This window comes from Mugil cephalus, chromosome 3, assembly GCF_022458985.1.
Source record: "Mugil cephalus isolate CIBA_MC_2020 chromosome 3, CIBA_Mcephalus_1.1, whole genome shotgun sequence".
NCBI lineage: Eukaryota > Metazoa > Chordata > Actinopteri > Mugiliformes > Mugilidae > Mugil > Mugil cephalus.
In genome coordinates, this window is record NC_061772.1 from 12,528,675 (window position 1) to 12,672,853 (window position 144,179).

The 144,179-nt window shown below is 43.0% G+C and overlaps 4 protein-coding genes across 12 annotated transcripts in view; all 4 read left to right on the top strand.

Annotated features, from left to right (window-relative positions):
* The first annotated feature begins 758 nt into the window (after positions 1-758).
* On the top strand, positions 759-85,102 carry tln2a (talin 2a). Of its 4 annotated transcripts, none has more exons than XM_047580235.1 (59): positions 759-917; positions 21,013-21,060; positions 37,377-37,548; positions 38,359-38,456; positions 39,867-39,996; positions 40,150-40,302; positions 40,928-41,070; positions 41,329-41,456; positions 41,636-41,699; positions 41,820-41,924; positions 45,275-45,430; positions 46,545-46,646; positions 47,031-47,107; positions 48,126-48,306; positions 48,500-48,613; positions 48,754-48,862; positions 49,420-49,628; positions 50,528-50,626; positions 51,155-51,322; positions 52,240-52,374; positions 52,882-53,041; positions 55,867-56,033; positions 57,916-58,044; positions 58,725-58,838; positions 59,071-59,184; positions 59,543-59,677; positions 60,091-60,219; positions 60,349-60,451; positions 60,891-61,099; positions 61,901-62,020; positions 62,188-62,385; positions 62,481-62,620; positions 63,124-63,217; positions 63,348-63,437; positions 63,590-63,712; positions 63,801-63,944; positions 64,801-64,962; positions 65,123-65,263; positions 65,362-65,543; positions 66,562-66,694; positions 67,164-67,265; positions 67,612-67,782; positions 67,966-68,112; positions 70,407-70,508; positions 71,613-71,732; positions 71,900-72,046; positions 72,897-73,063; positions 73,901-74,084; positions 74,228-74,353; positions 75,382-75,498; positions 75,687-75,872; positions 76,055-76,162; positions 76,321-76,426; positions 76,685-76,690; positions 77,129-77,253; positions 80,069-80,257; positions 80,355-80,537; positions 81,558-81,683; positions 82,205-85,102. In XM_047580235.1, the coding sequence occupies exons 3-59, from the start codon at positions 37,413-37,415 to the stop codon at positions 82,331-82,333; spliced, it is 7,635 nt and encodes a 2,544-aa protein (XP_047436191.1). In that variant the 5' UTR covers positions 759-917; positions 21,013-21,060; positions 37,377-37,412; the 3' UTR covers positions 82,334-85,102. The 4 variants fall into 4 exon arrangements, with proteins under 4 accessions (XP_047436191.1, XP_047436192.1, XP_047436193.1 ...); XM_047580236.1 differs by having other exon boundaries at positions 80,072-80,257; XM_047580237.1 differs by lacking the exon at positions 76,685-76,690.
* Positions 85,103-89,918: 4,816 nt separating this feature from the next.
* LOC125005186 (tropomyosin alpha-1 chain-like) lies at positions 89,919-99,943 on the top strand. Of its 6 annotated transcripts, XM_047580280.1 has the most exons (10): positions 89,929-90,170; positions 90,601-90,726; positions 92,820-92,953; positions 93,478-93,595; positions 93,734-93,804; positions 93,923-93,998; positions 94,104-94,166; positions 94,416-94,485; positions 95,101-95,179; positions 95,573-95,807. In XM_047580280.1, the coding sequence occupies exons 1-10, from the start codon at positions 90,057-90,059 to the stop codon at positions 95,574-95,576; spliced, it is 855 nt and encodes a 284-aa protein (XP_047436236.1). In that variant the 5' UTR covers positions 89,929-90,056; the 3' UTR covers positions 95,577-95,807. The 6 variants fall into 6 exon arrangements, with proteins under 6 accessions (XP_047436237.1, XP_047436238.1, XP_047436236.1 ...); XM_047580281.1 differs by lacking the exons at positions 95,101-95,179; positions 95,573-95,807 and adding an exon at positions 99,207-99,943 and having other exon boundaries at positions 89,919-90,170; XM_047580282.1 differs by lacking the exons at positions 95,101-95,179; positions 95,573-95,807 and adding an exon at positions 96,933-99,170 and having other exon boundaries at positions 89,919-90,170.
* A 405-nt stretch (positions 99,944-100,348) lies between these two features.
* Positions 100,349-106,353, top strand: fbxo22 (F-box protein 22). The gene is made up of 7 exons (XM_047581542.1): positions 100,349-100,560; positions 100,896-101,028; positions 101,344-101,425; positions 102,332-102,430; positions 103,789-103,941; positions 104,040-104,205; positions 104,604-106,353. The coding sequence occupies exons 1-7, from the start codon at positions 100,430-100,432 to the stop codon at positions 104,995-104,997; spliced, it is 1,158 nt and encodes a 385-aa protein (XP_047437498.1). The 5' UTR covers positions 100,349-100,429; the 3' UTR covers positions 104,998-106,353.
* Positions 106,354-106,740: 387 nt separating this feature from the next.
* Positions 106,741-144,179, top strand: part of LOC125006009 (transmembrane protein 266-like) — a 43,403-nt gene continuing 5,964 nt past the window's right edge. Inside the window, exons 1-8 of the mRNA XM_047581753.1 lie at positions 106,741-107,537; positions 108,176-108,305; positions 118,557-118,748; positions 137,356-137,510; positions 138,511-138,584; positions 139,667-139,723; positions 140,540-140,678; positions 144,138-144,179. The exon at positions 144,138-144,179 is cut by the window's right edge and continues 74 nt beyond it. Coding sequence (XP_047437709.1) covers positions 108,292-108,305; positions 118,557-118,748; positions 137,356-137,510; positions 138,511-138,584; positions 139,667-139,723; positions 140,540-140,678; positions 144,138-144,179 — 673 coding nt within the window. The 5' untranslated portion in view covers positions 106,741-107,537; positions 108,176-108,291. The remainder of the gene's footprint in view (positions 107,538-108,175; positions 108,306-118,556; positions 118,749-137,355; positions 137,511-138,510; positions 138,585-139,666; positions 139,724-140,539; positions 140,679-144,137) is intronic.

A 144,179-nucleotide genomic window follows, 5' to 3' on the forward strand; every position in this document is an offset into this window, starting at 1 on the left:
AGCATCTGTCTGCAATCACTCAACGTGGGGTTTTGTCCTGATCTGACTCAACTGCAAATGTGAAATAATTAAATACTGGTAATACATCAAGGGCCTAAAGAGTTACAAGCTGGGGGCGTTAAAGAAATAATCTAATCCAAGTGTTACATAGCGGAATATATAGGATCCAGCTGCAGTATGATTTATTATATGGAGTAAAAGTCTATACATGTTCTGGTAAAAATGACAGTTTGGACAACAGATGGTATGATAATATGGAATCACAAGACCTCTGGTTTATAAATAATATTTCAGTGAAACAGAAAAGACGTTTTCTCTGTTCATTAAATGTATTTTAAAGAGAAACTGCAAGAATAAACTTTACAACTATGTCCTTCATCCGTCTCTCCCACGTCCCGGATCATGATGAATGCAGGATAACTGTTTTTCTAGCCTTGCCATCAGGGCTGAGACTGAGTACATCAAAACAAATAAAGTCTTTTTTTGAATTTCCAAGATATATGCACAGAAACTGATGTTTGCATGCTTTTCACATGAGTTGTGTTTCATTGCGTTTGTTATTCTTTTATCAAAATCAGTTAACGTGCGTGTTCACTCCTGGTGCCCTATACCATGGGCTCCTGGGACACAGATGGGAAGGTATGGACTACAGAACGTTTGGGCCACTAATAATGACGCATTTCCTCTTTTGCCCCCACCGTAGGATTACCCCCCCTCGCCTCCCCTCCCCTCTCCATTTACGCACACACAGACACACACTCATACACACAGTGCCGCTGCTGCTCACACACTGTCCGGCCACTTGGAAATTTCCCCTCAACGTGCAGGATATTTCAGTGCTGGGAAGCGCGACTCTCGGCTAATGTGCATCTTCTCGGGGCCGAGTCACTTGAAATGCCCCAGTAGAGGATCCGAAGGTAGGTTTGCAGCGTTGTTAATCGGCTTACCGTGGTGCCCGTATCCCCCGCAGCGAGGCGGCGGCGGACGCAAAGAGAGAGGGACAGAGAGATCTGTCTGACCTTCTCTCCGAAAAAGCTTCCTAACCGACCTGCACGCTGTGTCTGTGTGCGTGAGCGCAACGTGCGTCCCAGCCCGCTGCTCCTGGATGGGAGCCTCGCTCTATCCCTCTTGTGTTTGTGTGTGTGTGTGAGAGAGAGAGGGAGACTGATTGCGCTGCATTAAATCTTGAATGGGTCCGCGTTAAGTTTCAGATGCTGTGATGCTCGCTTGAAGCGGCGAAACTTGTGGAGTGTGTGTGCGTTTTTCTTTCTTTCTTTTTTTTTTTTTTAATCGCTGACTTCTCCGGTGGCATCGCACCGGTTTTGTGCGACTTCACGGACCCCGGTGCAGCTGCTGCAGGAGGAAGCGGGGGGGGGGGGGGGGTCTCTTGGTGAGTTTGGTGCGGTTTATTATGATGATTATTATTATTATTATTTTGCCTGAGGATCCAGCATGTGGACTACGGAGGGTGCAGCTTTGTTGTGGGCGTGCAGAGGCACGGGGGAGTTCACGGTGGGGCTAAGTTACGCTCTGCACTGGCCGGAGAAAAACCAGCCTCCGCCATGTTTCCATGTCAGTCAGTCAAGCTGCTACTAATGCCTCCAACTTTGTAATTGTATGTGTCCGTTTCTGCTTAAAACGTACACGGCAGAAGCTGCGTGGAGCGTCCCGACGCTATTCCTTATGCCCCACCGTACCGCTGACCATCCTACATCTTGCAGTAGGGGAAGCGTGGGCGTTATTTCCAGCTTCATCCAGCGTGTCTCCCACAGCGTGTGGTGTGGTTGCCGTTCTCCGGCTCTGCCTGCTTGCCTGCCTGCCTGCACCCCTACCATATCACTCTCGGTGCGATAACGAGCGCAAAGACGTGAGGTGTAGAGGGACGCATGTCTCCACTGCAGCGTGTTACGGTGGATTAACGGTGAGGATGGCCGCCTGTGTCGGCTCCGCTGCCACACCCCTTCATGGAAAGCCTCTCTTGATATTCTGCCTTCTTTTACACGCCGATCGCGTGTTATTGTTCCTGCAGGAAATCTCGTGATATCTTTACAAGAAAGAGAAAGGGGGGAAAAAGGCGTCCTCCCATTTGGCAGGGCTCCCAGCCTTGAACGGTCGCCAAGTTTACGCGCACGGATCGATACACTCCATAGGTGCTTGAATTGCAGTGAGCGGATCTATCAGCGCAGCCAGTGAATGAATTGGAGTGAGCAGGTGCCTTGTGTGTGTGTGTGTGGAGTGTGTGTGTGTGTGTGGAGTGTGTGTGTGTGTGTGTGTGTGTGTGACAGGTCATATGAGAAGGGGACAGAAGGGAAGCTACAATGTTTGGTGTGCAAGTGAGTTTTTTCCTCTGGCATTTTAATGGGCAAAAGTAAATCCCCCAATGAGGTCCTTCTTCTACACACACACACACACACACATACACACACACACACACTAGCTGCCTAGACCTTGGCTTGTCAGGAAAAAAAAGACACATGACCCTAGAGAGGCTGCAGGCTCGTGTGTGTGTGTGTGTGTGTGTAATGCCTCAGGAACGTGCGTAGGCCCCTCGTGTTACACATCCCCTAGGTATGTCCAACATCAGTCTACTTCAGATCCCCTGGCAGTTTCCGGTGAGAACGCTTGGCAGCTAGCTATCAAATACATTTCATGTGTTACCCCCAAAAAATCCACACTTAATAAAAAAAGGTGTGCAGCAGCAGAGAGAATGTCACCGCATCTCCCAGAGTGGCCCTGTGTTAAAATCTGTCCTTTCAAAATGGCAGCTCCCGTCTAATGAGGCCGGCCTCGTTTCTTCTGAGCTGATCAGTCGTGCTCCCGTTACATCCCTGTGAAAATGTCATTTTCCAGAGTCGTGAATCGGCTGCTTCTGCTGCTGCCGCCTATGCTGTTTGGTATGCAGCTCTGCCACCAGCGGCGGCACAGATCATTTATTAAACTGGCCAAACTGTGCCTGGCTTTTCCTGACATAACGGCAGCAATCAGCGGCGTTCTCATTACATTAGCTACTGCACTGACCTTTCGGAGAATGTGTTTATGCATGCACCGTGCTATTAGTGGCTCTCAAAGCAAGCAACAAATACAGTGTAGCTGTTCAGTTATTTAGTGCTGAAATCTGTGGGGTTAAAGTGGGGGAAGCAACCTGAAAGCAGCTTCCGTTGATATTTCAGTTATAGTTTCAACAAGAGCTTTAGTCCGAAGCATTTGTGGCTGACAATCAAGGAAGCAACTGGCTAACTAATTGTGCCAGTCATTTGTGTTATCTGTTTCCCCGGGGGGGGGCTAACTTTCGATGGCCATGTGCTCCTGGCTTCAAGGCCAGTCTCATGGAGGTTTCTCTGCGGCTGCACATGGCTGATTTATTGATCCGTCTCTTTGTTCTTGCATGAAAACAGACCTCTGCTGTCGCCAGTGACCGCAGAGAGGAAGTAATGAGCAACCCATAATGACACTTTAATCACAATGGTAATACGGCGGGTCATGGGAGGGGAGCAAACAGTTTGCGGCCGTGTTCAGCCATGTAACTCCGCTGTGCTCCGTTGGGAGAAAGAACGCGCAGTTTTATGGGGGTACAGTTAGCATATCCGTATCTGATTATAAAAAAAAAAAAAAAAGTTTTTTCTTTGTTAAATTCCATTTGTCAAACACACCAACGGTATCCGTGGATACTTGTTCCACAGTTGTCCTGAAATAAACCTCATCTGTCTGCTTTTAATGCTGCACTAACCTCGAGAAGAATCCTCTGCTTCTCTGCCTTGCTCCCCACTACAGCTCCCAGCTGGTCACCTGGAATCAATTCTCCGTTTTTTTATGCATCTTAGGGCCTGAATGTTTGGAAGTGGTTGCCAGGTTGGTGAATAAGCGTCGGTGTTTGGCACGCATAACTGGCAAAAGTAATTGGCGTGGTTTTGTTTATTCGAGCGATAATGGCCCTGCGTGAGTGTGCAGTTATGCGACGATCAGTGCGCCGCGCATTGATTCTCGCGTCAAAGAAGAGCCTGAGTGATAACCTCAAGCGGGCGTGATTGCATTTGGTGTTTTGATGTGATCTGGAGTTGAAATGAAAGTTTTTAATCTTGAGAATTTAGCAAAGAGATTGAGGTCTGATTTGCGGCGTTTATATTTGGAAGCATGACGTCCCTTCGTTTGGGTGGGCCTCTTTACGTCCTCTGTTCTCCGTCCTTAGCTGCACTCTTCTCTCCCTCTAGCCTTCTGTATCTGCGATTTCTGCCTTGAATCGGCAACACTCGCGGATGAGATCTCTCAGAACATTCCTCAGATGTAGTGATAGAGTGAGAAAAATGATCTCATTGTAAAACGTGGATTCCATTTAGCCAAACGTGCCTCATTCTTGAGATTTTCACAATATCTCGTGTGCTTTTTGATGCTTTTTATGAACGCTACTTTTGCCGCAATAGCCTTTTCAGCTATTAATATTCATTAAATGCCATTCCACGTGACGGATCATGCGCAGTCTCCCACTTCAGCCCTGGATTCACAGGCTCCAGAGACACCAGTTGATCTCTGGCTGTATTTGTGACCAGGCAGAAATGAGGTGTGTTTGTTGTTGATTTAAACCGCGCATGCTGCTGCTGCTGCATTAATCACAGGTGTGGTCAGATCGTCTGGGAATGAGCACGCTCCATATCTGAAGTTTATACACTGTAGCTAAGTGCCCTGCAAGCTGCTAGCCAGCTCACATCTTGGTAAATGGCGTGTTGGTGTGCTCAGAGGAGGGGAGAGAGCCTGAATGGAGGCGGAGGAATGTCTGGCCTAGTTCAAGTTAACAATATCGCAGAATTTCACACTTCGTTGTGACCAAGGAAGGCATGCGTAACCTTAAACACAAGAGTCAAATCTCAAGATTCCAAGCAGGACTTCCTGTGAGAAAGAGGGGCCCCTGTACCTGGCTCCTGCTGGTGTACAGCACGAGAAAGAGGAGGTTCTGAATCTCTTAACCCGATGATTCGCATTAGAAGCAAGCGACCGCCTCATAAAACATTTAAGAGTAAGAGTTTTAAGCCAGAACTTTTTTTTATAATGTCAACTGTGGGGGCAAAAAAAAAAAAAGAATCCTCCACACCAGATGCAGTAGTAGCATCAGAAATGAGAGACATCTTTATTTTAAAAGATGGCAGCTGAGCAAGAAACAAAAGATGACTAAGTGATAAGATTTTTAAGTGTATGTTTTTTTGGATGCTGGTAAAAGCTTGATGGATGTATCAGAGGCTCCCTTCTTGGCACGTCCCAGCTACTTTCTGTTTTTCCCACCTCCCACTTAGTTCTCGTTTGCCTGCCTGCCTCCCACTCAAGTCCACCATCCCGTGTACATTGCATCACAAATAGAAGCCAGTGCAGTGGTTGTCTGCTGGTAACATGGACTATTTCTGCCCTGGTGGCCTCTGCTAATTGATCGCTTTCAGATGCTCGGGCGGCGTGACTCAAGGATAGGACGTGTTCAGCGTGTTGCTTTTTAGTTTATAATTAGACATGAAGTGTGCTTTTTAAGAGGAGCGACCGGCGGCCTGCAGCGGTCATCATATGTGGTTATGCGCAGTGATGTAAGTCAGAGGACCCCCCGTCTGGTTTAAAAATACCGAAATTTTTGGTCATGTGGAGCAGGTTGGAGCAGCAGTAGCCAGTATAGTTGTCATAGAGACAGGGGGATGGAAACACAGCCTGCGTACTACTTAAACAGGGATTTGAACAGAGCTCCGATGTTCATTTGAGCTGTTGCGTTGTTGAATGTGACGAAGTTAGAACAGCATTCATGGCCACAGACCCACATACCTTGTCTGATGTGTTTGTGTAGCTTGTTCATATCGTATAATGCTTGATAATGTATGTGAGCTATCAGAAACAATGAGGGGCTGAGACATATGTTGAGCTCATACAGGCTTTTGAAAGCCTGTTATTTAGTGACACAGAAGTTGGGAATTTACTGTCCGGCCAAACATCAGCTGTTCCACACCTGAAAGGACACAGCTTCCATCCTCGGTGCAGTGGTTATCTATCTGTGTCAGAATGCCTTCAGACCGCGCTTTAAATCATTATTTACTACGGCTGTTGCCAAGGATGGCCTACCCTTTCAATCTGAGCCTTTAGCTGGAACACGGTCGCGCTCGCATGTGAAGATCATGTCCTCAGCTTTAATAATACCAGGCTGAATATGAGATGAAGCTAAAAGATCCCTGTGGTGAAATGAGGTGGCGTCCTCCTGTTTCAGTTTAGCACAGAAATGAATACCAGCTATTTCAGAGTTTTAGAGTCTTCTTTATTAGCCTCGGGTAATGCTCGTCAGGGGATCAATTCAATTTTTTATTTTTTTTTGCAAATTTTTGGCTAATTATGTGCTTATGATTTTAGAAGTGCTCTTAGTGTGCCCCCCCCACTGTTGTTACAGATTTGCGTGCGGTTTACATGTGATGATGAAGACTTTCGTCGTCTGCGGGACGCTATAAAATCCAGCTTTGCTTAGTTTCATTTGAACTTTTTATCAACACAATTAAACGTTCAAATCAGCCACGAGATGTGTAGCTATTAAACTATGCAAACAGCTTTAGGATGGATTAGTGGTGTTTGGGCCACATCCAGGTTCGCAAACCTCAGCTCATGACTTCAGGGGATTTGGTCAAAGCGAAGCGTCATCTCAGCCTTTGGCTGAAAGAGTATCTGCTCTGAAATGTGTTTCAGGTTGCAGCTGAGCTCTTCAGCTATTACTGGACTGCATCTCTGGCAGAACTCCCTGCTGCCATGGTTGCCACCTCGAGGCTCATGCCTCTTAGTCACCAGGGCAGAAATGTAACCTAATCAGGTGTCTGCTGCTGCTAGTACATAAGCACTCCGCACCGCGTACACCGTGTCGATTGGCTGTTTTATAGGAAACCACGTGTTGCCTTGTAACAGCCTGTAATTTTCACATTTTTCTTGGCTACCTTATTAAATCCTAAATTGCTCTGGGCAGTAAATTTCATTCGGCCTCTTCTTCTCTCTGCATCAGGTTTGTTTGTTCTGGCCAGAGTAAACAGAAAGTGTGGCGGCATAAAGGTTGCAGGAGATTACCTGCTTCATAGAGATTGCTGGTTTGTATCTACAGAGTCAGAGAGTCTGCAGCTGGTAAATGAACTATGCAGTTATCTCTCCACTACAGTGAGCATTTTATTCCTGCTTTTATCCCCGGCGTGTCTGCCTGTGGATAACTGACGCTGTGCTACAGGTGAATTGGGATATTTCAGCGTGAGCGGCGCCAACTAAATTTGCAGCCAGGGAGTAAAAACAGGGGATGAGCACATCCAGATTTGATGGCAAATGAAAGCCTTACGCCACCCTTCTATTTTGAAGAGGAGGACATCTAAGCTTCCTCTGCTGCTTTTGAAGGCTCCCCCCAGCAGGTGGTTGTAACCGTATCTATTCCCCAAGTCATGAACAAATGGCGTTCTCATTACTCAACATGTTAGTTGTTTGTTGACGAATTTCAACATTCGTTTCACTCATCAAATTATTTCCGTCCCCGTGACGCCGTGGTTTGTGAACATAATCCCGCGTCGGAATTCCCCAGGAAGTGACCGTGGAGCGGCTTTGTCGAACAGGGCGAGTGAACATTCTGGGAGCGCTGGAAATCTATCCCACCCCTCTGCTCCTCCTCGGCCCTCCTGCAGCCTGCGCCAGCTATTCTTGGTTTTCCCATAAGGACAAATTCTTGCTACAAATGTTGTGTGGCTAACTTGCAAGGGGTGGGGGGTGGGGGGGCTTGTCTGTATAAGGCCACCCCGCTAGGCAGGGGCACTAGAAATGGTCCCAGTGTTGCGGAATAGAAAGGAGAAAACACACTGGACATGTGGAGGTGATGAGCGAACCAAGAATAGCACTTACATCATCTAGTTGTGAAGAGTTACTTTCAGGGCATTCAGACTAGGCTGGTTTCCTTGTTTGTCACTGTGACCCCGTATCTCTGCTGGCCAGACACTCCACCTGTTCTATGTTGGGTTAGGGCGACCACAAGTAAACAACAAAAAATAGAATTTAGTTTATTGTTCATGCTTTGGTATAGTGGCTGAAAATACACTGTCTACATGTTCTCATACACATGACACATTAGTGATAGGGACATTTTGGGGATTTTAATGGCATTTGCCCAAAGATATCTCATGTCCGTCCTGTCATTGCCTCGGCACTGCGCTTGTCAAAATAGGTGTCACAAGATCAGCACCGTGTTAAAAGATGGAAACTGGCCAAAATAAATGGCAACACGTCCGAGACAGTAGCCCCAGTACACACTGGGACATGTAGGATAAACAGGGAGGGTACGATGGCATGTCCGTCGATTGTCAAATGCCTACGACCAGTGTTTTATCTGGTGATAAAAGTGGACATGGCCACTGCTCCGTGTGTTGCTTTATTAAGTTCCACCTAGTTTCATTTATATCACATAAATAACGATGCATTTTTGTGGGATGTTGTAAAGTAACCACGTCGAGTTAAGTTAGGCATTTGCTCAATAATGACCACGACTTTGTTTGCCTCAGTTATTGGGAAAATCTTCTTTTCGTTCCTTCAAACACCACAGCAGTGACTCTGCATATGGACAGCTTCCAGGGCTAAATTTCTTTGCGTGACTCTCTAAAATAACTAACGTCAGAATGGAGACAAATAAATACATTGGTGAGTGAGAGATGTTGATGCTCATCGTATCCCACAATTTGTATCATACCCCCATGTTGCTGCACTGTTCCCCCCGCACTGTTCGTGCTTTGGGAACGGGTAAATGGCGATCCGTTGGAGGAATAATCCTTTTCAAGTGCATATTTATACACAAAGAGCAAAACTGTCGGCACTCAGGTTGCGTGTTAGTACCAGGTTTGAACAGATCCCTGGACTCTTTGACTGTAGGTGTTGGCTAGCAGTGCAATCAAAGTCAATATGACAAATACCCATAATGCTTCTCACTGCTTTCTGTTGCTTGTTAAATGCCAAACGCCAAGCCACTGGTCTGCTGGCTCCCATTAAAGTATCCAAGCAAAAGATGAGGTAAGCCCGATGACATAATTTGGGTTACTTTCTCAGACTCTCTCAGCAACATTTCCTCCAGACACACAGAAGATATTGTTACTTAACTGATGTTCATGTGCGAAAAAATGTGTGCCAGAATTTGCTGGACAGGTCAGGATAATTGATTAGATGAAAATTTCAAGTATCAGGTGCATTGTTCTCTGGGAAGGACGTTGAGCCGGCAGTCTGTATTTGCTTTAAACACAAACAGACCAGGTTTTTCTTTGCATGTATTTCCATTTTGTGCCTGCGTGTTATTCTTGTTTCTCATTTCGCGGTGCTTAAAAATGAGCTCCCTATTTTGTCATACAAAGAGACCAGGGTGCAAAGTGCTTGTTGACAAATGTGGCACCGTTGCGCATAGTGACATTGGACCACAAACAGGCGAAAGTGTTCTAACGCGCAATTTGAAGTGACGGGAAGAACCTCCTCTCTCCGATAACGCCTGTGATACTGATCGGAAATTATAACAACTTTCTGTCGCCAGCTTTCGGCAAGAGAATTTACATCCGTTTAGTTTTCCTGACTGGTGAGCAAGCCTTCGCCTTTTATGTGTTTGGATGTGTCTCGCTTTGCAGCCCTCTCAAACTTATCCAACCTGACGCTGCAAAATTCTTCAGATGGATGGCACCAGAAATAGCCCTTTAAGTGGCCGTTAATGTATGACCGTTACACAATCACTGTCAGTGCTCCTTGCCCCTGTCCGAAACCTTTCTAGCTGGAACCGACTTGCTCGCTCTCCCCACCTCCCTGAAAGCCTCTGGCGTTGCTTGCGGACATCATAGAGTTCGAATAGAGCTATATAAGGGAAACCATTCTTTGTTTATTAGTTAAGGGAGAGTACATGGGATTGCTGCCAGGCCTCTCGGAGTAGAAAATGGGGACAGAAAGAAGAAGACGAAACACCACTCAAACAGAGTGTACTCTGCTATGTGGAGCTGTAAACATTGCTCTCTCTCTCTCTCTCTCTTTTTTTTTTAAGGCGGTGATGTGATTGTGGCAGCTGGCTTACATTACATGTGGAAAGCCCAGTGTTAATCAAGTGGCTGAAAATAGCCTTTTAGTTGTGCGCTGGGTTATGGGCAGTGCGCGCTAATGCAACCAGCCGCAAAGACACAGCAGTTACATTAGCCGGCTCTCGAGGCCTTATCCGTGTTGTCACTGTTGGTAGAGATGTGGGAAGTGGGAGAGGCGTCCTTCACCTGCAGAAGGCTGCTCTCTTCTTTATTTCCAGTGAACTCTGCAGACAAGACTAATCAAATAGATATTTTACAGTTTTTGATTTTCTTGTTTTTCCTTCTACTTCTCATGAATAAGAAATTGAACTAACGGCACGTTACGCCCACTCCATCCACTTCAGATGTGCATACTCAGAGGTTGGTTGTTGCAGGCTGTCAGATGACTGTTGGGCTGTTCAAGATCCTACCTGTGTGGTGGACACCCCTGTGTCTCTGGAGATAAGGTGACCAAGGAAAAACTATTATGAAATGGCACTAAATGAGATTATATCATGTCATCAGCAAAGCTTTGATATAAGTTTGTCATTTGGGAGGTGGAAGCGACATGAGGAGATGGTTCATAAATTGTTGCGCTCAAGATTTGGTTGTTGATTTAGCTGCGTAGTTTGCTTCTGAATTAGACTGTTCATTCAACTTGTTGGTGGTTTTATTTGTGCAGGATTAATGAAAAGCACAGGATTTGATGCTTTGTAAGTGCAGCATGCGTAATTTCTGAGGCTGTTTGCCAACAGTGGCATTACAGCTTCCTCTCCTAGTTTGAAATTAATTGAGAAAATCCAGTGTCAGTATTTTCTGCCTTGCCCGTTTCAAATAAGATTGTTTGTAGTAATCTTCTGAGCTTAAAGTTGGTGTGCGCAGTGTTTCATATCGACATGCCTTTGGGGAACTTGTTCTCCAGCTGGCAAAGAGACAAATGCCTCATTGTCAGATTCCTCTATTTAGATGGACTCAGGCATTTTGTCTCTTGGAGTCGGGGTAGAATACCAGCCTTGTCCTCAGCTGGGTTACTTATCTCCCCAGTGCAGAGCATAGCCCTAGGGAAATTACTTGTGGGGGCATCCCCACCCACCCTTTCAACCCTTTGATGACATGATTGAATGATGTGTTTCCGTTTGAGGACTGACTTCACTCTTACTCACTGTTAAAAGTAGGCACTTTCTCAATGAGCTGCGAGATTATTTGTGTTTCAGAGGCTGGTAGGCAAACACCAGGTGGAAAATTTGTTGCTGGCTGCTCTCAAGGGTGTATTCATGCAAAGTCTCAGTTTGGATTTTGAACTGGCAACAGGCAATACAGGAAAGCTGTATTTAAATGCCAGTTGCCAGTGGCAGATGGAAAATTGGATTTTTGTTTTTGATCAGTTTTCATTGATGTCAAGTGCAGCTTGTACCCTGATTGAAGTTTTGTTAAGTGCGTTGCCAGTTAACACCTTCCCTTCGTGCAGCTGTGGGAGCAGGTGAATACTCCTGGCATCCCTCTGTGCTCTGGACTGAAATGCATTCCACAGCTTCACTTCACACTGCAGGGCTTTATTAAGACAGGCTGTGTTTACCAGAAGCACACACACACATGCACACACACTCGTATATCTGTTTTTATGGGAGGGGATTGGCATGCAGCATTCGTGATATAGTGTTAACACTGGGATATACATTGAACTATAAAAGGAATACACCAAACAGTCACAACATTAAAACCGCTGACAGGAGAAGTAAATAACATGGACCATCTCTTTGGGCCTGGATGTTACTTAGACATATACCACTCAGACCAGGCCCTCACCAACCCAGAGCAATGGCACTCCTTGGTGGCAGCAGCCATACCCAGCAGGATGCAGCCTGACACAGGCACACACACAAAAACGGGTTGAGAAGGACCAAAAAATAAATAAAAAAAATGCTGAAATATTTCCTCGTACATGTAATTCTAGCATGGCACTAGCTTAAGGAGGTCATTAATTTAGCGTCTGGGTGGCGTGAGTCCTCCCTTTTAAAAACTACCTTGTGACCGATGTCATCATATCCCCTTTAATTTTCCCAGAATGCATTGAATTCATAGTCCCGGTCACCTCCTTCTCTCCTATCTTTGCCTTCGGTGCCATAGTGGTATTCCACTGAAAGATTAGCCGTCCCGGTATCAGCCACAGTCTGCTGACCTAGCAGGAAACAGTAGCAGACCCCCCCCCCATACACACACACACTCCTCGGCTCACTTGCTTTCCCTGTTTATCTCACCTTTTCTTTTTCTGCCACCCAAGTCTACACTTCTCCTAATTCCCCTCACCCTTATCTCTATTTCACCGCCCCGCCCGTTCTCTCCTCAGCCCCGTGGCTAGCAAGCATGTCAACACCACCGGCTACAACCCGGCCACGGGAGTGGAATGACACAGGTTGGGCTTGCGCGGCTGTAAATCACCGCAAGCATCTGGTAAGAAAATTAAGTGTGGTGTATAGATGGACCAGGTATTCACACTAGCTGCGCGGCGGTGTGAATTCTTTTCATTGCGTTTGTCTGGGTGTCTAAAAAAAAAAATGGACACCTCAAGCATGATTTGTGATGACTTAAAGTGGGGAAACTGGACCTTAAATTAGCTGGAGTTTAGTATTACTGGGACTTGGCTTGGAGGAGCGTCATATGTCCAAGAATAGGGTTATTATGATAAAGTAGCCTGGAAACTGGTCCAAACTTCTCCCGTCCACAAAAATATTTGTAGGCCAAAGTTGGTCTGAGGACTCACGATGCCCCAGCAAAGATGTGCTGGGTCAATCAAATTGGTGGGATGGGCTTGATGTGGTGAGCAATGGGGATCAGTCGTTATTATTATCATTGGTGAAACACTCTGTTTTGACCTTATGTAAAGACTATTTTTAAATGGCCAATTTTTAGTTGGTTTAAAAAAGAAAAAAGATGACTAGTCCAATTTTAACTAGAGTGACAGCTTTTGTGCTCTAGCTGAACAGGATATGTATGAATTCATAGATTCATAGTGGCTTGGTGCAGAGGAACATGAACAGTCGTTGGTTTCATTTTTGGTTTAATTGGAACAACATCAAGAGTCGCTGGCTATTGAAATTGGCTGCAGCCGTGGCATATTCTAAGCTCTCTGTTTGTATAGGATGTGATCTTAAAAGTGTGTGCACACTCATTGTCTTGTGTGCCTTCTGCCGCCACCCGACTCCCCAAACAATGTGGAGTATTTAATGTGTGTGAGGTGAATTGGGAGCGGCTCCTGCCTGCCCCTAACAATAGGACTGACAAGCAAGGGGCCAGGCTTTCACTTTGCAGGCAGCTTGGAAAAACAGGGCATGGAGACGCTGGATTGTTTCACCCACAATAGGCAGTCGCAGCCTCTAAGGCGGTTTACCTCCCATGTCATGTTTTTCTTCTCCTTTAGTGTCCCTGGGGCTCTGAACAGCTACCAGCCTGCTTTTTAATTGGTTTTCCTGCCTGTTGGGTGGGTGGGAGGGGGGCCTTTACCTGCCTGAAATTGTTATCACATCAATTTGCCCCTGGAATTGCAGCAGACTTTTTTTTTTTTTTTTAAGGAAAAAGGAGGCCTTTAGAAAAGTGTCACACCTAGAAAGGCACTCGTCCATTTAGAAAACCTCCACTGTAAAAGCAACTAATGGAAAAGATAAGCAGAGGCAGAACTGTGCTTATACTAATTAAAGTATGTGTCAATCCACATTGCTCCTGACTGTATTGTCTTTTGAAGGCCAAAGTGGCCGGAGCTGCTGTAGCAGACCGCTAAGTGTCCACTTGCAGCTGTCCACCCAGTGAGCAGATTATAGGACTCCCATGTCTGGGTGGCTGAGATGCAAAAGAAGATTAGGTCGGCAGCTTGCGTACAGGGTCGGTCTGCTCTATAATGTACAGGGCTGCCAGACTGACACATAGCTGTTTTGTAAATGATGGCTGTGGCTTGCTGTGTGTACCAACTAGAATATCATGGAGTGCGATGCGCTCACTCTAATCAGAGGAGCTGCCGGCGCTTTAGGGCGGCAGCTGAAATACTGAAGTCATCAGTTAGTTTCAATATCGTTTGAATTTTTTTTTTCCCACATTCAGATCTCAGCTCGGCGCAAAGTGAAAAGGAGGCTGTAACCAGAGCACAGTATCAATCACGCTCCGTTCATGGAGTGCGAAAATGGGATTCGATTCAAGCCGCTCCGCTATGCCACAACTGCTTGGCAGCTGATACCTCCACCACAAGCGCGAGCCCGTTTGAAACGCTGGATGAGAGCCAAACACTTTCACCTGTCAAACACCGTGAGCTTCCCTGGAAACCTGTTTCAGTGTAGACTGAGAGAAATGGAACGACCAGTGAGATGAGAGGAAGTGATATTTATATATTCCTTTAAAACAATTGAATCCATTGGTGTTCAGTAAAGGCTTCCCATGGAGGATGAGCTGTTCAGCTCGTGTGACGATGAAAGAGGAAGGATCCTGCTTACGTGACATGCCCTCCTGGGTGAAAGGAATGGTGGTTGGTGGTAATGGAAGCTGGTTAATGAGTAACTGAGAGGAAATGGGTAATAACTCACAACGGGTAAAAGATTCATGTTAAAAGCACGCTGGCCGCAATAAGCAGCCCACTAGTCGGCCGCCCCAAGATGAAACTTTAGTATTTTAAAGCTACAGAGAGCGGCTCATATACTGCCTTATTATGCAGTTTTGTTTTGTGTTTGCGCTCTCATGGATTTGTGGTCTGTTTGTTATTATTAAATTAAAACTTTCAGTGGGATGACTTTGAATGACTTTATTGATCCACAAGGGAAACTGCATAAAAACAGAGAGAAGTAAAGGTGTAAGAAGGATAAAATAAATCAAATACAATGGTATAAGCAAATATATATACAACATTTGCATATGTACAAATCTACAAAAAATGTAAGTAAGTACATGCTACACACATAGGAAGGATAAATGACAAGGTCCAAAAAGAAAATGCCAACCTTCTTAAAGAAAAGCTGGACTGTGGCAGCGATAATGGCCATAGCTTCGTCTGTTTAAACTGTTTTACTTCAGTCGATTTTGTTTTTACAGTGTTCAGCCAAAGAGAAACTGGACGCACACGCTTACATACACTGTCACACACGGGGCCTCTCGCATGCTTCAAAAAAAAAAAACCCCACAAGTGTAAACCTCATGTAAATCACAAATGTAAACACTTATTCGCTGCTGTGCTCCCACCCCCACTTCCCTGGAGGGGTTTGATTCCATTCATGGAACTGGGAGTTGGCTTGAAGAGGGACGGGGGTCTGTGTAATTCAATTAGCAGCCAAGCCCCCCCCCCGAAACAAAAAATGGGGAAAAAAAAGCCTCACCCCCCCACCCTCTGGAACGACAGGGCTAATCATTGAGAATCCGTGGCCCTCCCAAGAGAGGATTGCATGCTTGCCTTGTATAGAAGAGGGATGAGAAGGGCTCTGTCGTGTGTATGTGTGCGTGTCTGTTTTTGTGTACATCCATACCTATTTTTGTGTGTGTGTGTGTGTGTGTGTGTGTGTGTGTGTGTGTGTGTGTGTGTGTGTGTGGCCGTGTGGTGTTTGATTTCCAAAGATTGTCTGTGCTGAGACCAGATTAAATGGGGTGTCTGGACATCGGGCTCCTGACCTCCTAACCTTTGTCGGGGAGGCTGTATAAAAACTCTGTGTGTGTGGGTGTGTGTGTGTGTACGTGTGTGCTTGCATCTGATACACAGCAACAGCTGTTCTCCAGATGTCCTCAACTCTTCCAAAAAAGAAATGATGGAAAGACCTGAAAGAAGATAAGGCTCCCATATTTATTTAGGTATCTATTTGTGTCGGGAAATGTTCTCTTTGTTCATATAGGGGGCGTGCACCTTGTTGCACTGTCTGAATCTGATATTATTTGAATTATTTTTTTTATTGTGCATGATAATCAATATTATTTGTACTAAGTAATTTAGCTGAAATTGATGGTTGCTGATTCATTCACTGGCATTGCTTGTTGAATAATATAGTTTTTTGTGGTGCTTTGAGCTCCGCAGGCTGCTTCTTAATGCAGAACTACAGCATTTATAAGTGCTTATATCATTGCTTACCTGGTCAGCGTATGACTAGTCTCCTGGTTCTTGACTCATTTGCTTTAAAACTCAGTCCCCTGACATCGTGCCTCGCTCAGGAACTTGGACTGAACACAAACGCAGCTAGAGCACATGATTTGCGTTTAGAAAGATTGAGCCGCTTGGGAGCAGTGCGCTGCTGGGTATTGATGTCATTAACTTCTCTCTTCCTCTGTCTGTGGCATTCGTGAAATTTTGGCATTTGCATTGAAATACTTCACACTGGTATGCGCTCATATCGTGAGTTTGTGCCAATTAGCAGTGTTGCATGGTTCAGTCCCTCTCCCGTGTTGATCCCTGTGCAGGTCTAATCTTTCTAGAGCCCAGTAAGCTCCATGTGAGGAGTACAGGTGGCTCCCAATGAGAGGGTAGTGAGTTCCCTACCACACCCCCCTCTCCATTGCATCCCCCCCCAGCCTAGATCCAGTGGACCCATTTAGCTAATTGCATATCAGGGTCTGCTACTTATCCATGACAGCGCTGGAAGACACCAGACAATTAGTTAGTTGGCCTCAGCCAATCTGCTCTGCAAGGCTGTGATGAGCCGTGATGCTTTCCATGATTTGCAGCTTTCAATTCTGCTCGATAGAAAGCAACTAGAAAGCAGTAGCAGCATCATTGTGATTTTGTGTTTTGTTCTCACTGTTTTTTTTTTGTTTGTTTTTCCTGGTCGCAGTGTTACGTTTCAGCGTTGCAAGGCTGATGAAGGAGATGTTTGCTGACGTTGCGGAAAATTGCTGGATTATGCATCATGCCCTAAGGTTGTGATTGTCTGAGCCAAATGACATCACAGCGACAGGTGTTAGGCTAATTTGGACTAAATTAAGGGGTGTTCTACTTATGGGATGGATTTTGGTGGATGATAGGCTTTGGTGTGCTTGAGAAGGGAGTGGGAATTTAAGAGATCTTTGTCTTAGGTTCATGATATGCAGGATTAACTAAGTAGTGCATAGTTCTTCGGGGGGGGGGGGGTCCACGGAGGTACTGCAGGGGGGGTTGCAAAATCTTTGGTTGATTAAGCATTTTTTATATATTTTTTAAATTTCCCCCCACAAATTTAAATTTCTTTAAATACACATTAACATGAATCCAACATATTTTAGTAAAGGGATAAGGGAAAGCGTAATATTGAATGCAAATGACAATATTAATGTATGTTTATTATTAGCCCTAAGCCAAGTTTAGTATAGAACACATCTATGGCTTCTGTATTCTCCGTGTTGCTTGATTTTTTTTATAGAAGTAAAATATGTTAAGAACTCGTTCATTTTAATAAAACTGCGTCTTTGTTAAATTGTCAAACTAATCCGTTTTAAGAGGAGCACGTCTTTCTCAACGCTGTTTGTGCAAATCTCTAAAGATTTTTGAGCGACTGCGGATGGGAGTGAGCAGTGCCTCCCCTCAGTGAACAGCTGCCATTGATCTTTGAGGTGGCCTGCAGCAAGGAACTTAGCACCCAGCCCCCATCAGATTTAGTGGAGCTGCTCGGTGGCAACAACTGTGCGCGCGCGCAATAAATCAGCTTAATACAATGAATTCACATTTCTGCGTTTGCTTGATGTTTATGTGCCTTGATTCTTCATTTCCGTCGTTGCGCACACCCTCGAATGCGCGTCACGTCCTCTGTGAATTATATGAGCTGCCGCTTCGACCTGTGCGCAATCCAACTGTGCTGATGTTGTTTCATGTTGAGACGTCGTACTGGGCGGTTTTATTAAAACCTCCTTTTTGGGGGTGGAGCAAGGTGTTTCCCAGGCACCATATTGTCTGACTTGTCCCAACTCTGCCCTCTTCTGCACTGTGATTAATGGGACTGCAGGATGGACGGAACAATAAAGTCCCGAGTGGCATATTGTGCGCCCAAAAAGTTGCCGGCAGCAATGCAGCAATTTACCCGCCTTCTCGCCCCCATTCTGATCATTTCCAGAGTTTTCTCACTCATTCAAGTTTTCACCAGACTCATCTCTTGTCTTTTATCCAATTACCGATTTGGCTACAGATAACAGAAAACATTCTCAGGGTTAATTTTTGACTTTTTTAACACGTAGTTTCCTCTGGTGGCTGTAGCTACCCGTGGGATGTGTTTCCCTAAACTGAACATGTTGGATTTTGCTCAAAGCAATCCCCCTTAGGCTCAGAGGAGACAATTACAGGAATGCAAATGCTGAGTTGTGTTAGATAAGGCTCCAGTCTCGTTAAGTGTATTTAGTTTAATGTGTGTGCCCAGATTATTTTCCTTGGGGGGATTTTAAGCTCTTCCCAGTGATTCCTTACCTGCTTGATCGTTGTTTCATCTGTGAGAAATCTCCTGAAGTGGCTTTAATTTGAGGCCCTTTTAATTGGCACCTTTAATGAACAAGTATTGTATAACTTAGTCCGTCCGCGAGGTGTCCCACAATCGTTCGTTTTAACATGCTGTCACAAGTATCCATCCCACCTGGCATGAAAAAAGTCCGTCTCCACGTGTGTCTCGAACCAGAACTGTGCTACGATCTGAGTTTCACATCCTGTGTGCAGATAAACACAGAAATCATTTGGGGGTGCAGTACAATATTGTAGCAGATGTTTTCTCTAATGGGTCTAATGGAAACATGAACAGCGCTGTTTGTTGCGTGTGTGACATGACAGGAGGTTTTGTGAAAATGTCACGTATTTTAGAACAAGCTGCAAAGTCTCCGTCACTCACTGTAACACTATCTATTGAAACATCTGCCCCAATGCTAGTAATGTTTGAGGCCTGCACAAAGCTCTGATTGTGACTGAAGCGCCGGAAGCTTCCGCACACACAGTAGTGTCACTGCTGGCCTGAGATTATTGAGGAAATCTGTAACGTCACGTGGCATCTTTGCATGCATCTACACATCACTAATTAACCACAACCCCCTTATGTTCTTTAGACTTTTTTTTCTTTAAATGGACATTTATTATTTTAAATGAATTAATTGCAGTTTCACCCAAACTTATCAAGAGCCCCGATTCCCAAGATTTCTTTTAAGGGACTAAATGTTTCCTTTGGCGGCCCCGTGTTTCCACTGTGGCCTTATCCCATCTAAAAACAGAACCCGTGAGCTTCGCATACAAAAGCGAACACATCGTGCACACTTGGACGCAATCAAAAACGAATACCACGAGAGGCCTTTCACATGAACTTTTCTTGGGAATATGATAAACGTGACCTGGTTTAGATAAAGAGCCGTGGAGATGAGTTTGTGTGCATGACTGTGCGACAGTCGGCTTTAGGTGGCTGCTTCCAACTCCCCCTGGATTTCACCCAAGTGTAAAAGCTTGTCATTGATTCGTCTGTGCTATGCTTTCGTCTGCAAATCCATGCTGATCGGCTGTTCACAATAACAGCACATGCAGCTATGGAGTATTAAAACTGGTCGCTAATGATTAAATAACGATGAAGTGCTCAACGTTGCAAGCGTCACCATCGACGTTCGTTTAAGAAAGCGTATTTTTAATGGTAAACCTGACCATTGGAATCTGTAGCCACCAAAAGTTCTTAGTAGTCAAAGTTCCTGCTGTGGAAAAGGCCTGAATGTAGAATTCTTTACCTCCCCCGTAGAACCTGAGACCTGAGCCATTGTGTAAATCCGTCGCCTCCCAGTGAGAAACCTAAAACCTTTTTCTGCTCCCAGCTAGTGTCAGCGAGTCAATGACACTCAAGGGACAGGTTGCTGCTGCTACCTGTCTGAGGAGAAAAAAAATAAGACTCGGCTCCAGGGGGTGATGAGAATCATTAGCGATGGTCAGCAGCACCGGCCGATGTTCGATTTCATCAGGCTTCAGCTGTTAGGCGTTGACCCTCTAACTGTGCACTGTTTGTCACAGTCCTTCTCTCTTGAATGTGGTGGATTAATGCGCTTTAGACAGGTTTTCGTTTTCTTGTACCCCATGTGGAAGGCCATGGCTTCTGCTGCGGTGTGCGCGTACAGCAAGGCTTTCCCGACCGTGTGCGAGATGGCGAGTCCGTGCGAAGCCTCCCGAGGGAGAAAGGACGGGCGGCGACAGCGAGAGCCTGCTGAGTGCTGCTTCCCCTCCGATGATCCACCTTTAGAGTGGCTCTCACTTGTCCCCCATCAGTCCTCCAGGCTGTCTCCGGAGCGGCTGCAGCTCGTGTCATTAACGCCGGCTATGGGCGCTATACTGTACTGCTTTTACAAGTGCAATAATCCACACTGCCTAGTGTGAAATATATTTGTAGTTATCCCAGTAGTTATTATTCTTGTCCAGACCATTTTAAAAAAGCAACATACCGCATATGTTTTTACTAGTACGAGGAAAATATATAGTTGGAGACATTATGTTTCTGCTCAGGGCGTCTGAATTATTACATTCAAAGTTACAAATGAGAAAATGCTAATTTTAAATGAAACAATGGTAGTTACACTATAAGACATAATGACTAGAACAGTTTTGAGCTCCAACCGGAGCTGTTTTTTGAGCCCCTCATTTTTTTTCCCCAAATATTTTCCAATTAAGCTGTAATTTATTTTCGGTGTTCGATAGACATGCTTATTAAATTGGCATCTAACTACTTAACTAGATGCAATTTCCCCTTTATTCTCAACAGCAGGCTTGTAATTATTCTTGCTTGTCGTAATTATTTTTTTGCCTTGAGTGAATCTCATCCTTATGTTCTGACAAACGCGCCATGGCTTATTATAAATACCTAAAAATATAGTGCGGGGCATGTGTGCGTGGAGATTTCTATGGAGCATGAACACTCCTGCTGTTTGATCCTTTTCTTCCATTTGTTTATGGGGGGGGAACAAAATGCATTGCTACGTGTACTTCTGTGTACTGTATACGTTCAGTGAATTTGTCTCATGAATGCTCGTTTGTTTTTTCCAGCTGCGAAGATCAGCAGACACTCGAGGCCGCGTTTTCCTCAGCAATAAGGTAAGAGGCCGCCGACGCATGCAGACGTGAACGCACACAGTGCCAGAGCGGCTCTCCTGTCATCTGTTTGGACCAGAGCTGGATAGATTTCAAAATGTCACTGCAGATGGCGTGCGCTGCAGCGCCGTTTGGGCATGAAAGGAGAGAGTGGCTGATGTGGGATTTGGCTTTTCATTAAATTAAAGTCTGAAATCAAACATGGAAAATAATTGCAACGGAAGAATTGCAAGTACTTGATGTTGTTTGCACTAAAACAAATTTAATTAAACCATCTCATTTGCCCTCACCTGCTCTGGTGTTGACGTTCAGTCTCTCCTCACAGATACGCACAGCGCTCTCGGTAGTTGGGTTACATTAAGCGCGGCTGATACTGTGCGGAGCTGTACTGGAGATGTTCTACCTTGCATCAGTGTCGCGGTCGGTGTACAATTACATGCGACTGCTCTGTTGTGTGCTACATGTTTGCCCTGGCAGCTGATCAGGGCGGGGAGCGCTTTCCAGCTGTCAGGGAGCCATATGGATGCATACTGTGCAAGTTTTCATCCCGCAGGCTTTTTTTTTTTCCCTCTGCTGCTTTTAATTGCGGCAGTGTCTTAGTATTTCTGTTCGTTTGCACAGTCACAGAAATGCACCGAAAGAGTTTTGGAACCACGTCATGTGCGCTTCACCCGTGTAACTCGGTTTAAAGCATGACTCGACAGCAGGGCTACTTCCGCTCCAGTTGTGTTTACCCTGTGTGTGTGTGTGTGTGTGTGTGTGTGTGTCTGTGTGTGTGTGTGCCAGACATACCTGATTTAGAGCTGCCATGCCAAGTGCACTCCATCAATTACCATTTGATCTCTCGGTGACACAAAATATGACGTTAATCACTTTTAGGTAACTGCTAATAGTCAATGGATTTTTAATAAATTAAATGCCTCTGTACACATCTGCCCGCATCACGTGCGGTGATGTACATTTTCAAGCTGATTCAATTCGGTGCATTCTGAGGGCAATTAACTGTAAGCATCTGGTGCCCAGCTTCTCTGTAACCGTGCTCCGCTCCACAAATGAGTTTGCAGTTGCTGTGTGTTTTAGTTTTCCAGCGGTTAATGAGCTCGGATGCAGATCTGTCTCATGCCGCTCTTAAGTAAACAGCCAGGACTCGGCGCTATCGGCGCGTTTTTGATCCTGGAGCTGAAATCTGTTAAGGGGCGCGGGTTAAAATGTGGCTCTTGGTTTCGGAGGTAATGACATGTAAATGATCCTCGTCCTGCGCGTTGGCTGCTCACGAATGATCTTCGGCCTCTTGGTTGTAAACCAGCTTTTTAATGCAACGAAAGGAACCGGACGGAAAACAAATCTGCAGTGTTTCAAAAAAAAAAAGCTGTGTCATACAGTTCATATAACATAAAATTGTGCCGCACTTTTAAAGGTTGGCGTGCTCTTTGTTTAACGCGACAATCTCTGACATTTCAGTCCTATTTGATTTAGTGCAAATGCTGTTTAATCCTAGAGGCCACCGAAGGTCGAGGTCAGAACTAACTATTGTCATTGTAATAATTCTGTTCTCTTACGCTCTGAGCAGCAGTGATCTGATTTTATGCTGCGCACCACATAGCAGGGCACCACGAAAGCGGTAGGTTACCTCACTGAGACTTTGGAGGTGTGCAGTCTGTGGCCTACAGATCTTCATCTCGTCTCCAGGCTCATTTACAGTAGCTACCGCGGGACATAGACGCCATAACCTGTGCCTCCGTTGCCATTTTTGTTTCTACTTCCTGCTTACTTCACTTCCCACGATGGTGACTGGCGTCAATTTTGCTGAAGACGAGTTACACAAATGTTTTTGCCTCCAAATCTCCTCAGTCAACCTTTCCTTGTTGTGTTCCATTTGTATTGATCCAAAAGAATCAATTAAGAAAATTGCAGAGATGGAGACGCATCCAGAAATACTAAAGTGGAAATGCCCTACTACCAAGTGCGTGCGTAGTTACATTTCTGGGGAGGTGTATGTCAGCTACGGCGCTAGGGTCTGCGTAGGGTCTGTGCTGTTTGCCAAAGCTTCTGCCTCAATTTGACGTAGCAGTCTAAACAGCTCTCTGTGGCCGCTCCGTCAGGTTTCATTGTTTCCTGAAATATTTTTGAACCAGTCCTCTGTCAAAAAAATGGCAAATATGACTCTAGCCTTGTTATGTAGACATATTTTTGATGAATGATGGCAGTGCACGCTAAACCCACTCTAAAGAATGGATTGCATTCCTTGTGACCACCTCATAATAACAATCAGATCGTGTTTTGGGTGAAATGATTTTAATGTGGATCACATTGGCAGTAACTTTAATCACAAAAAGGGTGCGACTTACCAGACTTTTCCATTCATGAAAGCGTTTTACGAGAGGCGCCATCTACTGTGGAGGAATATAATTCACACCACCAAAAATACATAAACGCTAACAAGAGTGTTTCGGGCTTTCTCACAATCTTTTTTCTCTTAAAAGTCTGTCTCAATCTGTCATGGACATGGACATGTCGGTGTGATCCCAGCCTCCACCAGCTGTTCACTGTCCCGTCTGTTGACAGTCTGAGCTGTTTGCTCACAGTTCATTAGTCTAGCACGGGCTCGGCTTATGAAGCTGCGGCGGGACAGACAACACAAAGTAAATCCTCATACAATATTTGCTCAATACCAGATCAGCTTTTCTCGTCTAACCCTATCAACCAGTCTACCAAACTATATTCATAAAAGAAATTAAGAAATATATAGTTGAGAATCCTGAGGACACATACTCTCTTTTTATTTTTGTGTCAGTAAATGGGCAAAAAAGCTTTTTACAGCCAATAGCTTTCTGCAATTTATCCATTTTGGGAGGAATTGAGTTTTAGACACATTGCTGTTGGACCTCTATTATTACGTTTCTAACTGACTAGCGGACAGCGGTAACCCCAATTTAGTTATTTATTCTCAACAATAATAATGTTCCATTTTTTTTGTTACTTTTTCAATCCCAGTTCTAGCTTCACTGCCTTGGCCAAGAGGGATAAAACATTTAACTGGAACTGGCACATCTTTGTTTCTTTAGCTACGGCTGGTTTAATCACTATGTAACATAGTTTATTACACTTTAAACATCCCAGCCTTTCCACATGGAATTGCCCCGAGTGGATTATTATTGTGCTGTCAGCCACTTTCTTGCCAAGAAGATCGATTAATTGTGCGGGCCCGTAAGTGCAACCAAACAGACTTGATTCAAAGAGCCCGCAGATTCAAATTCATAATAGAGGATAGTGGTCAACGCGACGTAAGTATATTTCTGGTACGTTATCCGAGCATGGCAGCTGGACGCCGTTGCAGGCATTATACGCGATGTCTGTAAACGCAGTGGTCGCGTCTGATGATGACCTGATGACCAGATGTTGTGGAATTACTGAGTCAGAGTGGCATCATTTAGCGGCAGTGCCAGATGTTCCCTAGACAGAGTTCAGTGATGTGCTTAGTAAAGAAAGGGGTGATGTCACACTCGGCAGAGCAGACCTGCTTCATGCCGTTTTCCTCATCATTTAGTTTAGTTGCCCTGTAGCTTAAAGGAACAACCCATGACTCCTGGGTGTGATGGCGCTTTTTTTTAGTGCATCTCCCAGTAAGAACTGATATGTCACCAACATATCAACAGAGGTCAGCCTTAGCGCGTTGACGTCTCCTCGTCATTTGGTTTGTGAACTGCCAGTTTATGTTTTTGGGAAACTTGGTCTCGGTGGCTTACTGGCTCCTGACCACATCTTGCCCGGACTCTTTCACGCTGCCGCTGCATTCCTTCCACTGCGAGACATTTTACGGGTAAGCAGCGGTCATACTCCCCTAGTGGGGGGTAACTGAGGCCATCGCCACAGCAGCTGACTGGCACCATAACAGTGAATCACCTGTTTTTTCCAGGCAGTGTGGCCGTGTTATTGGGTAGGGTTGTGTAATCTCATCTTGTGTCTCTGCCAAATAGAACAGACATCGTTGTCCAGAAACCCGTCGGCCCTCTTGGCATTCGTATCTGCTATCATGTGCCTTCCCCTTGTTACGTTGCTGGTTAATTTGTGATGGTATCCAGTAAAGACGCTGACATACCTGTATATTTGTGTAATAATGATCAGACTACACCCGTTCCCATTTGAGCCACTTCATCATCTTTCATTATGCCTCATTATGCATCAGTGCCGGTACTTTAGTCGTAGTCAGAGCGCTGCCACACCAGTGACATAATTACTAAGATTATCCACAAATTTGACTCACCCATACAGCATTTATATCGGCGATCTCGTTTCGCTACACAAAGCCGCAGATTCATTATTGAGGAAAGAGATCTCGGCGGCCAGAATTATCCACGCGCCTTAGCTAAATCAGGCAGTCCCACAAGAAACACGACCCAGTAACTTTTAAAAGAATACCAAATCACAGAGAGTGTATATCTTTATGTGTCAGGAGTATATAGAACAGAAAATGTCGTAAGACTTGATTAGAGATAAGCGTATAGAGACTTTAAACATCTTGCTTGTTTGTGATTCACAATTAAAGAAATAAAGGAATTTGTCAGTATCAGATGACTATGATGTCACCATGTCTGAGAAAAGTATCTGATCCTCCAGCAAATGAGAAAGAAACACAAATTCAAGAAAGCATTGATGCCTGATGAGACACTTCCCCCAAAAAGGAGAGACAACACAACACATGCATTAAACGTAGGAGCATAGGAGTATAGGAACCAAATATACTTACTGGCATGCTTAAATAATCTTCGCCTTCCTAAGATTTCACATCAACGTCGGACCAGGTGTAATGTTCCCATTAAAATACTCGTTACCAGTTCTGTGCTTGGAACTTCATACTTCTAAGAGGAACATTGTGTTGCTTCTTACCACAAAACCTGCATTGTCTTCTAATCAAAAGTAAAACATAAAAGGGTAAAATGTCACAGGACTGTAGAGTAGGAAGTATTTTCCTCTGACACGTTAGGAAGTACAGCAACATGAAAATGGAAATCTGTAAGTACCCGTGCAGACGGATGGGATGAATTATAGGCCAGGCTGCCATTTCGCTTCAGTCATGTCTCCCTCAACAACCGACTTTTCACAACATCTCTAAGTGGAGCCCGTTTTGAGACAAATTGTAGCTCTGTCAGAGTCGGGGAAGGCAGAAGGAACCGGGGATGTGCGAGTTCACGTTCATTCAGAGAGACGCATTCACTTCACAACATACAGCACCGCAAAGGACTGACAAAAATGTGGGGTGAGTAACATTTGATCTAACTCTCAGGGTGGTCTGTGTCTGGTTTGATGACTCTCGCGTTTCTGTGTCACTGATGAATGCTGCTCGGCTTTGCTGTGAAGTGTTAAGAGAGCTCGGTGGAACTGGAAGAAGGGGGTGCTGAGAGAAGGAGCTTTGTAGACAAATGACTGGTCCCTTTATTTACACCGGCCTGTATGTGGCCTGCATGTCGGCATAATTCTCGGTTGACAATTGTTTTAGTCGGTGTTCGTAATTAATCTGTTTTGCGTTGCTGTTGGTACACATTTCATCTCCAGTCCAGAAACTCGAACGCAGCTTTGGCTTGATGCGGCTCTTGCATTCGTGTCTTTTAAAAGGTGGCCCCCACTTGGCTCTGTGTGCTCGCTGGTGTTTGACAAGAAACGGTTTGGTGGATGATTAAGCTCCTGGAGCTGATTGCAGGTTTGCACTCGGGGGAAAGTATATTTTTCTTCTTCTTTTTCTTCCTCTCTCTCTATCTGTGTGTATTCCTGCTGCTACAAACAGAACAGCTTGCCGTCGCAGTGTCACTGTAAAGACAAGATGTTTTTAAACTCCACATCATGGCCAGAGGCAACAAGTAACAACCAGAAAAATGGACCGAGGTGACGATGTTGACAGCTCTGTGTTGGGAAAAATTTCTCTGATAGAAATGAACAGGTATTGTGTTTTCAGCTTCATTTCTCTGTGCTACCAGAGTAGCTTTGATACTTGGGTATGAATGACATTCTTGCTTGTCAAAGTGAGTTGGTAAGTTGACGAGCAACAGTATCAGTACATATATCTAGTGACGTCTCGATAGTTTTTTTGCTTGTTTTTTTTTTTTTTTTTTTGACTCGGGTCTGACACAGATCTTTTAATATTTAGTATCAGCCGTTCCCAGTCCAGATCAGATCAAATAAACAAAATTCCCTCCACTGGAGACTCATAAAGACTTTTTGTTATCTTTCTAGGCGCGTGTATTAAGTCCAATAAATAGTGCTGTCAAAGTTAATGTAGTGTCAAGAGGGTAACTCTTACCTCGGCTCCAGAAGCTCAAACAGATGGTGAAATGTCGTCTCGGGGGAACTTTTGTGTTGCAGTTCTTGATTTTAGTGTACTCCGTGTATTCTGTTTTGTTCTTTTTGGGGAGGGTGTATCCAGATGGTGGTACTACTTTGTAATTTTGACGCCACAGGGACATAGTTTTGGTTTATGGCACATTTAACTTAAATTACTGCATCTCGGTCCTGAATTGGTCCCGATACCGATCTCCTAATACCACGTCCCTATAGGTTCATCCATCTATTGATCATCATCTATTGATTCATTCATCTGTGATTGCAAAGAACTGAGAAATAATTTGATAGATTTCTAGTAATTCATAGTGACCCCAAGAAAGGCAATTGAAGCATTTGCCCCATTTGAGACTACGCTCCCTGGTGGATTTCATTCACTGAATACAGCCTTGGCTGTTCTGAAGAACATCTATGATAAACACTGACCGTTTTACAGTTTAAGTAACACAGATTTGGTGTTTTCTCATTTCCATACCTTATAAAACAGATCGGATATTAGTCAGGTCACACCACAGTGCCTGTAACCACGGCAACCTGTATCTGAACACATCTTCCTCGTTATAGGCTGGGTCCACGTTCTAAATATTCTAAATGGGAAAACAAAGTCTTTGTATTTAAGGGACACTGCAATGTTGGAGGGAGTAAGTGAGTGTTGTAATAAAAGGCTAACTCATAAATGTGTTGTCTTACACGGCCGTGCTTGCTCTCAAGCACCCATCAAAGTTGATAGCTTTGTGACAAATTGTGCCAAAAGCTGGAGGGGACCGTGGTTTGTGGCAGCAGGTTATATTTCAAATAGATTCTCTCCTTCTGGTTAAGACGCTGAATCGGTCCAGGTTCACTCCTCTCATGATTTTCATTCTTGGACACATTCGTCTGAGCTTGAGCAGTTTTTCCATTATTTTCAAACAACAAACAAACAAACTAGGCAATAACAGTATGTTATCACGCTGACTGTGCCTCTTCACTATATTATTCCGGATGAGGGGGGCGTGTTGGGTGTTTGGGACTGTTTGGCCATCCATCCACTGTGTGAAACCCGACACCTGCACTGGAGACTGAAGCTGCCGCTGCTGCTGCTGACGGAGACTCATCACCTGCCTGTCCCTATTTGCCAAGCTCATTCTCTCTTTCTCTCATACAAATGTGCGCATGCAAACGCACGCAAGGAGGCAGAGCACCCGTGGTTTCCATCCCCTGACCTCTGCCGGGTGGATAATTATGCGCACAGTCTTCAGAGAGGCGGATATGGGCTTTGTGTGTCTTTGTGCACATGAGCCTGCAATTAAACTCTGGGCGTTATTGTTTTGTTAACTATTGTCTAGTTATCCCTCTGGCATTTCAGTGACACCGTAAATCCAACAACATTTACATTGAGATCAGGCACATGACATTTTTTTATTCTACAGGGTCCATTCTGTCCCTTGCCATTAAATTAATGATTAAAATGTGATTTGTGGAATCAACTCTAAAGCTCTGCTTCTCCTTCTGCTAACATACCATTATCAGCATTTTCTCTGGCTAAATAAGTCTAAAGCAGTGGGTTTTAGTATGTTCTCTCTGATGCCAACAGAGGAAAACAACCTTGCGGAACCCAGGTGTAAATATTCATTGACGAGTTCACCTTGAAACCGGATGCATGTGTGCCTGTGATCCGCACGGATCCCTCTGTGTGGCAAACCCTCTTTGAAACATTTGAAAGGCCTATGACAGCCAGTCTGGCTGCCTTCATGTAGGGTGAAATAAAAACAGAGGAAAAAACAAAAACTAAATGGCAGAGTCGGTTACATGCAGGCAACACAGAAATGATGCCAATGGAAAGTCAATAAGGATCCTAAGGACACTTGTTGACCGTTCCCTGCTCAGCACAATTAGGGGACATTTCATGTCAGATTTCACAGTGTATTCGTTTAGGTAGATACGACTTTTCCTTTTTCTGACCATGACTTTTATGAACCTGTAGAAAGATAAAGGGTCCACCATAGCATGTTGGGGTGGTGGTCCCAGTCAAAAGGCCTTTCACCCAGGAGGCTAAAGTTTTAATCCGGTGTTGAGAACCGTTAAATGTTAAACCGTTAAATGTTTACACTTACCTTTTTCATTTTCACTCACCGTCTTTGTTGGGATTAGGAAAAGGCCGTAGCTGAAACACGCCCTTTCATAAACGCGGTGCAAACATGAATGTCAATGCCAATTCAGATCTATCACTTTCACAGTCTACGTGCCTCAATGAAAGGACTTGAACCGCTTAAATTACTTTTCTTGACTATTTCACGAACTCCCATAGAGCCAGGTTAACAGAGCCCAGAGCCACATGCTGAGCAGAATACGGAGCTGAGTGTCAGTGCTTGACTCAAACACACTTAACAGTATTTACTCAGTTCCCCGCGCTGTATTTTCCTCTAACTCCAGAGTCACAAGGGCACTCTTTCGACCTCTTTTTTCCGATGCCGCCGCATTCAGCCCTGCTGGTTGATGGTGACCTCATTCTGAACTGTGTGCCGGTCCGTGTCTGGGTCTGTGTGATTCAGAACAATTTAATTTCTGCCTGATGAATGGCCAGAGAGAGCCTCGAATGTCTTGTTTACACTGCGTTTGTGTGGACATGACAACAGTCAGTTGAGATACATATAAATGGGTTTTAAGGAAATGCTTTTCCAGATATGAATCTAATTGGGAAACAGTTTGACACTGATTCATCACGGAGTTATAAAATCCCATGTATATGTGCCTGTGCAGTTGAGAAAATATGACAATGAAAATATATAACCCTAGTAGGGAAATGGAAGAGGCCAGCAAGCTGTCAGATGTGAAAAGGGCGCAGAGAACAAAGAATGCTCTGAATTTAAAGTGTTTGGCGTCTTTTTCTCTAAGGCTTTTCCCAAATACATCAAAATGCGAACAAAAACAACAAGGAACTGATTCATCGGTGTGCTTCTCTAACGTTTCTTGGTTACCTCCAGTAGTAGCAATGTTAAGCTACTGCTGCCTTATTGTAAGCTTGATTGACAATACAGATTTTAAGCCTCGAAAATAAAAAAAAAAAAAGATTCTTTTAAATTTTTTATTGTAACATAACACAACTGTTTAAATGCGTAACAATGAACAGCATTCAAATACCACACAATATATTTCTTTCTTCGAGGATATAGGAGTATGTTAGTCCTTCACCAGGGGCTTCAGAACTATTACTTTTTGTTTGTTTGGGTGTTGGTTTGTCACAGGCCTTGGTAACAGACAGGTCTGATTGAAACGTTTCATCCCTGCGTCTGTGTCGCGACGTATCACAGCATTGGAAATGGGGTTTCTCCGCAGTCCCATTGATTGAGAAAAATGAACAAATGAGTTTTCAGCAGCCCTCGTCCTCGCTGCATCTCCCGGGGGCCATTTGTAGAGTGACTGCCACTGTCATATGATAAGGTTCGATTATGCTGTGCGTGTTGCTGTTTTAGTTGGCGGGATCGTGCTGTGTTGCTTTAGGTGAGGAATGAAAAAGCCTTTTAATTGGAAACTTGTTATATAATTGTGCGTCTGTCTGGAAACATTTGGAAAGCGCTAAATTAAACACCCGGTGTTATGAGGGGAAACTGCATGGATGTACCTGCATTATTGTATTAGGTGTCAGATCTGGGTTACCACCATGCTCAGGCCAAACACTGAACAGGGACCCCTACTCTTTGATTGGCCTGTTTGACTTGTGGGCTGTTCTATTATTGGATTAGAGGCCATGTTACTGTAATAGGGCCCGAGCATTCCCAGCAGGCACTGCTCTGCCTCATCGATCTATTGAACAATAGCTACATGTTCCAGCGCTCAGTGTCATTTTCCTTTTTATCTCATGACGCCCTTTGTCTGACTCTTAGGCTGACAGTTTTCTCTAAATGAAATCGAACTGTGCGTGTGCACAGTGACAAAATGTGACCTGCTTCCCTCCAACTGTTTGGAGTTCTCTGTGAAATGGCGAATGCCACATTGCTAAACACAAATCGTACCGATAGCTCACGATCTTTGCCGTCCGTCAATATTTGTTCTCTTGAAGACTTATTTGCATAGCTTTCAAGAATGAATCGTGTATTGCCAATATGCTGTGCTTTATTTGGATAGGTATTAAGCTCAATCTTACGTGCTTGTTGTAGTTACAAATGGAAACTACTGCCACCTACGGGTTCATGCAGTTACAGCACGCACGCTAACTGGCTGCTCCCTGTAATCTCTGCGATGTGTTCAAGTGCAACGTCTGCACAGTCTGCAGCCGTCTCTGTTCGTTCTTTGATGCCATCGTGGTGAGTCTCAGCCTTTACTGTGCAAGATGTGCAGTGACGCATATTTTCCTGTTTTATACTATAGGATAATCCCCCGTGCCCCGAGGTGGGCTCATTCTTCAGTATATACCCTCGGCAGTGTCATCTATGAATGCGTATCATATTTATTTCCTGTGAGGTACAATTTGCCTGAAGTCAGCTACCAGTATCATTACATTACAGTTCTTACAGTAAGTACACAGCTTGACTAATTTAAATTGGTTCCACATTGCGTCGCTTTCAAGTTTAACCCAAATGTCATGGAGGTGGTTGAGAGGGAACCAACGTTGAGTCACTCATTTCAGGGTCCTTCCCTCCGTAGCTGAAGGGTACAGCGTCAGGTTTCCTGGGGGAGCCTCACTGATACAATGTCTCTGGCAGCAGGTCGATGACATCTTCAAATATGATACCAAGCCTAAGACATGCCGTCAGGGCAGCTGGGCTGCTTGCACTTGTTGGTAGCAATGTGTTTTTTGTCTTTACTGCATTGGATTTCTTTTGCTTGTCCGTCCTACATGTGTTGTACTGCAGGTTCAGTTTTAGATGTCATATAGGCCACCATGCAGAAAAACACAAAGTTCTTCCCAAAAGGACAGACATGTTAAAAAGAAGTACAAAATACTTGAAAACCAGCCCTTCTTCAGAACTTCCCATGGCTCTCAACATTTTTGTGGCGGAAAGTTGGTCTGGGGTCACTCTGTTGGGAACCGGTTATGTTCTGTTAAAGCGACAATGAAATCCTTATGGGCGGCTGACAGTGACGTAGCCTGAGTGCCATTGCCACTTACTTTACCTTTTTTCTCTGCATCAGTTGCAACATGCCCCATGCTGAATTCCAAATGACGTGTTACCGCGCACATTCTGACCCACAACCTTCATAAAGTTCCTTTTTTTTCTTCCAAAAAACAAGGTGGTTTGACAGGGACCATATTGACATATACCAGGCATGATGTGTCTTCTATCATTTTCACCAAATTAGTTTAGAGTGGTACCATTAACCTTTACTAATTAGCCCTACAAAGTGTAGCCTGCTAATGGAGAGCTCATTAGAGTTGACAGACATTTCCATCTCTGAAGCAGCTCTGCTAACAAGGCTACGCAAACTTAACCAAAATCCAACATTTTTATTTATTTTAAATCGGCATGCTGTTAGCTGTGTAGTTACGGAGGTGACCCACTCATCGTCATGTGACTTAAGCCACAGAATATCTGTTTCTGTCCATGTTATATGAAGGCTAGTCACCATCTGTTCTGATATGTTCCTAAAAATCCCCATCTATTATTTAACAAAAGGCCAGTCGAGTGTGATTAACGTGGCCCTGGGTGAGTGTGTGCTGTCTGTCGTTGGTGTAAAATACATGGAATTGGTTGCCAACTGTAGAGTACTGTTAAATATTCTTTGTTATGTGAGCCTGCAGTGGATCAAAGGAGTGTAGGTGTAGCTGGTGCGGTTGAGTTTAAAGTAAGGAGGGGGATGGAAGTTGTTCTTGCCGTGTGGGAGTGTACAGTGTATTAATGATTATGCAGTTATCCTTCTCTGTTTTTTTTTCTCCACGGACTGGTGGCTCATTATGTGTATGGCTCCTCTTCCTCTGCTCTTGGGGTTGTCTTTGCTTTAAATCTTCGAGTAATTATCAGCAAAAGCTTCATGATGTCGCGTCAGTTTGAGCTGCTCTCGTTTGGCCGAAATTGACACCGGGGGTCGAGGAGCAAAGCATAAAGGCGTGAAACGGACAGATAGAGCTGCAGACTGACGGCACCACGGTGCAGCAGGTGGATGAGACGTACAGTCACATGAAGAAGGTAAATAAAGCGCGCAGGAGGCGAACAGACAGGCTTGCATCCAGATGGATTCACCAGCATGGAGACGGATGATGACAAGAGTGAAATAGCAGACTGCTGTAGTCATCACTGAAAATGCACCTCTCCTTCATCTCTTCAAGTGGAACTCGGGCTGAAAGTGGTTTATGGTGCCTGCTTTATTACTTCCTTGCAGTGCACAATTTGGAATTCTGTCTAAATTCTGCATCCGGACCTGTAATTTTATAAACTCATTAATTTTGACTGAACTCAAAAGGTTTTTTGCCCCATGAAATGCCACAAATCCAGGACTGGTCAATGATGCAGAAGTTTCATATATTGAGTTACCGGATGAAAGGCATTTGTATGACTAACAGTATGCCATTCAAACTGAATTCCTGTTCATTTGGTCCAAATTAAAATATCTCAAAGCCCTTTGGATGGAAAAGATTATACTTCCTGCACAGCAACTATTAATGCCGTAAAACCTGATGATTTTGTGGAAAAATAATCATCACCAGAAGACCAAAAAGGCATTGGATTACTGTGTTTAAAGCTAATTAGCATGCTAACCAATACTCAGGGGTAAACATAGCTCTTCGTAAATAATTGCTGCACTCTATACACACAATATATGAGAGACCCATTTCTCTAAAAGAAGAGAGTCGTCTGTTACGTTGCATTAGATTTGGTAGCGGCCTGATAATTTGGCCCCATTCTTGTGTATTGGGAGGGGCCTTCACAGTCACATTTGATCTCAGCAAATCCTTTCTCATCGGCGGGAAGGGGAAATGTATGATAGGGTGCCTTGCTGGTAATCCGGCTTGGATGGAGACCCTGCTTTGTCTTGATGTGGGATGAAGGAGAGATTTACCTTCATGTTTTTTTTTTTTTTTTATTATTATTATTTTAGCGTCTTGCTCGCAATCAAGCTCCCAATTTGCTTTGCTGTGCATGATTTGTGTTTAATCGGGTGCAAAGCTTGATGTTTAATACTCCGAAGATGTTTTTCCGGCCGCGTTTGTTTATGAGTCAAGTCGGTCCTTATTGTGAATGTGTTGTTGTTTGTGTGCAGGGAAATAAATTAGAATCCACAGAGGGTTCACATCATGCAAGAGGTTTAAGGATGGATACATAAACCACCATGTGCCACGTAACCACTTTTCATGTTACGGCTGAAGCTAAAAGTGGGACAGTTAAAAAATATATATATACTACACAATTAACATTTGACTTTCGTCCTCAAATATTTAGTGACATTTCTTTGCAATCACTGTGCTCGCACTTTATTAAGTTTACCTAGTGGGATGGACTTCATGTAATACCAATTTGGCTCCTCGGTTGTGTTATGAAACTACTCTGGAGGCCTTGAAATACCATAAGGTGTAATGCCCAAATACAATTTCAATTTAGTTTCATTATTATTATTTATAAGGTGATTTCCATGCATCGCCAAGTAATTCCTACATGCGCGGGAGATGTTGCTGAACAGCCCGAAGGTCTGCGTTGATGTTCATCTCGTTCAGCAGCGTCTGAATGGGTGTCGAAGCCATTATGGGCGGAGCGAATCAATTGATACGTTCAATAAAACGATTCCATGGGTGTGATGGAGCAACATGGAGTATATGGACAAAAAGGGCTCACTGTGATTTCAGTGTTTGCGCAGTTTTTTTTCATAACAGGTAAAGGAAAGGGGTTAAATGTCCAGCAACAGCAACTCTGAATGAGCTGCAGCAGAAGCTTTGTAGACTGACACATGACACAGAATTTGTAGTATTTTGAAAATGCATCTGTGTGCCTGGAAATCACCTCAAGACCTGACGCAGTCTCCACAAAGTCACTTTTAATATTTTCAGACGCTGATTTAGCCACGGGAGCTGGTTTTTCTATAAAAGCTGTTCCGTTGGACGGTGAGGGATCACCGGAATGACAGTCCTGTAAAACTGCGTTGCGCTCCGATAGAGTGAGCGAAAGCCAGCTGTCGGAAAAGCGTTTGACTTTGGCCAATGCAATAAATGAGATGTCTAACTTAAAATGCTTGTTTTATCCGTTAATATTTCACAGTTTTAAAAAAGTGCTAAACCGAGACAAAATCACACAACTTTCAACGTGTCATATCTCAAACAATGTTGACTTAGACTTGGATAGACTTCAATGATCCACAAGGGACTTGGTCACTTGGTAACAGTAGCTCGGTTGCGCATAAAAGAAACACCCTTAGAAAACACAAGTGAAAAGACAGATAAAACTGAAAAATAGTGTAAGCAAAAAATGGCCCAAAAATATTTGGCAAAACGGTGTCCAGGGTGATCCAGTTGTTTTGGACTGTTGCATGGCAACAGTGGCGTGGATCCCGTCTCACGCTGTTGCCTTGTCCTCTGAGGGAAGGACGTAGACTCCAACGCTCAGGAGCGTGTCGCCACCCGCGGGCACGGAGCTTTATCATTACCAAGAGCTGGTTTCTTCTTATTCAGGTACGCTGTCAGCATGCAGAGAAAAACACCTTCACTTGTACGCGAACAAATCTCACATGGGAACTAGATTCCGAACGTCTCAGTCAGGGTCAGCAGTCGGTGGGGCGGAGGAGAGGCTGCCTGCTTCAGCCATGGCCTGTACTGACCTCTGACCTCTGATCTCTGACTCCCTTCTCTGCCACAGAGCAGCTCTGTGTTCCCATTGGTCCCAGACAGGATGTAGCACTCTTCTCATTTTGTCATCCTCCATTTAGCTGTAAGTCACAGTGGTGTTACAAAATGTAGCAGCTTCTTTCTGGTTATTTTTAATGACCCGAATAAGAACCTTATACAAGCAGATGTATTGCTACAAGTGTGGTTATTTGTAATTTTTCCGTTACGCTGCTGAAAATGAGTGAGAGATGTCATTCTCTTGTTCAGAATGACAATACATGAACCTTGAACCTAACACACATTTTTAGTGAGATTTAAATTGCCTGCGGTGAATCACTGGTGAACAGGTGACAGGCTGACACACATACATGTTTTTTGTGTTTTGGTCCAGCGTCTTGTTTTTCATGTGGTTAGGGAATGCTGTTTAACAATGTAAGACCTGTGTTGGCTTTATCTGCAATAACAAGCTGGAAATTGCTTCGCTGCCTGCGTACATGGGAAGAAAATTATGTTTGTTCAGGCTTTTCTTGATGGGTTTTGGCACTGGTAAAGAAACAAGATTCAAACAGGTTTTTACCGACTCGGTGTGGGAAAAAAGAAAATAGAATAGAATGAAGATTGTGGAGAGCTGCTTAGTCGCTTTCATTTGTTGTGGGCAGCTTTGCTGCTTTACCTTTTTAAGTCCTTTGAACAGTCTTTGTCTTTGTCCCCCAGTGGGGACCAGATGGGCCATTTTCAAAAAGTGATAAATTTGTTGTCAGCTCTTCTGTTTTATGAGGCATAACAATAGCCTGGCTGTGCACAAATTAGCACTTCCTTTACATTCATAAAATTTTCATCGTTTATGACAGTGCGGGGACGAGTGGGGGGGACATTTGTCTTGAGTGTGTGTGTGTCACAGCACGCTGACCTACAAGACGTCACGGATGCGTGGAAGCGAAAAAAGGTTTTCGGTTGTGCTTTTTCAAACCAGAAAATAAAAAGATGGATATTACACAGCCACAACAGTGATTCCACTCTCGCTTTGTACAAAGATTTCAATATCAACCTGTTTGCATGAGACTTCTGCGTCAGGCTCGGTGTGTAAAGCGTGAGTGTGTGTGTGTGTGTGTGACAACAGAGAGGTTATTCTTCTCCTTCAACATCTGGCTCATTTATCCCAGTCAGTGAGTTTTGTCCCTGTGCTCAAGTTTTTAATCTCCTGGCCATGTGCCATGTAATAAACCACTTCTTTGTCCTGTTATGTTTTTTTGCGCAGGTGTAGCTGCAGGTCCCACCCACACCGCTTGCCAAGATGGTGGCGTTGTCGCTGAAAATCTGCGTGCGCCAGTGCAACGTTGTGAAGACGATGCAGTTCGAGCCCTCCACAGCCGTCTACGACGCCTGCAGGATCATCAGGGAGAGGGTCCCAGAGGCTCAGAGCGGGCAGGGTGAGCGTCACAGCCAGGTTCATGTGTGCAGCATCTGTGCCGTCCGATAAATGACGATAATCTGAAGTAATTATGCTCTTAAGGTGCTAAACCAATGCTGGGATTAAATAACATAACATTTTGTCCCTCTCGGTGGCCACCGTGCTTGTGATTAGGCGGTCGCGGGGCCTTGAATGCATTGCAGCTTTCCATTTTTCTGACCAGTTTGTTCCAATTTCCCTACACCGACGTCATTGTTCCTTTTCCACTCTGCCATGTGTACAAACATGCAGGAAGCATCCACTGTGCTTCTGTCGTTTTTTTCATATTGGATAAAATGAGAAATTGGAATCATTCGGCGCTTTCAAGAGCCGCACACCTTTTCAGATGGCTTGGAGCCAGCATAGCAACGTCACTTAGTCCCAGTTATACAACACCATCACATACTGACTCATGAAAGCCAGGGCGTCATTGCAAAACCTTTTTCTCCATCTTTCCATGCGTTTAAGGATAAAAGGTGGCGTTTGCACAGCTAACATTTTCCGCATTCCATTAAAAAAACAAAAAAAAAACAGTGGTTGCCGGTGCTGCTGTTACGTCATCGTGTCACTCAGCGTTCCTCTAGTGCTGGAGAAGTATCTACCCCCAAAGTAGGAGTTATTAAAAGAAACAAAACTTTTCGGATCTTGCAGACGAACAAAGCAGGGGGCATTGGGGTACTTCTTCCAGCACTTAGAGGAACTATGATAAAGTCTGTCCTATCCTGGCATACGGAATCAATTCCATCCCAGTGATGTCGAAAAAGGCTCATGTTTCTTCTCCCTGCGTTAGCTTCAGACTACGGTCTGTTTCTGTCTGATGAAGACCCCCGGAAAGGCATCTGGTTGGAATCTGGAAGGACACTGGATTACTACATGCTGCGCAACGGGGTAAATACAACAGTGCGATCCACCCACACGCACACATGCACAAACTGTGGCCTGAGTGTTTATCTTGAGCCGTCCCATTAAAACAAACCCAGTTATCTTGGGAGCTGCGTGTGACTGAAACTCTGGAGAGGGATGTTTGATTAACGCTCCATGGGCAAACTCAATCAGCAGCACCCGAGGGAGTTGCAGTGGGCATCCTTGACCGTACACATGAACCAACACCACTCGTAGCTTACGTTGGCTGTATAGTTTTTTTTAACCACATGTTTGAATGGCTGTTTGATGAGATCTTAATCAGTACGGTGGGGAAGAAAAACGTCTTAGAAATTGAGCATATTCACCGATCAACCACAACATTAGAACCTAATACTGTAGAAGTGAATAACGTCAACCATCGCGTGACAATGCAGTGTTCTGCTGGGAAACTTTTGCACCTGGGATTTGTGTGGATGTCACTTAGACATCCACCCACCTAGACCAGACCAGGCACCCCCACCCTGCAACAATGCCACCTGACACACACACACACAAAAACAGTTTAGGAGCAACTCAAAAAACACAAGAAACGGCACAAGATGTTGACCTGTTCTCCTAATTCACTAGATTCCAAACTGATCAAGTATTTGTGGGATCAAATAATATTTAGCCATGAGGGGCAATTAGGATGATGCCACTCCCCCCAACACATAGTTGCCAGACACAGGACACCCTCACAAGGCCCATGTCCATTCTCTGATGAGCCACAACTATTGTGGAGGCACAAAAATGACCTACATAAGATTAGGGAGGTGGTCATAATGTTATGCCTGATCGGTGTGTTTGTGCAGTTTATAAATCCACTAAAGGGAATGGAAACCAGTTTTTCAAACAACAGGAAAATAACAATCACACCTAGGAAATGTAAATCTGAATGAGAAAATAATGGGATGAATTTCGATATGAAGACAACGATGACGTCAGCAAACATTGTAGAAACGTCCTCCAGCCAACAGCAGATCACTCGCCAGCTTGTTCTCAAAGTCTCTGGTGCCTGCAGCCAAGGGCTCAGCTTCTCTGCCTCTCATTACGTTTGCAGTTGTGGTTGTGCAGCTCTAAATGGTATTTTTTCCCCCCCTCCTCTTCAAGTTCCACCAAAGGCAACCCAGGTAGAAAGCTTGACTGTGACCAATTGCTCTGAACCAAATCTCTCCTCATTGTTGTGATTGGAAGGGAGCAGCGGGTTGTGATAGGCAGCCGTTAAATCAGGTTTTCTGGCGTATATTCTCCCCAGGATGCATTTGATCATTTTCTTAGCAGCTTTTTTCTCTCTCTTTCTCTGTCTTTCTCTCATGCATATAATTCCTGCTCCCTCTTTTCACTGTCTCTCCTCATAGTTCCCCCCTCCTTTTTTTTTTTTTTGTCTTTGAGCAGGATATTCTCGAATACAAGAAGAAGCAAAGACCCCAGAAAATCAAAATGTTGGACGGGGCAGTGAAAACCATCATGGTGGACGACTCCAAGACAGTGGGAGAGCTGCTGGTGACTATATGCAGTAGAATAGGTACGCCGCGTTTCTGTTTTTGTGGAAAAATTAAAGATATTAAATCTTAAAATGATTGGAGGTTTTACAGACAAAATGGGACGATAAAGCAAAAGGATGCACAAAGAGGCTGAACAAAAGTGACGGAAACCTTCATCTCCCCCTTGATCTCAGGCATCACCAACTATGAGGAATACTCTCTGATCCAAGAGACGGTGGAGGAGAAGAAGGAGGATGGCATGGGCACGCTGAAGAAAGACAGGACGCTGCTGCGTGACGAGAGGAAGATGGAGAAGCTGAAAGCCAAACTGCACACAGACGATGACTGTGAGTGCTGTTACGTGGGATTATTTATCACACATGGCCGGTTTCACAGCCCTCTGTGGTATCTACCGCTGGAATTTGGGAGTAGCACATCTAGAACTCTTGACCTCGAGCCCCTTCGGTCTGTTATTAACTGCTCGTTACAGAACGGACACTCAGTAGTTTCCTCTGCGCTAGAGGGGCTCAGGCTGGAGGGGGCGGGGGGAGGGAGGAATGGGAGGAATGGGAGGCAGGGATGTGTGTGGGGAAGGAGACAGGTGCTTCAGTAACAACTGTGTTTGGGTCAATTTTGGGGTCAGAAATTAAGTTGACTTCTTATATTTTCTTAATGTTTCACACATTTTTCTTTCCTTTGCTTTAGTTTAGTCCAGATTTTGTATTTTTCCTTTTTTCTCTTTCGAAAGCAGATCCACGTTTTTTGCTTAAACTCTCTGGATGTCTCATTATTTAAAAATAAGCCCACAGATCTGTTCTGGAAATCGTGTAAAACTTGCCTTTTTTTCCCCCTCCAAAGTGGTTCTAAAGCAGAGAGACACTGAGAAACGTAATAAAAGAGCCAAGCGGGAGAAACGTGTGGTGTGGGTTTGCCTTTGGATTGATTTGTCAGGATTTGATTTTGCGCTTTCAGTGAACTGGCTGGACCACAGCAGAACGTTCAGAGAGCAGGGGGTCGAAGAGAGCGAGACTCTCCTCCTCAGACGCAAGTTCTTCTACTCGGACCAGAACGTAGACTCCCGAGACCCTGTGCAACTGAACCTGCTTTACGTACAGGTCTGATTCTCGCTCCCCTCAAGAAAAGTTTCTCTCTTTTTTTATTTTTATGCCCCGAAGTCAAATCAGATATGTTATGATATGGAAGGTGACGGCCCATCATTGCAAGCAGCTACCACAGTCTGCAGAGACCTTTTACTATGAATTATGAAATGTTTGTCTGTGGAAAGCAATTACACATGCTTAAAAGTAAAAAACACAGTCTTTTCACACTTTACTTTCTTTTATAGTGTGTTAAGGTTTTCATTTGTCTTCCAGGCCCGAGATGACATCCTAAACGGTTCCCACCCGGTATCATTCGACAAGGCCTGTGAGTTCGGAGGGATTCAGGCCCAGATCCAGTTTGGACCTCACATAGAGCACAAGCACAAGCCTGGATTCTTGGAGTAAGCATCTATTCCATGAGGCGACCAAATCTAATTTTTACTCACTAATAGATATAATTCATTTTATAAAAATAAAATGAATGATTGATTGAAATGTATTATTCAACGTGGAGCTGAAGTGGTGGAGAGCTCTCTTTGCACGAGTCTCAGCTTTACTCCGTGTTTCATTTCTTTCCAAGCCTCAAGGAGTTTCTACCCAAAGAGTACATCAAGCAGAGAGGAGCCGAGAAGAAAATATTCCAGGTGCGGAGACACATTGTACTGTTGATTTAGTTATTGTAATTTTTTTTTTAATTATTATTTTATATAACAATGTTCGGATTTTCAGTAATCAAATTAATCTGAAATGAATCTGACCCGCAGGAACACAAAAACTGTGGCGAAATGACGGAGATCGAAGCAAAAGTGAAATACGTCAAGCTGGCGCGGTCTCTGCGCACCTACGGCGTCTCCTTCTTCCTGGTCAAGGTCGGTTAAAGATGACACGTTAATGGCTGTACATTTATCCGAACTGAACCACAATGCAATTTTATTCTGAAGAAGAGATCTCCACTCCTCAAAGTTCAGTAGCCTCCAGTTCTTTTCTTCCCTTTTTATTTATTTCGTTATTTTTTCAAATCAGATTTTGAAATTGGCTGAACTGTAGTGGGAACCTTTTATCTCAGCAGTGTGAAATCTGTCCTCTGGGCTCGGTGTTAACCGGATGAGGCTGGGGAAATTGTGTGTGTCCGTTTGAACTTTCGGATCTTATAATCTCACCAAAAACTAAACGTACCTGTTGGGGGTGAAACGTCCTACTTTTTTTTTAGTGTGGGCAAAAATCAAATCTTCCTGTGAGGTTACCAGAAATCACTGGGAAGGGTAATGCACAGCGCACAAAGGAAATCACGCCCGTACGTTCCTCCGTTACGTCTTTGTCTGCCTCGTTTATTCATCAAGACGCGCACAGACGCACTCCAGCGGCGACCTCTTTAGCAGGGAGCGTCCCTGGGAGGAAACCAAATGATGTCTGTGCAGCCGAGCGTGGCGCTGAGATTATTTCGGAGCGAGCGGGCAGGCGGGGGGGGGGAGTGGAGTGAAAGGGAGATAGTGGGAGACATCGCGCAGGTAGCTCAGGGATACTTACTCTCCAGAATACGCCAGCGGATGCCAGGTGATAGCAGTTTGTTTTGCAGCAATTTGTGGAACTGCTATGACAAGAATGACAGATAACTTCCTGCATCCTGCAAAGAATCATGGGAAAAGGTCTCTGTTGGTTTCGATAAAGTGCTTCCTACTTACCTTTTCTGATTGCACAAAAAAAGGTAAGAAATCAAGTATGAAAAACCAAAAAAACGTCCCGTATATATAGTAGTATACTCTACTCTACTTTTAATTCCACCTCCTGGTCTTGAGTCTGTTTCCCTTGTTCAGTCAAATGTCATACTCGAAGTGTCTGTCATCTATGAGCCGAATCCAGCAAAGCAGAAACTTCTCAAAAATAACCCTCTGGAAAGAAATGTGCCTACAGTGTGTAACCTTTAACCTCTGCGGGGGCCCCCAGAGCCTTTATAGGCCCTACAGGACTTTTGCACAGCTCACCTCTTTGCCCTCGCGCCGCAGCCTTTCACGTTGGGTGCGTCTTCTCCCCAACTGCAGCTCCTGAAGAAACATTTGCTCATTCCATGCGAGGGAACGGGAAAAGAAGAAGAAGTGCAGCATGTTTGGGCTTCAGGGAGCGACTGGAGCGTGACATCGGAGGTTTAGCGAATGCAGGGGGAAGCCGAAACAGCCGTCGACAGGCAGATAAAGACGCCATTAACACGTTACGTTTTAATTACTAGCTGGGAAATCTCCGCTTTTATTTTCCACCGGTTGGACAGATGAATACCCATCTTGTCAGATCAGCGTGACGGGAAAAAAATAGGCTTTCCCGCTGCGAAGCCTATGAATTTACATTTCTTTTGCTTGAATTTTTTTTTTAATGTGTCCTCTTCTCTGAATGCCTTTGATTTCGCTAATACCCTCAGCAGGCAGAGGAGTCTGGAAACGAAGGGAAATGAATGTGGGTTTGCATCAGGAGCTGGGCTTAATGCCGTTGGCTTTCTCTTGTTCATTCTACCTTTATTTACACGGCGCGGTCCAATGAGAAGTTTCGCACATTATACAAATATTAATGCAGTCAACAGAAGAACAGAAGACAGACCCAGACATGCAGAGCCTTGAAATAAAGCCGAGTTACATAATGTCCAAGAATAGGGACAATAACTTTTAAACCTTGTGGATTATCAGATACCAGTAGGCTGCCAAATACACTATTCATTGTCCGCAATTCATCACCTAAACCTGGGTGAACGGGTACAGTTGTGTGAGTTGCTTATCCATATTCACTGTATTGCCTACAGTAGATAGAGGACAGCACACCCCCAGTTTGGTGAATAAGATACAACAGACAAGGAACCAAAGCTTTCTTCAGTGGCAATTTTGCCTCAGAAAACCCGTTTTACCAATCTGCCGCTTTCTCAGTCTGATGGTAAAAAGTCAAACATGGGCAGATCAGAATCCTGCGTTTTCTACAAAATAAAATTACTTTTTATCCTTAAACTCCACTGAATTTAAAGAGATTGATATAACAGGATCAGCACCTCAAGGCTCTGACTCAAGCTAAATCAGAGATAATAGAAGCACTCACCTAAACTGTCTTTCGTTTTCTTAGGGGGATCTTGTTTCATGTGGCTAAAGTAAATCTTGTTGCTAACCCCACCCAAGTTCCAGTTTAGTGCTTTAGTGCCAGTGCTCTTGTCCAAACAGTTTAAACTGTAGGTAACACACTGACTGGCAATAAGAGCTCCACACAGCCCAGCTTCAGAGAAAGCAGGCTATCACTTTAACTGGCAGTCCCCTCAGTCACCTCACTGCGTTGTTGTGTAGTTGGACTGGACCGAGTTTATGCAGTGCTGGGTTGTTTAACCCATCCACTACAGTTCCCCAAGTGCTGTTACATAACCTTCCCCTTCTAGAAACTTCTCATATGTCCTCAGGCGCACCTTTTGGTGTAGGCCTTTTGCCATCAGTAATGAGTAAAATAACACACTCAATTGCCATAATATTTGGTGCACAGGTGAAAATGAATGCAGTCCTGCAGGTGGTAATTCAACTCTATCATCATTTTGGAACATTTAGTTTGTGGTGCTGTTAAATCGTATTGAATTAAATCAGGGTTCTTCAACGTTTTTCAGGCCAAGGACCCCCAAACTGATGGAGAGTTTCCGTAGGCACCCCCTACCTACGATATGTGTTTTATATTATACTATATTGACTGAAAGATAACACCTTCTGCCTCCGTTTATATGTCTTAAATATGTTGGATTAACGTCAATGTATATTTAAATAAATCCAAATTGGGTGGAACAAAATACATAAAAATGTGTAATCAACCAAAGATTTTGTGACCCCACCCCCGCAGTACCTGCACGCCCCCCTAGGGGTCACGGACCCCTGGTTGAAGACCTATGAATTAAACGATTTGGACTGCGAAAATTTATCAAGCCTGCAATATGAAAACAGCTCTGAGTTATTTTAAACAAATGCTGAATACCATCACCTTCATGGAGATTTACTGGATGACTGTAACATTAGTATGCATTAGTTTTCACTGGTGTACCTAATAAACTGGCAAGTGACTGTAAGCTTTTGGGTTGTCAGTGATCATCTTCATTGATGCCTGGTTGCAGTCCTAATATGTAGTCCTTAATATGATGCTATGGGTTTTTTTATTTGTCGATGGTGTTTTTGTGAGGCCTGTTAACATTATATGGTAAAATTTCATGATTCTGCAGGAAAAGATGAAGAGTAAGAACAAGCTTGTGCCACGGCTCTTGGGGATCACCAAAGAGTCTGTGATGAGAGTGGACGAGAAAACCAAAGACGTGGTCCAGGAGTGGCCGCTCACTACCGTGAAGAGGTGGGCGGCGTCACCTAAGAGCTTCACCCTGGTAAGATACGTTCACTCCAACGGTTTAATGTGAAAACCTGCAAAAATCTGAACCTTTACGACACATTAATCACAGGAAGTCAGAATACTGAGCATTTTCTCCCTACTCCCTTTTTCTCCCATACTAAGTGAAAACCACAGTGAAACCCACATTTGGCTATAAAGCATTCACTATAACGCTCAGTCTGCCCGTCCTTTCGTTCTCTTGTGCACTTCGCTTATTTAACAAGAGTCTTTTGTCTTCCCTGTCAATATCCCTCCTTTGTGTCAGCAGCCAGAGTCAATCAGTGGTATGGGTTTAATCTTGCAGATCTAGAAATCTCCGTGTCTCTGTTAAATCATCGCGTCTTTCCTGCTGTTAATCCTCAACTGATTCACAGTCTTGGTCTGTGTGTTTTTATGATTTTAGGTTTGATTTGCTATTCATTTATCCTTTAACAGAGTTCACTGCTTACAGTTCGTCACAACCAAACCTCAAACGTAGGCCAGCTTACTCTCCTTTGATATGAAGGCTATTTTCACTGACATTGTTTTCTACCTCAGTGCTGCTGATTATCTTTATATTTATCCTAAGCTTTTCTGCAGTTAGTGCGTCTCTCCGCCCTCTTTGTTCACTATCAGTCTTCCAGTGTAATGCATCATCTACAAGTATCATGTATTATCAGTAGTATCAGTAAACCAGATGCATGGATGAATGTTCCTCTGCTGACTCTTTCACTTTTCTGGAAAGCATCCGAAGACAATTTTACTATTGATGTTACATTATTAAAGTTGAACTAAATTTAAAGTGTGACAATTTGAAGCACACTGACAAACATGCTTTATAATATTGGTATGTAATTAGAAAACAAAGCAATGCCCTGCTTCCTTTGAGAAATCCATTCTGCCCCAAGATGGCTGTTGGGTTAATCTGACTCTTGGTGTGTTGCAGCAGTTTCACATCAGCCAGCACAATGTGCAGCATCTATCTGAGACCAACTGTGTCCATGGATTCATATTAATCCTCACTGTAAATCCTTAGCCAGTGGTTATACATGCTGTACTGGTTACTTTCCTTAGAAGCCAGCATTAAATGCATCTTTAAAATGGGTCTGTGTGTGTGTGTGTGTGTGCAGGACTTTGGCGAGTACCAGGAGAGCTACTACTCGGTGCAGACCACTGAAGGGGAACAGATCTCGCAGCTCATCGCCGGTTACATCGACATCATCCTCAAGAAAGTGAGACATTTATCTCCAGAGGCACTGATGAATCCCAATGAATCAATATCCTCCGGTGGCAGATCCATTCTCAGATCTGCTCATGTCTGATAGAGCCTTTTCACCATGTCATGTCATAGCAGTAGTACATAAAGGGAAGCACAGGTACGCTGCATTGCGTAGTTTTGAGGGAACGTCTGACCTTCGATGATGAGCTCAATTAAACGCCACTTGCAGAGGCGTCGCATCATTTTTACAAATTCACACAAATTCAAGGGAAGAATGGAATGAGTGTTAGCCTTTGCTCGTGTGCCCTAAACCTAGTGCACATGCAGCAATCTGAGAGTAATTTCCTGCTCTGAGTTGCTCCAACGAATTTTTCTTCTGTTGTTATCTCTCCTGCAGAAACAAAGCAAGGACCGCTTCGGATTAGAAGGTGACGAGGAGTCAACCATGCTCGAAGAATCTGTGTCACCAAAAAAGTATGCAAGTTAGCAAAACTATCAAACACACACTATTATTTTATCTTCGCTAGCAGTTCTGATTTTGGCCTTTGCCCTGTGCAGTACAGTGTTTTGATGACCTGCAAAGCCAGTGATTTTTCTGACTGTATGTTGTTTTTTAGCCCTAATTAGAAGCTCCTATTTAATCCTGGCTTTATTTTAATGACATAATTAAGTGTAAACTGTCATATGATGAAATGTGGACTATGGGCACAATAGCAGCATGCAAAGCCTTCTCATACACCAACAACACAAGATGAGGTATTTAGATGAGCTTAGATTTTTTTTCTTCTTTCTTTTTCTTTTTTTTTTTTTTTTTAATCTCCGCTCTGCCATCAACCACAGCTCAAACATCCATCTCCCCAAACCTAATTTTCTTACAGGACCACCTCCTTAGCTGGTCTTTATCCTGAAAGATAATCATTATGCAATGAAATTTCACCGCACCGGACAGGCAGAGGCTATATCTGAACATTTCCTGATTAGATGCGTATTAGCTTATTTACCCACTGTGAACTCTTGGTGCGTAACTGATGCCCCTTTTCCTGTCAAGCTTCAGTTAATATTGCTTTCCTGCCTTCATCTGAGAGACTATTTGCAACAATTGTTATTGCATTTTTTTTTCCTCCCCTTCTTTCATCTTGGCTGGCGCACAGGGCCGACGGCAAAAGTCTTTAATACTGCAAACACACAGCAAGCCAGACTCTGGAAGGCCTTATCACTGGAACAACAACACAAACCTTTGTCTTCCAGAAATGCGCAGTGGGAAGACTTTGCAGTCGCGGTCTGCTTTGTGTTAGCGGCCCGCTGTCACAAATGTTCACTGCCTGCTGCTGAATTTGTCCCACAGTCACTCCGCCGAGAACCAGAAACATGCCCTCTTCTATTTTTTCTCATGGTGCATTCACGGATTCACAGGCGTGCTGATTATTTCATAGACGCAGTATTGCCACTTTCAGATTCCGTAACGACTGCCTGCCTGTTGGCTCACTTGCAGGTCCACCATCCTCCAGCAGCAGTTCAACCGCGTTGGCCGGGTGGAGCACGGCTCTGTGGCGCTGCCAGGGGTGATCCGCTCCGGCTCCATTGGCACAGAGTCACTTAGCATGGGTACCATGCCATCTGCTCAACAGCAGATCACAATGGGTCAGATGCACCGTGGACACATGCCACCTCTGGTAAGAACGGTGGGAGCAGAAACCGTGTGATGTTTATTTATCGTTCCTCAAATCCTGTTAAAGCCTCTTGAGGAAGAGTTTATTTTAGCGAGACCCACAAACACAAGTATTTATTCTTCACTTTGCTGAGTTAATTTAAAAAATCCCTCCTGACTTCCCTGCGTCTGTTTATGTTTCTTTCTCGTATGTGTAGAGTTCGGCACAGCAGGCTCTGATGGGAACCATCAACACCAGCATGCAGGCTGTACAGAAGGCCCAGATAGACTTGGGGGAGGTTGACAACCTGCCACCACTGGGACAGGACATGGTATTATACACTTCTCAGACATCACTCTGTTACATAATATTACGGCATCAGTTTCAATGGACACAGCAGTAATAACACCGAACAGTTTAACCGACACGATAACCGTGTTTAAGTTGTTGCTGTTTGTGGTTTCTCTTTAGGCATCCAAGGTCTGGATTCAAAACAAGATGGACGAGTCGAAGCATGAGATCCACTCCCAGGTGGACGCCATCACTGCAGGAACGGCCTCCGTTGTCAACCTCACAGCAGGTCAGTGGCTCCGACATCCCTCAGCATGAATCAGTGACTGATTTGTTACACGTTATATTAAATACACCACCAGTGTGTGTTGTCTCGTTCTGGAATTTACTGAAAATTAAATGTAAATGAGTCCCAAGTCCCTTCGGAAGCAGGTGAAAGTGTAACGATTTTTCACCCACGCTTTTACAAGTAAATTTTAGGGGGTGCTTTTTTTCTGCAGTTAAAATGATTTGGCCAGTTAGTGACTTTAAAGTAGAACTTTTCCACCAGTCTGGTGTTCATTACCATCATGGTAGAACCTGTGTAAACTCTTAATAGTTCCCTCATATCTCGCTGTGGTTTGGAGAGTGGGAGCTGGTGAAGTGTTGCTTGGCTCTTGCTGGATTTTTTTTCCCACTCTAAAAAAAAGACTCTTGTGTGCCTACCGAGTCTCTAGTCGTGGTTTAAAACTAATATTTTGGGCTCTTGGTTGAATGTTAAGAAGACTTACTGGAGGGCAATGGCACTTTTTATTTTATTCCCTTTCGGATGCTCTCTCACAGTCTCTCCTCTCTCCCCGCACCCAGGCGATCCCACTGACACGGACTATACAGCAGTCGGCTGCGCCATCACCACCATTTCCTCCAACCTGACTGAAATGTCAAAGGGTGTGAAGCTGTTGGCTGCGCTGATGGACGACGACGTGGGAGGAGGTAACGACCTGATGAAGGCTGCCAGGACGCTAGCAGGGGCCGTGTCTGACCTGCTGAAGGCTGTGGAGCCGGCATCTGGAGAGGTGAGCAAAAATGTGCCTTAGGGTCATATCCATCTCCTTCACTCTTACTCGTCTCATTTTGTTTGTTTTTTTTGTTTTTTTTATCTGGCGCCCTAACAGAACCAATGCTAACGTGTAAAACTGGAAAATCTGAGCGGAGTGATTGAAGGTGTAGAAACGACCTAAGACCGAAGCCGTAGGAGAGACCACACGAGTAGAGTAGATAACGTTGTAAAAAGGGCAGAAAGGGGACATTTATGTCCGAGTCCAACCGAACCTTTCACCACGTGTCTTTAACGGTGTACTAACTTGTCACCACATTGTCTTGTTCTGTCCAATCCCAAAAAAGCTGATTAAATTTCTCGCAGGGCTCCTTGAGACGAAGTGTCAACTCATAATAATGCCGTGTCTCCTCTGGTGTTACACTTACATAATTACATTACCATCCTCCGCAGCTCAGCGACTGCAGCTAACAGAAATTTCCTGGGTGATCTGAATAAAGACCCAAGACACAGTCTGAGCTGAAACGGCTTAAAAATACATCAAAGCACACTTTGTGAATTATTCACTCATGCAAATGTGGCTTGCATCTGCTTGGTTTGCAGGACTTTTTCGCCCAAGGTCTATTAAGAGTTGGTTGTTTTGTTGTGAAAGAATCATTCAGAAGCTAATGTACTGTACAGTCTTTGGGCGGAAATCTGCACATCTTGGTTTGGGACGACTCTCGAGCTTTAACCACATGTGCATAATGCATGAAGGTATTTGGAAAGATAATGGGTAGTCTTTTACAGAGAATAAAGGCCGTCCGTCAGTCGCGCCATGTGACTGAGTGAAGTAGGAGCTTTAGCTCAAGATGCGAGATTGAGGTTTAAATACAGTTTTACATCCTGGTGGTTTTCTCCGTGTGTGTGTTTCTGCAGCCCAGACAGACTGTGCTGACAGCAGCAGGCAGCATCGGCCAGGCCAGTGGAGACCTCCTGCGCCAGATTGGAGAGAACGAGACAGATGAGAGGTTCCAGGTAACGCAGCAGCCATTCATCATCATCACTGCCTTCAGAGAAAACCCCTCTAATCAGAATCACACTGTGTCCACTGGCATATGAGGGGAACATTGCTTTCATATTTTAACTCCATGCCTTAGTTTAAATAGTGTGTCTGTGTGTGTTTAGTAGTTAGACAAAGATCAAGTCAACACAACATCATCCTGCTCAGTTCAGTTCAGTTTAATTCAATTCAGGAGCGATGACACAAACAAGGTGTTAAATATGGTTTGAAAATGTAGATTAACTATTGATGCTGCACCTTTGGGAAGACTCATGTAGTTAGTGTTTATAATGTGCAAATAAGCATGCATAATTGCTAACCTCATTATTTGATTGAGTTCTCAACACTACAAGGATATCCCTTGAGCACAGAATTGTCCTGTGTAAAAACCTCTTTGTGTGCTGCTCCAGTGTTAACACCGTTGTATTTTTCACCAGTGTACGAGAGCAAGGTCAAAGCGGCGTGCACGTGCAGGTACATTACGTTTTTTCTTCTTGCTGTAGGACATCCTGATGAATCTGGCCAAAGCAGTGGCCAACGCAGCGGCCATGTTGGTGCTGAAGGCCAAGAACGTGGCCCAGGTTGCAGAGGACACTGTCCTCCAGAACCGGGTCATTGCCGCCGCCACACAGTGCGCTCTGTCCACCTCCCAGCTGGTGGCATGTGCCAAGGTACAAGAATACGTTTATTTGGCAAGTGGGTTGATACCAGGAAACCTGAGAGCCCCGTTCATTCACTAACCCAGTCCGCCATCATTGGAGTACATTAATATTTGTACGATATGCTCAAATCTCCCCCAAAATCCACAGAAACGATACACCGCTGCTTGAATGATACACTTGCCCTGGTATAAAGATATTGCTCAGGAACCTATTTGGTTGAGTTCATGATAATAACTCATCATTGTCACAAGCACATAATGGTTTGATTTGACAGAGATTCATGTCACATATTAAAATGACCTATCTGCAGCACAAAATGGAGTGAGTTTTTTCAGGATGCACTAAGGCACAGTTAAATACCCTGTGCCCTCATCATGTCTGTGCATCCTTAATTGTACAACCCACATGCCTCTAATTAGTTTAAAATGCCCTCCTGGCTCCTGGTGTGAATGGTTGCATTTACTAAACAAACCCTCACCTCTCCACATGGCTGTGTGATAAGAACCATCTGCTGAATCCCTCTCAAATCTCCTTTTCCCTCTGTCTTTCTGTTCCCCCTGTTCTCTGTGGAATGAGATTTGTGATTTAATGATGATAGAGTGTTATGGGAGGGTGTTTATTCCAGTGTAAAATAACAATAAGAAGGTTCTTTATTGTCGCTGTGCTTTTTACAGTCTCAGAAATTTGTCCTTTGCGTATACACAAATGGCTGTGCAGCCTAGTGGGCACACTTGAGGGGGTTAGGTGCCTCACTCAGTGGTGCTTCAGTGGAGAATGTTAGGAGGAAACGCAATAAACTCTCACACATTTCTTTCTGTCACTGCTGGGATTCGATCCTGGTCCCAGGATCCCAGAAGGTGACTGTTTTATGTTTCCGTTGTTTTTCACTGTATATCCTTTGTTCCCCATTCACTGTTACATACCAGGTGGTGAGTCCAACCATCAGTTCCCCAGTTTGTCAGGAGCAGCTAATAGAAGCCGGAAAGCTGGTCGACCGCTCAGTGGAGAGCTGCGTCCAGGCCTGCCTCTCAGCCACAGAGGATGGAGAGCTCCTCAAACAGGTCAGTGTGAACAAGAAAAATGGTTTCGTCTACATTTTAGCTCGTAGAAGAATAGTTTTAAAGTGGAAATCTCCTGACCCTCCAAAAGTTTCTGTTTGGCTGGCGTGATGCTGTTCTGCAAATTGTAGAAAATTCAATAATCCCCCAAAAGATCGATTAAAATATTCTACGAAATATGTTATCTGCTCATTTCTAATTGTGATCATAGGGCCCTGATGGTTTTATCAAACCTGTTACATACGTAGAACATGTGTTTTAGGTCTTCAACAGGGGGTCTGCGACCCCTAGGGGCCCGCAAAGGTACTGCGGGTGGGTCGCAAAATCTTTGGTTGATTACACATTTTTATGTATTTTTTTTTTAAATTTTCCTCACAACCTTAGATTTTTTATCCTAAAAATGGAGACAGACGACGTTATCTTTCAGTCAATATAGTATCCAACCACCACAGCCATTTAAGTAATGCCTCTGAAGAAGTGCATTAATCATGTGTGTCTCCCGTATCGCAGGTGAGCGCAGCGGCCAGCGTGGTTAGTCAGGCTCTGGGAGATCTCCTGCAACACGTTCGTCAGTACACCTCCAGAGGAGAGCCGATTGGACGCTACGACCAGGCCACAGACACCATCATGACCGTCACTGAGAGCATCTTCAGCTCGATGGGCGACGCAGGTGAGTCCACAAGGGGAGAGTTTTTTTAAAAAACCTATATTAAATGCTTTGAAATACAGACTGAAAAGTGTTGAACTCGATGCACTTGTTAAAAAAATCTTGATAGGAAATTAGGCACAGAGCTCTCGTTAAGGAACTGGTTAATTAACTGCCATTTACAGAGAGTCAATTGGCAATTAATTAGCCGTCTACTTTTGGAGGTTTTCCATTAATTTTACTCATTTATGGAGTTCAAGACTTTTCCTCTTTTTCCACACCAAGGAAACCATGTCAGATGTTAATTGGCTTGTCATTAAATCCAATACGGACATTCAGTTCCCTGTCAAGGTTAACTTTGCAAGCAAACTTTGCCCAAAACTTTATTTTATGAGGAAATACATCTAAAATTAATTGACTTCAAGCTAACGGTTTAGTTCTAATCAAAAGATCAGCTAACATGCTAAAGTGATATCATCCATCCATCCAGTTTAAGTTTACTTAATTTATATAGCAGCAGTGTTTTGGACTGGTTGGAGGCAGGAGATGGTGGTCTGGGAAATACAATGAGTAGAGGAAGCTAAAGTAGTCCAGCCTGGATAATCTTCTCTTACTGCTTATCTTCTGGGTCAGGAAGATGTAGCCAGTCTACCGGACAAACAACCTCTCACGTCCACAACTACAGACCATTTAGAATCACCAGTCAACCTTACCAAGTTGATTGACGCAGTAATGGTGTATCCGCATACTATTAGCATGTGTGTATTCTTGTGTTGCTCATGTCGGACAATACAGACTCCCAGAGCTGCTCAGATTGTATGACACATTTATAATCTTGTTGGTAACACAGCTGCTGCCATTGTCTGAACGGGCTTTTTGCTGTGATGGACAGAAGAGAAGCCGCAGCTTAGCCACACATAGATCAAATAGGTCAACCGCGCCATTGACCCTGCTGGTGACAGTTAGAGTCAACCGTCAACATCTCAAAACTGTGATTTGGGGACGTCTTACCTGCGTTAGACACATAAAAAATGAATGCGAAAGCAGCACATCTGAGCATTAAAACCAGCTTACCACAGCTGTAAAGTTTAAGATGTCTCACTGTGTTATCTGCACTCCCGTCATCCCTGCTACTCCTCAGAGAAACTTCCTTGATAGCGGGTTTGAATGGACCGCTGTCAGGCGCGGTGAAGACACGGTGAAAAGCTGACAGTGATTCTAACAAGTCTGACAGCAGAGAGAGTCCAACAGACAGAAAGAGATGCGCAGAGAACGTCAGGGCCCAGAGGTCAACTCGGGCAAATTGATTGGCCTGACAGATGGGTAGAAGTGCTGTTTGCTCCGCGGAGGCTTAAATAAACACAGCCAGTTGGAGAGTGACGCCTTTGACCCGGTGTCGGATATGTCAGGTTATGTCACACCTGGCATAAAATCTAATAAAGTTTGACGAGAATAAAAAGGTACAACTTCAGTATGAGTATGATCAGTATGATTTATAGTTTAGTCCTCCAGGTTTGACTTGACACACAGGTTCTCCCTCTTCCTTTTTGTCTTACATAATTAGTCTGATTCTCAGGATACAATCAGGGGAGTAAGAAACAAAGATTTTCTGATCATTTTTAATTCTCCTGGTTGTTTGAGCTTTGCTGTGATCAGTGATGCATGTTCTCCGTTTGACAGCAGCAGATTCTCTCTGTTCTCAGATCCGCTGAACGCAGACGGTTTCTCTGAGCTCCCCTAAAATTGTTTGTTTGCCCCCGAGCAGCGTCGGTGATATCGCAAATGCGCAGTAGAAACCTGAAGCCTGCATTGCACGTACACTGATAACGGAGATGAGGGAGGCCTCTTGTGCCCAGTATTTAAATGTTAAAAATAAAAAAACCTGTTTGCATATTCATAGATTCCTCCGTTTCTGTAATGAGCAAGGAGACACCGATGTCTTTTTAAGAATTTCCTAACAGTAATTGAACTTTCTTTGAATAGAAAAACCAGATCAGTCGCATTATTATTCAAAGGTTCGTCTTTGATGTTTAATGGTCTCAAATTAAAAACCAATGCTGTTTGTCTGTTTGAAATTTTTATGAGCTCCGCTAAGGTTTGACAACATCATTTAGTCTTTTTCATTATTTTTCATCCAGCCTTGTCTACGTCCATGTCTACTACATATTTTTAATTTTTGTTTTTGACATGTCACTGCCACCTGTTGATCTGTTGACCAGTGTAACACATCAGTAATGGGTCTGTTTTGTGTATCACCCAGTCCGTGTGCGCATGTGAATTCAAAAACAAAATGGGAACATAGAGGAAAAATGGCCCATTGGAGAGACGTCAAAACGATCTCGCTTGACTTATTCACAGGCTTCATAAAAACGATGGACAAAGCCACAGGAATGTCATCCGTTGGTTTGCGGAAGACCATTTTGATCCCCTCGGGTTTGGCATTAGGCTTTCTCCATCTTGTTATTTATTTATTTTTTTTCCTTTTGGAACCAAATGTAACTATATTAAGATGAGAGGAGGAGCTGGGGTAAACCAAAAAGGTCAAGCCCTACATACCTCCCATTCTTAAAAACTACTTAATAATGGAAATGATTTCAAAAGCACCAACCACCAAATCGATCACGTCAAACGAATTAGATGATGTTGATTCTATTTGCATGGGAGATTTTTATTTTATTTTTATCCAGCACCTTGTGTCCACAAGTGATACTGTCTTCACTTTTCAAAGCCTTATATACGATATCTAATGTATAAATCTATTGACTCAATCTATTTCATCATCTCTCTCTCCTTCCCCTCACCTCCACCCCTGCCTCCGTCCTGTTCCATCCACCTCGTCACCCTCCCAGGAGAGATGGTTCGTCAGGCGCGGGTGTTGGCTCAGGCCACTTCGGACCTGGTCAACGCCATGCGGTCCGACGCAGAAGCCGAGGTGGACGTTGACAACTCGAAGAAGTTGCTGGCAGCTGCCAAACTGCTGGCCGATGCCACCGCCAGGATGGTGGAGGCGGCGAAGGTAAGAGGCCCAAAGTAGCATCCCAAACTTTTATTCATAAAAGGCAGCGAGATAACTGACACTGTAGAGTTTAATGACAATGATGGCATTTATAAGGCCAGATTGTGGTTCTCAGGTACTCTCTCAGATACACACCAAGTGACCTTTTCAATAACACCAGATGCCAAAGAAGCTGTCATAAACTCAAATCTAAAAAAAAAAAAAAAGATAAGGAAAGGACCAGGAATTAAACTTTTTGAGGTGATTTTGTGTTAATTCCTTAATAAAAGATAACCTTTAAAACTTTTTTCAATAAAAACCCAAACAGTTCTCCCCAGGCGTCTCTCTGCAAGTGGTCCTAAAGTATAAAAGTCAATACCTGCATTGTCCACAGTCCTGGAAACCTGCATGTCAGATAATCAAAATATGATCAACTACTGATAGAAGTTCCCTGTTGACTGTCCTGTGAATTATTGGCCGCGTATATCAGTCAGTGCTCTTTTCAAAGCTGCCAGACTGCTTACATATTAGAGAGGTAAAATTACTGTTTTTGTCAGTGGAGTTCGGTGGCTTTAAAGAAAGCAAAACATCAATAAATAATAGCTGTTATAAAAGCTGTCGTAGCCCGTGGCAAAGGCTGTGTATGACACAAAGTATAGCTACAACAATATGTTTAATATTTCAAAGGAAGCATCCTCACTGTGTTTTGGTTTAGCTTTATCTTTATGTTTGTAAAATGGTTCATTCTGGAGGCCACGATTTAGTGTCTTTAATCTCAAATATACGGTAAGTGAAGAAACGCAACAAGACGACCGCATAAAAGAAACACCCGTCGCTCTTCTAAACATCAGCAATTACTCAGTGAGGATGTTTGAGTTTAGAATCGGCAATAAAAGTAGGTACAAGATACGCGGGGTTGGCGACAAAGTGTCAAAGAGGACGTTTTACTCTTTCCCCCTGGACTGTTGGAGAGCACTCTCATCTCGTCGTCCTCTGGCCAAACTTTTTATCTCATCGGTCTCGTTATCCGTCAACCGCGTCGCTCACCGATATTAATAACGCTCCACTTCCACCATCACAATGAAACGATGCCCTCCAGCATCCAGGCATGTCCCCGTCACAGCTGTATATCCATCCGTGTCAGTGGAGACTTTAGCCGGCTGTTGCCTTGGTAACTATTAATTAATTTGACGCACGTTATTCCTTCTGTGTTTTTTAATCGACTGTGTTTATGCCTGTTCAAAACTTACGTCGGGTCACCGTTTGCTCCAGCGAAACAAATGTACTGTATCGCTGTTGAGCAGACTTCTGCTTTTGAAGGCTAGTTCCCCGTGATAAATTATTGGATGTGATACATTGTTACGCCCTCAGGAAAAAGACACTTTTTAATATTTATGCAAATCGGGTGTTCTATTTAAATGGTGTCAGCGTTTGCCAGCGGGCAGATGACAGCTGCAGATTCCGCAGTTGTCAGACTGGTTGATGATTTTTCTGTGATTGAGACTTCACTAACCAGCAGTTAAATGTTAACTTAATGATTTGGGCCGGTGCCGTGCACGTCCTCCTACCTGTGTAGCTGCAGGTGATGTTCTCAATGGATTCATTTATGGCAGCAGGCTTGGCTTTCTCTCCAGTAGCAGGTGTTGAGAAGCTGCGAAATATCAGCGTCCACGAAAGCCGGTAAACTTACTGCTGTACGCATAAAAATAAGAGGAAGGCAGGTGATATGAATAAAGAGCATCTCTTGACATTTAGCCATCAACAAAGAAGTGGGCGTCTGCGTGAAGTGCTGCAGCTGTTGTTTCATCTCTCCACGGCGCTTGGTTAGATGACGTTTATGTATGTGTGAGCATTTCCCCCCAGGTTTATATGTGCTGGTGTGTGTGTGTGTGTGTGTCCTCAGGGTGCTGCTGCATACCCAGAGAATGAGGACCAGCAACAGAGGCTGAGGGAGGCCGCAGAGGGGCTGCGGGTGGCCACCAACGCCGCTGCTCAGAACGCCATCAAGAAGAAGCTGATCAACAGGCTGGAGGTCAGCAGTGCCAGATTAGCCGTTCCACTTTGACCCGAGAGAATAAGTTACATCGGGAAAACGGCAAAACCCCAACGAAGTCGGGAATCAGTGAAGATTTACGTGGAAGAAGTGGCATTATCTCCAAACACCAAGCCTAAATGTCACCGTCTCTAAAGTACAGAATATAAAATGACGTGTCGTCCTCCTCAAAAGTCCAAGTAAAGGCATCAGCCGACACCAGAGCTCAGCGAATATGAGATGTTGATTTCAGAGGCGTGTTTTTGCACCGTTAAATGTCAAGGCAGATTTAAGAAAGATTTAGGTTTGCTGATTTTTTCTCAAATAGAAAGAGGAACATTCTCAAATATATTGGAAAATGGGCTTTTACGCCTGAGTGTTGTTTGACTCTCTGCTTAATACCACCTCAAACAAAACTTAATGTTTGCATACAGTTTTCACAATTATATCTTTTTTAATATTTTATTTTATCATGCAGCTCGTATCCCAGAAGATAATAAGCTTATCATTACATATGTAACAACAGTATCGGGCAATCATCATCATTTTACTGAACATCCAACAGCTTCTAACACAACATCCAGACTGAAAAGATGGCAGATGTAAAGACGGAGGTTTGCTGCAGACACAGACATATTTTTTCATACCTGGATGTCTTTTTGTGTCTTAATACTCCACAGAATGCTGCCAAGCAAGCTGCGGCTGCTGCCACACAGACCATCGCTGCCGCTCAGAACGCCGCAGCCTCCAACAAGAACACCGCCGCTCACCAGCAGCTGGTGCAGAGCTGTAAGGTGAGGATCAGCGTCGACAGCCGGGTCCCATTTTTCTTTTTTCTTTTTTTTTTTTTTCATCCCTTAGCCCAGCTTTCCAGCTTCACACCGTTCTTCTTTCATACCCTTAGCAATCACGTCTCCATTATCTGCTAAATGTCGAGCATTTTTAGATTTCGCTGATATAATTCTGAGTTAATACGTGAGGTTCCATATTTATTTGTGTATGTTTGTGTGTGTTCTGTGCGTATAGGCAGTGGCAGACCACATCCCACAGCTCGTCCAGGGAGTACGTGGCAGTCAGGCCAAACCAGAGGACCTGAGCGCACAACTAGGCCTCATCATCGCCAGCCAGAACTTCCTACAGGTGCAGCCCCGCATTCCTAACAAAGGAATGCTAAAACTTCATGTGGCCGTACTGAGTAACATTAGTCCTACATTGAGAACCAGGCTGAAAGTATAAATAGTGTTTCATATTGTGTGGGGACCCGTTAAAAATAGGCCTTAACCTCTTTTCGGTGTAAGTAGGCAGTAAAAGAAGCAGTGGTGTTGCAGTAATATTTGCTACAGTACCACTGCAGCATTACACAAATACCTATTGGTGAAACACCAGCACATGCATTATAACTGTTGTCCATGCACTTACGCAATGCAACACTTATTTTTTATTGAGCTTTTTTACCTTAGTAAAATATAAATTTTTGTATTGCTCTTGAACTCTACAGCCCGGTAGTAAGATGGTGACCTCGGCCAAGTCGTCTGTTCCCACGGTGACGGATCAGGCTGCGGCCATGCAACTGGGTCAGTGTGCCAAGAACCTGGCCACCTGCCTGGCTGAGCTGAGGACGTCTGCGCAGAAGGTAGAACACAGATACGTGGGGGGACTCATGCATGTACGTGGCAGCGGGGGTTATTTGATTCCACATATTTGCATTTTTTCCTGGAAGCTCCAGGAGCCTGAGCAGGTCCCACGCACCCACACACATTCGACCTGGTAGTAAAAGCTGGCAATGCTGCTGGGGAAAGACGATTATTTAAATTTCATTCAGTCAAAAGTCTTTCATTGGAAGGAACAAAGGTTTACACCCTCCAAGTACAGGATGATTCATCAACATTTTTGAATTTGTTTTCCAGAAAGCTCTGAAATACGGCCACAAATACCTACCAAGTGACTTTAAAAAAAAAACAATTAATGCCACTTTGAACTGAAAAGAAGCACAAACTCTGCATTGAAGTGTGACAGAGTACATTTCATCTTTACTACGTTACCTAGGCTCATGAGGCTTGCGGCCCCATGGAGATCGACTCTGCGCTCACTGCCATCCAAACCCTGAGAAGTGAGCTGCAAGACGCCAAGGTGGCTGCTGTAAACACCCAACTGAAACCACTGCCTGGAGAGTCGGTGAGAAATATGGTGTCAAATCCAACATGCATTAAGTTCAAGCTACACAAAAGAAATTTGACCAGAGCAACAAGTTTGCCGCCTTCTAATGCAGCTGCTGATTTGTCTCCCACTTTTTCTCGAATTTAGTTGGAGAAGTGCGCTCAGGATCTAGGCAGCACCTCTAAGTCGGTGGGATCGTCCATGGCTCAGCTGCTCACCTGCGCTGCACAGGGAAACGAACACTACACTGGTTGGTCCTGCTGGTATCATTTACAGACCTGTGTTTAACCAAAACAGCTCCATGATGGTGCAGACGGTGCTGAGGCGATGTTCCTCCTCGGGCTAGAACCTGTTTACTTCCTTTAAGTAATCTTGTTAGCTTGAACACATAATATAGCTTCATTCCATTAGCTTTAACTCGTCCAGCTGATGTGTTGTAGATGAGATGTTACATTTCTCACGAGGCCCTTATTGTCGGTTAATGCCTGTGAGGCAGACAACCTTGTGGCCCCTTTGTTTGTGATGCTTGTTGCAGCACATTAATCAAGACCGAGGAGTTTTAATACATTAAACAAATCTATTTCCAGTTTTAATGATTTGAGTCTGAACACAGTGATATTCTCCTGCCACCATGTGAATGATGCTTTTCTGAATGTAGCTAGCGTCTGTTCCTCTGACCCTGTGTGCAGGAATAGCAGCCAGAGAAACTGCACAGGCCCTGAAGACACTCGCCCAAGCGGCCCGTGGCGTCGCTGCCTCCACCACGGACCCCAAGGCTGCGGCTGCCATGCTGGACTCGGCCCGTGACGTTATGGAGGGCTCGGCACTTCTCATTCACGAGGCCAAAGAGGCACTGATTTCCCCCGGAGACGCCGAGAGCCAGCAGCGTCTGGCACAGGTGGGTGTATAGTTTTTATTTCTTTACAATCCCGCACGTCACTCTTGGAAGACAGCAAGGAAGTCCAATCCTTCTGTCTGAGTCTGGGACTTTTCCCACTAAAGGTAACGCTCTCAAACATTTATACCGTAGGTTGTCAAAATAAAACTCTCTATTTGCTCTATCGTTACAACCCTCCAGCAGCTGCCTGTGTCCTCCACTTCATTCATAGTTTAATAACATATTCCCCTCCTCATATAGTCTTTGTATGTCCTTCATTAATGCTTTATCAAAGATACATAGAAGTAATGTGACTCTTTAAGCTGACCAAGCACAATCTGTTAATATGTAAGAAATAAGATACCCCAAAAAGGAAAAAAGAACGCCGCTTCTTTTTATTTCCTCCTTCATATTTAATGAATAATGTTTAGGTGAATGTTTGCTTGGTAATCTGTTAAAATGAACACCTGTCAAATTTAGGTGGGGACCTGGTGGCACTTTTATAAGGAAAGTGCTTTAATTATTTAATGCTTTGTCGCCTTGAATAAATTATGTGATGACAATGCAAAAAGATTAGAATCATCATTTGGTTTGGTTTCTACTGGAAAGGGTTTGGGATACAAATGAGTTAAGGTCTTATTGGCTCTTGTTTTTCTCCTTTATGTCGTCATGTGCGCGACATTCATTTAAAAAAAATAGAAAAAAGGCCACATGATTTCTCCATAACATCCTTGCTTGTGAACACTTACAGGTCAGGTTTGTGGTTTAGCCTGTGCTCCCCCTTCTAACCCAGGCTGCTGTGACCCTGCGGTGTGTTTTCAGGTGGCCAAGGCTGTGTCTCACTCCCTGAATAACTGCGTCAACTGTTTGCCTGGTCAGAAGGATGTGGACATGGCTCTCAAGAGCATCGGGGAGGCCAGCAAGAAGCTGCTGATTGAAACTGTGAGTTTGGTTTGTGAGTCTCCAGAGCTTTGCCAGATTGACGTTGATAAGGAAACATCACTGGAGGATGTGGGATCATAAGCGTGCAAATAAATCAGGATCTGATTTTGATATAGTTCCAGGTGAAGTCTTTCATCTTGAATCTCTCTTCTGTTTGCCCCGTTCAGATCCCTCCTGCATCAAAGTCGTTTCAGGAGGCTCAGAGTGGCCTGAACCAAACAGCAGCAGACCTGAACCAGTCGGCGGGCGAGGTGGTCCACGCCTCCAGAGGTTCCAGCAGCCAGCTGGCCGTGGCCTCTGGGAAGTTCAGCCAAGACTTTGATGAGTTCCTGGACGCTGGTATAGAAATGGCTGGCCACACTCAGGTCGGTATCACTTCCACAATAACAGAAAGTGATCAAAACAACACTTGGTACCACAGTTGTATCACAAATGATTAAATGGCGTTGTGTCCGTACAGAAAAAAGATGACCAGGTTCAGGTGATTGGAAACCTGAAGAACATCTCCATGGCTTCAAGCAAACTACTGCTGGCTGCTAAAAGTCTGTCTGTGGACCCAGCAGCTGCAAATGCCAAGAACCTGCTAGCTGCCGCTGCAAGGTACCATGATACATTGTCAATCTTTTAATCCATATTAAACTGACGCCAAATGGAGCTCTCATCCTTCCATCTCAGAGATGGCAGTTCTAGCCCGACAGATCCTTAGATCAGACAACTGGCAGCAAATAATAAGCCAGTAAAATGAGAATTATATTGTAATCCTATTGGTTATCGGAGTTCCAGTTGTTTTTTAATCGGCTAAAAGAAAAGAAAAAAAAAGGAAAGAAAGAGACATGAGGGAAAGTGTGGCTTGTTTTGATGTTCACGTTATCAGCATTCAAACATCTGTTCACAATGAAAGTCCAAACACTAACACAAAGGTTTAGTGGTTCTCATTGCAGCTGCCACCCTCGCTGTAATTAAAAAAAATACAATAACAGCAAAACAATCTCACATATTTAAAGAGTAATATATAAAATAAATTTGCATATGCTGCACAAAACCTTAAATGTGCTCACACAGGTGTTATTGTTTATTTCTGCTCCTTTTCTTGGTGGTTTTAGGGCTGTGACTGACAGCATCAACCAGCTGATCACTCTGTGCACACAACAGGCTCCTGGCCAGAAGGAGTGCGACAACGCTTTGAGAGAGTTGGAGGTAGGAACACATTAACACGTTAATCGCCACGGCCTGCGTAGTAGACACAGAAATGATCTGATGTGGCACTAACTTGGGAGAATATTAAGAAACCTGCAGAATTTCTCGTAAAACTTCATTCATCTCTCAGGCCGTCAGAGGAATGCTGGACAACCCCAATGAGCCGGTCAATGACCTCTCTTACTTTGACTGCATCGAGAGTGTGATGGAGAACTCCAAGGTAGGCACTTCATCAGCCTAGGGATCAGAACGCCAAGCACGGCGCACACACACACACACACACACACACACACACACACACACACACATAGAGGTTAACGTCCTTAGCATTCCTCCTTATCTTCTCTTTGTAATGATGGCGCCCCTGCACAGGTGCTGGGAGAATCCATGGCTGGTATCTCTCAGAACTGCAAGACCGGAGATGTGCCAGCATTTGGAGACTGCGTGGGGTCGGCCTCCAAAGCCCTGTGCGGCCTCACCGAAGCTGCGGGGCAGGTACAGCACGTAGAGGGCCCCTTTCCACAGCACAGGAACTGTTAAGTGAAGCTAGTGAATGCTAATGACGAGCGTTTCTTTGCCACAGGCCTCCTACTTGGTGGGCGTGTCTGACCCTAACAGTCAGGCAGGACACCAGGGCTTAGTGGATCCCATCCAGTTCGCCAAAGCCAACCAGGCAATCCAGATGGCCTGTCAGAACCTTGTCGATCCAGAATCCAGCCCCTCCCAGGTACATGCATGCATAACATTATCTGTACATGCATCGCCCAAAAAACTGTCAGTGAGGTGTTTATTATAACAGGAACAGCTTAGTGTGTTCATATATTTGTATGGCGTTAAACCCTTTAGAAAAAAAAATGAAACCTCTGCTGTTATTGATTCTTTTAATATTATTTATTGCACCTCAGCTTTCTATTACACTTGTTCCTGTCCTCTGGGTTAATGTGGATGAAGACGCATCTGTGCACATTTTACGTGTGTAAATAGAAGCAGCTTCTCGTACTGAACAGAGCTGCTCGGAAAGAGAATTGGAGAAAACTGGAGTAGGCAAAGCCATTTTTTGTCTCATAAAATTGCATAAAGCGCTGCACAAACACCTGATCCTCCAACTGTTCAAGCCAGTTGCTGCTGTTGTTGTTAACTCATTAGCAGCTTCATTTTCCTCAGCAATGGACTAGCAGAGTTTTGCCTAATTATGTGCCTTCCTAATCAGCCTTCCGTACGTCTTTTTCCGTCCGTCAGTCTGTTCCCTCTTAAGGGAAATTATTCATTATTCTAAACATAAATACCTTTTAGTTTGTAGAGATATTACTGTCAAAAACACATTGTTCACAGATTCTGACAGTGGTGAGCCTCCTGACTGGCTTCATCTTTTGTGCATGTCATCCCTCTGTTCTTTTTTGGCGTTATGAGATAGGAACAGCAGAGACAATGTGATCAAAGTGAGAGAAAAGCCTGGACCCTATAGACTGACAGTGTTATGATTTATATTGAGGCATTTTATGTGAAGTGTCACTGACAATTAACTGTATTATTTCTTAGGTAAAAGCTTCTAATTCACAATTTGATTGCTTGTAATTTGACAGGTGCTCTCAGCAGCCACCATTGTTGCTAAGCACACCTCGGCGTTGTGCAACGCTTGCCGCCTGGCATCCTCCAAGACAACCAACCCGGTTGCCAAGAGGCACTTTGTCCAGTCTGCCAAGGAGGTGGCCAACAGCACCGCCAACTTAGTCAAGACCATCAAGGTAGGACTGGATGAGAGTTGGTTGTGATTCAGGTCGCATTTGTTGCCAAAAAATAATTATTTCTTTGGTCTGTTTCATTCTTTCTTCTTGGCTTTGATGGCTTAATAGGTAATCGTATTTGCTTCCTGAGCATTTATATTCCGGCTCTGTCGCTTTCTAGGCTTTGGATGGTGATTTCTCAGAGGAGAACAGGAACAGGTGTCGTGTTGCCACTGCCCCACTAATCGAAGCTGTGGAAAACCTGACAACATTTGCTTCCAATCCAGAGTTTGCCAGCATCCCAGCGCAAATCAGCAATGAGGTCTTGCATTATTACGTCAATAAGAAAAAAAAAAAAAAACAGGACATAAAATTAAATGTGTTAGCTATGTGTGCTAAGTGCTGTTTGGTTTTCTCTAGGGCTCTGCAGCACAGGAGCCAATCCTCCATTCAGCGCGCGCTATGCTCGACAGCTCTACCTATCTGCTGAAAACGGCGCGTTCGCTGGTCATCAACCCCAAAGACCCGCCCACGTGGTTCGTTCTGGCCGGTCACTCTCGTACCGTCTCCGACTCCATCAAGGGTCTCATCACAGCCATCCGGTTAGTGAATGAGAATTATGTAAATGTTACACACTAAATCAGAAGTGATAAAGTGGCTGCACATTAAAAGAAACCGTTTGACCTTTTAGGTAAAATGAAGGGAATAAAACCGGGTAAACGGCTATAACAGCGGTGTTGTTATAAGGTTTTTAAATGAAAGGTTGCCAGGCAACCAGTGGAGAATCCAGGAAGTCACCCAATCATCATTTTAGTCCTTTATCCAATTTCTACACCACTGTTCTCCGCTTTCATGCAGTTATTGTGTCTGTATACACTGCTCTATGAAATCCTTCAAAAAAAAAAAAGTTGCACCATTACATTCATGCTTTTTTACTTGATCAGAACAAAACAGATGCCCACCAGCGTCAAATGCTCTGAATGTTAAGGTTCCTCTTCAGCCCAGAACATCTGCACATTAGCATTCACACGCAGCCAGCTTAGCATCTCTTTCAGTTCTGATGCCTTATCACAGTCTTCCTTTTAGACTGCAAATTCAGTACTGGGACTTTGGCCCGGTCCTTAATAGAACTCTGTGATATTCTGCAGTGCCAAAGAATACAAATGACATAACCCTCCGTCCTGAAAATGCCGGCCTCGTAGTTGTGTTGGACTCATTACATGCAAAGAGGTGGTTTCATTTACTTCTACTTTCAGTGTGCCACCATGCATGGACATTTGATGTCTAACAAACTCACTCTGCCCATGAGGCCAGAGCCTCAGGCTACTCGAGGGGGTTTTCAAAGCTGTTTTGGCTGCCTGGCTTGATCTCCTTGTGCAGTGAGCAGACCCCACAGGCCACATTTCAACTGATGCAACCTGAGCAGCAGTGAGATGAGGAAAATATGTTAAAAAGACAGATCTTTCCTCTGTTTTGATAAGAGTTAGCTATGTTAACATTTGCCCCTCTTCTCTGCTCTTCCCATGTTTGATGCTTCCTCTCTTCATCGCTCACCTTGGTCTCCAACTATTTTAATGCTTTCTGTTTCTCCTCTTTTCCTGCTCTCGTTTCTATTCTCAGGGACAAGGCTCCGGGCCAGCGGGAGTGCGACTCTTCAATTGATAACATCAACAAATGTATCCGGGACATTGAGCAGGCCTCTCTGGCAGCCGTCAGCCAGAACTTACCCAGCAGAGACGACATCTCACTGGAGGTAAGCAACCATCAGAAAATATCTGAATACCTTCCGTTGACAACCGCTGCTATCTTTTTTTTTTGTGAGTGTGTGTGTGTGTCTTTGTCTGGTTGTCTTTCTCCCTCCCTGAACGTTTCCTTCTTTTCCACTGATGCATATCCTTTTGCAGAGCAAACCAGTATTTTTTATTTGCTCATTCTAATAGTAGTTCTGCAGTAAAGTTTGAACCCTTTGAGTCCTTATACCCTGAGATAAGTGTTTTTTAATGCAAATGAGCAGAACAGGTTTTGACTCCTGCAGCAGGCATGCCGAACTGTGAAAAGTTTAAGCCTACACATTATAAGCTAGTGTGGCTTAGGGCGAAGTATCGTTCGGTTTCATTTTCTTCAGCGCCTTTTAGCAGGTCCCTGCTGACTTCTTTGAACGCACCTCTGTCTCCAATAAAAAGCAACACAAAAGCTCATTTCTTTTTATTTCCTCTCTTCAGGCTCTACAGGAGCAGCTGACGTCCACTGTGCAGGAAATCGGCCACTTAATTGACCCTGTTTCCACTGCAGCCAGAGGCGAAGCTTCCCAACTAGGACACAAGGTATATATAGGGCAGGGAGTTAATTACTTTTATACTATAACTGTGGAGCAACAAAGTTTTAACAGCAGTATTCGGTGAATACGGAATATTACTTTCTTAGGCTTGGGGAGAATTAACAGAGGTAATACTGTAATAATTATCCTGTCATTTTAGATCAACACCTAATGATAGAAATAGAACATTATGTCAGTGTTCATATCCAAGGTAGCCAGATAACCGTAGCTTCTTTACAAGATAGAAAGACTGAAACCCTTTCCATTCTTAATGCACTGCTGAATGCAGCATTCAGTTATATGTAGGCTAAAGCACTGTTATGCAGAGCTCATCTAAAGCCTGTTTACCCCAGGTGACCCAACTGGCTGGCTACTTTGAACCGCTGATCAAAGCCTCCGTGGGCGTGGCGTCCAAGCTGAAGGACCACCAGCAGCAGATGACTTTCCTGGACCAAACTAAGACTCTGGCGGAGTCGGCCCTGCAGATGCTCTACGCTGCCAAGGAGGGTGGAGGGAATCCAAAGGCAAGACCATTTGCGTGCACTATTCAATTCTTGATGTAAAACTGACTCGCCAGAAGACAATCTGAAGATGTTTTCAGCGCCTCGGGGGAAACAATCGACTGTCTTTTTTGTGCACCCACGCCGTAGTAAGGGCATACATGTGCAAGCATTTCACGAGTGCTTGTGCCGTGTCGTTCCTCACAGGCCTCGCACACCCATGACGCCATAGCAGAGGCGGCTCAGCTGATGAAGGAGGCGGTGGATGACATTATGGTGACGCTGAATGAGGCTGCCAGTGAGGTGGGAATGGTGGGAGGAATGGTGGAGTCCATCGCAGAGGCCATGGCTAAGGTGGGTGCAGTGAGTCGTGATGGGATGAGACGCTTTTAATTTGGCCTTACTGACGCTGTACTGAATGCTCACTCTCTGGTTCTCGAATAAGAACTCAGTTCCTTATCGGCAGCTGACCACAGTAGTCAATTCTTCCTTTCCTCTTACGTGTTGTCCATCTTTCCCTGCGGGTCTCTGAGGTGTTCTCAGGACAGGCAGAATAAAATAAACACTTCCTCATCCTGGGTCTCTCCCTTGTAGCCAACTTTCAAAACAAATCGTCCAGTGGCCATTTTGACAACATTCTCAGCCACAGCTGTTGTGTACTCAGCTGAAGGATATTTGGAACAGGTGTCTTATTTAGATGAGCGCATTTCGCCCTTGTTTAAATTTATTTGGCCTTTCTTTCACCAGTATCGAACCAGCCCAACACCAGCTGGCTGTTGTTCGACGCTGCTGCTCTGTCTTCATTTGCTTTACAAATATTATGGCTGAAAATCTGATCAAGTTTATTTTAAGATGATAAGAGTTTCGGGCTCTGGGTTTTGTAACCCACAGTTTTGCACCTTGGGAGAGTTTTGATTGGCGTTTATATAAATAAAATTGCACTGGAAAAATGATTCGAAACCCTCTGTTGAGCCAAGAGGTCCTCACATTTATCGCTTTCCATCCATCACTCTCGGTAGACAGAAACGGCATGAAGGAATGAATGTGTTACGCCACCAATGTGTTTACTTGAGACAATGTTTTACACATCACAGAATTTTAGATTGTACTAACATGATAGAGGATTTAACCACAGAAGACACTGGTCCTTAGAAATTGTACCAACTCAACATTCACCTGTTTCTCTTTGTCCAATCTAATAAAATACCATCACACCGGCAATTTCTGTTCAGCTTGTTCAGAGTTGACTTTTAGTAAATGTTCAGTAAATGTAAGTCTTACATAGTGGTCTCCGTTAAGTCGGGTGTTTTGGTACTCTGACAATAAAAGATCTGGTAGAACATTTTGACCAATCAACGATATCTTGGTTTGATTGGGCCCTGTTGGCTAAAGCCAAAATACTGCAATGAAAACGAGTGGTTGGAGGCTCATAGTAAGTGCAGGGGAACTGGCAGGGAAGCGACTGTTCTTAATCTTTTCCTTAGTATGTTCCAGGGTTTACACAAACAACCATCATTTTCTAATTAAGAGTTTTTTGGGTGTTTTTTTTTTTTTCTTTCTGGCCCATGATTTCCTGTTGCTGTGTGTAATATCTTGATTACAACCGCACCGTTTCCTAACACAAAAACAAGCCACTGAAGGATAGAGAAATTGACTGTCAACCTCAGCCATTCTCAGCCCATGCCAGGCAATTTGGACTATCTTTCCAATTAACAGTCAAACTTCTGGCAAAGGTGTGAAGCAACACACACACAAAAAAAAGCTTTTGTCTCAGGTACAGGCAGGAGGGTGAGGAGGGATGTAATTAGCTGATGCTATTCTCTGAGTGTGAAATGCGCAGGGGTGAAAAAGTGCCTCAGATGCACTGCTTCAACGGAGGAAATGAGCGGCGTCTTTGCATCGACTTCGCAACACGCCATGAATAATTAATGAAAATGGTTCATTTTCCTCCCGCTTGCTGGGTTGTAGGTGTTTGTTTTGTCTGTGTGTCGCCCGTCGTACTTGATTAAATGGGGATAATCCTCTTAGATAATCCATCGGCATAATGGTCAGTCTCCACCAAGGGCTGAGCCGAGGTGATTTAAAAGGCTTCGCTGATGATCTCAGAGTCACTAAGAAGGCGCGGTTTATGGTGTTACTTTGCGCCGTGGGGGGAGTGAACATCTTGTACTTGTGATGTTGTGGATGAATTTGGATGCCTGCGTGATTTTCCCACATGGCGTCATCACTCATCTCCTTCCCATGACACTCACGTGCGTTGAACACTGTCTAATTTAGCAGAAACGCTAGAAGCACAGTGTTTGCGCTGCGAAGCAGGTGATGAAATGTTTTTGTAGTTGATGCCTTTTCAAGCTGTAATTACAGAGTGGATTTGGTGGATAAATTATAATGAGTGTTTATCATCCATACAGAGGGTTTATTTAAATAGAAACTGCATTAATGCTGGTTTGCAGATCAACTGATTCCTGCACACCTGGCAGAATTGGTTTAATTGAAGGGTGGATTAGATTTAATATGTCGCTGCGGCTCACGAGCCGAGTGATTGATTGTCTTCTTGTTTGAAGATGTTCGTGCGCGAAGGACAAACAAATCATGCCTGAAATGAAAAATGCAGCGTCATGTTAACTCTGTGTGTGCCTTTTCCCCAGCTGGATGAAGGTACGCCGCCTCAGCCCGAGGGCTCGTTCGTGGATTATCAGACCAGTATGGTGAAGTACTCAAAGGCTATTGCTGTCACCGCTCAGGAAATGGTAAGCCTTTTAAAAACAACATTTAATGAAAAATGCGAATGTGACTTGTAAATGTGTTTTTATCAATTAGATTAGAAAAACCTGCAATTGTTATAGCTGCCAAATAATCAAATTAAATTATTACCTCGTGTTAAAGTAGCCTTTTGAACACTTCACTCCTGGCTGATAAAGGTAAATACTGCGGGTTAGAAAATTCAGCAGGAAGCAAAACAAAAAAAGAGGAGGAGGTTGTGCAGTCTGTTGTCTGCAGATTTTCATCCAACCTCTCACTATGGCTGCTCCTTCTTGTTCCTTTACTGCCTGGTATGTTTCAAACTGATCTGCCGTCAAAAACGTCAGTTCCATATTGCAGAAAGAAATGGGATCAAAATAAATTCCTCCAATTTCGGCTGAGTATCTGAACATTACTGACCCACTGATGTTCGTGTTAAATCACAATTCCACTCCATGATTTACAACTGAAGAAGGCGAAACAAGTTCAAGGAAACTAACTCTTTTTTGAACTTTGTTTTAGATTGTTTTTGTGTTATTCTGTAGACGCCTGTTTTTTAATGTTTAAAGCTCACTAACAAACCTACTGCATTTCACATGAATACTTGATAAAACTCAACCTGTGTTTTCCAGCCAGATGTTTTTAACATGTACTGCTGTAACAGCAGTATATAATACGGTATTGTATTACAAACCCATCAGCTATTGTCTGATGACTTAATATTCATATCTGTACTCTACATCTGTTTGTAAAGATTACATTAGCCGTAACTTGATACTGCATTTCTGGAAAATGTCTCTGGGAACACCCATAATGATGAAAATATAAATATATATAAATGTATAAATATTTTGAACAGTGATCCAGGCTCAGTCACCATTGTGCCAAGTCATTCAGCAATGCATAGTTAAAGTTCTAAATGTTGATTTCTGATTTCTCAGCACATCTTTGCTTCCTCAGAGTTCAACCTGTTCAGTCTAGAGTTCCAAGTTAAATTCACCATGTTTCTAAAGAATATTTTCACCAAAAATCCAACAAAGTTTGCTAACAATGATTGAAGCAAACGTGTCCTTTATCTTGGGCTGAGGTTCAGTTATGCGTTTATCCGTCAGATGACCAAATCGGTGACGTGTCCAGATGAGCTGGGAGCCCTGGCCTCTCAGGTGACCGTGGACTACAGCCAGCTGGCCGTTCAGGGGCGACTGGCCGCACATACAGCTGAGCCAGAAGAGGTGAGGCAGACACCCGGACACAGACGTAACCACTGAACCGCTCTGGTGGTGTGGAAGATTATGTTTTTCTGTTGCAGATCAACCCCTGCAGCTGCCATTCATAGCACGCAACTTTATTTTTGTTAACCAGTAAAATTTATGTCGTGCGGTCGTTGCTGTTTGTGCAGATTGGTTTCCAGATCAAGACCAGAGTGCAGGAGCTCGGTCACGGCTGTATCTTCCTGGTGCAGAAGGCTGGAGCTCTGCAGATCATCCCGTCCGATGGCTTCACCAAGCGAGAGCTCATCGAATGCGCCCGGGCGGTCACAGAGAAGGTACTGTCCTGACAGTAGAGTTACAACTGCATTTTCATTTTAACAAATGTATAAAGCAGTTTATTTATTTGTAACCATGTTTTCATTATCTGCACTTTTCATTAGAACTATTGCTTTGTCATTGACTGAAGCTTAAAACATTATTTAACCCAAAGACATATAACTCTCCCAATCTCAGGGCTGGAGGTTTTTCTGTCTAGACTATTATTATCTTCACTGACTGTGTTTAATGTTGTCCTAGTAGCTTCATGTGGTGACAGTTTAGATTCGTCTTTTTCAGAAGATCTTTATGAAAATAATAGTTTTGTCCATGTAACAATGTCATGCATCCCCTTTTTTGATATCCCTTCATAATCTTTTTTAACGACTATGAACTTTTCACAAATTCAATTTTTTAAAAAAAAAAATTCTGCTGCCACTCAGGCCTCCTTTGTGAAAGCTAATGGTCGGAAGCAGTTTGACACATACTCATTTGATGACAGTGATGCTGTGAATTGTTCTGACATCATATTTTGTGCAGCAGGTCTTACTGCTGCTGTTTAGGGTTTCTTGAAATCATTATAATTTTCCCATGAAATGCTTAAATCACAAATTTTGCGTGAAGATCCACATCAGTCTGTTGGTTCTTTCTGCTTTGTTTTGACACGTGAAGGTGAAATGAAGTGAACATGAACCGCCCAAACGCTACAAATTAAGCTTTTTATTGTACAAACGAGTTATAAAATGCTTCAAACCAGCAGCTTCTCAGCAGGTTTAGATATGAAAAAAAAAAGAAAAAACTCTCTGCCTCATGTCAAGTTATAAGCACTCGATCGCCTGGGGTGTGACGTCTTCTGATTGTCTCCCCCAGGTGTCATTGGTCCTCTCAGCCCTCCAGGCGGGAAACAAGGGCACCCAGGCGTGCATCACAGCAGCCAGCGCCGTGTCCGGCATCATCGCCGATCTGGACACCACCATCATGTTCGCCTCCGCTGGAACGCTCAACGCGGAGAACGACGAGTCCTTCGCTGACCACAGGTTAGAGCCGGGAGCGTGGCCGGATGTGTTTGTGTCAGACTTCACGAGGTCTACAGGTGCAAGACCTGACTGGAGTCTGAAGGCTGCCCTCCGGTTACGTTTGATCCCAGCCTGACAGAATGACGTATTAGCTGCTGACTGGGGAGGACAAGTCCAGAGTTAGAAACCTCAAATTACCCAGAGGGTTTGAAAGATGCAGGAAGTGTCACAAGTCTAATCTGCTAAAAGAATAAGATTTAGAAAGCAGGCATTATTCTGGCTATGTATGCGCCATATTGATTAGTTGTCAACATACTTACTACAACAAAAAGTATTAATTGTTTGATTCTGTTATCCTTGTTATTGCTGCGCAGTTCAAAGAGATGCATATCTAATGATCAAAGACGAGGCACATGACCAAAAACTATGATCCAAGGAGATAACAGATTGAAACTGTACTGTATATCTCTGACGAATCATTAAAGCGAGTGTGGAGAAGCCGAGACGGAGCAGGATGAAAGACAACATAATCACTTTATCTCAAATTACTGTACGTCACAACTCACCCAGAAATCAAGAAGAAACTTCCAGCAATTGCTCTTCTCTGTTAACTGCCTTGACTTGTTAGACAACCTCGCTAATCCTGCTTGTGTTCGCTTTGATGAAGAAATGCCTTTGATATAGAAGGGGATGTGTGCCAGTGTGCACAAACTTGCGCGTTGACACCTTTGAAATAACATAACGCTTTTGTCTGGGAGTGCGTTTTTTTTGCTCTTGAATGCTCAGTCGATTATGATTGTCACACCTTCTTCTCCCTTTTTTGCCTTGTCCCTGCTCTTCTCCCTCTTTCCCTGTCAGGGAGAACATTTTGAAGACGGCCAAAGCCCTGGTGGAGGACACAAAGATGCTGGTGTCCGGCGCGGCTTCCGGTCAGGACAGGCTGGCTCAGGCTGCCCAGTCTTCTGCCAAAACCATTACCCATCTCACAGACGTGGTCAAACTGGGAGCTGCCAGCATCGGCTCTGACGACCCCGAGACGCAGGTTAGGACGGGGTTTTTCAGTGTCCCTGTTATCAGGAGATGTTATGAGGGAATGAGCGGTGAATGGCCATAACCTTTGCAGGGTTGTTTCTCTCTCCCTGACTGCCTGCTGATTAGTCGCTTTTTATCTGTCCCCTTTTCCAGGTGGTTCTGATAAATGCCGTCAAAGATGTGGCCAAGGCGCTGGCGGAGCTCATTAGTGCCACCAAGTGTGCCGCCGGCAAGTCGGCAGATGATCCGTCTATGTACCAACTGAAGGGTGCTGCTAAGGTGAGAGGATGGGAGACTGTCGCTAAGTTTAAAGGCCTAGAAAATGGATTTACAAATGTGAAAAGAACAGAAACTGGCGCATAGCAGGCGTCCCTCTCTTCCTCAGGCAGGACCACTAATCGGCCTCGACGCCTCTCCTGCCATCCTTGTTCACATGATCGACTGTTGTCTCAGTAGTTTAAATGACCAGGAAGTCCAGGATGATAGCAGGAGACTGGGATGTTTCAAACCGAGATAAATCAGCCGAATCATCTGCTCCGACACACATGGAGTGTAAATTTTTCAGTCCATAATTCACTGATGGCACCGGTGGCTGCTCATTATCACCTCAAGCTGTGAAGTTTAAAAAAAGAAAAAGTCACCGTCAGCAACGGCAGGGAGTGTCATGGGGTCTTTCAAACGACAAAAACATGGCTCTTGTGTAATTGTAGGACCCAAGGGGCGGGGGGTGGAAAGGTCTAGCATGCAATTTATAAGGTTTTAAGTTCAAGTCTTGAGGGTAAAAGGTTTTCTGCTGTGGATGTTGTGTGCCCCCTATCCTTCAGTTGGAGGTATTACAGCTTTAACTGAATGAGGCTCTTCAGTGTATTTTTCATATTCTGTCATTGTTGTTCTCGTGTAATAACACCAATGTTACATCTTAGACATCGTTAGAAATATTTTATTTTGCATACTTGTTGATGAAAATGGGACGGGGTTTTGTTATATTTATATATTCCAGATTCTTATGATATTTTCTGTGTGCACTGATGTGGTGAAGTGCCTTGATTTGGCATATTTAGTTTTCTGGTTTGGTCATTAAGCAATCAATCCTGACCAGTTATTTTATTATTTTATCCATTCGTAAATTGCCCTGCACATAATGCTTCTCTTAGTCATTTAAACCATCATGGGGGGGAGATTCTCTAGTAAGTCAATCTAACCTATATGTCACTGGAGATTATGTGATTAAAATGTTGTAGTAGCCTCTGCCGTGTTGCTGTTTAAAAAATGTGAATGAACTCTGTGTTCTGTGCTTTTTCTGCCAGGTGATGGTGACCAACGTGACATCGCTGCTGAAGACCGTCAAGGCTGTGGAGGACGAGGCCACGCGTGGCACCAGAGCCCTGGAGGCCACAATCGAGTGCATTAAACAGGAAATGGCGGTGAGGACGAGAGGAAGGCTGAGAGCATAGAATGGATGCTGGATATTTTTTTTTTTTTTCACCAGTATCCAAAAGGCTGCATGATTATATTTAGCAAATGAATGAAAATGTGGTGACGGTAAACACTCTTGCTTCTTTATCCGTCTCTGAATCAGATTAATATACCGGCTGTTGTTTGTCGCCCACAGGTCTTTCAGTCCAAGGATGCTCCCAACAAGACGACCACACCTGAGGAGTTCATTCGCATGACTAAGGGCATCACCATGGCAACAGCTAAAGCGGTGGCTGCGGGAAACTCTGCCCGCCAGGAGGACATCATCCATACGGCCAACCTCAGCCGCAAAGCCATTTCAGACATGCTCACCACCTGCAAGGTGCATTCCTCATTCCTATAATGTCCTATAATGTCTTAATAGATTAAGGTGTCTTCATTTTATCCACATTCCTTACACAGTTCAACCTCGGTTTTAATACCAACAGGCTTTCAATTTGAATATCCACATATCTTTAACTAGTTTAACTAACAGGCATAATTGGTTGTGTTTCTGTCTTTCAGCAAGCTGCCTACCATCCAGAGGTCAGTGAGGAGGTGAAGAACAGGGCGCTGATGTACGGGACAGAGTGCACAACTGGATACATCGGCCTCCTGGAACAAGTGCTAATGGTGGGTGGAAGGTGGCGTTCAGTAGATGTGTTTCGAGACATGTTTTCTCGTTTGTGTTTCGCTGTCATTCACGTTGTTTTTGGAGGTGCGGTGTGTGGTTTTTCACGATGAATCATCAGGTATAACATGGCCTGTGTAATGCTCCTCCACCTGTGTAGGTGCTGCAGAGGCCCACCACAGACCAGAAGCAGCACCTGGCGGCTTGTTCCAAACGAGTGGCCGGAGCCGTCACAGAGCTCATCCAGACGGCCGAGGCCATGAAAGGTAGTGGCTCACACACACACACACACACCGCGTCACACACAATTCTTTTTAAAGTGTTACACGCAATGTATTCCCGTCAGCCGTGTATGAATTTTATTTTCTAATGAAGCTTCCTACAAATTCTTAGAACACGCTGTAGGACGCCCGGCTCATCTGTAATACAATACTTTAGTCATTTCTCATCTAACAGAGAAACAGATACGTTCCTTTAAATAAACAAACAAAGGTAATAATACTGTCCTCCCTCTCTTGCTACAGATGGAGGTAAGTTAGCACTGTTTTCTGTGCTGCGACTTATTTCACCAGTTGTGAGCCGTTCAGCACCTTCTCTCCTCGGCTTTAACGTTGATTTATTTTTCCTCATCAAATCCAGCTGCTATCAGGCTTCTACATAGGCTTCCATCCATCACTCCATCGCTTTGTTTTATGTGCCATCTCATTTCAAATAAATCACTCCATCTCCACTGCAGTGAATGGCAGTTTGTGGTATTTCATCAGCTATGCATGGGATGTGAAGATACGTGGCACTCCTTTTTTTTTTTTTATTATTATTATTTTATTTCTGCGTGCTCACGGTGTTGTTGTTTTCTTTGCGATGGCAGTGTGAGGCACGTTCTGTTAACACGGCGGTTTGTGAATTATTGCTGAGATCCTCTTTTTTCGCAGTCAAACGTTAACAACGTGTGTGCATGCGCGCCTCAGGTTCAGAGTGGGTGGACCCCGAGGATCCGACCGTGATTGCGGAAACCGAGCTGCTCGGGGCGGCGGCGTCCATCGAGGCGGCGGCTAAGAAGCTGGAGCAGCTGAAGCCCAGAGCAAAGCCAAAGGTGGGTGGCTGGGTGACGGATAACTGAGTGGAGAGATAATGATGTCTCCTCAGTGTTGTTCTGCAAAGAGATATTGAGCTGTAGCAGTAGATCGCCCTGTCATCACTTCAAAGCTTTAAGGCGTTAAGACTAAAGACGAAGGGTTCATTATGGAACACTTAGTACCAGGAAGCTATGACTCATCAAACGTAGTTATAGATAGATAGATAGATAGATAGATAGATAGATAGATAGATAGATAGATAGATAGATAGATAGATAGATAGAGCCTCACAACATGAGTCTTGTGAGATGGTAATTTCGACAGGAAAGATGTTCTGCTACATAAATTTGTAATCATATTTTAGTTTTGGTTAAAAATTCAGTGCTTAGACTTAGTGGGAGAACATTTCTCTGTTAACCTCTCACAAGAGGTTTCAGTATTTCTTTTTAAATAATTTTGTAGTGAATTCCTAAACTTATCATGTGTAGCATCATGCACCAATCAGCCCCTCCAACCAAAAAATATAAATAAAATAAAACCACTGACAGGAGAAGTAAATAACATTGATCATCTTGTGACAATTCAATGTTCTGCTGGGAAACTTTTGAACCTGGCATTCATGTACCACCCACCTGGACCAGACCAGGCACCCCCCACCCCATAGCAATGACACTCCTTGATGGCAGCAGCCACCCCCAGCAGGATGCAGCCTGACACAGACACACACACAAAATGTCACAAAACATGGAAAACAGCCCCTAGTGTTGACCTGGCCTCCAAAGTCACTAGATCCCAGACTTATCAAGTATCTGTGAGATGCACGGGAACAAGTGACTATATCAACCCATATGACCCAAAGACCCCCACTAACAACATCCTGTTACCACACCACAGGACACCTTCAGAAGGCCCGTGTCCGTTCTCTGATGAGTCTGTTTTGGAGAAACAAGGGAGACCTGCACAATATTAGGCCGGTGGTCATAATGTTATGCCTGATCAGTGTCTACTTTGGAGCACATGGATTTTAAAGTTGAAATGTGAGCACAGAATTGGTAAATTAATATTCTGTATATTCAGATCAGCATAACTTTATGATTAGGTCATAATAACATAATAACACCGATTATCTCTTTATGGCACGTGAATTTAAAGGTTTAAGGTTGTGTGTTGGAGGTGAGAAAAATGGAAAAAAGTATGAAGGATTTATACAACTTCAACACACATTCCAACAGATGAGACACTGTAGCTCAAATTGCATCACATTTTGTTGTGCATGCGTCCGCGTAGCTGTAGACCAGTCAGGGTGCCTATGCTGACACCTGTCCACTGATGAAAGCCCTTACAACAGACACATGAGCATGAGAACTGGACCACAGAAATGGAAGAACGTGTTCTTTAGCTGATTTGGATGACGGGGTGCCTTTGCATTTCTTGGAGGCACATGATACCAGGATGAAAGGAGCACTGCTTTCAGAGTTGATGTCAGAGCCAAATAAATGCCAGGACCCAGGTTTCCCCAGAAGAACATTACATTTTTATTTACTTTGGCAGATGGTGGTTTTAATGTTGTGGCCAATTGGTGTATATGCCCTATTCTTACAGAAAGTTCTTTTTAAATCACTAGTTGCAACTGTCAGGAGTTTCAGATTGAACTTTTTATTCTGATCCGATGTCACAGATGATAAAGCAGCGTGATCGCTGCAGAGTTACTTACTGTAGCAAAGACTTAACCTTCATCAGCGCTCGGTGCCTGTCTGGAAACATCTGTTATGCAGTCTGTGTTGTTTTCAAGTTTTACAGCAAGAAAATGAAACGACTTGTTTTGTGACATTTATATCAATAGCACTCTGTTTTTTGTCTTGTCTTCTTGCAGCTTAAGTTAACCAGATTTGAACTTCCCATAACAATCTAAGATCTTTGTGTCAGCTCATTGGATATTCGCTCCCATCAAAGTTTAACCTTTGAGTTGTCTCTGTTGCTTTCCTCGCTGTTGAAGTGGAAAACTCCCCCCCCCCGCCCCCCCGTAATATTATTGTCAGTCGTGCTCCATACTGTCTACCCCCCTCCTCTTCCTCCTCCTCCTCCTCCTCCTCCTCCTCCTCCTCCACCCAGTCGACCATCTGTGCCAGTTCTAGCTTAAGCCTGTCCCAGTCTGTGTCCTCTAGCGCCCAGTTAACCCCCGCCCCCCCTTGCCCTCCCTCCTCGTATTTCCCTGCCTGCCCCCACCACCGGAGGCCTTCTCTGCAGGGCTCTGTCTGATATGTTTGATATATTAGGTTGTTATTCAGTCCCAACTATATATCAAACATATTCCTACAGTGTCCCGCTCTGTCTACAGACTTGTGGTGTGTGTGTGTTTGTGTGCGTGTTTGTGTGTGTGTGTCTGTGTGTGTGAGTGTGTGTGTGTGCGCGTGTGTGTGTGTGTGTGTGTCTGATACGGCCTTGTTTTCGGTCTTGTCTGTGACCTCTGGATGGCTACTTATCAGCTGTTGCAGTTTGAAGAGATGTTCGTGAAGCTTTTCAAAGTCGTTCTTTGTGTCTTAGTTGCTAAATGTGCCAGTATGTATAATTGTATAAGAAAATGATTAAACAAACGAGACGTGCTCCATCACAGACAGAAATGTGTCTGCAAAATGTCGTATTTAATTCATGGTGGAATGTGAATAGAATAAATCTCATTTCGTGACTTATAAGTGCTGTAGTTAGAGACGACCAGATTATATTTTCCAGTCATCCAACAGTAATTCTATTTCTCATTATATTAGTCCGATCATATTCCTGCCTCGGTGTAAGGCTTTTTCCCGTGTCACTAATTGCTCCTCTTCCCCCCAGCAGGCTGATGAGACGCTAAACTTTGAGGAGCAGATTCTGGAGGCAGCCAAGTCCATCGCTGCAGCCACCAGCGCTTTAGTCAAATCGGCCTCTGCCGCCCAGAGAGAGCTGGTGGCTCAGGGGAAAGTGGGCTCTATCCCCGCCAATGCCGTGGATGACGGCCAGTGGTCCCAGGGGCTCATCTCCGCTGTAAGTGTTGCGTTGAAGCATCGTAATTTGATCCACAGTTTCTTTTTGACCACAGTCATTCACTCTGTGGATTTTTTTTTTTTTTTTTTGCTCGCAGGCACGTATGGTGGCGGCCGCCACCAGCAACCTGTGCGAGGCGGCCAACGCCTCGGTGCAAGGCCACGCCAGCGAAGAGAAGCTCATCTCTTCGGCCAAACAGGTGGCGGCCTCCACTGCCCAGCTGCTGGTGGCGTGCAAGGTGAAGGCCGACCAGGACTCAGAGGCCATGAGGAGACTGCAGGTAGAGTATCACTCAGTTCCCTTTAAAGTCAGTGTCATGAAAAGGAACAGTGTTCATATTTAATGGCTTTTTTTTTTTTTTTTTTTTTTTTTATGGGCATGTAGTTAATTGGATAATGTTCTTGCTGTTTTTCAGTCGGAAATATAAATAATCACATTTGCATTAGTAAATCTCATTAAATTACATATTTCTTTCCCATCTTTGAGCTACTTGTGCCGGTTGGTTATTTTGATTTTACGCTACTGTTACACCACTGAATGCTTAAGTCATTTGATGTAATGTAATAATGTCATTTGGTGCTCTCCAAAGAAGAAATTAATACGGAACGTTTTCTGTGGAAAAAGTCCAGGTTTGCTCAGTTTAACACTGAACAGTATGAAAAAAAAAACTACAGATATGGTCACAATCAACTTATATTTTGTGAGAGAGAGCGCCTCCGAGGCTCATTTAGGGCTCTGCGGGACATGGACGGCGTAACCTACGCACGTAGCTTATGCCGGTACGAGCCATTTATACTTGTGTCAGTCTGGCTCACTCTGTAAAAACCCAAACACTGACTGGCACTGTGTCTTTTTTGCCAGTCATGATAATTTTTGTTTCTACTTTCTGCTTCACCTTTAACAACGGCGACTGAAACTTTTGCCAAAATTTTGACAAAGACAAGTCATACAAATGTTTGTATTTCTAGACCCCCTCAGTTAACCCTTCCTATATCTGTTCCATTGTTATTGATCCAATCAGTTAGAAAAATAGATGGAGAATCAGCTTGTTATACTTAAGAAGAAACACGCTACTACCAAGCGGACCACTCTCTTTCTGGGGAGTCGCACGTCAGCTACAGCTTTAGGTTCTGCGTAATACATCAGTTTTAAGTGTGGAGGCACCCTAAGAGTACTTTTGATATTTCAAGTACATTCTGCTGTCAATACTTCAGTGTTGTATTGCCACTTCTATTATTTGTATAAAGGATCTAATTCTTCTGCTGCTTTCTACTGTTAATCATACTACTTTATCCTACAGATTGCTGGGAATGCAGTGAAGAAAGCATCAGACAACTTGGTGCGAGCCGCCCAGAAGGCAGCATTTGACAAATCCGATGAAGACAACGTGGTGGTCAAGACCAAGTTTGTTGGTGGAATAGCACAGGTATGATATATCATAACTTTGTTTTTTTTTTCTTTTGTTATTCCAGGATTGATAAAGTTTTGGAAAGCTAGTTGTACTTGGCTATATGATCAATAACCACTTTTTAGGTTTACTTATCACACTTAATTATATCAAAAAAAAAAAGGTGTGTCCTTACAAATATGCTCGGATAATTTCCCATCACATTCTTGATTTGTCTTTGTCACACACGAGTGATTTAATGCTGTTGGAAATATTGACCAGGTTTTGAAATACCCTCTGCTTCTAGATCAGCTCATAAATCCTCCTGTCTCTTCATATTGTCCAGTGACAAATACTGTAACTCTAGAATAGTGTGAATTGAATTTAAGGACAAGCGCATTCATGCATGAACATGCTCAGACGGAGAGATGAACACAAATAAACGCACAGGCAAATCAGATTTTTAATTTGTTCTAAAGCGACCGTGGACTGAAAAAGTTTAAAGCTGTGACACAGTGTTAAACGCTGTAAAGTAAAAGATTTCCTCTCCTTCTGTGTAGATCATCGCAGCCCAGGAAGAGATGCTGAGGAAGGAGAGGGAGCTGGAAGAAGCCAGGAAGAAGCTGGCTCAGATCAGGCAGCAGCAGTACAAGTTCCTACCAAGCGAACTACGAGAAGACGACAACTAACCGACAGCGCTGCACATTCCTAAGCCGGCATGAACGACACGTCTGTATTTGTGTTCAACTTTGTGTCTTTCTAATGGTGCGCCTGAACAGGTATGCGGCCAACAGTGACTTCGGATATAGTGTGACTGATTGAACAAACCAGTAAAGCCCAGGTCTGCAGTGAACACCGCTGACCACATCATGTGGAAAGTCTTCAACTACTAGCAAGTTTGAAATACTACTGCGTGGAACTGACTACTTCCTGAAATTACAAATGAGAAGGGTTGCGGCGGTTTGACTGAAGAACCTCTTCACGTCCCTGTGTGTAAGCCTAGCTACTTCGACTGATGTAGTCTCAACCAGAATGTGACGTGCTACGGACAAATGGCACAGCTCATACGCTCTCATGTTTGCCTGTAAGCTACCTTTTTTTGTTTTTTTCTCATTTCCTTCTTTTAACACTTTGCAGCTCTAGTGTATGAAATGGAATAACTGATTGTGCTGCTGCTCGTGTCACGTAGCCGTTTAACTGCAGCTTCACTCTCAGAGTGAATACATTTCAGCTCGGTACTCTGATTTGATATGAATGTCGGCCTTTATGCTCCAGTCTGACGACTTGATGTCTGTCTGAATCACGTAAATCACTGTGGCATGTCTTGACTTTAGATCAGTGACCCTAATATGAAGAAAGATTTTGCATTTTGGTGTTTTTTTTTGGACCATTGTGTGGATTTCAGTAATGCAAAGCTGTTTTGGGGAGTCGTCGACATCGACGGTCGCACATGCGTCTCTGTCTTTTTAAGTCATTTATGCAGATATTTGTGGGCTTTACATACAAAACGTCCTCTCGAGACGATGCAAAGAATTTTACGTGTTCCGTCGGAGGCCTCGACATAATAGATGTCGTCAGTGGAATGTTTCGCATTATGTTACCACGAGAATGCTTTTCTACACAGGATTACCAGAGAAGGAATATTTATTACTCCTGAGTATTTTTAGAAGAGGGCCGCCTTTTCCTGGAGGGCAGAAATAGTCTCGGTTAACTGCTGCCGTCAGAAGAGGCTTGGGTGGCTTCAATGCAAGATATCAGACATCTCTCCAAATATTTTCTCTCTCTTTTTTTTTTCTTACTGTTTTTAATCATTTCAGACATCGGAGACACTTGCGTACAGTATAAACAGTTTGACCATGATGCAATAAGATGGATGGTGCTTTAGGGGGCAGTATTGGCATTGTATTGGTTTCTCCTCTCGCAGTGCAAACTTGAAGTGATGATCCAGGAGGTGATGTTGTAATCTAGTGTAATTCAGTGCTTATTTTACTCTCAGTACAGACTAGTAAACTTCATTGGTCGTTCAGCTCCAGCATCATGCAGAATAAAGAATAACTGGAATGAATACCATGGACCAGTTAAGTGCCACTCCTGCGCACGTGTTTCGTCTCATGGTTGCTACTCACAGCAGATATTCTCGTTGGTTCTTGTTGATAGTTTCCTCTCCAGGCGTTCAGCAATACTCAGTCGCTACCAGGGACTGATTTGAGTTTTGCAAATTCAGGATGCGGCAACATTTACAAAATCGGAAAGTAACTTGGCAATAAGCTGACTCCTCCAAATCTAACGGTCGAGGTTAAAAAGGAGTGAGCTGAAAATGAAGGGACTGCAACGCTAATCACTGCAGTTATCCGTCGCTCCGTACGACTTTACTGAACGTGCTACGTCCTGCAATAGAAGAACCCTTTCTTTAACGAGTTTGATTGTAATGTGTTTTGTTCCCTTGTCTTACACTCTGGGGTGTGTTACATTATTAAACCACTGTATAGTGTAAGACTCGGCCCTGCTGTGAAAATGCATGGCTTTGTGCTTCATATGCAGAGTGACTCAGACTCCAACATGCAGACGAGCCAACAGCTAGAGACGGTCACTTTTGAGTTTTTTTTTTTTAATTTTTTAAATTTTTTAGAGTTGGGCCTGAATTTACAGGGGTTTTCTGCCATTGTGTCGTGTGTGAGAAAATAAAGGAAGCAGGAGGGAGGGAGGGAGGGCTCACTGCTTATAAGTCAAGTCTGTAGTGTTATTATTAGTGCCTTAGTCCGTAGCCCATACAATGTCCTGTCTACTTGAGTGACAGCTTCACCTCATTGGTTAATAGAAGGTACTGGACAAACTGTTGTTTGGAAATGTAGGTTCGTGTCTGTGGGTTATTTTTACCATCCATTGTCCCACTTGCTAACGTGCTGTTCCTCTAAGTGCTAAAACGACTCAAACCCCTTGACCCTTCTCTCTGCAACATGTAAGGCCTTTATGGGGGGGTGACAGAGGAACTGTCCGCCAGTCAAAAGAAATGTGTTTAAAATGTACTATCAGTATACACTGTTAAAGTATATAATATATATATATGAACACATTTTTGTACTGCATTCCATGGGCATGTACCGCAGTGCTTATAAACTACGACAGGAGGGAGATGCGAGCCTGTCAACTGCTTTGTGTGTTATGAAGTCACAGTTTGTTTTTGTTTTTTTATGGGTGGGCTTTCTTTTCCCTGGTCCTTTTAAGACGCTATCAAAGACCTGTGTGATAAGAACATCTCAGTATGTGTGTCACCATTCAGGTGATCGTGACGCAAATCGATGAAGTAATTGAAGTGTTCTGTATGTTGTTAACTCCCTAACAGAAATAAATTAGGACGTTGCTACGAAGATAAGCGATAAGGTACAATATAAAAGATATTTATCTGGCCTCAATAAAACTATTTTTTGTATTCACTAAAATTAAAGCATTTCAATGTGTTTAAATATCATCTTGTGGTTTATTTCAGTTGCAGACAACGGACAGGAACGTGTGCATGTTTTTACACTCGGTAGGATTTTATCCAAATGATGGATTTATATTGATCAGGCCTAACATTATGACCACTCAGTAAATTAAACTGACCATGTTGTGACACACTTTTAGACATGGTGTGGACGTTACTTAGGCGTGTACCACCCACCTAGACCAGACCAGACCAGACCAGACCAGACACCACCAGCAGGATGCAGCCACACAAAAACTGTTTGGGAACAACTCAAAAAAAAAAAAAAAAACCTGAAAAACACCAGGGATGCACAAGGGAGACGTACACAGTATCAGGCAGGTCATAATCTTATGCTTAATAACAACACATTGTAGTGTTTTCCATTCTTCATTCATGCACACTAATGTCCAACTTTCCTCAGCGGATGTTGCTGTTGGGTCAGAATGCACAAAGTATAATATGATGTGCTGTCATCTACTGGTGCTTTGTACATGTCTAACCACTTTCCAGTCACGTTCCTTGGTTTTGTGTGACGTCACTGCCAGCTCCGACTTCCAACTCCCAGTGTACACAGACTTAAGCAAAAGCATCTGAAGGCCTTTTTTTTTTTTTTTTTTTTACTTTATATCTGTTGCCACATTCAAGGCTAAACTACCATGGAGGACGCTGAGACCATGGGTATTTCTTCACTTCAAAACTAATCCAGGTTGATAATTTTGCCTGGTAACCTTGTAATTTTAGACCAATGACGAATACATTTTTTAAGAACCGACACCAGGCATCAGTATTAGGATATGCCCGTACTTTGCTCTCTCATTGTTCAAGACGTCAGTATTCAGTCGGATTCGCATCATGTTCACGTGCAGAATCATTGACGCGGTTTTCATAAATGTTGCTACAAAAAAGCATTTTGTCTGGAGCTCAGAATGAGCTCAGGCTCAATATCCAGTTCTGTACAGACCAATATTTTTATGTCTAGAAGTTTGTCTAGTACTTTGAAACGGCGTTTGAGCGTTTTATGTTGAGAAATCAAATTCTTAGTTTACTGGTGAGTAATGGAAACAAGCCACACAGACGATACATAAGCCAAACAATAAATGAATGGAGCAGAAGAAAAATGTATTGGAGATCAAAGTGAAATATTGTCATGTCAGAGACAAAAATGTTAATACAGTTTTAAAAAAAGTGATTAAAATGTGTCACTGATTGTTAAATTGACAGACAATAACTTCCAGAGCCCATGTATGATGTTTGAGCAGCAGTAATGAGATGATGCAGGACCCCTGTAACCTCTCCCATCTGAGTTTATAACAAGAGCCGTACGCCCTGGCAAGCAAACAGAGGCCTCTTCGAGTGCCTGTGTCGGTGTAGTGTCAGGACAAGACGGTATTTCTGAGTCAGCACTAAACCTGGAGCTATACTGAGCCGTGGCTATGAACTGAGACCCGTGCTAAATTTGTCCGGCACTAAAATTTGAGGAGGGAATGTCAATTACAGGGGCACAGCTGCTCCCAGGCACTGGTTTTAAACCTGGAATCTGGACATTTTTATCATCATCTCAGCTTTTTAATGCTGCAACTGCAAACACTTTTTCAGGTGACGGAAAACTGAATCTTGGAGACTGTTCAACATTTTCCTGTGAAAAGCGGATTTGACTTGGCTTGGGGGAAGACAGCAAAAACCCTGACTAAAAGGACGAGGGCATTGAATTTAATGTGGACAAGCAGCTGATAGAAGATACCCCATCCATTATTTTTATGTCCTAAATCTAATTATAATGAAAGTCAGAAAGCGGGTACGGTTACTGATGACGGCAGCACGCTACATAGCGAGGCTAGAGGTTCATCCAGTAAAGACAGTCGTATGAAATATAAAATTACCTGTCCTGACTTGGTGGCGCCACACACACATTTTTTTTTCTCTTTACAATTAAAATAAGGTCATATCAGTGTTAAACTGTAATAAACTAAACGCTGCGCTCTGTGACTGCACGCAGTCATCGCACCAGGATTTTTACTCGGCCTCATCACATATGACGGGTCTGATTCGGGTGAACCACAACAAGAGATGAGGTTTGGCTCCGGTGGATTGACGCTAATGTTATCCCTCCCTGATACTTTTAATACTTGAGGAGGAAGTGAGAAATTCCAGTCTAGGCATTAACAATTAAATCATCCGCGTGCTCTGGTTTTTATCAGGGGGGATCCTCTCACTGCTGTCTCTACTACGACGAGCTTTTCAAAAAACACTTTTATTTGTGAACTGTAAAAACTGAACTGTAATAACTGCTGGATGTTTTTGCCGTTACAAAAATTATAAAAAAAAAAAAAAAACTCAGTTGCAGAATGGATCACACACAGGCTGAGCTGTCACAGAAGCAGAGACTGTGTTTGGACTTCACTTCATTCTTGCAGCTGTGTTTACATCCTCTATGGGCAGTTTAAAATGTTTGATAGGATAGTTTTTGTGTATGTGGTGTATTTTTCTCTTTAAAAGTGCTGTGCTGCTGACATGTGCCTTAAATTGGCCTCTGAGGACAAATAAATTTATCTGAATCTGAATGTGAAGACTTGTGAACTCCACAGTAAATCGGTTTTGAATTCACGGCCATCAACAGACAATGGTCGCCTAATGATATCAAATGTCAGGGCTCTGTAAAGGAGGGCCACATACTCTGATGCATGATGGGAACTCTGGGAATACCAAGGGATGTGTCAGTTACAGCTACAGTATATGTCGTCAGGGTTTGACGGTCTACTTCTTTTCTGCAACCATGGGATTCAGTGGGATTTTTTATTTTTTTTAATCCTCCAGTTGTTGAACTGACAAATAAAAGACACAAGCTTTATAAAAAATATATAAAATGCTCAGTCAGTAATGACTAGTTATTCCTGAGAGAAGCAATGCAACACTGAGAAGACATCAGTGCAAAAAATACATGGTTAGGTAAAAAATCTGTTGTTAGTGTCACTGCCCTGGAAAAATGCTATAAAATCTGATTAAACTGCACGAACAGACAGACTATTTCACATCTGAAATAAATTTGTCTTATCTGTCAAATACTTTATGTCCATTTTTATTGGAAGTATTTTTCAGACCCTCAAGATCAAACTCCTAACCTCATATGAGAAAATCATTAATTGTTGGACAGGTACAATGTGGTGATGTTTGTCTCTCCATCTTTCCAGGGTGCTAGGGTGTCACAGATTGCGCTATGAGCCTCTCTGATCTCTGTGTATGACTGGCATGCCTGGATGGCTGGCTCACAAAACATATGGCAGGATGACAACACAGCGACAGCTGACAGCCTTAAAAAAGCTCCACAGGAGGGATATCAGGCCAGACCACCAACGAAATAAAAGACGAGCGTAAGAAGTACAGCAAAGGGAACAACTTAACTCAGATGTAGACCCCATTCAGTGTTATCTTAAATCCAATGAAGGCTGCTTTAATTTTCCTGAACTCTAAGTGTTTAAACTAAGAAGTACGATATTCTAATGATGCATCGTGGTGTCATGGTGTGTACAAAATGGTAATGTGAACATGTTTTACTGTGTGACTTTGGTTACTTTCAATTTATCAAGTCTTTTTACGAAGGTGGGAAGTGGCAGAGAAACAGACTGGAAAAGAATCATTGTCTTTTTTTTTTTTTTAAAGTCAGACAAAGAGCAGGAGTGGCTTTGATGCCTGTGGACAAAGTCCAGCAGGTGTTGTCCAAGCTGTGGGATCCCAAAATATGCTCTCAACACATCACAAAGCAAAGTGAGGGAAAGGGGCAAAGGATCATGGTTTCTTAAATACAATGACAAGATTACTGATGATGCTCATATTGTTGTTTTTCCTCTGTGGTCCAGCTTTTCTAATATGAACCGAAATTAATTACCGTAGTAAAGTATTACTCAAGCATCCACCAGTCCTGACAGTGTGACAGCTGCGACTGTGCCAGTGGCCTGGTGACATATCAGAGAGGAACAGTGAGGGAGCTGCTGGAATGCCAAAGCTTCTGTATCGTCCACTGTGCTCACCACTGTATCCACCGATGGCACATTTGAGACACAACACTCAGGCATGCATACTGAGAGAAGAGCTCAGCAAGTGAGATGATATAACCCCACAGAGAGCAGAGCCTATCTGATTGCTGCTTGGATGTTGAACTATGTTGTGAAGAGGGCGCTGAAATGATCCTTGCAACACAAACACTCCATACTGGCTAATATGACACCCTCAAAGGGAGGAGAACTTTCGCGGGAGGCTTAACTAATTACATATATTTATTTTGTGTGAATAGCTCTGATGCATGAAATGCTGTTGCAGTACATTCAGCTCTGCTCTCCGGATGAATGACATCTGAATGCAGTGTGTATTAAACACCCTCAAAATCTCAAACTTCAAAATCTTTGATGGCATTGCTGGGTGTGCACATACACTCTAATTGTATGGCAAGGCCGATACATATGTTATCTTCCTTCTTCTCACATGAAGTTTGTGGGTAATTTTTTTTTTCTGGGTGATGGTTGGATCATTGTTATCAGCACGTTTTTCTCAAACAACCCCACTCAGACGACTACTAACTGTTGACTCTTGCCACTCTACGTCCACTTGGAGAGTGTTAGAAATAGGGGTGGACGTCTTGGTGTGAAGTGGGAGTGCCTTCCTGACGTCCGCACCCCATGTATAGTCATAGAAACGGTCAAATGTCCTGGAAGAGCGAATCAGCGAAGCGCCTCAGGAAACAAGACAGGTCCCACGTTGACAAACAGCTGCAGTTGTTTCCAAAAAAGTATTGGGTATCCAGTAACTGCCCAGTCAAAATACGTATTTGACTCACTACACACTAAGCGAGCTCGCACTCCAGCTTGGCGTCCAGTGTGGTTCAGGCGCTCCGGTCCTTTCATTCGGTTTCTTTTGTTTTTTGTGTGCGCGAAGACCCCCGACACTGAGCAGCCATGGATGCCATCAAGAAGAAGATGCAGATGCTCAAGCTCGACAAGGAGAACGCCTTGGACAGAGCTGAGCAGGCCGAATCAGACAAAAAGGCATCTGAGGACAGGAGCAAACAGGTCGGCATCCAATGTGAACCCTGCTGCGGCGTATTTACGCACCGGTGCCAATGGCACGATGCGCGTCGCGCTCCTTGGTTCTTAACTAGTGTGCCACGACTGAGGATAAACATGTCCGGTTACGTTGACTTATATAAATAATAACAGCTTTCCTTCTTGAATAAACAATATTAATATATATTTCATTCCATACGTAGCCTGCATGTATTTTCATTATCTGTCATTGAGCTAAACGTTTTAATGATAAGTCAAGCTACGATTTAGACATGTAGGCTTTAAAACTAATCATTTAAAAGTTTAGTATAGTTTTTAGTTTTTTTTGTTGTTGTTTGTTTTTTTAAGTAGCACAATGGGATGTGCGTACTTGGTGTTGAGATTATGTCTTAGAATACCCAGCAAATAAATCGCATCTCTCTTCTCCGCGTACCAGCTCGAGGATGACCTGGTAGCACTACAAAAGAAGCTGAAGGGAACCGAGGATGAGTTGGACAAATACTCTGAAGCCCTGAAGGATGCCCAGGAGAAATTGGAGCTCGCTGAGAAGAAAGCCGCCGATGTGAGTTATGGATAGATGATACCACAGCTGATAAACCCTAGTGGGGAACGCATTGCCTCGTGGGCTGACCTTGAAACACCTCCCGAGTCACTTCAGAGCTCTATACAGATTCACCAATGAGTTATGCAATGATCAATTATTACAGACCTGTGAGCTGCATAGGATGAACGTACGTATAGTTAAATTTAGCTCTTATGCTGTATATGGTAAAGTCACAGCTCGCTGGCTTACCGTGGCATTCCGCGGCCATTTGGACGAATCTGACGGACAGTGTCTGGTTTCAGTGATGCGTTTTACGGGAATATTTTGGCCTGTAAAATCCCTGACAGATTTGTGGTCCTGCCGGTATCAATTGGCACCTCCACAGTTCAAGCCAACCCGGATGAGATTACCACTTTATTGACTGTGTTTAATGTTAGGCCAATTAAGACTAATGAAGTGTGTCACAAACAGAAACAACGACGTCAACAAGTACACGGCGTAATAAAAACTTTATTTAGTTAACAAGTAAGACAACAAATAAGATAAGATAAGATAAGATAAGATAAGATAAGATAAGACAAGATAAGATAATACTTTATTGATCCTCAATGGGGAAATTCAAATGCTACAGCAGCACAGTGCAGAGGAGATTACAACCAATTTAAAACAACACGAATAGAATTAGTGTTTGTTTTAGTAGTTTATGAGTAAAGTTTTCCCACTTCTAGTTGAAAAAGAACAACAATAATACATTCATATTTGTTTAATATGATTAACATTTGCAATACTTTTTAAAGAATATCATTCATGGCGATTTAATGAATTAAACCATTATTTAGGAGGGTCTATGTGTGATTTGTACACCTCGTTGCTGTAAATCAGCGTCTAATATTGGGAGCCGTGATTTTGATTGGGTTAGCTCAATTTAACAGTAGGGGATGAGCTTAAAATTGCGAATGCAATATTTACCTATATTGTTGCAAAAAAAATGTAAACAATGACATAAAGTATGTTTTTAAAGCATTATATATCGCAACAATACACATATTTTTGATTCTGTAGATATATTTCATTGTTTACAAGTAAAATGAGTTACTTCCGGGGTGGATGGCACGTCCCAATCCTGATCAGCGGTTGATTAAAGGCGGTGGGGGCAGGGATCAAACGAGCCGCGTCTCCAAGTGTGTGTCTGTGTCTGCGTTGAGGCTGCCCGCACGGAGCTGAGAGGAAACTAGCTTAGCTGAGACAAATTGAGCAAAAATGGCCGGTGGGAGCTCCCTGGAAGCCGTGAAAAAGAAAATTAAGTCGTTGCAGGAGCAGGCCGATGCGGCGGAGGACCGGGCAGCGTTACTACAGCGGGAACTGAACCAGGAGAGGAGTTCGAGGGAAGCAGTAAGCTGCTAATGATTTAAGGCAATTAGTCCGCAGTCATTAGGCGTAAATCTGGTCAAAAAGCGTGGCGGCTAGGCCCGCAGCGATGCTGTATGCTCGAATACAGTCAGGTATCAGGTAGACGAGTTTGAAATCGGCACACTGCTGGATGCAGAGGAAAGGATGGGCGGATGGAAGGACACCACCCGCCCGCTTCGTCCCGAATAAACAAACAGCCCCGTTACAAGTGTGCTAACGTTATAGCAGCACCACAGGTCCTCTGAGATGGACGCCTCCCATGTGCTTCTAGCTTGTTGAACCACCTGGACATGGATTTATTGTCCTTAGAAATAGTAAATTGTAGACCGGTTTTGTAGCTAATACATTTTTAGGACGTGAAAACGGGATTTCTGTGAGACGAGATGTGTTTATTTCAGACATCACAGATCGGTTGTTTTGTGGGAGAAGACGAATAAATGGAGGACAAATTTGCATTGCTAAGGTCTCTTTAGTTAAAAAGGAACAGGTGTTCGAGGAAAAGAAATACCGTGAACAATGACAGTGCAGCCTGTACCCCTCCCTCGTGCTGGCCCCGCCTGACCCAGCCCACGGGGAGTATGGGATGCCTTGGGAATACTCAAATCCTGTAAAACCAAATAAACCACACTGTTGTGCACAATTTGAACTATGCAAATGAACTTGATTTGACTCTCCGTGATTGTGGCGTTGTGCTCTCCCAGGCCGAGGCTGATGTAGCTTCCCTGAACAGACGTATCCAGCTGGTTGAGGAGGAGTTGGACCGTGCTCAGGAGCGTCTGGCCACAGCTCTGACCAAGCTGGAGGAGGCTGAGAAGGCTGCTGATGAGAGCGAGAGGTGGGGGATCTTTCACCTGTAACACGGATGTCACTTGGTCGACACAGTGCACTCACATGCAGATAGAAAACACTGCGCTTCAGTGTGTTCTCACTTCTCCTGTCGTTGAATATTGTTTATGGTGGAGTACAGTAGTGTTTGTGAAAAGGCTGATGTTTGGACAAGCTGTTTTGATTTTTTTTTAAGTAAAATAGAAGAAATTATCTTCACTGTAATACTATAAATCCATTCACGTATTTGCTCTCGCACTGTTGCAAGTGTTTTGGAGTACCACAAACTTGCTTTAATGAAAAATGGATGTATTTGTCCTGAATGCTCAAGGACTTAAGATTTTTCTGAACTCCATTATAGTAATAATCAACCTTTTTATTGGACATGATCCCCACTGTCCTAATATTTGGCTCGCTGCTGACACCGGTGGCTGCAGGTTACACTGCAGGACAAACCCGACCTCTTTGTCACCCGTAGCAAATCGAATTATCCAAACATTACTTTGACTTACCTGACTTGTTTGTTTCTCACAGAGGCATGAAGGTCATTGAGAACAGGGCAATGAAGGATGAGGAGAAGATGGAGCTGCAGGAGATCCAGCTCAAAGAGGCCAAACACATTGCTGAGGAGGCTGACCGCAAATACGAGGAGGTGAGTTTCCCCAGCTGTTCACTGCGCTCTGGTCTTTGAGCTCAGCTTAGATCTCTCAGCGGACATTGCTAGCTGTTTCTGGCTAGATGTTTATATTTAACCAAAGTGATGACTAATCATTGTGTGTTGTGACTTCAGGTGGCCCGTAAGCTGGTGATCATTGAGAGTGACCTGGAACGTACAGAGGAGCGTGCTGAGCTGTCTGAGGGGTAACGACATCCTTTCCTTCTTCCTCCATCTGTTCTGTTCTGTTCTATTTTGTTTTTCACTTATGTCTTTTTTGCTTTGGCTTCTTTGTGTTTGCTCAACCACACCATAACTCAACAGTAAATGCTCTGAGCTGGAGGAGGAGCTGAAAACGGTGCAGAACAACCTGAAGTCTCTAGAGGCCCAGGCTGAGAAGGTATGATCCCTAATTAATATTTCATACTTTAAATGAAATGTGTTTGAAACACGTATTTCATTGTCTTATGTTTTTCTTAACTCTTTCCTTTGTATGTGACTACAGTACTCACAGAAGGAAGACAAGTATGAGGAGGAGATCAAGGTCCTGACAGACAAGCTGAAGGAGGTGAGTTAGTTATAATAAATCACCAGTGTGTCCATTTTTGTGTAATTGTGTCTCCGTCATCTGTCTGTCCTGTGTAAAATCTTTTATCTAAGTTTCTTTTAAAACGGTGGTGATTGAATCTGACTCATTGGGTATTTGGATTGAATTTGCTGACCATAGATTTTTAAGCCTTTTTCCAGTAGTGCTGTGCTTAGTAATGTAAACCTCTTAATGGGAGTTGCTAATCATTGAACGTATTCCTCCACTCAGGCTGAGACCCGTGCTGAGTTTGCTGAGAGATCGGTCGCCAAGCTTGAGAAGACCATTGATGACCTGGAGGGTATGAGCCATTTACACTTGATTTATTTTGTTTATCAGAGTTTTTACACTTTTTGTCAGGACATTTTGGTTACTGTTACCACTCAACTACAAAATGAAGAAAAACAATCGCCCTGTAAGACCATATTCAGGTATCATGTCTTGTTAAACAATAAGTGGCAATTATCTTTAATTTCTCAAAGGGACAAGTACAGGAAAGAAAACCCCTCTTGTGTAAACATTGCTGCTGGTCAGCAGGTTGTTAAATAGCTCCACTGTCGTGGTGTGAACAAGAAAAATATGATGCACTGAGGCTCTTGTGATATTATTTATGTTAGCAATGCCATTTCGCACCACAGTGCTGTTTGACATTCTGGTGTAGTGACTGTCACTGACCAGCTAGTCTTGAGCAGTGCTCGTGGGGTCATGGAACGTACGAGGCAGTTTCTCTCTGACTCCTCAGGAATCTCTCACTACATCAGCAGCTGTTCATGTGCCCTTCCTATTTATGCCCTGCCTCTTTTCCTCAGCTTTTCTCTTTGTTTTTTCCTTTGACTTTCATTCTCTGACGCTGTTATTTTTCCTTTTCTTATTTTCAAATCCTTCACTGCCCCTGATATTAATTGCATCACAATAGATGAGCTGTATGCCCAGAAACTGAAGTACAAGGCCATCAGCGAGGAGCTGGACCACGCCCTCAACGACATGACTTCCATGTAATTCACCACATGTTTGTTTCTGCTCTGTGCCTTAGATCTCAGCAACACTAACCACTTATATCAGCACACACTAGCTCCCTCTTGTGGCATGTTTGAGTGCAGTGATTTAACTCGGATAAATTAGTTTTTGAATCCTCTTTCATTGCGTGCCTAACATTGATTTGCGATTAAAGGCGTTTAACTGTGTTAGTTTTAGATTTTGCCCTTAGACGTGGGTAATTACTAAGTAGTACCGTTGGTTTCCCTCATATTCCATCAATTGTAAGTTTTATTTTCTAGCTTGTGTGGCTTTCTCCTGCATCCATTTTCCTTGTTTGCTTCTGCATGTCATTTATCTTCCATTTGTCCTTTCATTTTCCCCTCCAACATTTTTCTTCTTCTTCTTCACAGCTAAATTCTTACACCCTTCACTCCAGAAGCAGCTTGAACATCATAATTTCTCTCCTGTGCAGCGCAGCCCAACTTTGTCTCCTTTGTCTCTATGTATTTCTTTACTGCCCCGCCATGACTGCACATTGGGCCGTCGCTGCCAACATCCTTCAATTTTCCGTGACTCACTCAGAACTTTGAGTCCTATTGCTTTCTGTAAAATAAACATTCTTCAATCTTTGTCAGCCCTTCCCTATTCTCTTGCCATGTTTCTTCATTTCCATTTGTTCCATCCCTTTTTTTGTTGTTGTTGTTTCTTTTTTGTCTATATGTTTTAATTTATTTTGCCGAGTAGCATTTGAATAAATTCTGATGCTCCTCCCCCATTTACTGTTCCTTTTTCTGTTTGAGACGACCATTGGGTATAACTGCAATACTGGTGGTTATACTAATTTCTTGAAATTCGGTGATTGTCCTCTTGGATTACCTTACCTTACTTTCGGCAGTTACCATTTCATCTCGTCTCATCTCATTTTCCACTATCACTTATCCTCACTAGGTTCGCGGGGGGTGCTGGAGCCTGTCCCAGCATTCACAATTACCAGTTGTCTTAGTTTATTCAGTTAAGCTACATTTATTTTCTGAGGAGAATCGGCTTCATATCCAGGGATTTTGAATTGACATACTTGCACTTACTTTCTTACAGACCTAGAGTCTCCTTATGTAGTTATAATCATTGCAATCAAAGTCCTCAACTCCGAGCAGCTTCCCTGGTACAAATGCAAAAGAAAGGTGTAACTAGTGTAATCAAAGACGAGTTATAGTTAAGCATAGCAAAGCAACTTGAATCCTCTGTAGAAATGGTCTTCTTTGCCTATTAACATAACATGCTAATGTACAGACACATACAAAGACTCTGAATACATTTAGTGGTTATTGCAGAAGAAGTGTAAATCATGAAAAATGCAACCAATTTCAAAGAAGTCTCATAGTTTGATTGACACATCATAAACCTGTTCTTTCTTGTATGAGTCCCTACACCATATCTTCATAAACTGAATACTCATTGGTACTGAGGCTATCCACAATATTCATGGCAATAACAAATTAATTGATTAAACTTTTTTTTAAAAAAAAAAAAACTTACGAAGCAATAACTACTGTAAACTATAGTCAAACAAGAAAACATGCTAGTAATGGTTTACAACCTTTTTTTTTTTGTTTTTGGAAAAAAAAAGTTTCCTTTACCTTGTTTTGTACATATGGATGGGGGTTCAACACCTTGAACACGAACTGACTCTTGTCGCTAACTCTTTGTCTTTTGTACTAACACGTCTTCTGTCTGTTTCCCCTTTCTCTTACCTGCTTTCTGACTGTCCAGACCATCTATACAAGCAGCTTGAGAAAAACCGTCTTCTGGCTCATGAACTGAGAGTAGCCTTGAACGAGGCATAAACTGGAATGGGCGCTCGTATGCTTTAATTTTTCTGAAGTTTGAATGTCCACAAATATTGTAAAAGACAACTGTGTGACAGCTACACAAAACAAGCAATGATTTGAACAAATGGGAGTACAAACTGAGGATTCTTTCACATTATGCATGCTTAAAGTGCAGTTTCATGTGGGAGGACTGACAACCTCGGGCAGGAAATGTTGTGACATAGATTTAATATACTTTCTCGGTTATTGTCAGGGCTGTAGTACATGAAACTGGTTTTAATCTGCATTTTGCTGGTGTTCATGTGTCAAAGACTTGTGATGGATCTTGGGCCCCACATCAGAGGAAAGCTTAAAATGCTATAAGAGGTCCCCCTCAATGTGAGATAAAGCATTATCTTCTCATATCCAAGTCAAATTTCAACACCAAAACTACACAAAAATCATGAATTATAAACTGAACATGTATAAAATGTTTATTCAGATGTACTGAGATCAAAATGGCTACAGTGCTAATGCAGAGTTCACCTGTTGTGCCAGTGATAGTTACAGTGTTCAATCTGTAGCAATGCAGTAACAATTATTTCTTCAACCTTTTGATTGAGTTTCTATAATACCACATCCAGTCATGCCAAAAGACAGCCTTAGATACTGACCACCTACTTCACTTACAGCTAAATGGTAGCACAGGAACAGAATATGTCACTTGGCATGTAGCAGCAAGGATGCAGTGCTGGCCATTGTTAATATTGAGCCTGTGCCTATAGACGTGTGACCATATGAATCACTCCGAAACCTGGCAACACTGTGTGTCTAGACTCCTGAGATTCATTTTGAGGTTAGATTTTCTGATTAACTTGAAACTGCTTTGAGAGAATCCTAGGACTTGATACTGTAAGCATGGTTCAAATCCACTTCTAAATCAGATGTGACCAAAATAGATTGCTTCGGACCATTCTTTGATCCTAGACGCAGCTTATTCAGTCTTGGTTACAGCCTTGTCTATAGCGTGAGTGTAACATTTTCTTCATGCTTTAAAGGTCCAGTGTGTAGGATTCAGGCTATCTGTTAGCAGAAACAGATTATAGTCCTAATGTATTTCATTGGTACATTTCTGCATTGTGGTTTTCATTAGATTGAACCCTTGGAGCGCACCAAGTTGTGCCACCTTGTTTCAGCTGTAGCCATTGGTGCACCAATGGTTCTTCCACAAGCTAAGGTGTTAGCCAAGGGTATTCATTATGGTTGCAGTCTGCAGTCTCATCAATAGATGGCACATAACCCTTCCCACTGGTCCTTTAAACATGAACTAAAAATGGGTTTGTGGAAGGGGCTCAGTAGCTGGGTTTACATGGAGCCAAATGTTACAATTACAAAACTTAAAAGCCCAAACTGCATGAAATGATCCATACAAACACCTCAATTGGAAAAAAAAGTCATGTAAACGGTCAATCAGAATGAAGTCAGGATCCTGTCTGTGAATACTTTGTCTTGACATGGATGTGCAGTGCCACAGACCAGTTGCGTTTCCGCAACTGGTCTGTGGCGCTGTGGAGAGCTTGTTCTTAATAACGACTCTGAAAGAACTAGACATTATCGCACACATAAACGGCAGAAAAAAATAGAAATATTGAACATCCCATCAAAAATTAATTGAAGCCGGGATAGACTGAAGTGTGGAACCAAATTCAGAACCACTGGAAAACCTTAAAGACCAACTACTGTAATGCAAAACAACACAATAGCAAAAGTGGATATGACCCTGCAAACTTTCCAAATCAAGCTGTTGCTTTAATACTAAAAGTGTAAAAACAATAGCAACTACTGTGCTGATTAGTCATTAGTCTGATGAAAACATCAGTCATGATGTTTTCACTGATTTGCGCATGTTACACATCTGTTAAACGGTCGTTCTGATTTAAAGTAGTGGCACATGTAAATATCAGATCGGAGTAGATTACCTCACATGTAAACAGTTGACCTGAAACCTTAGATCAGAATGAAGTAAAAAAAAAAAAAGTCTCCATGTAAACCCGGTTAGTATTAAGGATGTGAACTTATTGAATGAATACTAACCAGTTACTGGGGGGGAAATCTTCTAACGGTGTCCAGCATATGTTTGAAAACATTAAACCGGACTAGAGCTTTGTCTGTTCTCTGTGTATTTGCAGCCACTGTTTGTTTATGCTTTTTAACTGATGCAATGCTATATTAACAGATAAACTCACACGGGCTAAAGAAGAAGGCCTGAACGTAAAGCAGATGCTGGATCAGACTCTAATGGAGATGGTCAACATTTGACCCAGCTCTGTTCCTATCCCCACATTGCTATGTCTACTCTGAATATGGCCTACTACTGCATTTGTCTGCTACAGATGATGTGGGTACTTGTGTTTATTCATCTCCCCTGACCTTGTCATCTTAAAGTCACAAATTCTACATAAGTAGCAGAATAAACTTTGAGCTACAGTTCACCCACACTGTTTCTTACGTGATGTATTGAAAGGTCAGTTAAAATTCACAGTTTAACTTAAATGGTTTACATGTATATGTTGGGAATTTGCACTTGTTCTGGGGAAAAAATACTGCACATGAACATCATGAATAAAGCCATAATTTAAGCAAAGTTAATATAGAAGGGACTTTTATTATATGTACTTTTGTAAAGTTGCTTGAGTGTCAGTTTCTCCTGTATTGTATACATTTATTCAGTCAGTGATGTTGACTTCCACTTTAGCAAGGAAGGAATTGTTAGCACCGCAGCAAATGTATGGTATTGTTTCAGCTAAGCAACATGGATACTTGTACCACTGTACTTTTCTGTTCTCCCTCTGGATGTTTTTGTTCTAAAATTTGTTTTGCGCAATCTAGTGTCTCCTATTTTATCTTGGAAATGTAACGGTCTTGAATAAAAAGTTGAATCAAGTAATTTACTCTGCTTGATGTAACTCTAAATGCCTTCTGTTTTCTTCCGTATAGGTAAATTACTAGAATAGTGTTTCAAATTAGAAACTTGTACTTGTAGTTGCATCTCAACATAAAATGCAAATTACACCACTAAACTATCTACTTCAGGGGTAGTAATTGACTCAAGAGTTTGAACATGTAGACACTAATGTGTTATCTGGTAGTGGTCTCTCGACCCTTTTTTAATCACCCTAAAACGAAACATTATGACCCAATATCCCATTATTCTATCAAGAAGGAATGCATAAGAAATGTACTGATTCAGAAAGTAGTTCTCTCTCTCTCTTATGCAACCGACACTAAAGTTCCTGCCTTTCATCGGGTTTTCCAAGTAACTGAATGAGCAGCATGACTGCTCCAGCTCATCCTGGCCGCTGGGGGCAGTGTCGCCTCTGGCACCGCGGCGGTGGGCGTTCAGAGGTCAAAGTTTGACTGGGCAGCAGTGTTGGAAACCCCACAACCTGAGAGAGCAATATGAGTGGAAATCAAATGTTTGTTGATTCTTTTCAAGACAGCAAGGCTGCGTACGTACTCAGCAATGTTGTCGAGGTGGTTGAGAGAATTTTGACCTTCATACCGACCAAATCTCTTCTTCGGATCGCGAGGTAACGAATATGTTTATGTGCTAAACTGCTAAACTGCTAACTTGGCTAACGTTCGAGGCCGTGGAATAGAAGCGAAAGTATTGCTTTCAAGGTACATAAAGTTACAGGAAAGCCGGAAAGCTATATGGGTGGGTGTTATGGGGCATTTCCTTTCCACTGCTCAGTCGTATTTTTGTATGAAGCGTAAACGGACAAGCAAACTACTCCTTGTGAAGTTTCTGTTTGGCTAGCATATGAATGTTTCTCTGGATTTCCTTAGCATGAGCAGACTATGCATGCGTCTGTGGATTTCTTCAGTGTGAGCAGACTATGAATGTGTCTGTGGTTCCCCTCAGTGTGAGCAGGCTGTGGAGAAACTGTGCCCGCAGAGTGCTCCGGACCCAGCAGCAGCTGACATGGGCGTCAGCCTGTGGCTCGTCCACCGCGGAGGCTCATGTCCTCTGCGGCGTCCTGGCTGAAGAAGTGGAGGTAAACAACTGAACTCGCATTGAATGAAATTTGAATGGATGTTGTGTTGGGCCAAGAACTGCAAATGTAGGAGACAAGCAGACTGTAGGTAAACGGTTGTCTTATCTTGATCAGCTGTGCTTTTGTGTTTGGTTTATGGCGGGTTGAAGTTCATAATTTAATTGCTACTGGCTCACTCTTTGGGCAGACGATACAAACGTCGCATAATACTGTGCTAGATACAATTATCAATATGTCAGTAATACCATGCTTAGAAAGAAAGGTGTGTATCATATTTAAGTTAATCAACTACTTATTTCTTCTGATTATTTCCAGAAAGTGTTTCTCTTGCCCAGAACAGTTCTGGCAATGGTAGACTGTGAGGCCTTCAATGGACAAGCTTATTGCTACAGTAAAGGTCAGTAGTGCCAGTATTTATACACCTTACTGCCTTATGTGACATGTCCGTATGCCTGCTGTGAAACCGCAACGGTTTCAGTTCTGTGGGTGCAAATGCACACCCGATATGAAGAAAGAGATGTAATGCAATAACCAGTGATCTATAACGAAATAATGCTATTAAACCTTAAGTATAGAAATAACTGATGTTATAATAACAACAATAGCCGTGACTTAATGGTTTCAAAATACAAAATCTAAACATTTCCAAAAAAATGTTCAGCAGCATTTCTTACTGTTATGTACTGTAGCCAAATGAACAACACCATCACATGCATGTAGTAGAAGGCTCTGTATTTGCCTATAAAACTGCAATACTACTTTTACACACGTATAGAAACGCTCTGTTGGGAACTGATTATGCTCCAACAAAAATACAGTGGGGCCAATCAAATGGCTTTTATTGGCGATGGACAGAAGAGAAATTGCAGTGTCGTCTCTCTGACATCTGAACGCAGTGGAGATTCATTTCTTGAAAGCAAAATGGCTCTGATTGATTGTAGGACTGTCCAATTGAGTGGTTGTGTTTCTATGTTGATTGAGACATGCCCCATGATGGAATGCAAATGGCATGTTACGGGCTCATGTTCTGAAAAGCACTGAGTCTTGCAATGCCATGTTACTCTCTTCATACAATCTCAAATTGAATAATATTTAGGGCTTTGTGACTGTCACTCAAACTGTTACCAGACTCCTTGTCCTTGTTTCCCCTGGCTGGATCTTTGAGGTTGTTGTCGTCATGTAGCATACTTCCTTGCTGGTCAAACCGGATGGACAGGAAGCCAAACAGTTGAAAAGCCTAAAATAGATTACACTTCAGTGACCTTTCTCATTAACATGTTCTCTTTGCCTCACTGCACTGAAGCAAAAAAGAGTCGCCAAAGTCCAGGCGCAGTTGAAGAACTCAACGTGCTCTTTCCCAAAAGCTGTGACTTCATGGGCATCGCTGTACCAGGTGTAGTCTGTAAGTGTCTCTCTGTTTTATTTATTTTTGTCTTTTTACTGTCTTAAAAAAATTGTATCACCCCTCCCCCAACTAAATCAAACCAAGAATAGCCATGTAAGAGGAGTTGTGTCGCCCATTTACTTTGGTCCTCTGAAAACAAAAGCTCGCCACATTTTTTAAGTGTATATTGGAGGAATAGTTCACCTTTCAGCAGAAAGGACGATGCATTAATCCCTACCGCTGCTGCCTAGTTAGAAATCACCACTGGTGGCTGGCATCTCTCCACCTCTCCCTCTGATAGATTGCCTAGTCTGCCTGGTGCTCTACTCCCCATTTCTCCATATAATCACATCCCTCCGGAGAAGTGACTCTCCATAAGCCATGTTCTCTTTCCTCAAGATGATGGCTTATCGGGATCCTATCATTTGTCAGGTTTAATGGCAGCCTTGGCTGTTGCTATCACACTCAACATTTTGTGATATTGCATATGAGGGTCACCGCAGTGTCACGGCGCACATCTAATTCACTAAATTAAATCCTGAATGTTATAGAACTATAAATTGTAATAAGTTTGCAAAATAGCCCAGAGTGCAACTCACCGTTTATGCGTGTTAGTAGAGAGGCTGTGTGTGATGCCGTATGCGTTAAAAAACTACTTCTGACATTTCTTCATAATCCTTTATAGTTTATTCTTATCCACTTTGTTACAGATTATAGAATTCATAGAGTAATGTTGAATGTTTTCTCATTTTTGTCTGTGATGTATGAATTTAGTTGTACATCATGGCTCTGGCTTGGAAGCAATTCAAAATTGAAAAAAACAAACAAAAAAACACAAGGGTGCACGCTGCTGCCTTTCTCATGACCCTATATATTTATGGCAGGAGAGATTGATGTTTTATAATTTGCATGGCGAGGCATCCATCTGCCAAACTGTGAATGCCGTTGATTAAGCAATTGATTCATGGCTGTGAAATCACATGCTGTGTGTCGAGTTTTCTGTGAGCTACTCGCGTAGCTCGCAGAAAACTTGATCATTTTCCAATAATGTTAAACATTAAAAAGCTGTGACTCCCACCTCAGCCGCAGAGTTGACTGATGAATAGAAGTTGCAGCTCCTCCAGTAGCCACTAGATGGTGACTTCTAGAAACTGATTATACAAAAATCCAAATTACATTCTTTCAGAAATGGAAAGTTTTCTTCCTTATTCTTCTAAAATTTGAATTTATTCTTCTCAAATTTGAATTTTCAGTAAACCTTTAAGGAGGGTTGAAGACTTCATTTAACTAATCTCCTTATAATATTTAACTGGAACAAGAAAAAAAAGTGACTACAGCCATGACAAATGGTTTTATGGTTCTTCATCTTTGTACAGTGACACCCACTGGCTCCAGGTCCAACCCTCCACAGGAGTACCAAGAGGGGGAGGCCGGCTTTGCAATCATGTTCCCCAGCACCGAGGGTGTCCACATCAAGCCCTTTCACTTCTGTAAGAAGACCATCTCCCCAGCAGCACTGAAAGAAGCAGGTGGGTGTACACTCAGAAGTTAATTACTATAATCTAATCTTATCTAATGAAACGCATCCATAAAATTACTTTTTTTATTCGGTGTCATTCCATTCCAGGACTAGTCGACAACCCAGATCTTCGCGTGGTGCTGATATTCGTGTACGAGGCATATAAATCTGGAGGCGCACGCTTCCTCAACCAGATACTCGAGCCACTGGCCAAGAGCAAAGCTCTGATCGCTGGAGGACTGGTAGAAAGTGCATTCTCTCCTCCCAGAGAATGGTGAGTTTATGTCTTGCACGATTAAGATTACTTCTGGCCAGAAAGGAAATGAATATAGCACAAAAATGTACCAAGCGATATGCTATAAATGTCGGTGTCATTCAAATATTATAGGTTAAAATAGTTTAATTTTTCAAGCATATTCTTGTCCAAGGTTTATTCTTTGCCATCAGATAGTCATGTAAAGTTTAATTGACCGTCCAGTTATTTACAGCAACAGGGAATATATCTGTTCATATTTCATTTTGGAGGTAGACGTCTGTGTTCCTCTGTCGCGTATCTCATTCGGCTCACTGCCAAAAGACTGATTGAGTTTGATAAATAATGGCAGTGTCTGAGCTAAATTATGAGTAGCATTTTTACTACACACTCACACCTTCCATCATCTCTCACCATAGCTGTAGCCAGGGTGCGTACGGCGTGGTGGGCCTGGCCCTGAGTGGCCCTAAGGTGCAGGGGGCGTCTGTGCTCTTGGACCATGACATCAGCAACGCGAAGACGGCCGAGGCCACGATTCGGCGGCTAAAGGCAGCCAAGATTCCAGAGAAAAACACCCTGGGGTTCATGTTCGCCTGCGTGGGGAGAGGCCAGAACTACTACAACAACCAGACCAACGTAGAGGCTGACGCTTTTCACAAGGTGTTCCCCAACACCCCGCTGTTCGGCCTGTTTGGCAACGGCGAGATCGGCTGCGACCGAATCATCAAAGATGACTACACACTGTGCGACACTGACACGGACAGCCTGCAACACGAGTACACTACGGTCATGACCCTGGTCCATCTCGGCTGAGTTTTCCTGCCGTAAAAAATGAACAATGTCCCATCGCGCTCTTGTTTGGAACAGCAGTCAGTAACAACAAACATTGTGTACAGAGTGTCACAACTCCGAGTGCTGCTGTCAGAATTTCTGCGAACAAAGCAGGAACAATGTCCCTTAAGCCACCAAGGGAATGGCAGCATTTGGGAAATCGTGTCCCACGGAGATTCAAATATAGTGATATCAGACACACACACACAAAAAAAAAAACATTGGAAGTTCCGACATGGTACAGCGCTCTTGTGAAATATATTTGTGTATATTTTCCCAAATTTCACGCGCGCACGGTCAAGGCACTCCTTACTGTGTGGTGTCAGCCTCATGGTCTGTTTGCTTTGCAGGTGAGTAATGATTTGCGCCTGTGTCTCTAAGCTTGTTATATTTTTTGATTCAGCGAAGGCACTTTTTTTTTATCCATGTAAATAAACGAGTGTGGTCTTCCTTCCACAGAATCAAGGTAATCTTGATTTGAACGCTTTGGCTCCTTGTGTAGGTTTTACATTTAAGGGTTTTACATGACTTTTCTTACCAGTGAAGAAATTAAACGACCATACCACCCTGCAAATGAATACTCCTCTATCTCATCTACCACTGTGTGTGTGTATGACTTTCACAATGCGTCTTTGCTTTTGTCCACATGTCGGGGATATTAATTTAACGGTTGGACTTAATGTCATGTGAAGCTCCCCTTCCAAATCATGAACGCGAACAAGGCAGAGCATCTGTCCAGCTGGCCCAGTAAGCAACACTGTCACATCACTTTAGTCTCTTGGCTCCTGTACAACATAGAGTTTCAGGAGGTAAATAATTAAAGAAGGGTCCAAAGTTAGGTGGACGAAGTTAATGTCATTTTAGGGGCATTTAATGATAAAGTTGCACATTTGAAAATGTTCTTAATGCTACAAATCTTGTGTCTATGTTGTTTCCCCCCATCATTCAGTAGTTCACTTTTCATATATCTTGGTGACATAAAGGTGCAGCTTTTGAAATATGCGGTTCTTGTTAGTTGCTGTTACATGTTGAAAATCGCTGGTATTCAGCCTTTCTGTAACAAAAATAGAACTATGATTGTAGCAAAAATGTTTTCAAGAAAATTCCATTATTTTACTTTTTTTTTTAAGTAATGAGTTAGATCTCAGTTTCTAAGAGTATCTTCATTCTTTGTATTGTACTACACCCATTTCCCCTTAATAGTTTGTAGATTAAGAAATTAAATTTTTCTTTAAAGTTAGTCTAACTGGTCCTTTTAACGAACTTGTTTTGGTGTTGATGCACTTTTCTACTTGTGCCAAATCATATCTATCATCTCAATAAATTACAATATGTGTAGATATGTGCTTGTTATTTTATTTATTTATTTATGCTGTGTGAGCAGCACTGTCTTTAAAGCCATCTCTGGGCGTAATGCAGCCTCCCTCGGTTGTAACTACAGGCCTACTACAGTTAATTCAGATCACCACTTTTTTCGTTTTTTATTTTATTAATTTTTTTTGATCACACCCTTAAATCGGCTCCTTAGCCTATAACGTCTTCCTCAGCCCACGTCCAGGCGCGTTTAAATAAAGGAGGAGACGCTTCAGATTGATTGATGTGCGCTTTAACCATCGACTGGCTGATACCGATGAATGACAAACGGTTAAGCCAATTGCTGTAAAGGCAATTTATATTCCCATAGTATCTTTATTTTGGGAAACCATAAAAAACGCCCATGACACGGAGAGAGACGACCAACCAGGCGTAAAGCTAATAAAATCATCCGTGGCGACAATCCGTTCTCAAATTGGCCTCAATCGGGAACTGAGAAAATTCACTCGCAGGCTTTCTTTCTCTCTCACACATACACACACACGCACACATACACACCCCACGGCAAACATTTTTAGACTGCTATGTCGTGACCGGAGCGATGCAAATGTCACACGATTCACTGGCTACTGCCAGTCTCCGGCACATAAACGTCAATGTTTTGGTGGCCTTTGGATGAAATTCGCATTTTTTGGTCCGGTTGCTGCCGTGGAAGGGGGTCGGTAGAGACCCGAGGCTGCGCGGGGCTCGTTTCAGCACCTGGACAGCTCCCCTCGCAGGGTTCCCCGCTGCGCTCGCCGGGGAAACCCTCGGCTGGGGAGCGGAACCGGGGATCTGGATCTGGACCGCACTTTAAAAAAAAAAAAAGGGGGGGGGGGGGGGCGAAGTGTGATCGCTCCGACTACATCTTAAAAGCTAATATGATCTTGCCATGTGACGATGCTTCTTGCGTTCGGGCTTCAGCTCCTCTTTTGGTTTTGCACTGAAATCCAAGCAGCGCAAGTGAGAGCAGCGGAAGCAGCAGCAGCAGCAGCGGCGGCATCGGCGGTGCTCGTCCAATGCAAAAGTGCTAAGGATAGCTGCAGCCTACACACACTGCGAGCCTGCTGCTGCTTCACTTACTCTGATCACCACCGAGGGAGACATTACTATCAGCGAGGGGGCAGCGGGAGGCTCAATTACCCGTCAACAATGTAAATCTCACACAGGTAGGTCCTTTGCTCCGGATTAATAATTCATTTATGTACAGCGAGGGGCTCCCAGTAGTTGTGCGCGCGATTCTTTCTAGTTTCTCTTGACACCAGCAAGCAAATCAGCTTTTATCGCCGTTGCTATTATTACTCTGATGGTGGGAGCGTGGGAAGTCTGACACGCACCCAACTCCATGCAGTTTGAAACGTTTGGAGAGCAGATGGATGCTTTAGGAATGTACTCAAAAGTTATTAGATTTTTTTTTTTTTTTGGATGATTACTTGGAGTATTTAACATGTTCTTCAACTTCTCAAAAACTAGTGTTGAAACAGGGTTGTGGCTGACACTAATCTCTGTCTGCTATTAGGGAGCGTTGTTTAGGTAACACATGCTTAAAATCTATCAGATATCTGTAAGGTCTAATCTGTGTCCAAAATGATAAAAAGCTTGGAGCTAAAATAAAAGAAATTGCTTCAGATAGCATGAAGCTCCAGTTGGATCAGCACTATCTGATCATTCTGAAGAATTCAGTGCAAGGCCTTTGTATGGGACTCCGTTAGTTAATAGTTAGGTTAGTGAATAATCTGGTTTACATGCCACCCCCAGTGATGTACTCCAAGTTGTGCTCTTGCGTTAAAGGCTGTGTTTTTCCCAGGTTCAGCATGAAAGCAGCATCTCTCAGGTGGGAAGGTGAACTGCAGCACTAGAACAGGCAGAAGTGAGTGGAAACCTCGTGACTACTACCGCCACATTTCTCCTCTCTCCATCATCATGGCTAATGCTGAGTAAGTACAGTGTACACACTATGTTTTCCACTGATCTTCTCATCTGCCTCATTGTGTGGATTGGATTGTGGAGAAAAACAAAATCCTGTTTGTTTCCTCACACATGGAACAAATAGTCAAAGGAAATGTGTCATCAAATGCCAGAAATATGTCGTGAGAATCATGCACGAGCTGCACCGTTTCTGTTTTCTTGGAAAGAAAAAATCCCTCTTATTGCTCTTATTTTCCCAGCATGCCTCTCTTTTTCACTCTTTTGCCATTTCCATGCCTCCATTTCGACAATAATGACCTTTGTTCACGCAGACACTGCTCCCGTTGAGGTGTCTCTGACCCTCGTCGCTCTGAATGCACAAGCACATGCCGGGATGCAGATTAATGTGAACCCACCTGCGCAACGCTGACTACAGAGCGTTTATTCTGCGGCCACAAACACGGATCACTTTGTTAATGCCTTCTGTGGAACAGCGTCCACTAGTATCAATTACAAACCAACACATTTTTCCCCTTTCCAAACAAACCGTCTCCACCTCCGGTTTTCTCCCAGCTTTGCCTTTTTAATCTTCCTTCTCCAATCTGTGCTCTGAGAACAGCTGATGCATTACTGAGGGAACACGCTGTGGCCTGTGTGTAGGTTTGTGAGTGCGCGTCAAGACAAAGTAAGAGGTAAGGGAGAACGATGGAAAATCATTATTCTTTGTCAACTCCCGATTCTGCTGGCGTGGTATGATGCTGTAATTTGTCTTATCTTAACTAGCTGCATTTATTCTCATGACCTAGATGAATAGCCCTAAATCATTGCTCCATTTGTGCTTTTCTGAGAGAACCAGTTCTGCTCTTGGTCCCATACAGAGCTCAGCTCAGCTGCTCTCAATAGCAATGCCACATCACGCTGTGTTTAAGGAGAGAGGCATCCTAAAAATGATGACTACAGCGCGCTCGGTTCAGGCGGTGCACTCGAGAGAAAGTTTGGTTATTAAAGACTGATGATCATGTCGCCGAGATTCGTTATAACTGAATATTCCCACTTCAGAAAGAAAGTGAGATGATCCAACTGTGAAAAAAGTTTTTCCTTTTCAACCGTTAATCGTTCATCACCTTGTTTCTGAAGTGACGGTGGATTTATACGCTGTACATCATCTGTACAAGTTAGGGTTAAGAAACCCTAACTTTAGTTTTATCTAAATTTATTCCATTTTAATTTCAGGGTCCTGTCAAATTCACCTCCTATATTTAGTGGTGGAGGCATTATGCAGATATTTTATTTGAGTAGTATTTAATTAAGCAAATGTATGGTACAGACGAATTATCATCGCAGTATCATTAAAATATCAAAAGTAAATCTTCTGTTTCTGCAGAAATCTATCCCATTTTATGACCATTTTATAACCTGACCAGCAGTGAGATGATATATGGGAGAGAAAGAAAGAAAAAAAAAGTTTTGGGCTCTTCTGGTTGTTCTTTTCTGAAGTCGTTAATAAATAAATTGGAAACATAGCTGGAAACTATGACGGCGAGGTCGATGTAGTGGAGTGCAGAAAGACCCCTGCATGATGTTCACTGTATCTCTTTGTCTGATCCCTTAATCACTCCTAAGGTTTGATTCATCTTCCCTGTTTCCACATTTGAACTAATGACTATAATTTCATAGCAACACCGCGCAGTAGACTACACGTTAGTTTGTTTTTTCCCTTTAAGATTCCGAGGATTTGTCTGCGCTCGGAGGCTCCCTTTATTTTTTCTCGCCACGTCACTGTTTACACGGTTTTCCTATGCAGCGCTAGCGACAGGCTGGATAGTTGTGCCTCTTTTGTTTAGAGGGTGGGAGCTGATGAACACATGGTGTCTTTCTGCCGTCTGTGACGCTCTCCGTCAGCGGCCAGATATTCTGCCTGGCCGACTCTTTTCAAACACGTAATCAAACACGCAGACTCCTCTGCAGATCTTGCAGGTCAAAATCGTTTTGCGTAAAGTGCTACTTAGTTTGCGAAACATAACTTAGGCCATATTTAATTTTACTGCGTCCCTCATGAGTCCTTCAACGTCCCAATCACTCTTGCAAATATGTGTCAGTGTTGAGTTAATGGCACATTATTTACTACACTCGTTACAATAAATGATATCTGTTATGGTCTTTGCTTAATGTCTGCTGCAGTAAATTTAACAACTTCCTCCTAGTGCTGGAGCAGAAGGTCCCTTGCCTGATTTAACTTTGCTTTTTACAAATCTAGATTATAATCCTGCTGCCAACATAATATATATCAACACAATTATGCCGTTTTGACACTGATCAGTGGGAAACATCTTGCTCCTGGAAATATCATCATAATTTACGCTATTCACCCACTCTTTACCAAATTAAATGGTCAAATGTTACTAAATTGTTGCTACATATTTGTGTTGCATAAACCTCTATATGCAACATTATCCTATAGTGCCTCTTATGAAGAAACAACACGGTTGGTGGAGACAGTCTATGGAAATCTTTATTTTCTCTCTCTAAGTCCGTCCAGAACGGTTTTCCCTGAAGTGTCTGTAGAAATTAAAATAATCTATTATTGGACACTGACACGTGTAAAAAAGTCCCTGGACCTCCCCATTATAATGAAGACATCTGCTGTCTTAGTCCTGCCCCACAAGGTTCTCTGCGTCTCCTGCGTCTTCTACTGTTTGTATCTGTTAAGGTCAGATAAGAGACTGGTCGCACCGCAGCCAGAACGGTCCATTGTGCCGGTCTGCCAGTTCGCGCTAGGTTAATCTGTAATGTTATTAATGAGCTACTGTGCCTGGCAGACTTCATTAATATCCACTGTCATGACGTTCAGCAAATTTTTCTCTGGACGTCGTAGTGGGCATTTTAGGAAATTACTTGAAGCAGTTAGTGAATTCTGCGGATGTGACAGACGGCACGATGTCGGCATTATGTTAAACACCCAAGTTTCGTTGGCACGGTTACAGTCTTGAAACGACTAGAGGTGCAGGGTGCCAGTAAATTCACTTACGTTAAAATTCCCCGTTATATTTGACCTATACTTTCATATGAGCATGAAGGAGATGTCTGTAGCTCACTGTGTTTTTACAAATGGACATCAGATAAATATGCGTTTGCTACATTTCTCCATCATAATGATAATAGTACTGCGTCTGCAGGATGGAAGTTGTGAGATAGTTCATACTTGGCTGTTCGGGACTGGTACGCAGTGATGAGTCTGTAACACTGATGCACAATGATATCGAGCTTCTTCAAAGTTCTCCACGTCAGCTGGTGAGAGCAGCGAACATCTGCGTTATCTTCGGTGTTCTGGCCGGGTTTGGGTGTGTCCTAGATCCTCAGGCGTTATGTCTAAGTCACACACAGTCTAACCTGTGTGTGTGTTGATCTTGTAGTCCACCGAGGCCTTGGACAGAGTTGAATGTCTTTCTGGATAAAATGTGCCTAGATGTAAATATCTCCTCCCCCCGGAAAGTGCATTTGTAAAGCTTCTGTTGGGAGGTGATAGGCAGCGTAACAGTTTTTATGTTTCATTTCCTTGATGGATGCATTTGTTTACACTATATATCAGCACACTAAGGCGGACCATGTCAGGAGTTTTATTTTATTTTTCCCTCACATTCCCATTTCATGGCAGCATTCTCAGTTGTGCTAGACTGTACACTACCTGATATACGCACCACATCTAACGGCACACCGTATCACTGCTAATGTGATGTAATGTGGTACATCTTATGCAAAGCAGACCCTACCTTATTTTTATAATTCAGAGTCTCGTTGAACTTTAAGAGTTACGAATGGTGTCCACTTAAAATTTAATTTAATATCGAACTACTGAGCTCACTTCGAAATTACACCAATTCAAATAAAACCAGAAGGTCCAAACAGCTTTTGTCAGGATTTTCCTTCTCGGGTGTCCACAGAATGATTTCTTAAAGACATTTTATCAGAAAGATGGGCCCCGACCATCTGACGGTCCCCAGCCGTGTATAAAACTGATTGTATCAGTGAATCTCTATTGACCCAGTTGTGTAAGTGAAACACAACAGGAACAAAGGACAGTTTATTTACTTTGAGCTAAAGGCCCGTATCTGCATGTTATTATACTGACACTAACATAGCATCTTAGCTCAGTGTATTAACATGGTAACATTTGCTTATGAGCAAATCCAAATTATTCCCATTCCTTGTGCCATGGCTGCTCCCAAGTCCGCCCTGTTTTGTGGGGTCAGGAGGGTCATCAGTGTGACACTTCCACTTGTCTGAGGAGGAACATTCTTCAGAGCCACTAGCCCCCGAGTAACATACATGACCTTCTGTTTTAGTCAGTGAAAACCCTTGAGCAACTTTTGTCACATAATGACCTTTCCTACCTGGCCCACAACACTACAGTCCTCCATTTAATTTTATCTACCACCTTCAGGGAAAACTGCTCCCCTGAATATCACTTCTTTCCTGTGGGTGCTCTTCCGCAATTGCATTCTTGTTAGTCTTTCCATAAAAATTCGCAATTGCCACATTCTGTTAGATAAGAACGTCACGGGGAATCCAGAAAGGTCAGTATTTGTATTAAAGACCTCAAAAATGCATTTGTATTTGCACTCGAATAGGAAGGAGGAGGAAGAAGGACGCGGTTGTATGTCGTTCCATTTGTTTGTTTTTTTGTCAAGGGATATGATTTACCACTCAATCTGTTTTTCACAGTTCTGTGCAACGTGAGTATTCTCAGTCATCCAGGTGATGTAGATCCAAAGGCCAGCAGAAAAATGGCAAGTGGACTTGTAGGGTTTCTTGAAGATGTTTCACCACTCATCCAAGTAGCTTCTTCAGCTCTAAAAGTCCCGGAACCTCTGCCCCCAAGAAGTTTAAACCCTCTTCACACCTAAAAAAAAAACAAAAACTGGCAGATAAGGACTCGTTAGAGTGCGATTCGTTGGGGAAGGAAAATGTGATGAAACGCATTCCTCCAATTACCGGTAATTAACTCGTCTTATCTTAACGAACCCTGGTCATGCAAATTTCTGATGGGCAACAACCACAGATATTCCTGTTTAACACCCAACTCCCAGCCAAACGAGAAAACGACTCTGATGAGCAACTTCAAGAAGAAGTCAGTTGCCCTCTTTTTGGATTGATCTTTGGTCTTCTATGCAACATTACTGTGATAAAATTGATACAGTATATTGGTACAGGTTCACTTTCTTGGTTAAGTTTTAACTATCATCACATGGAACGGAGTTGAAAAAGGAACTGAAATATCACCCCAACACTGTAGATAGGAAACTCGTACAAATCCATGGGCTGGGTCAGCACCTTTTTCCTGATGTCTTGACTGTCGGAGCACCAGACACATCGCTGTAAGCTGTGGGGCCAGCAGGCTCCGGACAGCTTGCGTCTGTCATGACTAGTTATATGTACGGTCCTGATTGTTTGGGAAGAGGGCCAAACCTGCTGCTGTGCTGTGGATGAGCGGCCGTGTGAATGAGATGTTGTTTGTTGTAGAAATGTGAAGAAAACAACATCTATCAGGCGTGCACCATGTGCCGTAAGCCTGGATGTCCACAGGCTCTGAGTGGGAATCAATTATTTTCCATGTAAAAGAAGTGTATAGGAATTTGCACCCCGACAGCTTCTACAGTGCAACAATGCACAGGACCGTCCTGACATAAGTTTATTGTAGTGGGCGACATACTAACACATGGTATCTCCTCTGTCGGGTGATAACTTTTTTAGAGTAGCACTGTTTGCAGATTAAAATCAATAATAGAGATATCTGAGCGGAGAAATCCCAGATGTTCTCCTTTCCCTATAAACCAATATCCTAATATCCTCAGGCAAGGCCCTGCTGGCTTGTTTCAAGTTTAAGATTATTCACAACCAGGTCTGGGGTTTTGAAAGTTGGGCTCATGTTCTCAGATATGCTGTCATTCTGTTCTTTTTATGTGAATGCATGTATGTACTATAGTCATGAGAATTTCTGAAAATGCTGCCACCGTATATTCATTATAAAATAATGCAATATCCATTGGCACTCATACAACACATATTGCATTATTGTACAGGAGTCAACACCATCACAGCCTCTAGTGACGTCTTTTTGACTATATAGAGTGTGTATCATCAAAGAAATGGAAGGCCGTCTCGCCCAGGGAAATAATCCCATCAAATTGGGATGAGGGCTGCAGCTCTTGAGACTAGACTGCAATAACACTTCTTGGAAGCAAAGAGGTTGTTTTTTTATTATTGGGATAATAATAATAATAATAATAATAATAATAATAATAATAGACGTCTCTGACCTCCTTTATTATATGTGAAGAAGCTTACTCCTTGGAATCATTATCAGTATAATGACATGTCAGTGGTTGTTTCTGACAGTTTTTTGTAATTAACTGTTGGTAGTAATTTACCTTTTGTTTAACCAATTTTCCAATTAGTGAGCCTTTATCTCATGTTTAAAGTGGTTGGTTTACTAGTTGTGGAGCAGACAGCCTGCATTAAAAGCAATGCAAGAAACGTGGCCCATTGATGTGTTCTCCCATAACACAATACATACGTGTGACTTTCCTCCCTATCTGAAACATTAGAATATTTTCATGGATGCTGTCTGTGTTCTGTTTAATTACTCCTGCCTGGGACTGCTCCCAGAATTCATAGAACCATAGTTACATGCATAACTTGCTTTTCCTCAGAAGACTCATAAGTTTCTAGCTGCTGTAGCCTGCTCCATTTCAGTCCCTGTGGTTGTTCCCTTCTTTACATCCAGCAAACAACCATTGCTGGGTGATGTAAAATCCAACTTTTGATCGTGACACACTTCATCTGGATTAGATACATCTCGCCATATCTTGCACAGCAGTGTGGGAGCATTTCCGCCGAACACAGTTTGTGAAGCTATTACTTTTTGCAATCAGTGAGAAGATAGGTTTCCTCATTATTTTAGCTGTTTGAGGATTGCATTTGTTTACAATAGATGTAACTCCTTCAATGGATTGTTGTGTGGGCTGGTGTTGTTCAGCTTATGTACTTTACAATTGCTCACTTGTGTAGATCAATGGGTTGAGGGTGCTCTGCTGTATTGCTCGTTGTTCAGGTTATAGTACAGGGCAGTGGAATGTTTTTTGGAACCTGATAGCTGTTTAAAGATATTACTATAGCAAAGTGTACGACTTGGATTGGTTTAGTGTGTAAACATTGGTGAGAAAGAATGCAAATTGATCATTTTTCTTGACAGTAGTTCTAATGCGTGAGTGGTATTAAGGAGCAGTTATGCTAAACATCATGCACTTCAGTGAAGAATACTGCAGGGCAAACAGCATCCTTAAGACTCGTTGCATATAAACCCAGCTAAAGTTTCATAACCAAAACTGGTCAGGTTATGGTTCGGTTAGGTGCTGTTTGGTGCTTCACACTGGCACGTTTTATGTTTGGTAATCTTTCACATGTACTTCCTATGGGAATGTGACTGTTCCCTTGCTACCCACTGTTAAGGTCACAGTGAGTCAGAGTTGGACATTAGATCAACCTTGGTGGCTTTGGTGACTTCATCATGATTCAGATAACAGCCTGTCACACACACACAGCCTGTCACACACACACACTGCACTCTCTCACATTGATTAGGTTGCCCGCTAACAGCGCAGGTCACTTCAGATTGCATCAAAGGTCTTCAGGCATTGACATTATCACTGTATATATTTTAGTGATCCAAGGTTGTGTTGTGGACAGCGGGGTCATGCTATGTGTGCGTTATCTGGCTGCATATCTGTCTGTCCCGTCTGTTTAACTTTCCTACAGGTATGCACATCTATCAGGCTGCTTGTCTCCCTTTGTTGTAGTTTTAGGCCACAGAATTTTAAAGATCGCTGCGGTGGGAAAGAGCGTATCTTTTATCTGGAAGTAGCCGATGACTGATGGGAATACCCTTATTTTATCTCCACATACCTACTACTACTACTACTTCCTCCCTCATCATCTTGTTGACTCTACATTTCCTCTCCCACTTTGCCATGTCAGCCTTCTCTCCTCCCCTCTTCTTTTCCTCCCTGGCCCCTTTCTCTCTGGCTTCCTTTCTGTCTTTGCTCTTGCGTTTTATGTGTTACTTGCTCTTCTCACTACCAGTCCTCTTCCTGAGCCTAGGTGCTCTTCTTTTTCCTATATTGTCACCTTTCCTCTCGCCTCTCTCTCTCTCTCTGGTTTTAGCTCTACCCCATCCTTCTTGTATAACCCCCGCGATAGCCGTCGTTTTTCTCCCACGCGGCCTCCAGTTCTGACTCCCTTTGACGTTTGAAGGAGAGTGGGGATCCACTCAGCTGACAAAGGGAGAGGCAATGACGTCACAGTAGACATGATACACCAGCATCTGCTCTGGTCTAAAAATACACACCACAGGGCACACACAGTCAGTCTGCAGCTGCACTCAGCATTTGTTTCCACCTCCACGCTCTACTAAGATGGCCCAGCTTTTACACAACTGGAGCTCGTGGGCACGCTGGGCTACGTGCTGCTGGCCTACAACCGAGCACCCTCGATATGATTAGATATTGCGATTTAAGACTCTAGCTGGGTGAGAGTGTAGGTCAGCTGATGTGAACACCGGGGAGGATGGAAGCATTCTCTCTCAAACTGATCAGGACCTAATCAGAGCAAAATAGTGAGAAAAAGCCAAAGCGTCCCAATACCTCCACATTATAAGAAAATTATGTTCTGTTTACCTGTGCTCTACTGTAACTATTTATCCATATAACCAATACTTGGCTTAAATGACCCGACTAGTCTATTTTGCGTCTCTTTTTTTTCTGTTCTTTGTGATCTTTTTTTTTTTTGGCCTTATGATATGATTGTTCTTGAAAATCCTGTTTGACTCCCTTACTTTGATTCATTACGTAATATTATATATAAATTATATATTTAGAATGTTGCCTTTTTAATATTTCCATAGTCACTTCATAAAACAAGGACCACAGCAGTGTGTGTGTGTAAATCCATAGAAATATATGTGTACACACGCACACATAGATGGATGGAAATGGATAGATCCCCTCTGGGATATTGTTGTTACAGCAGCAGGACGCAAGCGAAAAATCTAAACCAAATTAAAGAGGTTCAAGTTCAGCGAAACGTGGTAAATCTTTAATATACAAAAGAAAAACAAGTGAAAAAATACAAGATATGAACCATTATACATACAGTCAGAAGTATGTGAATAAATACATAAAGTCAGTCTGTCATGAAATTAGTGCAACAGTGTGTAGTGCCAGTTGTGCAAAATGTTAATATGATGAGTATGAACACAAAGACCAAATTGGGAAAACAAATGTACTGACTGTACTGAAATGTACTGACTCATTTCATGTTGGAACTGTGTAAGAAACACGGTTATTCAACCGTGTGATCGTTGTGGAGGATGTAATTTGTGGTGCTGTTTAACTGCATTGAATTAAACACAAACATGTTTCTGTCGACACAAAACAATCCGATAGCACTAAAGTCTCCATGATGAAATTTAGTTATTCTAAATAATGAATACCATAAGCTTCATGAAGCTAAGCTCAAGCGCAGGACTGTTGTATCATGCATCAATGCATTTGTTTTCCAGCCATAGATGCTGATCAGGTGATTTTGCTGACTCTAGTTTCTCAGTGACGTTTGCATCGGAGGGCTGAAAATGAACAATTTAAAAGCTGTAGAAGCACTAAACAAACCTGACAGGGACAATAACCTGAGGTTGAACAGAAAGAGACCTTTAAAGTTTATACATCAGTTGTCGATAAAGTTTCATTGGACCACTGTCTGCAGTGTAAACACTGAAAGTTGTTCTGTTCAATGCTTAGGACATGTTACATTTTATACTCTAATGATTAAACTGGTAGATTTGTGGACTGACGCAGCAACAAATACTCTGCCCTGACTCTGTCCATTTGCCTGCTATTCCTCTGGTCCATTGGAGGATTGAGACTTTAGTAGTTTCCTGGTGATGAATGGGTGTTTGTGTGTGAGACTGTCTGACTCCGTGTTTACTCCTTAAGACCAACATCACAACTGGGTTATTTACTGGGTTTATTAACCCAGTAACATATATGTGTGTTACTTAGATTTGTGATAGGTGATGTGTCATTTTTGATGTCTGAACTAATAAATATTAAAAAAAAAAATTTAAAAAAAAATCCAGATTAATATCAATCTGTGAATTTGTATCAAGTAATGAACTCTTTCTCTGTTCTTCCTCTGTGTGTGTGCTGCTGGTGTTGGCATGGATCTAGGGAAGTGGAGCAGGCAGGTCTGTCAGACTTGGAGATCATCTCCCAGCCGGTGGAGGATGAGAACCAGTGCCTGGCTCCTCCAGTGCAGCTCGTGAGTTTTGGCTACAGAGATCTGCCTCTCGCCGCTCTGGACCTCTCTCTGGCTGGCTCACAGCTGCTCTCCAACGCAGATGAAGACGAAAACAGGGATGGGTGAGTAAAAGCAGTGTTGTGTAGTGAGCTCCTTGTGATATATAATTTCTTTTGTGTATATTTTCTTTTAAAACACGACCAACCTCTGTTGCAATATGTGAGTGAGACCCATGCATCCGTACAGATTTGTGGTGAATTCAGGGTGGGATTAGTTTCTCTGAACCGTCTATCCTCATGGAGGGGTGATTTTTCTAGGTCTGTGGTTTTTCTAGGTGATTATATTATTATCCTTCATCCTATGAACACTGGTTGGTGAGGAACTCAAAGGACTTGACTGCCAAAGTCAACAAAACAAATATAAACCGTCCACCAAACGTTACTTTCATCCTAAGTATTAGAGGTTATTATTCCTTTGCCTTTGTTCATGCCCTGAACTTGTCATGTCTGCTCTTTGCATGTGTAAAAAAAAAAAAAAGCCAAATTTTGAAGTCAAATATACAGTCCTGCGTCTCTCCAGACCCTGTAGCCTGTTGTCCACCTCCCCACAAATGTCTCTACATGTCTTCAGAATCAGACGACTTTATTTATCCCCAAGGGGCAATTCTGTTTAGCAGCAATTACCTTCTAAACTAGACTAAAAAAATGGAAAAGGAAACAAACAAAGCAGGTCCATAGCAAAGACGGTCTATAAGGTACAGATTCTCAGAGGCACATTAGTGGTGAACCATAGCTATGTGGACATTAAGTAGATGATAAATAGATGAATAAATACACAATAATGCAACAAATCACACCAACAATAGCATCATAAAAAGTTGGCATAAGCGTCCACTGCAAAAAACTCCAAGAGTATGGAGTCCATTATTTATTACACCAACTACCATCCAGGTTTAACAGCCTGTTGGCAGAGGGAATAAACTATTCGGACAAATGATCCAGTTTAACAAGAGGCTCTGATAGACGGCGGCCCGAGGGCATTAAGGTGAAACTGGAGGACAGGATGTGGTCCGGTTCGGGAAACTATTCCCTGTGCATTTTTCACCACCTGCCTCTCCCACAAGAAACACAAATCTCTCTGGCGAGCGGCAATTACTTTGGAGCAGACTTTTACGATGTGGTAGCGGCAGTTCCTGTCTTTGACAGACAGACCCGCAAACCAACAAATGAAGGAAAACGTGACCATAAAAGACTTCATGCGCCTCGAAATTCACGCTTCCTCCGGCTCCTTCAAACCATTTACTCAGATGTCTTCTCTGTTTTCTCCATTGCAGAGATTTCGTTAGAAGTAACTGTTGATAAACATGCGTTAGGTTTAATTCCATCATGAGTCGCTCACTTGCAGTCATCATTGCGTGACGTACATGGTGAAACTCCAGACTGCTCACTTGCATTTTAAGTGACACACCAGCCCAAGTGTCTTTCCACTGGCTTGGCCGCTATGGTGGAGTCTACACGTCTGTATAAACCGAGTTATTCCCTATTAGTGTTTGGATTTTCTGTTGTCTAAAAATAGAGTATGATTCTGCCAGTGAAAAAAAAAAATGAACTCAGATAATGCCATCATTTTTTTTTTTTACCACAATACGGATTGTACTGCAGATTTCAAATGCAGTTTGAAACACATGTCCAAGATATCCAGATGGGGCCTAACAATGACACGTTAGTGGAGTCTGGCCTGTGGCGCCCACGACACCTCTATTTATATGTAATAATGTTTTCAGGCTATGGCTGGAAGTTTTGTAACTCTTGATTAACAGTTTCAAAACTTGTTTTCTGTACCACTGGCGGTGCTGTGCTGCAGATCTAGTAGTGTCTTTGGCACATTTGGCAGACCCCCATTAATATATGACATGGCCCCTGCTGTGATTGCTATTGTGGTGTAACAACCTAAAGCTTCTGTCTATGGTTATAGCAGCCTACACACTGTATTTATATGCTTTACATCCAACAACAGCTTCGACAGAGATGCACACTCACATTAATACATATACACACATGCCCCATCAAGCTTAAATAAATGCCACACAGTATGCAAGATTATCATCCATCATGTCTTAAGTCTCCATGCCAAAGTCCTTGACTTGCTGTCCCCGTTGCTCAGGATTACGTCCATTTATCATTAAGTGACAACCTCTGGGTTGTCCAGCGTCCATAAGTTAACTGAGATCAATTCATCATTTTCAGATATCTGTCCTCCCCCTCCCCCCACCGGCTGACAGTAGGAGCCTTTATTGTAAGTAACGTTGCGCAATCCAGAAGCCCAATAGTATCACACATTCAATTTCTTGCAGTTTCTTTTGTACCGTTTTTATATTGCCAGACCCCTTTGCTTTTCTTTCCTCTTCGATGAGGAACAGTTTCGGAAGCAGAACTTCAGCTTCAGCTTCCACACTCAGTTAAAGACATTTAGACGATGCCAATAGTTAGACAACGAAACACAAACAGAAGAAAATGCAGCGACAATGACAAATCCACGCGCTGAACCTTCAGTCTACAACCCGTGACAACAACAAGGATAGCTGCTGAGAACAGTCATTGTGTTTTGCGTTGTAACATGTGAGAAATGCTGGTTTGACATACGGATATGAGGTCACATCACAGCCATCCTTTTGATTAGTCATAACATTAACAGTTTTTTTTTTTTTTTCCTTGTCCAGTCTTTCCATGTTGTCCAGCAACTGTGACTCAAACCTGGCTCTTAGCGTGAGCTCTCACTGGGATGCTCATAAACAACATAAGCTGTAGTATAGGATCCAACACGCACACGCACACGCACACACACACGCACACACATCTCAAACTGGTCCTCTGAAAGATAACCATACAAGAGTACACAACAACACACACACACATGCTTGCATGGCTAATATTGTGAGGACATTCAGTAACATGATGCCTTCCCTACCTCCAAATTGCTTAATCCTAACCCGTACCTTGAGCCTAACCATAACTTAATTGTAATCTTTACTCTAAAACCAAGTCTTAACCCTCAAATGGTCTTGTAAAGAAGTGAGGACTGGCCAACATGTCCTCACTTCGATGGTGAAAACTGGTCCTCAGAAAGATGGCTGTACATACTCACACACATACATGCATAATGTAAATTCTTGTTGAGTGATCTTTCTGACTGTCTGTAATGAAAGTCATTAGAATTTAAGTCTTTTTGTTTGTTTTTTACTCTAAACCGAAGTCCTAACAGATTCTAACCTTCATAACGTCTTGTCCCAATGTTAAGGGTCCCCACAACAATATAATGGCCCTGTAATCTTTGTAGTTGGCCCCCGCAACTCAATAAAAGCAAGGCCGCACAAACACATACGCACAATCAACCTCATCCAAGTACTCCGTTTGACACCAAATCAGCTCTCACTCCATTGGTTCCCTTCATTTAGCCAGTCACGGCTAGAAACAGATGGATTTCACGTCGTCAACCATAGACGGCACCGACACTCACACTGTGCGCTGGGTACTATAACCAGTACAACCCATGTGTCTCTTCCTCCATATGAGGGTCAGTGGGAGCATGTATTCTCATCCCTCTACATAATACATGGATGTGTCACTGTTTGCCGTGAATGTGCTCTGACGCCTGGGTTTGTTTTTGTTGTTGGGGAAACACTTCGGAGTACGGTGATGAATAATGAATTGAACATTTCTATTGTAGCTCAACCTGCAAAAAATACTGTACCTCTACCATCTCCAGCTTCTCCAGTAACTTGACTCACTGTTGCTGAGTAATGAGACCACCAGTTCGTTGAAATGAGCTTGGGTCAGAGGGCAAGGAACTAAATTTCTCCTTCTGGTCCAGAAGCTGAAAACAAACCCCTGCTGTAAAAAGGCACAGCAGAGACCGCGGGGAAGGTTATTTTACCAGTTAGCTCAATTTGCTCAAAGTGTGCTTAGTGCGATGGGGTCACTGTTTCATATTTAAGTCATTAGCTCCAAAACCGTAAAAATGCTGCCAGAGTTGTCAAAGTCATCGTTCTTCCTCACCATGAGCTTCACTAATGTCTATGTTACGTCTTCCTGATAACTTATATGCTATGCTAATCGTTCACATTCATCATCACCATTACCAGGTCGGTGTCTGACCTCACATTGTCGAGCTTCATTAGGATCCCATGCAAAGAGTATTTCCTGCTGTTTTACAGGTCTCACATCCCATCCAGGTGTGTTTGCCAACCTCTGTGAATGAATAATGAATGAATTCTGACATCAAGGCCACATCTTTAGAATCAGTGAGATGTTGCAAGTGCATCTCGTGAAGGTGTCACTCAGCCCGCCTCCCCCACCGCCCTTCCTCAGACCCAATTCTGTTTTATTTTGTGGATTTCAGCACCGCTGGGCTTTCGGTGATTACGCCTGTGCCTCCATCTCCTCATTACCGTATCGATCTACCTCTCAAACAGACAGCAGTCGTTAGGCTCCTTAAATGACATTCACGAACGCCACGCCCCTGCACCATCATCATGTTTTACGATGGTCTCTCGCGGCGGTGGGCAGCTTTCTTAAATCAGCGCTTTTCAATCACCTACCTGCGACTTGACTTTGTTGGGTCATGATGCCGTTGTAAGGCCTCTATCTGTGTTCGCCTCCAGGATGGAAATGGGGAAAATTTGAGTGCATCAAGTACAGTGACGAATTTCTAAACTCGCCTTTAGGGAAATTGGGCAGAGGACATGAACCATTTTTTGTGGGTGTGTACATTGATGAAGCGATGTTGAGAGTAGGCAGCGTCGGTGGGATGGCAAATCCACAGCCATCAAAATGAAAACGTATGCGGGAGAGGAATCCCTTGGCAGCTGTGCTTACTCCACCCGGGAAAGTGGATTGCCCGACCACTGTGCACCCACACGCCCCACACATGCCCCTCTACTCCCAGCCTGCGTTAGCTGGCTCATTGGCTTTCTGAGATAGTGACAGAGCGTCATGAAGAAAGCTGTGCATGCGTAATGTTTAGGCTTGCTCTGCATGCGATGTTTGGCAAAACGAGAGCGTGCACTCTCGAAAGTGAGAATGTCACAACCACGGTAGAGGTGTTTCATCAACGTGGTGACGTTTCGCCGGATGAGGGGTGCAAGTTATTCTCACCCGGAGTTTGAGAACATGTTGCTGTCAGCGGAACTTTTCTCATCCGCTCATTTCAAAAAGAAAGTGGGTGCAAATGAAAAATATGCAAACTAAACAGATATGTTTTCTCCTTAGAAGATGTGGCTTATCTCAAATTTAATGTGCCAGCTTGTGGTGTGTTTTAAAGTTACTCAGCTAATCAGTCTTGTCGACAAGTCCCTGAAATTGAAACTTGAAGAAGAAAAAAAATCACGTATTTACATGCTGGCAGTGAGGAAGAAAGTCAGGCTGTTTTTCTCCCCCCCTCTTTCTGATTTACAGATTAGCTGCTAAACGCACAGAGCTTTGTGTTATTATCATTTGCTTATACTGTAAAGTCGCGGTGTGTTTCGTAGCGGGTAGCAAGCAGAGGGGATTAATCAAGAGAAAATGCTCCCGTGTCAAGCTGCCACAGTGTGATGAAGCACCTACTGTCAGGCATGTTCGCATATCATAGCCTGTAGCATCGTGAAGGTGGAGCTGACCTTACTGCTATCTCTCGTATAGAGTGCTGCCCTCACTTCACATTACGGCAAAGCAGTCACTCACGCACGGCCCCTCATCCTTTCCTCCCTCTTATTCATATACATTTGCATGCATGAACAGAAATGCAGCACGTAGAGGATTTATACGCTGAGAAAGACGGAGAGGAAACAAGGCCAGGCCAGAAAAGCCTTCTCACTGCACTGCGTAGTGGTTGTTATCTAATCCCCTGTAATCATGCTTCACTTCATATTCCAGTTTATTCTGTGCTGTCACACCTCATTAGGAACAATAGTGCTCCTTCATTGATGCCTCTGTACGTTTGGATGGGCTCCTCTTTCTCGGTCTTTCGCCACCTTTCTACGGATATATCTGCGTCTCTCCTCTTATTCTCTCTTCCCACTCCCTCAGTTTTATGCTCTTTTCACACTCATTGTCTCATGCTTTTTACATCTTTTACAGCCATCAATTTTTTTTTTGCACGGAGTACGCCAAAATAGCAATCTGCCCACCCATGTTTTCCAATCCTTCCGAAGCTTTGCACGCTTGCCATCACATCACACTGACCCAAACTACCAGAGGCACCTTCACAAGCCTGCAGGAGCCTCCAGGTCCATGGCTGTGGTGAGGGTGAAGAAAAGTAGACAGGTTGGAGGTGTCCAGCACCTGTTTACTGTATAGTTGCCTAACAGAATGTTCCTATCAGGAGAGGAGTGGGCGACGTTGTGGGAGGTGGTTGTTCTAGCTAGCATCAGGGGGCAGTTGCAGTGTTAGCAGTTTTGGCGCCATGGTAAGTGGAGTGTAGTTATTATTAGAGTTGGGCCCATCCATCTTCCTGTCTAGGAAAAATGCTGGGAGGACCAAGGTGGTGTGGAAAGTGTTCAGCACTTTCATGACTGCCCACTTCTCACCGTAGTCATCAAACTGCTTTTGTTTGTTTGCTCACTTCATTTTTTTTTTTTTATTTAATTTTTTTTTTTTATGATTTGTGAGTTTTTAGGCTAAATGGTTCTTTTGGTGCACAGTAGCTTGCTTGTCTATAGACATCTACTGGAGTATGACTTCATCAAAAATAGCCCAAGAAGAAACCTCAGGGTGGAGGATCTGGAGGGCAGGGCCTCATGGTCACTAGTGATAACTAAGTAAATCATTCAAAAAATATTCTAAAGCTTCAATTAGAGTTAAGCACACAACATCCGAGATGTCAAACGGGTGGCACCTGGTAAGGAAGCTGAGAGTTTTATTAGAAATTCTGAATCAAACTTTTAAGTGTAAGACTAGACTAAGCTAATAAGAAACGAAACTGAAAATATTTAGGTAAACCACTCAACGTTTCTACAGCCTTTAAACCATACACCAGTGATTCTAACTCAGGACAAATAGAATTTGGAATAACATTTTGTAACCAAGCACTTGGGATGCTGCAGCTATTCTTGCTCAGAAGTCTGATGGGCACGTAGGCAAGTATAAGAAAGGTCAGGATGTGGACAGGCAGCAGGCAGATAATGGATAAGGGGAACGAGCTGTGCTTATTATTGACTGAGAACAGGGGACATGGATAAAAAAGTGCAGTGTAAAAATAGATTAAAATTCAAGTTGCCAGACTGGCTCACCAGACCACCCCAACCCCCACAACTGCAATTACACTTGCACACCTGAGCAGTGGAATAATGTCACCCTCTATCCAAGTGATGGGCGTGCGGTTGCCAGACACTGAGACAGAAGCATATGTTGCTGATATGGCTGGTCCAAATGTGCAAGGAGTCCAGGCTTAGGTACCAACGCCAGATGGTTCATCTAAATCTGTGGTGAGCAAGGGAGGGAAAAGAGGAAAAAACAAGTGCTCCTACCCTTTGCCACCCACCAGCTTTAGGCCAAGAGTCCAAATGTTCTATTTTCAAAATAACTACTGGCCCATTTGCAGGATTTAGAACGTGGTTGATGATGGAGATGAAACGTTGCCCTGTTATCCGATAACAAACAACCGTGGAGTGATTTGGACGAATTTCGAAAGCTCCTCAACCTGACAAAGTTTTTGAAAATGTGCACGGTAATACCTATGTGCCTCTTTCAGTAAATACAACCAAGTTGTGTACCCTTATACTGTAGGGCCGCATTTGGATTACACTGAATTTTTAATTTGGATCTTTAAACTTTGTTAGAGGAGGGAGGGAAAGAAGGTTAAATGTTGCTTTTTAGTCTTGCTTTTTAAAATAATGCATTCTCAGAAGGCTTTCACCCGGTCGAGCCAATTTGGCCTGATTTAATTAGAGAGTTCGGGAAGTTGTCTGAGACAGCAACCAGGGAGTGACTGGCCCTCCTGTTATCTACCAGGCTTCCTAATTCCTCTGCCACAGGGATGGCTGCAGGCCCATGTAGTATAGATGCGAAATGTTCAGCGTTTGCTAAACGGCTGTTTTCTGTCAGTCAAGAGGACAAATGGCAAACACTGACAAACGCTTGCTGTCAGAGATGCTCCACATATAAAAAAAAAAAAAGCAAAAAACATTCTCAGATGATGAATTCTGTCGTCATATTTATGCAAATGTACCTATAGTTTAGCAGATTATTGGATCTGAAACCAAACCAGTATTGACATGATCTAATTAAATTAAGGGTTGTAACTAATAACTGGCCTGTATACAGTATTTCCACACAAAGATCCACAGATCCATACTTTAGATGCTCACATCCACAATCATTTGCATCCACGCCTTTGTTTACAGTTTCCCTTCCCAGATCACCTGTTTTGCATTTTGCCTAGCATGAGCCTAACATTAGCTTTACCATCTTTTACACATCCTCCTGTCTCTGCTGTACAGCTGCACTACTGATAATATGATAGCTGCCACAAACACGCGGACAGCCAGTGTGTAGCTCATAGCCTGTATTCTCACACACACAGAAGGAAAAGAGTGGTGGCAGAGTGGCTGCTATTCACACACATGAAAAGTGTGAGATTGCTTTTTTGGCTAAAAAGGGAGAAAGGTCAAGTGTAAGCCTTCTTGTGGAGACCAGCTTGTTGGCCCTGGTGAAGTAGATTAGTCTCTCTTTGCATCGGTATAAAATGATCATTTCTCATCTCACCCACATCTCACCTACAACTACTGTACATGGGATAGGTCAGTAAAGGATATTGATATCCAAATGTGTTACTGAGGTCTAAAGCTGGTCTAAAGCTGAGTTTGAAGATGTGATTTCATTGTATTTAATGTGTGGGTGTCAGATCAACTTGGCTCTGAAAATGAGGTACTGGAAATTGTAGCGCCTCCAAATAATTATCCTAATACATCTTGTGTTAAGGGATGTTTGGATTTCGTGGATTTGTTCAATGAAATCGATGCACTGGAATACACCTGGATTGGCACAGGGGCAATTCAAGTATACAAAGAACGTCCTGGAAGCAGGACTGTAATGTACAATAGTATCGATATATTGAATATTTGAATGCCTTGTTTTGAAAGCACCACGCGCAGTCTCATCAGTCTCTCTTGTCCCTGGAGTCAAAATACTGAATGCCAATGTCATTTTGTATACTTCATCTTAAATGAGCTGCAAAATGACTGGAGATTTGCTCAGCCTTCAGCTGAGATCCATAACCCTCTGCAGTCTGTTGCAATACTATACTGATCAAGGCCTACTCTGATTGGCTGTACTAATATCAATGCACGCATATGGTATGTGCACACACAGAATACAGAGTGCACTTAATATAGGCACACACACACTGACCTTCTTGTCCCCTTTTAACATACAAATGAGCCTTTCCCCAGCGCTCCCACAGGACTGCAAGGAAAAGCTGAACACCAGTTGCCCTTGTTTGTTATGTTGTGTGCACAACAAACTGTTCTCAGTAAAACAAGCTTCAAGCTGCAGACTCAGTGTAAGTTTTCAACACTTTCTTCACACGTGTGCGTCACATGTGATGCCTTTTAAGCCTTAAGTTTGAACCTTTTTTGGTCCTATTCATGTCACTATGGCACCATAATAAGTACCATACGTGCTAAATACAAACTGTATATTTACATTACACATTACTGTACATATTATCTTAGCTGTATACCTGCGGTTTAGAAATCTTTCAATGACAGACCAGGTTAAGGCAAAGGGGTATCAAAATATAAAGGCCTGGTTCCTGATAGCATTATGTATGGTCACACTGTAAGGCCAAGACTTTGTGTCGTTTTGTAATTGGGCTTGCTTTTGAGATAGTTTTTGTGGTTTTGCATCTCCCTGTGGTTGGTTTATTGCCTTTACGTTGAGAAGTAGTAAGAGCTGCTCCATGCAGAGGTTCTGGCCACCACCCCTGGCCACCATAATGCTCCTGCCTCTGCAGGGCAAGTGTCAGGACCAGCTCGTTTGATGAATGAGACTATAAGTGTTGAGAAGCTGAGAACCTTGGGTGCCTGCCAATGTAATGCTTGGAGTAAACTAGTTCTGTAAACGGTACCTGTTTGATGGAATTTTCTGTGGGGGATGTGATCACATTATAAAACCTTAGGTCTGGAATGACGGTGACCAATTAAAGAATAGGTCAGAAGAGAATGAGCTGTAGTGAGACTAAGAAGCGGTTATATAACTGCATAAATAAAGGAACAATTTGAATAAATCATTTTATTTGATGTAAGATGGCAAATATTGTGCTTAAATTCACATGCTGTGTTTCTTTTAGCTCACAACAATCAAATTTGCTGTAAATCTGCTCTATCTTTGTGCAGAGGTCGGTCAGCTGCACGGTGACTCCAGGGTTAATAATTTATTCCTCTGTTTCCATTGAATGTGCTGCAGGAGTTTTGGGGCTTACCTCTTCCTTGCTGATGTGTTGTGATCAATGGAGCAGAGGCACTGGTAATAGGGAACCTTTCAAATGTAAAATTAATTACCTGCAATCTGACAGCATCAGGGAAACTCGGCATGTATTTTCTGCTTAGTTGGTACTCCCCTTTTCCGCGCTCGCTAGCATCAATTGTGTGTGTGTATATGTGTGTGTGTATATGGACCCTGCTGGAGACACATTTGTTTCTAGGAGATGATAAGATGCTGCTTGTCAGCTTAGTCATATTTTTCAGGTGAGGCCGTATTTGCCATGAGCAGGCAGTTATTTCCTTGAAAGGACACTCAGAAACTCCCTTCAGTGAGCGGAGCTTTTTCTCGCGCTCGTCCATTCTCTTTTTTATTAAAACCAAACTATATGAAGTGGAGAATTTCTTGACAGCATGTCGCTTGGCACTATATACAATGGTTTTGCACAGTGTCTCGTAGTGCCTTCTTCAGCAGGGTCTGGTTTGGTGCCTATACACTGCATATGCACACAAAATGGTCTGGTCGGTATTATTAGTGATTCATGTTATTATTTAAGAGTTCTTGTACTATGCTGTCAATGTGCTGTCAAGAGGAAAACATTTTGCTATTTTCCGCTTTCGTCATGTAAGGAGTCTGTGATAAATAATATCAATGAAATACATTTATTCCTACAAAAAAAACATTTGGCCTCATGCTCATTTTGCTGCAGTGGTCTTCAACGTTAAGTAAGGACCCCGTACCTATTATATGTGTTCTATATTAAACTCTGCCTAGTGCTATTTATAAATACACATTATTATTATAATTTTGCATTCAATATTAAGCTATCCTTTATCCCTTTACTAAAATATGTTAAATTCATGTTAATGTATATTTAAACAAATTTAAATTTGTGGGGGAAAATTTCAAAAAATATATATATAAAAAATGTCTAATCAACCAAAGATTTTACAATCCCAATGCAGCCTCTGCGGACCCCCTCTTGAAGACCTATGCTTTACTGTTCACTTTTCTGTGTAAACGTGTTATATAACAAAACATAATGAGCCAAGTTATTATGCAAAGATTTATAGTAATATCTTTCCTTTTGATGTGCTTTGTAATCTTTAGCTAGTCAAAGCTAGTAACAATTTCCCCGTTCAGCTTTGCACAAGTTAAATATAACCAGGACTCTGCTGTCGCTGGCAAGTGGCAGCAGCAGTTTGCAACGTGTGTAAAAGAACATAAAATTTGCCAGTTTACCTTTAACATGATCAAACTGTGTTGAAAACTTTGATTAGTGACTTGAATTAACTCATACTAAACATGATAAGTATCAAACACATAAGGAAAGGAACCATCTGCATCTAACTCATGAGCTTGTGTTTGTGGTGGGTAGTACACAAAATGACATTGGCATTCAAGTGGTATCATAAACCAGAAGATGTGAGAACATGGCTGCTAGGCAACCGTCGGTGTCTAGAAGCCACCGAAGTTCACAGTTTAGCAAGCAAGAGAGGAATGTATGGAATTTAATTTATGCAAAGGATAAGACAGTTGGGAAAATCAACATTTTACTCAGATATATTGTAGAATTGTAGTGAAAATTCAATATATACAAAGTTTTGCTAAAAAAAAAAAAGTGTCAAACATCAGCATTCAATTTTCAGAAAATCCCCACTTAGAAGGTTGTGAACACCACTTGGTAAACATGAAGAAAACATCCAACTCTGCCCAAAACTAAAGTAGATTAAACTAAACAAACACTAAATTTAACACAGTCTCTCTATCTGCGTGTTTCAGTATGGGCGTAAATTTCCTCCATCCACTGGGATCACATTTCTAGCACAGCAGTAGGCTACAGCACAGAAACGATCTCACTTAGCTCCTGCATTCACGTTCGCACTTCTCACCCTAGTTGTCATCGCCCGTTTCTAAGCACCTCAGGTGACTAGCCAATAATAGAACTCAAGTCAAAGAAAAAAAAAACTCTTCAGTTGCGAGCAAAAATAAAAATTAAGATGGGTGATGTCCCAGTTCATTACACCGAATAACACTGAAGTATTTGTCAGGACTATTGGATGTTTTTCATGAGTTTAATACGCTGTCAGTCCGTCAGGTCAACGTGATCATCAAAGAAAGCAGAACCAGCTCTAAAGTCTGCTTGTTCATAGTGTTCACATTCAAACCCTCACAATATTAGTGACAAGAAATTAGACCAATTTTAGATGCTAAGGCCGTGGATATAGACGGTGTTTGTTTCAATCAAGTGATCAATTCTTTTGTCACTCCTCTCATTAAACATGTGATTTACGAAACATCTCCTTAAAATCAATTGGACATCATTTTCCCTTTCTTTATCTCAGTAAAGGTCATGATCTTTAGGTCAGTTTCATCAACAATCTGTCAAAACGCTTTAATAAGATGCAAAGTAAAAAAATAAAAATAAATACAATAGACCTAAAGTCTAACGCCATATATTGGACAAAAGGTGAATAAATGTTTAAGCAATATCTCCCTCTGCTGCAGTGGAGTACTTTATCTGATGAGACCATCAGGTGCTGTGAGTCTGACACTTCCAGCGTTTGGTGGCTCACTCGACATGCTGGTATTGATCACTTCGCCTGATTGAATCTCCCTTCTCTGTTTGCCCGTCCGGCTCCACTCCCTGGCAGTGGCAAACAGTGACAGCTCTATCAACCTGCTAAACACACACTGGCGTCACAGAGGATGTAGAGGAAGAGAAGGAAAGGCGAGAAGGCAGGAGAGATAATAGAAGAAATGTCGACACTGTTATTGTCCCAAAACGTCTCGCATGCAGGTTGACTAAAATAACAATGGCGGCATGACTGTTATTTACTAAATCAGTATTTACTCAAAGCGGGTTAGAAAACAACCGGTTTGAGAGGTGACCTTGTCCCCTGAATGTGCTTGTCTACCAGTGACTTGGGCCAGGTGGTTCTGTCAGACCGTCAGGGCCGACTGGGTCAGAGAAACAACATTTGCTGCTGTTGTGTTGCTTTAATAAGACTCATTAATATACTGCATGTGTCACCAGCAGCGTCTGACTGCGTCCCCTCTGGGCTGGGCTAGTTTGGGCATGACGTGAAGAAAGGGCACACACATTCACTGAATTTAGCCTGTTTGTCATTTGTATCAAAGCCGAGTCTTTGTGCGGCCGGTGAACCCGCATCCTGTTTTCATCCCTGTGCGAATGTGTGGTTGATGCATTGGCTCGTGTCATGCAGTTCGCTTGTAAAAAAAAAGAAAAAGAGCTGCATATTATTGATTCCAGGCAGATCGTAACTCAGGTTTATTGCCTTGTTGGCTCATTTTAATATCCTTAGTTGATAAATCTGATCTTGGTTTTTTGGAGCACTTTGAACAAGCCAGTTACTTAATATTGTGCTTAAAATGATGTGTTTTTTTTAATAACTATTTGAGGTCTGTCAGGAATCGAGTCCGGACTATTAAAACGTGCCGTATGCTCAGAGTAGTCTTATGTCATGTGTACTTCATCATGTTTCAACAGGAGGGAAACACATTACTTAGGGAATGAAAGAATTGTTTGACATCTGCAGGTGATCATCCTTCTTGACCGATGCTTAGATGAAAAGACTGACATCACTGTCCTCCCTCTGTGCTCAATATGAAGCCATATTCCCCCATTAGCTTCTACCAGCCAGTGACTGGAAATAGCTAGCTCAGCATTGTCTAAAGCTCGTTAACCAACATGTAGATGCTGGATGATTTATTTGCTGTTTTATTTGTCTGTTATGCACTAGTTCAGTTCATTCTAATTTTATTTATATAGCACCAGTAACAATGCAAATGCTTTACAAAATCCGACCTGAAACCTCCAGAGCAGCCTGAGGGCGACAGTGGCGAGGAAAAACTCCCTTTTAATAGGAAGAAACCTTGAGCAGAACCCAGCTCATATGGAAGGACCCATCTGCCGAAGGGCAGCCGGGTAAAAACAAGGAAGATAGACAGAAAAGCCGAGCAGGAGAAACATGAAACTTCTGTCATAGATACGTACTTCGAGCTGAAGGAAACACGTAGAATCTAATAGCACAAGATATAGCTGATCTTATGTGACAATTTAAGAATATAAGAGGAATCATTTGTTGGTGAATTGTTCATCCAGGTAGTTATCACCGAGTGAGGCACCATCATTATTTCCTATAATTTCTCAGACGTAGTTCTTATTAAGATATGAATCTGGTAACTTTCCATTTGGCGTTCACTTCTTTCAAATATTATGGAAAAAAAACACCTCTCCTCGCAACAGGATAGTCCCACAACCAGTCTGAGCTTTGGAGTCAAGACCCGGGGATTTCTCAGTACATGTCCTTGCCTGTACTCGTGTTCTTGTGGACTTGTAAGTCACTTGTTGCTCAAGTACTTTTCCGATTCAAAGCACCTTATCTGATCAAGTACAGTCCAAACGCCCAGATGTGTTACGCCTGTCTTATTGAGGACACATTGGGAGGAAAATTGTGTGGACATGGGACGCTGCTATTCCAGTAACAGAATTCCTGTACTGCAGCATCCTGTCTGTACTTCAGAGTCAAACTTGTCAAGTTCCGACTGCCAAGTATGCAAGCACACAGCGCACGTAGCTAGCATTAATGAACGCCTAAATTAAACTCTCCAATGACATGTCTGCCTACGTGGCTGTTACTCTTCTGTTCCTCACTGCATGAAGCCCGACACAATGATTTGATAGGGCCTGCAGATCTTGAGTGAACTTTGCACTTACGCCATCATTTAGTAAAATCGTGTCAACGAAACAACTGTAATTTTTGATATTTTCTTTGACACACCAGTTATTATATATTATAAATATTACAATATTGAGTAGTGGAACAGTGCACAGCCACAGTGAGTTGTTATGGGGTGCTCAGATTACCTGTGCAAAAGCAACTGGCTGCAAATCATTTTCAATGAAAGCAGGATATATGTAGGTACAAAACGCTCGTTGGGCTTGAGATTTTTCAAGGCATGAGAACTGTGTAACCTGTAGTATTAAACCACAGTTCCTGTAAACACTGCTAACTATATGATTGCCAAATCAACCTGGACTGAGATATTTGAAACTGCAAAAAGTTCACTGGAAATAAACAGACAAGTTACTCCCAAACTGGTGTTTCCCTTCGAGCATCGCTTGATGTTCCTTGAGACTGGCTTCAAATGATGTGTTTCCTGGACCCACTGAGGAGACTGTACCCTTTTATTTCACTTTCACCACTTCTTTTTCATACTCAGACTGAAAGAGGTTTGTTGTTCTGGTCTCCCTCTTGCAGCAGTTAAAGGAAGCATGAAATCACTTAATATCTATTAATAATCTAATCATATGGTGGAAGTCTGTTAAACCACGGCCTCTTGAAATTGAGGTTGTTTGAACCAGTGAACTGTCTGGGTGACTCAAGCGCAATGATTTACCAAAACAGAGATATTTGATAATATATATCCTGACAGTGCTGATCATTCACTATCCTGGTACAGGTTTGAATGAATTTTGCTCTAATGTATTGGTGGAGGGAGCCACAAACCTTTGGCTTGTGTTACTTACTGTGTGTCAAATGTTTTGTGCTAAAACAGTGCAAGAAAATACCATCTTCATTCCAGCAGGTGGCAGTAGTTTGTAGCCGTCCTTCAAAATTAGCTCGGAGATTAGGAAGCTAGGGACGTGCCTCTCCTGATTCATGACAATCAGCTGGTCTACACTTTATTCATTCTCGATGACTGTGTTATTGTAAAAATGTTTGTGTATTTGAATATTCAGATTAGATAATTGTGTGATACCAGAGACCCCTTCTATAATACCGTGACTTTCACCATTTTGTTTACTTTTTCTCTTCTCGTGACCTGGGTCTCAGCCAATCAGTCTCTGACCAGTTAGTTCCACCACCGACACAACATGCTGAATTGGCTGAAAAGCTGCTGCCAGAGGTCTGGCTAGTGCCAAAGGTGTGGGACTGGGGCCACTGGCCTTGGTGTGACGTGGCCTTAACGGTGTTCAAAAAAAAATAAAGGCTAAAACACAGTTTTGAACAAATGCAACGTAGGCAGGGGCGCTAAAGGCGTGCATGTCCTGAAATGTCATCAAATGATTCGTATCCAAGCTTATAAATTTTTCCATTTTTTTGTGACACATAGCACAACTTTGAAACTAATGTAGTCAAGTTCACGGTATCTTTTGTGTCTGCACCACGTCCTTTAAAGGCGACTCGTCACGCGGCAGTTTGTGTAATAGTCGTTATCATTAATTCATGTGTATGGACACGTGTTTTCCTTTTTGTTTTTGTAACATTGACCAGGACTTGTATGAAGTACTAGCAAGTGCAAACACAGTCAAAAGTTCACCTCACCAGATGTTGCTGGCTGGAGTCACACACGGGACATTGAACTTTGGACACTTTTTCAGTGAAGAAAGAGGAAAACAGTCTAAGGACCTGTCTTGACTCACTAAAGTTTTGAGACAGTTTTCTGATGACACTTGGTTTCCATACCTGGCTTTCGCAGCGTCTCACTCTGACTCTGGTGCAGCAGATTCTACACCATCTGGAGCTTGCACACTTGTTCCACCCCTCCCAAAGCCAAGAAGATTGCTATCAGCATGATTACGCCTTATTAGATTAGCTTTGCATGGTTTAGAGGCTCGAGGCTCAACCCATGCAGGGTTGAACGGATACTCTTCTCCGAGAAACCAGTGAGAGGGTGGACTGATCAACTCAGCATCTGCTGAACACGTATCCCTTATTGCTACGTAAATGTGTTACTTCGGGGGCAAATCATGAAGAGGGTACCTCAGAAAACTGTTTTCATTTTGATTTGCTGTAGTTTCTTCCTCAGTGAAGTCCTCAGTTGAACTGTGAATAACAGTTATGCAGCATATGTCAACTTCAAACATTTCTACCTGATCAAACAGCCAAAGTAGCACACATGTGAAGAAAAAAAAGACACATGTGTTGCCTCTTCCACCGACTGAGCAGGAGTACATGTGTCACCAATGAGGAAGCGACTCGTGAAAAAATTCAACCTCCTGGGATAGTTTTGCCATGCTGTAAAATCCACTAAAATAAATGCTCAAGGTCCAGCAGTCATTTGCTTAAACTGAGAGGTCAACAGGAAACCTCATTTTCCCTATACTTTCCTTAAAAATCTGCACTGTACGCTCATATTAAAATGCAGTGTTTGTAAAATCATTTCAAACACAGAGAGAAGTGACTTTTAATAAAGTTCAATAAGGTTCAACATAGCACAGGGTGCACCAAGTCAGTTTTTGAAGCCGCAGTGAAAACGGAGCCATTTTGCCACCGTAGCAGCTCATATTAGCGCCACGCCAAGGAATGAAGACATGATCAGAGGAGGGAAATGCTCTGCCAACGTCTGCCTCTTCCATGCCAGTGCATGGGGAGAAGGGAAAGGTAGTGGGCAGAGCCAACTTTCCACTCCAGCTGGAGAGCTGGTGAGAGGCATTGTTTCTCTCAGCTCCTACTGTCAGCTCTCGTATCTACACAACCATCCTGCTATTGAAAATACCATTAAGCTGTGCTGGATTCTTATTAGAAGACTTATCGAGAATTTGGTCTAAGAGGTTTCTTAAAATACTATTTCCTTTTCAGTAAGTAGCATATTATTATTACTTCAAAGAGACGAGGGATTGCCTGGTGGTTTTTGAACACATGTATTCCAGTTAACAGATCTTGAAGATTTATCGTTAACTTTTGTCTCGGGCCACTAATTCTGTAAAATGGGGCATCCTCCTTCCCAAGCCGCATCCTCGACAGTGACTCCCTTCATTGCTCTGTAAAGGAGAGTCCATCAGCATTCCTCTCACACCGCTGACGGCCCTATCACTCGTCCACAGAGCCTCACTGTCCCCGTCTCTGTCAATGCTGTCTCTGACCACACTTTGCTCAGGCCATCGGCACCAAAGTTCGCCTTGATTTAAACAGACATCACCTTTCATAAGAGTAAACTAACACCCTCTGTTGGCCGTGTCAGGGAGTTCAAATATCCACATCAATCCATTCCACGTCTCTGGTAGAGGCTGAGATCAAAAAAATAAAAAAATCAGTTCATTATACTTCATGTGGTGGGAGAAATTGTAAAATATTTAACTTTAACATCTCACAACAGCATTTGTATTATAATATAATAATATTCCTCGTTCAGGACAGGGTTGAGATTGCAAGCCTTTGCTTCTATCGCTTTTAATTTTTTATATATATTTTTTTAAAAACAAAAAAAAAACAACAGCAGCCATTGTTTTCTGTCTTGTTAGGTCCAACTGGCTGAAGCCGTGCTGCGGGCGTCGAGTGGCCCTGTGGCAGGTCTGTCTGCTCAGCGCTGGCTTCAACTGTATCCTGGTGGCCTGCGTCATCCTGGTGGTGCTTTTCCTGTCGTTGGAGCTGCTCATAGACACCAAGCTCTTACAATGTAAGGGTGTTTGGTTCTGCCTTTTTAACTTGCACTTTTATATGGGGAGGAATTTGCTGAGCATGGATATTCCTCTCCATTAATACACTGTGTGACGTTCATAAAACACCTGGGGGGCAGCAGCAGCAGCAGCAGCAGCAGCTCCACTGGAGCAGTTTAATGTCTTTGAGCATTAAACTGAATCTTTATTAACTCACGCTGGCGCTGCTCTTGCACTGTGCCCGACCCTGCGACAGGGTCACATTAAGATCATTTATTTAGAGAAATAAAAATTGTGCTCTTCTCCTCCCCCTTCTTCTATTTCTTCTTCTTTTCTTCCATCTCTTTCTTCTTTTCCTTTGTTCCTTCTTTTATTCTTCTTCTTTATTGTTGTTCTTCTTTAATAGTCTTCCATCACTCTCATTGTGTGTTTAAATGTTGATGCTAACGTTAATATGCATGCTTATAATCAATCTGTTGCGTAATTGTTGACTTTCACACGTAGGCAAATAGCTGTTATGGAGAGCATCAGTTTAATGATTTAATCTGTGCTAAGTTGTGGTAGTGATAACAAGTTCATATTAAAAAGTCGTGGGTTTCCGAAGGATGTGTAGTCCTCTCAGTCACAGAAGAGCTGGATGGTTAATGGCTGTGATGGAGAGTGATGGAGAGAGGTGATAATGAACCAAGTCTCTTGTCGGTGGCAGCAGGCACACATCCACATCGATTACTGGCCAGCATCCAGCTCTGATGATACCCAAGTCTCGCTGCGAGGACTGCAGGACTCTAGTCAATTTAGATCTTTTGTAATCTTGTTCTTAGCTCCCTGCCAGTCTCACAAGACAAATAGAGGAGTGGCGAGTAAGGCAGGACTGAGGAAGAGAGTGCACCACAATAGATTAGTGGTGTAGGACCTGGGTAGACATAGGCGGGCACTGTGGGTTAATGAGCAGGCTCTGCGATAACGGGAATCACCAGAAATGATCATGTTTAACATTTGTCATGTTTCTTATCTCGATAGTTTCCAATGCGTTCCAATTTGCCAGCATTATCCACTGGATCAGCCTTATCATCCTGTCGCTCTTCTTTTCAGAGGTAAGCAATGTATAAGGTTGACTATGAAACTAGATTTCTGATTCCAGCCCTAATAAGAATCTCAAGTCGACCTGTTTCTGATCAAGCCTCATGGATCTAGGGCGCAGGTTGCTGCTATCTATTTTCCATTATTGTTTTGTCCATTATCTAGTCAGGATTAAATGCTGGTTTGAGGCTGGATTGTGAGTGAAATGTCTATCACTTGAAGCATTATTGTAATTGGTCTGAAATTTAAGCCATTGTGTGATAGAAGTATGTCTTATCATTGCTCTGGAAGGGTTAAAAACAATTGGAAAAGGGTAGAATTCGGCCCTCAGGCCTCCACTCCAGTGCAAACCAATTACCCTGGCAGCCTCAGCCCCAATGCCCAAAACCAAACATTAATTACCAGTGAGCCAGCAAGAGCAATAATTAAGGCTGAGTTTAATGAGCAGTGGGGATGGGGTTACAGTGATGTGATCCATGCAAACACTTCACGCAATGACATCACAAAGAAAGAAGAGTCACCTGGGAGTGGCGTCAGATAGAAATGACATACCTGCTCCAATCAGAAAACACAAGTCTGACGTGGGGGCGGAGCACCTGCACTTCTCACTTGACACCAGCACCGTTGGATTAGGTGGATTAGCAAGCAAGCAGCAACCAGACATACATGACATGCTAATGCTAATTAGGGGGTAAATCAATGCCCTGTTCAACACAGTGTCCCAACAATGTTTACGATATAAAAGCTAATATGTGATTGGATCCTTGTGCTATTTTTTAGTAGGCAATAAGTGAAGTATGAGATTTACTGCAGATTTAACCTCATGCAAGAAAATTACTAAACACATCAAAATCAAACATGGCTAATAGTTTTATTTTTGGCGCCTTGTAGTCTAGTTTCAAATGTAACATTGCAAAGTTATTATTCCACAGTATTTAGAAATATAAAGGCCTTGTTTCACATGTTTTTACAGTGGTCGTTCATTAATGTGACGACAGCTCAAAAGACTGAGAATATCTCTACAGCCTCTGATGTGCCGGGGTGTTCCCACACTTATCCATTTTAAAGTTTTCATTGATCTCTCTGTCTGCCTCAGACTGTCTTCAGAATCGTAGTGCTCGGAATCTGGGACTACATAGAAAACAAAGTTGAGGTGAGTAGTGGTGCGCAGGTAGATATCGATGTCAAGTTACCGCTTATGTTAAAGCCAAACTGCAGAACTAGAATTTAACTTCCATTTGCTGTGAAATACATGTTATTTACCAACCTTAATGTGCATTTTGTGAACTTGTTTTTGGCAAAGTCTACATATAACAGATTCATTCACACTGTACGTAAAAGTCTTGCACTATAGCTTTACATTTGTTTTAATATTTCAAAAAATACAATTATTCGCTTTCTTACTGAGAACTGATGAGAAGGGCATTGTTTATTATACATCCCTGCAAGAATTCAAGTACGCTGTGATGACATTTGGTGAAAATATTACTTTCTAGTAAGCCTGCTGAAGTGTAAATGTATGTGTAATCAGATTAGTGACAATTAAGTGAATTACAGTAAAATAACTAGTTTGAATAGTAAAACACAGGACAGAATCAGAAGACACCTAATTCATTAGGAGCCAATATGTTGAGAAGCTATAATGAATCAGACAGAGGAATAGCCACTCTTATATTTTCACAGTGAACAAAGGAAAATGGCCAAGTTATAATAAAATATAGACGAATGACCAAAAATGACCAGAAACAAAAAGTGTGCACATAAAAAAAGAAATAAGATTGTCCGTGGGGCCCTTAAGAAATGAAAAATGTTGCATGTGCACCTGTTTATGAATAAACAAAATCTAGTCAAATCTGGACCTTAGAGCTGGGGGTCAGGAGGGTCTAGTGTTGGGCAGGAGCTTATTGTTCCTGACAACAGTTACACATGTGTGAATTCTGTATGTGATGTGTGCGTATGACTCCTTTAGGTGTTTGATGGTGCTGTCATCGTGCTGTCCCTGGCCCCCATGGTGGCCTCTACGGTGGCCAATGGGCCAAGCAGCCCCTGGGATGCCATCAGCCTCATCATCACCCTGCGCATTTGGAGGGTCAAAAGGATCATTGATGGTGAGGAAGCGAAAAAAGAAAAAAAAAAAAAAAAAAGAAGTCCATATGTCACACAGATTTTTTTTTTTTTTTAATCAAGTCGAGGAAACGCCAGGTCTTTCTTAACTCAGAGGGACCACACATACGCACAGACAATCACCTGGCCTTGAAGCAGCTAGATGACCCCATTCTTTCCATGATTATACAAATTATTTGCTATTCAGAGCAATATAGCTATTGATCATCCCTCAGAGTAAATTGCTGTCACTCTGCTACTCTAACTTGTATTGATTGTAAGCGTCTGGTTAAGTAGATTCAGAGAAGCCATAATGAATATAGTGGTCGTTCTCTCCTATGCTAATGCAGACTGGTTCGATATCTGTTCAGAGGTCACCCTCACTGTGGGCCTCTGACTGCATACAGGATCAGCCGCACACGAAGCACACGGCAAACAGTTTGTTTATGTCTGACGAGACAGCGGACAAGAACAGCGTAACCCCCTTCAATCTGCTCTTGATAATCACCTGAAATGAAAAGATGTTTTCAGGAACATGGAAAGCTGTCTTGGTTCATATCTGGATGACTTCAATCCAGATTATATGGATTTGATATTATGTCTTGCATCCGATCATACCTGGGCACACGTGGTTTGAACTACAGGGTAAACATCATCAAATAAACTCAGTGATTGAGTCAAGACAGTTTTCCACCACATCGATGCAGCCTGAACACACATTGAGCTGGAGTAGCTCCTTAACATGCAGCTGCAGCGCCGGTTTCCAGGGAATGAACTCTCGATTTTCTTGCCGCACACCTCGACCTGTTGGGTTTGATATTTGTGAGTGATTGAGTTTCCTTGTTAGGCAGGCGGCAACACACCTTGGAGGGAAGAAAATAACATTCAGACCAATAAATATACAGCTGAGGGACCGGCTCAGTTATGGTAGGAGAGGGACTGAGTCTCTCGCAGAATAAGCTTGACGTATAAAGTGGCAATGTTTATGTCAGTCTGATGGGACTGGTAATACAGAGGAATGAATTGCAGCACAATTGGTGAGGACTGGGGTTGGGGGGACTACAGTATGTGGTACTTAATAGCAATGCAGAGTCAGATGGGAAATATCAACATAAAATAAAAGTGTGTTTCTTGCACAATAAATTAGGCAACTCTGTATCAAAGTCTTCCTTGCTAAACATAGTGAGAAACCGCTCGCAACAGTAGTGTTTTTAATTTACTATAATTACCTAGTTGAGTGTTTGTCATGTCCTCTTGTCTGATCTTGGATAAATAAACGTCAATAGAATAAATCCAAATACCTGGACTTATAATAAGGGTATTTCCTTGAACAATGAACTCATCAGATTGTAGATATACGTGACACATGCTTAGCTATATTGACAATAAAAATTAAAAATCCATTAAGTAATTGCGAATTACAGTTTTATGCATTTGCTGGCAGACACACACAGGCCTCCAAACACAATATGATCAGGTAATTGACACACTTCCCAACACTGGATGTCTATTACTACTGAGTAATGAACTTCTGATTAAGCTTTTCGTGCCCGTTTGAATTCTGACTGGATTGACCCCATCTGATGCCTCCTCCGTTCGCGATGTGTGTGCATGTGTGTGTCTGCCAGCACGACTATAAATAGGTACAAGGAGCATGTGGCGGCGGTTGTGTGCTTTGCTCTACGCCTCTCTCTAAAACAAAGCCTTGTCTGAGTCTCCTTGTAGTTCATGCCGGAGATCACAACAACAGTAACGGAGACTTACAGACTGAACTGCTGCAAATAGTGTTTGAGACTCTCAGGTTTACGTGGCTCGCTGCAGAATTCTCAGTCAGGCCGCGCTGTGCGGCGATGTCTGATTTCATGCGGCTGACAAATGTGACGACAGAGAGGTGTGAAAGACTGATTGTCTGCCAACTGTGATCACAACAGGTATCCAAATTTATTCCCCACTATTCTTTTTTAGGCCCACCTTCTCGTCCTGCTCCAGAAAGTGTGTCATGTATAAATAAATAGTGAAGCCAGATTATAGGAGGTGGAGTAACTGATTGACCAAGACATGACTGTAGGTGTTCTTGTGGTTTTAGGAGGGAATGCAACCAACAAGGCTGGACAAGACATTAAGAAACATATCAAAAGAATCAAGCTAATAAATAGCAGATAAATCATACTGGTTTTCATCCAGGTTGTTTAAATGTGTTCTTGGTACACAAAGTGGTGACTGAGGATCAAGTGAATGCAGCGTGCCACAGAATTAGCAGCCGGCTAAGAAGAGATTGTCACTTTAACAGCTGTTTTTTTGCTGCCCTATTCTCGTTGCAATACCACTAGCAAACACTAGATGGGTGTCATTTATCAGTTCAGCTCATTTGGATGTGAAGGCAGCTACTTTAGTATCAATTAAAAATAGCTCCCTGCAATCATCTGATTCAGTGCATCACATTTAATTTCAGGTTCATCAGATCCAGGAAAAAAAAAAAAAAAAAAAAAAAAGCAGTGGCACTGGAGTTGATAATAATAAATGCAATAGTTGTAATCAGACAACTCACCTCACAGGCAGGTCCCTTTCTAATTCTCTTTCCATGGAGAGCTGGGCCCGTGCATTCAGATGCTACTTAAACGTGATTCTTTACAGGAATATCTAGATTGATAATTACCTGCTGCAGCAATTTAAAAGAAAAGAAACACAACAACAAAAAATGCTGTGTAAGACACCCTCCCAGAAGTCATACAGTGAACTTAATATAAACTTAATATATATGCTACATTTATCCAAAATAGTATTTTTCCATTAATAAGTTATATACTGTGTATTCAAAGGAAAATGGATGAACTACAGGAACTGACTACTAACCTGTGATAAGACTGTGACAGAATGTGGTGGAAAAGACCCCAATAACTTTCCTTTCTCCCTTTGGAAGGCCGTTGGCCTTTATCAACCCCAGGGAGAAACCACCAGTGGTTGACACAGAGCTTTGTCTACCTTGTATCAAAATGACTCTAGCATTGCTCATTAATCTCAGGGCAGATTCCAGGAACATGGCAGGACTGAAACCTCATTTTACCCACATGTTGTAGAAAGGTCCCATATGTTAACTCAGTGGAGATCTTTTCAAGGAACACTATAAATCACGTCTGAAAATGTACTTTGAATCCTTCAACTCAGCATATACCAAGATCCCAGAGGAACCCTTTCAGCACCTTATTTAATTCCTTCTGTACAGGTGTAGTGTTACCAGTTACCAGTAATTAATGAGCGTTGCATTTGTGGTGATGGACACCGTTGGAGCAAAGGGTCAACCAGCACTGACCTCTGACCCGGTGTGCTCTGTGTATTTTATCATCTCTTAACCAGCTGTGCAACCTAAAGATACCTTTTTTTTCACTAAGTCTTGACGCCTCTGAACATTGTGCTTGCTTCACAATCATTTTCACACTATTTCTCTCCCTTCTCCTTCATTGTAGCATATGTGCTTCAAGTCAAAGTGGAGATGGAACTGGAAATCC

What these genes read in the sequence shown, in the direction of transcription:
- tln2a (XM_047580235.1), top strand. Translation starts at nt 37,413, where the DNA reads ATGGTGGCGTTGTCGCTGAAAATCTGCGTGCGCCAGTGCAACGTTGTG. An exon ending in CACAAGCCTGGATTCTTGGA is followed by an intron (nt 41,457 to 41,635) that starts GTAAGCATCTAT and finishes TTTCTTTCCAAG; the next exon opens with CCTCAAGGAGTTTCTACCCA. An exon ending in GAGACGACATCTCACTGGAG is followed by an intron (nt 66,695 to 67,163) that starts GTAAGCAACCAT and finishes TCCTCTCTTCAG; the next exon opens with GCTCTACAGGAGCAGCTGAC.
- LOC125005186 (XM_047580281.1), top strand. Translation starts at nt 90,057, where the DNA reads ATGGATGCCATCAAGAAGAAGATGCAGATGCTCAAGCTCGACAAGGAG. An exon ending in GCTGCTGATGAGAGCGAGAG is followed by an intron (nt 92,954 to 93,477) that starts GTGGGGGATCTT and finishes TGTTTCTCACAG; the next exon opens with AGGCATGAAGGTCATTGAGA. An exon ending in CTGACCGCAAATACGAGGAG is followed by an intron (nt 93,596 to 93,733) that starts GTGAGTTTCCCC and finishes TTGTGACTTCAG; the next exon opens with GTGGCCCGTAAGCTGGTGAT.
- fbxo22 (XM_047581542.1), top strand. Translation starts at nt 100,430, where the DNA reads ATGAGTGGAAATCAAATGTTTGTTGATTCTTTTCAAGACAGCAAGGCT. An exon ending in TCCTGGCTGAAGAAGTGGAG is followed by an intron (nt 101,029 to 101,343) that starts GTAAACAACTGA and finishes GATTATTTCCAG; the next exon opens with AAAGTGTTTCTCTTGCCCAG. An exon ending in TTCTCTCCTCCCAGAGAATG is followed by an intron (nt 104,206 to 104,603) that starts GTGAGTTTATGT and finishes CTCTCACCATAG; the next exon opens with CTGTAGCCAGGGTGCGTACG.